This window comes from Lacerta agilis, chromosome 2 (genome assembly GCF_009819535.1).
Source record: "Lacerta agilis isolate rLacAgi1 chromosome 2, rLacAgi1.pri, whole genome shotgun sequence".
Classification (NCBI taxonomy): domain Eukaryota; kingdom Metazoa; phylum Chordata; class Lepidosauria; order Squamata; family Lacertidae; genus Lacerta; species Lacerta agilis.
Genome location: NC_046313.1, coordinates 20,111,910 through 20,239,913, shown reverse-complemented (window position 1 = coordinate 20,239,913; position 128,004 = coordinate 20,111,910). Strand labels below are relative to the sequence as shown.

General features: G+C 42.5%; 3 protein-coding genes and 1 non-coding gene across 5 annotated transcripts; 2 read left to right on the top strand and 2 right to left on the bottom strand.

The window, feature by feature from the left end:
• Window positions 1–3,787: 3,787 nt before the first annotated feature.
• C2H17orf58 (chromosome 2 C17orf58 homolog) lies at window positions 3,788–19,448 on the bottom strand. Its single transcript, XM_033135922.1, is given in 8 exon segments — window positions 3,788–4,044; window positions 4,861–5,052; window positions 6,001–6,081; window positions 8,817–9,425; window positions 16,005–16,178; window positions 16,181–16,229; window positions 17,287–17,292; window positions 19,230–19,448. Coding segments are annotated over 8 exon segments (1,521 nt in total). The 3' UTR covers window positions 3,788–3,853.
• Window positions 19,390–19,462, bottom strand: TRNAR-CCG. The gene has a single exon. It is a non-coding gene; the product is annotated as a tRNA-Arg (tRNA).
• A 2,695-nt stretch (window positions 19,463–22,157) lies between these two features.
• KPNA2 (karyopherin subunit alpha 2) lies at window positions 22,158–35,137 on the top strand. Its single transcript, XM_033138876.1, has 11 exons — window positions 22,158–22,178; window positions 24,275–24,367; window positions 24,457–24,597; window positions 25,362–25,450; window positions 28,525–28,793; window positions 30,244–30,338; window positions 30,435–30,698; window positions 31,352–31,585; window positions 32,860–33,042; window positions 33,911–34,060; window positions 34,825–35,137. Exons 2-11 carry the CDS (start codon window positions 24,305–24,307, stop codon window positions 34,912–34,914), a joined length of 1,578 nt encoding a protein of 525 aa, XP_032994767.1. The 5' UTR covers window positions 22,158–22,178; window positions 24,275–24,304; the 3' UTR covers window positions 34,915–35,137.
• Window positions 35,138–56,130: 20,993 nt separating this feature from the next.
• On the top strand, window positions 56,131–127,061 carry SMURF2 (SMAD specific E3 ubiquitin protein ligase 2). Of its 2 annotated transcripts, XM_033138869.1 has the most exons (19): window positions 56,131–56,460; window positions 88,556–88,594; window positions 89,862–89,970; window positions 97,832–97,965; window positions 98,180–98,245; window positions 101,818–101,902; window positions 103,003–103,086; window positions 104,550–104,752; window positions 106,554–106,638; window positions 108,753–108,911; window positions 112,034–112,241; window positions 113,001–113,104; window positions 117,684–117,798; window positions 118,473–118,651; window positions 119,269–119,406; window positions 119,737–119,857; window positions 121,668–121,869; window positions 122,538–122,613; window positions 123,110–127,061. In XM_033138869.1, the coding sequence occupies exons 1-19, from the start codon at window positions 56,409–56,411 to the stop codon at window positions 123,207–123,209; spliced, it is 2,259 nt and encodes a 752-aa protein (XP_032994760.1). In that variant the 5' UTR covers window positions 56,131–56,408; the 3' UTR covers window positions 123,210–127,061. The 2 variants fall into 2 exon arrangements, with proteins under 2 accessions (XP_032994760.1, XP_032994761.1); XM_033138870.1 differs by lacking the exon at window positions 89,862–89,970 and having other exon boundaries at window positions 56,399–56,460.
• The last annotated feature ends 943 nt before the right edge of the window (window positions 127,062–128,004 follow it).

Below are 128,004 nucleotides of genomic sequence, written 5' to 3'. Positions count from 1 at the left end.
TATTTTACCAATCTCAAAGGTGGACTGCATTCAGACATAACACTAAATCATGTTTTAGAGCTTTGAGAATAAGCCCAGCCTCCTGGGCTAGCACATACCCTTCCACGTGGCCGAGAGCAGAAGTTTGGAAGCTTTTGCCTCTGCTTATAGTTAACTCTGGATCATAGTTAACCGAGGGTCATGATTTAACACAAACTATGGTTAAACAGGCCCACTTCGTAACCTACGGTTTGCAGTTCTTAGTTTTGAAGGTAAGCATAATTAGTGTTAAACCATGGTCCTTGGTTTGGACAACACATGAAGCCTTGGTTAATTTAAAACCTTAGCTGCATGGCAGGAGAGCCCAGGAGGAGGCTAGGCTTGTCCCTTTGGTGCTAAATCACGGTTTAGCATTACATCCAAAGGCAGCCATTGTTCTGTTACATTTAGTGGAGCACTACTTACTTTTGATTTCACATCAACGGCACTTCTAAATTTTATTTTACTTTGAAGTAATTCTCTTAGTAATTCGCATGTAAATCCACAGGAACATTTTCCAGAGTTTTATTAATGACATTTGGTGGGGTTATACTCATAATAAAACTACTGTGTCGTCAACTTTGGATAGTATGCTAGCTCCTTTTCTCAGTGCACAGTCCCCCAGCAGGTAGAAGTGGTTACATCTTGGAAGAACATACTGTGTAAACACACCCCAAGTGAACTAGTTACTGTGGGGACAAGAATCCAGTCTAGATACTGCTGGGAGGAAAAGGTAAGTGTAAGTACAACCAGAGTTGTCTTTTTCACAGAAAGGGAACAAACCTAAGCTGAAATGCAGCCAGTGTTTTCAAGTATTTATCTCATGACAATACGCTAAATGCAAGGAAGAGAAGCAACTACAGTATATTCTGGCGTATAAGACTACTTTTTAATCCAGGAAAATCTTCTCAAAAGTCGAGGGTCGTCTTATACGCCGGTTGGAAAATCTGTGGTCGAGTATATCTCAAACTCTATATTTTAACTGGAAAAGTTGGGGGTCGTCTTATACGCCCAGTCGTCTTATACGCCGGAATATACGGTATATTTCACCATAGTTTTTGATGACATGTACCGTTAGACATATTATTCTGACTACGTAGGAAGGTAACACTGTTAAAAGAGGGATACTACTCTCCAAAGAAATTTACAGGGGCAGATATGGACAGAGATGTCATTCCTTTTTCTGACTCATAACAGGAATTGAGAGGCAGAAGTGAGGGGAGTTTACCTGTTCTTACCACATCATGCAAAACAGCATTTTCAAAACTGCTGGGGGGAAGTATGTTTGGAGTTTTGGGTGCTTTTACAAGTTTACATAGCAGAGTATCGTAAACAAGGAATCTGTTGAGTTGCGTTTCCAAAGAAAATAAACACACAAAAGCCAAACATTTCAGATAAAGCAAGGGGTTGAGTTCACCAGCTATTGATGCATTTTAATGTTATTCTCTTCACCTCCAAGTCTGCTTTCACCAAATTTCAGTATATGTAGCACTAATCCTTATTGGAGTGTTTGAATGTTAGGAAAAGATACACACATCTTAAACATGTTTACTCACAAGTCTCTCCTGGAGGATTTACTAAGATGTTTTAGTGTATAGGATTGTACCAAGTGCTTGCATTACAGGAAATCCCCAGTTCAAATCTCAGCTCGGTGATGGAAGTCATGAGGCTTTAGGAAAGACATCTCTCTCGCACACAAGAATAAAATGCCATGGAAGTAGAACTAAGCTCTGCAAAGCAGCAAGCTCTGCAAAGCAATTAACAGAGTCTCTGAAAATCATTTTTATCATTAGTTTAATACAGGTACATTAATAGCTACCTCATACTGATATAATCAAAATAGGTATTCGTCTTTTCTAGGAAGCAAGTTTTAAAACTATGCTGGTCCTATAACAGCTCATCCTTTCCGCTGGTAATGGAAGAATCTGGCATCGTAGGCATTTAGATTTGAGTTAATTATAGAAAATAGTCTAATGGAATAAATGTAGGGAATAGTTCTATGCAGGCTGCCCCCTGTCCTCCCACTGGTCTGGGCTGCTGCCAGGAAGTCTCCTTTTGACAAAATAAAATGCCTTCATTCAAGATATCTTGGAAAAATTTCAACTCTCGACATCTTGATTGTAAGTGTGCCATTTCCCCACACAATCTGAACCAACTCCTTTCCTTCCATTAATAAAATGCATTAACCTGTTATGAAATCATGACAGATCTAACGAGGAGACATTTCTGAATTGTTTTGCTGGTATAAGGTTGCAGCTCTCCTAGGTAATTCCAGTCAGAGCTTTTTTAAAAAACAAAACAAAACCCTACAATGGCAGAGTGCTTATGAAGCCTTCCATTCCCTTTCCATCTCTCACCAAGCAAAGTTTTTTCTTCTGAAACTTGAGCTGAAGAGCTGCATTTTTTTCCATTGCATACATATGCCCTGTTACTAAATTGGACCATTCTGATAACAATATTGCTTTCTCTTAATAGTAATTACATCTTGGAGACATTGCTGTTGTAGAGGCCTAATTTTCTCCAAACTTTCAGTTATCAACTCAAAATGTTTGAATGCATTGTTGTCTACGTAAAGCAGTTGCCTTTGTGAGATCAGTTGTGAAACTGCCCCAAAAGAAGATAACTCTGCATTTTTGCTTATGATTTATATGTGCCTAATTTCTTTGTACAACTGCCAGAAGAAAAATATCTATTAACAGAAGACGCTTACCTTCTGGCCTGAGAGCTACAACATTCACCCAATGTCCTGCTTAGTTCATGGCTATTAAAGTTGAGGATGAATATGACTGCATAAGCTTTGTGTACTCTCAGGTCAGCAGAAACTCCCACCATAAATTACTTCCGTTAACAAGCACAAAGGAAAGCAAATAATGGCATGGCTTGTGCTAAAACCCCACTCTCCAAAGTACTATAAGTGGGGATGTGGAATTGGGAAAGCCCAATTCCATAAGCAGGTTTACTTGCGGTAGCTAAAATTCTATACGTTGTTTATTTTTAATCACATGCATTTCTGATTGTTCCAAAGAATGTATCCTATTTTAAATGCGAACTCCCCAATATTAATGCCCAAAACTCTCAGTTTCTCATGGAAGCATGCATATTGCTGGCAACTGCGGCCATCATTTGATTTTCCGTTTGAGCTGTTTTTGTAGACTGCTTGCATTTCCTATGCTGTTTATTGCAGAGTTTGGATAATAAATCGTAGTTTTGATGAGGCAAAGTACATAGCAGGCGAGCTAATTGGAATAGTTAGATGCCTAAACTTGATTTAGTTTTAAGAATTGAGAATGAAATTATTCAGGACCACAACCTGGAAGATGCCTGGTAAGAAGCAAGTGTGCCTATATTATCACTTTTCATCATTTTCGCATAAATCTTCAGCTTGGAACTGTTCTTATCATGTTGATTTGCACCTGTAGAAACTTGCCCAGGAGATGAAAATAATCAGTTTTGATGAAATACGTAATGCACTGAAGGACTATGGTTAGAGACAGGTAGAAATAACACTGTGAAAGTACATTATAATCAGGAAAGGGAGTAAGAAACACAAAGCATGCGTTGACCATGAACAGTAGAGAATTCCAGAACCGCAGCTCAAACTTGAAATGCAAACAGGTTTGTTATGGATTTTGTGTTGGTTGGTAGATTACTGAAGCCAATGAAAGCTCATGTCTCAATAACCTGGTTAGTCATTAGGGTGCCACAGCAAAAGAAACAAAAAACCACCTGCCATTTAGGCAGCACCTGGAGCCTTTTTCCAGCAAAGCGGGAAAAGCCGTGGCTTCTTCTAGTAACAGCTGCAAACCTGCTTCAGTCCCAGAGGAGCTGTACATCCTCACCCACATTTGGTGTAAGCTGCCTGTTGAACTTTCTGATGCCGCCTTCTGTTGAACCTTTTCATGTAGCTGTTGCCCCTCCAAAGCAGCCCATCTCCTGGCCTCAGGTGCCCTCTGACATGCTCTTGCAGAACTGCCGGCAGCTGTCTTCTCCTGTGGTAGATCTGACCCATCGTTATGTATCTGCTTCCTGCAAAATAGCAAGCATCATGGGTGCCTTCTGGATGTGCGGCAGCGAACATGGTGCAGGGCACATTTTGAGGTTCTGCATTTTACAGTTAACTTGATTATGCAGCTAATTGATGCCTGAGAGGTTGGCATAGCCAACCAAGTCTTCAGCAGTACTGTATTCCATCTTCCTGTTTAAAACCCGAGCTGAGGGACCCCAGCACTCAGGTTTAACTTGCCAAAATGGCATTAGCTGAGGCCAGGGGACCATAACCGCAAGGGCCATTTGTCGTTCATTACTTAATCCCATATGCAACAAGCTCGGTTTGATTAACTCAAGAAGCTTTGGGGAAATAGAAACCTCACACTTAAAAAAAAAAACCACCACCACCAGCAATTGGTGTAATTAAAATCTAAAATACTGTATACACAACTTGAATGGCTTTTGAATGTTGTGGCGGGAATGTTAAGTAGCTCAGTGCAAGAACATCTGCATTGCATGCAGAAGGTTGCAGGTACCGGTATCTATCTCCAGGTAGGAGAGAAATATATCTGAAACACTGGAGAGTTAGTATAAGGCAGCTTCCTGTCTTTCTGGCAGGGTTTCCCAAACTTGGGTCTCCAGCTGTTTTGGGACTAACTCCCATCATCCCTAGCTAACAGGACCAGTCTGAAAACAGCTGGAGAGCCAAGTTCGGAAAACACTGTTGTAAAAGAACTAGGGAAGTTTCTTTAGCAAAAATTAACACACTGTGTCTGCATTTTATTCTTTTCTCTCTCCTTGCCTGGCGTTGCTAACTTGGGCTGAGTTAGAAGAGAAAAGGCTGTGGTACATTACCAAGTTTAAAGTCCGGACAGGGTTTACTGCAGTTCAAGGTATCCACAACCATCATATGAACTCGTAAGAAGAAGCCATCAGGGGTGAAGTACAGGCGATTTATCTTGTACAGTCCATTGCTGCTCACCAACAGTGTCACCAAACTCGTTCCTTTATGAACCATGATGACATCATGAACAATCCCATTCACCACTTTTTAAAAAAGAGAGGAGCACATAATTGATAGCTAGCCGGTACTAATTTTTCAGTTGTTTGAAGCTGCTTATAACACTCTGTAAACTATTTTTCAATATAAGTTCGCTGCACAGTGCTCACCACAACAACAACAAAGCACAAAAACTAATTAAAATGTCAAAGTTAGAACTAATAAAAATAGTAAAAATTTACAATTTGGTAATTCAACAATTCAACAACTGAATACATTATTCATAGTAAAATATGAGGCCAACCTGGGAAAAAGGTATTTTGAATATGTGGATATTAAAAAATGCAGCCTGATAAATTGAAGTCTCTGCAAACCACAAATACAACAGATTTCTGTCTCAATGTGACCTTCCCACCTGCTGAAGAAATGAAGCCATTTTACAGTACCCACGCTGGATAAAGATCTAAGCAGCACTAACATTGCAAAATGTGGGGTAGCGTAGCCCCTAACAAGCAAAGGATTTTAGGTATGCTAAAAACCAGACCATAATATTTGTGATATTTCCATGCAAAAATGACAAAAAAATAGTTGGGGGGAGGCAATGAGATGGGGGAGGCAAAGAGATGGGGGCATTCCACTGAAACCCAGGTGTCCCCGTGGTGTCTTAGGTGGTCAAAAGTAAAGGCATGTCAACTACTACTGAGTACTCTGAAATGTATTTCCATATGTTTTTATATTTCTACTCTGCCCTTTGGGGGTTGACAATAATGTTATCAATGGCATTGATAAAACTAGAACGTTAACATTCGCTGTGGCCAAGTAAGATGGAGGCTTGTGCTAGCCCTGACTCTGGAAGGAGGGACAACACATCTCCTGGGTGCAAAGAAAACTTTTTTTGGAGTGCTAGAAAACAGTTGCTGAAATTGCCCCAAGCCTCAAGTAAGACTTGTCTGTAACCGAAGTATGACCAATTTAGTTGGAGCTGGGTATCTTACCGAATTCGCTGCTGCAGAACGCCTCCACCTCTTCGCGTTCCCTCCTGCAGTCTGTCAGGCACACCTCTGTATTGTCAGCATCTAGAGCAAGAACAAGAGTCCCATGGATATACGGAAAGTTAACACTGAGCAGCTCTGTAGCAGGAAGGGATGGAAGCCCGTCTTAGCCGAGCGACTAAGCAGTGGAACAGACCAGTATGTTAATGGCTCTAAATATACTCGTTTTCCCAGGATGTTCTAGCAGCCACCAAGCTTCCAGTACCTCCTGTTGTGATATCAGAATGTTGACCTGATGCACTAATTGGATTTTTTCTCTCTCTCAAAAACATATTGGAACAAAAAAAATCTCTCATGTGTGCAGATGCATTCAGAAGACCCAAACGTAACAGATCTCACGCAGCAGAGAAACTTGAGTTCAAAAGTGAACTTTAAAGCAGAGCCTTAGCCAGTGTAGGGTGGGGAGGTTTCTAGCCAGGGTTTCTGCCCAGGTTGTAGCCTGGAGAGGAGCATCATTGAGGCTCCCAGCATGTCTGGTCTTTAGCCGGAGAGCTTGAGCTTTGTCCTTCCCCTTTCCCCATGAAGCCAAAGAAGGCTCGTTTACAGAGAGAGGGAGAGTTGGAGAATCTGGAGAGCCTGCAGTGGCTCTCCCCAGTGAAGCAGAAGATAGGATCCCCTGTGGGTGTGAGTAAGAAATTCTGTAGGGACGGAGGGAGGGGTGGGAAGCTGAAGGAAGAGAATCAGTTGGACTGCATGATCCTTAGGGTCCCTTCCTGCCCTACAATTCTATGATTCTACAATCCCTTCAGAACTTTGAATGTGTTTAAATAGCTACATTTGAGTCATTTTACAGACTATACACGATCTACACATGGAAAATCAAGGGGTATGTGAGCATTTTAAGTGATACTAAGATTTTCAGTTGCTTCTTCAGCTTAAGAAACATATTAAGAAATCACTGCAGTGATTTGTTCAGCTTCAGCTTTTCCAGAGCGGGGGCCGTGGGTATTCAGTGCTCATAATACTCCTATAATACTTTCAAATGCCTAACAGAACACTGTTAAAAGGCTGGAACCAAGCATAGACTTTGTTCCTAAACCTTGAGCCCATATTAATTGCCAAATCCATACATTTAATTTGCATATGAACTAAACAATTGCAGCATGATTCTGGTTGGTTTTCCTCCCCCAATGAGTTTTTTTTTTTTTTTTTTGACTTCTTAATTATCTCTTGAATTTCACATAAACGTAAGTTGTTCCTCCATTCGCACATGAGGGAAGCGATTTCCACCGCCTACAGAACTTTGTGGAACATCTTGCTCCAATCTCAATAGTTGCCCGGTCCCTGGGACCAGATATACAAACAGTGCAGGGGGCTGTGGAGAGTAGAAATGTATTATGTACCATGAGCTCTGTTCCATTAACAGAAAAAAACATCAGGATCCAAGCCAGAGTTCGTTTCTCCTGGTAGTATATGTTTTAGAAAACAAGATGAATTTTCAATTGTCTGTTGCAATAACTGTATTTTATACAAAGCTTGTTGCTTGCCAAGACACCTTTGTCAAGAAGCAAATCCCGTGTCATCATGTATTTAACAACTAGTTGTTTTTTCATTGATTTGCTCCATTGTCAGCCTTGCCAATTTCATTCTTTCTCAGACCTTTCGAAGCCATTAGCTTAGTTGGCTGTGTTCAAGCCTTGCATTGTCTGGCAGAAAGCTAGCGGCAAACAAGCACAGCTGCATATATAGATTCTGTGTTTTGTTTTCCTGATGGTTTACCTGTGCAGTCGTTTAAAGGTAAAAGGTAAAGGACCCCCTGGATGGTTAAGTCCAGTCAAAGGCGACTATGGGGTTGTGGCGCTCATCTCGCTCTTCAGGCCAAGGGAGCAGGTGTTTGTCCAGACAGCTTTCTGGGTCATGTGGCCAGCATGACTAAACCGCTTCTAGCGCAATGGGACACCATGACAGAAACCAGAGTGCACAGAAATCGCCATCTAGTGATGTATATTGCATATTGCACTTAAGGCACACTTAAAACGTTTTATTTGCAGTTGGATAGCTGAATCCTAGACAAATAGACAGCTCCTGCTATGCTCCAAAGGCCTGCAAAAATAAATGGGCTTTAAGCATGGGCTTTTCCCTGGAAAAGACCCTGATGTTGGGAAAGATGGAGGGCACAAGGAGAAGGGGACGACAGAGGATGAGATGGTTGGACAGTGTTCTCGAAGCTACTAACATGAGTTTGGCCAAACTGCGGGAGGCAGTGAAGGATAGGCGTGCCTGGCGTGCTCTGGTCCATGGGGTCACGAAGAGTCGGAAACGACTGAACGACTGAACAACAACAACAACAAGCAGACAAATGCATAAGTATGTGGGGAACAATCGGATCTGTACTGGGTTCACACAGCTATTTTGAAATGAAAAGCAGGAAGCGAGTGGCTTGTATACTTACTACTCTGGCTATTTTAAAGCATTGATTTGATCAGCTTTTACTACAGCATTTACTACTGGGACTGGTGAATGCTACCATGGTACGTATTACTTGCGGTGGGATATATTGTGCGTGGTATTTAAATGCTAGGGAAAACGAAGCCATTATTATCCAATAGAATAAACTGAAAATGAATGAGCTGTTTTAAGTGGGAGGTCCGATTAAGGCTCACGATCTTCTGAGCTTTAAAACCTGATTGTAGTATGCTTATTTGGAAGTAGGCGCCAGTAAAATCAGTGGCACTCCCAAGGTAGTGTGGGAGGGTTTAGGATTGCTGCCTAAAGATGTAAATGGACTTAAGGTGAGCAGCACAGCCCTGCTTCCTTACCGTTCTTTGAGACACTGTCGTGATGTGCCAAGCTTGACGCCTGTCTGTTTGTGAGCCAGGAGGGATCGGTGGCATTTCCGAACGAACGGCTGGGCTTGTCATAGGGATTGATCTTGCCAGGCCGATGGAGGCGATCCAAACTTCCAGAACGTTGCCCGGGGCTTGACCCTACGTTCTTGAAAGGGTGAGCTTCCGCCAGCAATCTACCCTGGCGATGGGAATAGGCAGGGGGCCGGAAGTAGGCAGAGATGCTGTTGGCTGCTTTCAGCTGCAGCCTATCCGTGTGCATTCGGTTTGTTTGACTGAAGTTAATGGTGGGGAGAATGCTCTCCTGGCGGCTCTCGGAAGGGAAGCCCTTGGCATCCTGAATGGGCTCTTTCCTTAAACCTGTGTGGTTCTCTACTGAATATTTGACCTTTTTCTTCTTGTCCCGTGACAGCAGGTGCGTCTGTTCAGCTTTCCCTTTTCCCAGGTCTTCTGGAGGCAGCGTCTGGACCTCGGTGTTGCCGCTTCTTAGTGGAGACTTACTCTGGCTTGGTGTGGAGCCGATGGACCCATACATGTCTTTGCTGAACGGCTGGATGGACTTTCCAGCATATGGCAGGGGACCTGCATTTGAGAGAGGGGGGGGTTAAAATGCAACTCGAGCAGCGATCCAAGTTCCACGAGTGCAGCAATCACTCTTCCCTTCTATGGCAAGACCTTAACGTACTATGGGAGAAGACTGTGTTTATTTAAGTTTCCTTGTGGAAGTCAAAGTTGGTGACTAATGGGATGTTAAGAGGGATTCATGGGTGTTCGTGGGATTACCCTGCTCCTTTGCATTTGCCTTAAAGCATTTTACAGACAGTACGTTTGTACACCACTGAAACGGTCCTGCTACCTCTGAAGGATCTGGTAAACCTCCGTGTATAGGGCGGTATATAAATTCAATTAATAATAATAATAAACGCAAATCTTACTAGCAAATCATAAGCAGACCGGCCACTTCTTAGCCTTCCTCTTCCTCCTCCTCTTTCTCCTTGTGTGGTGTATTCTGGTCAGGGACTTCATTGGAACAACAGGACTGAGTGGTAGCTACTACATCAGATCAACTGTCCTCGAGTCTCAGCAGCCACATTTGATTTTGTGCCAGCTTCTAGTTCCTAAAACACTAACCTATCCATGAATGCCAGCGAAGAAACTCGACGACATTTGTCTATTTTCTACTGCCCTAGATCTTCTCTAACCTGGGGTCTCCAGATCAACAACTCCCATCATCCCCCAGGCAGTAGTACCAATGCTCAAGGGTCCTGGAGTTGGACAACTGGGGGGCACAAGACTGGGGGATCCTGTTTAGAGCCTCCATATAACTTTAAATTGCTACTGTGGTGAAACTGTTAGGCTAGCCGAGCATCTTTCCAGTTCAGGCCTCAGCGCTGCAGAACAATGTATTGCGTTGTGTGCTTTAAAAAAAGAAAACCCAGCTGTGGACAAGCGGAAGCATGGAAACCTAGAATTCTTTTCCCCCCTGTTTTCGTTACAAATTAAAAGCACGATTTATAAACAAACTCCTCTCTAAAAAAAGAATGCTGAATGTCCAGGGAGCATCCGGGGAGCAGGGTTCACATTGCATCCTGGTCCGATTGTTCAAAAGTCCCTGACAAACATGGCTATTTGATTTTCCCATCCACAGGAAGCTCTGTTGACAATGTCGTCTGCTCTGCTTAAGCCCTGTCACCAGCTCTGCATACTGATGAATAATTCTTCTACCTAAGATTTAGATCCCCAAGATGCAAAGGCAGTTGTCTGAGGACCCTAAAAACCGAACTTCAATGTCCCAACTGCCGTTTGTTACAAATTACAATCTGATCCTAACTGTGTTTATTCAGAAGCCCCATTCATTGCTTGGATCAATTTCCGAGAAGGAACGCTTAACAGTTCACCTTCAGGAACTTGGAGTTCTGGGATTCTCAGTCTCCAAAACCAACTTAAGCTTTGAAACTGGTTTCTCCACAGTCAAGTTAACTCTCTGCTTGGACATATTAACAACCTTGAATTCAAATTACTGCATACAAGTAATTTCACTCAACCTTCCCACGTAGATAAGCAACTTTATATATACACACACACACACACACAAAATTATAATAGCAGGCAGCCTATTTCTTAACAGGTGAATAGGAGGTAAGTTTATTAGGGGGGGTTGACCTTTTTACTAAGGGAAGTTAAAAAAAAAACCTATGTTGAGCTCTCAGTTGTATTTTGTTACTGCCACAGGATGGCGATATGAAACGGGCAACTTCCTAGACCTGGTTTCATGCCGGTTCCATGGAGAATGAGCTTTCCCACCCGCACCCCAGCAAGATTGTTTGTGGGTTTGTGTGTGGGTGATTGCATTATTCCAACCCTTCTTTCCCACATTTAGATTGTCAACATGAGTCTGACCAAACTGCGGGAGGCAGTGGAAGACAGGAGTGCCTGGCATGCTCTGGTCCATAGGGTCACGAAGAGTCAGACACGACTAAACAACAACAACATACATATTTTACACATAAGATACTCAAACAAATATTCACAACTCCCACTGTTGATTCTGTCTGCTGATTTAACTCCGGTTCTGAAGTCTCTTGCCAGTTGACATCATCATTGACATGCTCCTTTCCCATGACCACAGCTGGTGAGAGTAAAGATTGTCCCAATACCGCCTGGGAAGGCAGAACATTGCCATGAAGGGAGAGGAAAATCCCTTGCAGGCCAAGTGTTGGCTTTTCCATCTAACCATGCCCACATCTCCCCACCCTGCACTCCTTTGATTAAATAGACCCACCATTTCTGTGTTTTAGTCCATCATATGTGATTCCAAGGGGTAGGTTTTCATGTAATGCATTGTGTTTTTATCAGATGGTGCTTACATTAAAATTTTCCTGCCCGTATATTCTCGGGTGCCCCATTTATCATAGAGGAGCTAAGTGTTCATATGCACAAGGGCCAACTGCATGCCATGCAAAAAGGAAAGTTCAGGGTTGCACAGGACTTGGCTACGCGGCTGCAAAGCACAATATACAAATGTGACACTAGATGGTGATGGTGAGCTATGCAAAATTCAATGTATTTTTCAAAACTTTTTTTTTAAAGCATTTTCATGGCTTAAAAAAATATGTTTAGATTTTACCGGTCTCATCCCAGGGTGTTGTTTGAAGGGGTTCTAGTGAATCATATACCTTGCCTTAGTGCAGATGGGGCCTAGGACTCTTCAGTTTTATCACTAAACAGTTGTGGTTTCTCCCAAAGAATCCTGGGAACTGCAGTTTGTTGTGGGTGCTGAGAATTGCTAGGAGACCCCCGTTCCCCCTCACATAGCTACCATTCTCAGGGTAGTTTAACAATCAATCCCTCTTCCCTGAGAACTATGAGAACGGTAGCTCTGTGAGAACAGGGGCCTCTGAACAACTCTCAGCACTTTTAGCAAACCACCATTGCCAAGATACTTTGGGAGAAGCCATGACTGCTTAAAGGAACATGATACTGCTTTAAAAGTACTGGCAGATGGAGCCTTGGATTCAAATCCCTGCTCAGCTCCAAAGACCACTGGGTGAACTTGGGCTGGTCACTTTCGCTCTCAGCGTAACCTGACCTCACAAGGGTTAGGTTAGGTAAAGGTAAAGGGACCCCTGACCATCAGGTCCAGTCGTGTCCGACTCTGGGGTTACAGCGCTCATCTCGCTCTATAGGCCAAGGGAGCCGGCGTTTGTCTGCAGACAGCTTCCGGGTCATGTGGCCAGCATGACAAAGCCGCTTCTGGCGAACCAGAGCAGCGCACGGAAACGCCGTTTACCTTCCCGTTGGAGCGGTCCCTATTTATCTACTTGCACTTTGACGTGCTTTCGAACTGCTAGGTGGGCAGGAGCTGGGACCGAGCAACGGGAGCTCACCCCGTGGCAGGGATTCGAACCACTGACCTTCTGATCAGCAAGCCCTAGACTCTGTGGTTTAACCCACAGCGCCACCTGGTTATACAACTGCAAATAAAACGTTTTGAGTACATTTGAAGTGCAATATACAATGTGACACTAGATGGCGATGGCGAGCCTTATGAAAAATTCGATGTATCTTTTAAAATGCTTATTTTAAAATAAAAAAGCATTTTCAGAACATTTTTTATATGTGTGTTGTTGTTTCGGGAGGTAGCCAATAATGCATGCTGCTTAGAGGTCCTTTGAGGAAAGGCAGGATAAAAAGGCAAATGTTGATCTTTTTTTTATATTTCCAATTGCAGCTCTTCCCCTCTTGTGCAATGACTGCCTCTGCCTGATCTGCTCTAGCTAATTCTGACCTAGAAGAATGTAAGACAGGCATTCTGCTTTATACTTTTATGGATCCCCAGGATCCTTTTTCACTATCAGAAGGAGCCCTGGATCTATGAGTGCTGCTGTCAGGCTTGGGAATATTTCCTGTTGGAGTCCCCCTCCCCGCACAAAACTGATGAACATAGTGCACGAATGCCCAAAGTGTACGATGTATCGTTGTCCTCATTCTAGAATCACACATATTATTTTATATAAAAGCATTTTTAAACTGTGGAATATTAAAATAGTACGGCTTAGCTATGTATAATAGAAGGAGGAGGAGGAGGAGGAGGGGAGGGAGGGAGGGAGGGAGGGAGGGAGGGAGAGAGAGAGAGAGATCTCTGTGTGTGAATAATTTTAATACATTAATTTTAAATAAAATACACATAGGTGACTTGGAGCACAGCCCTCTGCTTTGCATTGTTTATTCCCTGCACTGCTTACATAGAGTTCAATGAGGCTCACTCCCCAGTAAGAATGCAAGTTTAGCCAAGCACAGGGGAGGCAAAAATTTAACTGGGGTGAAGCCGGTTTCAGATTTGTTTGATTCCTCTCTCACTCGAAACGAAAACCTTAATGGGTTGTTTTTGTCACACTGCTTATTGGTGGAAATGCAGGATGTAGAATCCCAAATGGTGGGAGGCTGGAAAGCTTAGAATTAGATGAACCAGTTTGGGAAAGGGCTTTGCACACAAAAGGGCCTAGGTTTTTAAAAAAACCAAAAACTTGGCATCTCCAGGAAGGCTGGGAATGTCCTTCACCTGAAACGCTGGAATCATAGAGTTGGAAGGGACCCTGATGGTCATCCAGTCTAGCCCCCTTGCAAAGCAGAAATATACAGCTGCCCCATACAGGGATCGAACCTGCAACCTTGGCATCATCAGCACCACGTTCTGTATTATGTTTTTATGTGTGTTAGAAGCTGCCTGGAGCGACTGGGACAACCCAGTCAGATGGGCGGGGTACAAATAATAGTATGATAATGATGATGATTTATTAACCAACTGAGCTATTCAGTCAGTGCAGAGAACACTGGGCTAGATGGACCAGTGGTCTCACTCGGTCAAAGGCTGTGTTGCTAGGGAAGGCGTCAAGCAGCTCCTTTGCAAAAAAAAAATTTCTCTCTCTCTTATCTCTCTCTTCTTTTCCCCCTTTCCTCTCCTATCTCTGGAGGCTTAGGATTCGCTGCCTGAGGAACAAATGGTCATAGTCCCTTGAAAGCTTATCCCGTAGGCCACTGTTGCATTAGAGTTGCCATATGTCTGTTTCCCCACTGAACATGTCCGGGATACCAAGGATGAAATTTACCATTGGGGGGGGTGTTTATTTTAAATTGGCAAATTGTCCGGGTTTCCGCAAACAGAACCAAGAAGTGTGTGTGCCCAAAAAAAGCTCAACAACTCTTTGTGTCTGGATTTCTACTTCTTGAAATACGGCAACCCTACAGTGTTGCCTCACCACCACACCAACTGTCATAATTTAGACGCCATGGAAGGGGCAACTTTTATAGATGTCTCTATGCTGCCAGTCCAGAAAAACACAGATACACACACACACACACACACACACACACACACATATATATATATATATATATACACACACACACACACACACACATATATACAGAATTAACATCCCAATCAGGCCAGAGGCTGGTGCACAGTTTTTCTCCCTCAGGCGCGCACACCCTTGTCCCCACAGGGGACCTTCTCCCTCCTCTCCACACACCAGCACCTCTGGGCACAAAGGTTCCTTCCCAAGGCTCAGGGTGGGTGGGGGGTGAGGGTTGCCACCATAGCTGTCAACTTTTCCCTTTTCTTGCAAGGAATCCTATTTGGAATAAGGGAATTTCCCTTTAAAAAGGGGGAAAGTTGACAGCTATGGTTGCCACACGTCCGGAATCTTCCGGAAGCAGCTGGAATACTGCAGTCGGCAGTAGTGTCTGGGTGGAAATCGGGGGTATGTCCGTGAAAATCTGGACGTACGGCAACCTGTGTTGGCGTTTTTGCTGATTTTCCATGAACATTTCTCAAAAACGTCATTCTCAACAACTCTGGAGAATAATAATAATAATAATAATACAGTAATAATAATAAAGCTCAACAGCTTTGGACAATATTAAGAATAATAAAAGCTCAACAACTTTTGGCCAAAATAATGATAGTAATAATAAAAAAGCTAAACAACTTTGGGCTAATAATAATAACAGCTCAACAACTTTGGCCAATAATAACAACAATAATAATAAAGCTTAACAACCTTGAGCAAATTATTATTATTATTATTAATTGCTCAACAACTTTGAGCAATAATAATAATAATAATAATAATAATAATTTAAATAGTGCAACAACTTTGTGCAATAATAATCAGTCCTTTTTTTCTGAGGGGACGCAGGGGTATGCATACCCCTGAACATTTTGTGAATCTTTCTACTTTTGTCCATTTACTGTATTTATTTTTCCTGATTTGAACTACAAAATGGTGATTTTCTTGAGTCAAAATGAGACTACCCCCCTAAACATTTTTTAAGGGGGAAAAAGCACTGTTGATAATAATAAAGCTCAATAATTTTGGGTAATAATAAGAATAATAAAAGCTCAACAACTTTGGCCAGTAATAATAATAGCTCATCAACTATGGCAAATAATAATAATAATAATAATAATAATAATAATAATAAAGCAGCTCCACAACTTTGCTCAGAAAAGCTCCACGACTGTTCTGTGAGGCGAATTCCCTCCGCGTCTGTGGGAAGGGCTGCAGCTGGTGCAGGCGAAAGTTAGGCAGCAGGAAGGGAAGCGCGTGAGTGCGTGTCTGTCCCCGCGGGGCCTCCTCGGCTGCTGGCAACACCTACCTGCCCCAGAGCTGAAGGGGAAGCCCAACGCGAAGCCCAGGAGCCAAAGACCTGGGGATGTCATTGTGAAGGAAATCTTTTTCCAAACTCCAAGGGAGCCAGAGTGTCTCTCTCTCTCTGTCTCTCTCTCTTTTCCTTTCTCTCCCTCTCTCTCTCTCTTTTGGCCCTTCCCCCGTTCATGCTAATGAGAGGCATCCTTAGGGGAAACAGGGAATCAGTCACTCCCTGGAGCAAGACCCAGCTTTTTTTTATTATTATTATTATTATTATTATTATTATTATTATTATTATTATTATTATCGTTTGTTTTATTTACTTATATTTTATTGAAGCATTTCCATTAAAAGAAATACAGAGAAAAAGAAATAAAAGTAAAGGGGAGGGGGAAAGAACAACAAAGATACATATTCTTTTTTTAAAAAAGTGCAAAAACGCACTATGCAACATTCCCACACGTTATTCTAGAAATTTGTATAGTTTTGTTATCCTAGTGCATTTGTATAAAATCCTTCCAGATATAATCATATTTGTCTAAGTGTGCACCCGGAAGCAGTCTGTTCAGAGGTTGCGAGTGATGCCGAAAGGTCAACCCATTGATTAGCGGGTATTGTATCTTTATTTTTCCAATTACGGTAATCAATATCAGTCTCTTGGCCACCTTTAGGGCACAGTTCCCAGGAGCAGCCTGGCTCTGCCACTCCTGTCAAGGAACATCTTCCTCCGATGGCAGCAAGGGCCTGAAATAATCCAGGGAGGGGTGGACAGGGGAAAAAGAGACTAAAATAATCAAGAAAACTGCCAAAGCGCTAAAAAGGATTAACAGAAGCCAAACTGGAATGAATATTAAAATTAACCATAATAATTAATGATTTGCAGAGAAGAAGGAAGATAATCGGAGCCAGTATTCAAACTCGGAAAGAAAATTGGAAATACGGACAGGGGGTGATTAATGGATGCTGAAGAAATATTGAAAGGAGAGAAGAGATCAAATGTGATTCACTGGGAGAGGAAGAAAAATAAGATAAAGAACCATTACCACTCTGGACTAGAATCACAGGGCGTATACAAAAAAAAAAAGGGGGGGGAACAACTGTATCAGAAAGGGTTATCCCACTTCCTCTGAGACCTATGGGAGATCATTTATGGAGATGAAAGGATTTATTAACAGACCAGTGACAGTTTAACAGCCTGCGAGAGATGAATGGAGCCAGATAAGAGTAGAAACATTACTTTTGGAGGATGGGAAGAATGGCAAGAGAAACATCGGGGCTGTGGGATGTACCTCCAGCTGCCAATAACAGAATAAAGACGAGAGAAAATGGAGATATAAGAGCTATCTTGGCAAATAGAGAGAAAACAAAGGGCAAACTAATTGAACTGAGGTTTAGTCGAAAGGAGGAGGAGAATGAAATAGTGGCACCATGCAGAAAGGAGCAAGGGAACGCCACAGGAACTCTCCCCAAACAGACCAAGTGTGGAGACGTTGCTGAACTACAACTCCCATCATCCCTGGCCATTGACCATGCTTGCTGGTGCTGAGGAGAGTGGTTGTTCAGCACCATCTGGAGAGACAAAGATTTTCCCCCCACCCATAGGAGACAACTCCTAAGGGCCGAGGTACCTTCAGGGCTCCCCAATAAAATCCTCCCCCAAGTCAATAGGCATTGCCATTCAAATGGGGTTTGTGTGTGTGCTGCATCTTGTGACTGATTGTGTCCAGCGTTCCTAAGATAGGCAGAGGACCACTTACTTACTTATGGGGCATGATGAAATTGACTTGAGAAGCATTGGGGTCATGGAAACCTCTGGCCTTTTGTACAGCCAGAATGGAGCCCACAGTACAAAGATAAAGAGTTGTTGCTCCATTTCCTTTTGCCTCTGACCCTACACAACACTGGCCTACGACCCCTGGAAGGACCCCTCCAAGAAAATGCAGTTTTATGATGTTTCCGCTCTCTCTCTCTCTCTCTCTCTATATATAATTGTGTGTGTGTGTGTGTGCGTGTGTGTCTCTGTCTGTGTATACACATATATAGCACAACATGAAATCACTACTGAAGTATACCCACAATTGTGGTAGGTCTGAATGGATTAGACCAGTTCCTTTACAGCAGTGTTTCCCAAATGTGGGTCTCCCGATGTTTATCGACTACAATTCCCATCATCCCTGACCACTGGTCTTGCTAGTTTAGGGATGATGGGAGTTGTAGCCCAAAAACAGCAGGAGACCCAAGTTTGGAAAACACTGGTTTAGGATGATGCCTCCCCAGCTGTCATTGGATGCAGGCTGGTTGTGATGACACAAAAGCACTTGGTAGCTGAGTGGATACAAAGGCAGGCCAAAGAGAAAACCCTTTTCTACTGCCCAGCAGAACACAGCTGGCAACAGCTGTGATACTCAGCAGTGTCTGGTTCCTCCCCCTCCGTTTTTTTTTCCATTTGGAGGTGGTGAACTGGCAAATGGAAGGTGATCATCCAGCAGCAGTATGTGAAGATGTGACAATAAAGCAAGTTTGCTTGCTGGATGGGATGGGATGGCAGCTTGAAGGCTGCTGATATCATAGAATCTTAGAATCTTAAGAGTTGGAAGGGACCCAAGGGTCATCTAGTCCAACCCTCTGCAATACAGGAATCTCAGCTAAAGCATCCATGACAGATGACCATTCAACCTCTGCTTAAAAACCACCGAGAAGGAAGGAGAGTCCGTAATATGATTAGTATTATAGAATGGGACATCCCTATTTTCACCGGAGAAATGTTGGAAGCTATGAGCTTCTAGGGCCTGGGGTCCCTTTGCCCCTCCCTCCATTAAATATTAGAGGGGGCTGGGTCCCCCCCAAAAGTTGATGGACACTGCCATTCAAATAGTGTGCGTGTCAGGTGATCACTTAAGTGGGGCGGGGCTCCCCCCCCAAAAAAAAAACATTTTATTCAAGTTGGCAGCCCTGGTTCTAGGTCTTGCTAAAGGACGCAGCTCTGCATATACATGGTCCCAAGAGAAGTCGGCAAGGTAAATACGCGAGCAGGTTGCGAAGAAAAACAAACACTGGTATTTGCTTGCACAATGGCGTTCTAGATTCATAATGCTGCTGCAGCCTCAAGTCCCACATTCTCCGGGCGCCAGATCGCGTTGTGTTTAGGTAGGATGCGCGCGATCACCACCCGGCCTGATTAGACTTCTCCCTCGTTTTCGTGCAAACGAGAGCTTGCAAGCCCTTGCTGTACGTTCCGCAGCTTCGGCCCACAGACCTCTGCGCCCGCGTCCAGCAGGGAACGGCGCGACTGCTTTGCAAAAGCGTGCAGCAACAGCGGCTCAGAAATCCATTCGCCGAACTGCTTGCAAGCGCTTTGTGAATTTTGAAAGCCTCGCCGCAAAAACGAGGAACGACCCAGATGGGACTCGAACCCACAATCCCCAGCTCCGGAGGCTGATGCCTTATCCATTAGGCCACTGGGTCACCTGGCAAGAACGGCTGAGCGCCGCATTCTAAGGGCCCCGCCCGGGCATCCGTGGCTCCGCCCATTCCGCGTCCATCCTCCCTCTCCTGACTTCGTCTTCCGCCCCTGAGACAATAAGCCACGCCCTCCCTGTGTACTGCTCGCTTCGCGCTTTGCACGGGCTTTAACTACCCCCCCAGCCGCAGGCTTTACTGCGCATGTCAGGCTACGCTAGCTTGGCCGTGGTACGGCGTCGACTCACGTGAGGGACTTGTCAACATGTGGAAGGTCTCCCGCTTGACCCCGCGGTCCCCGGGACTAGATATTTCGGGATGATTTTCACAAGCGACGTGTGTAATCTGGCTTTGCATTATCCAAGTCTGTAGACCTGCAGTCGGTTCGATATACGTCCGGGATTCCCCGGGCATAAAGCTGCCGCAAGGGATATGCGCGCAGGGGATGCTTTGTGTCCGGTGAAATCCGGGTATATGGCAGCTCCTGTTGGCAGAGTAGGTTGTATTTATACCCTGCCTATCTGGCTGAGTTCCCCAGCTACTAGGTGCCTTCCAGCAAAATATAAAAAATAATAAAAATGTCAAACGTTAGAAACTTCCCTGAACAGGGCTGCTGTCATATGCAGTGGTACCTCCGGTTACAAACGCTTCAGGTTACAGACTCCGCTAACACAGAAATAATACCTCGGGTTAAGAACTTTGCTTCAGGATGAGAACAGAAATCAGGCGGTGGCGGCGTGGCAGCAGTGGGAGGCCCCATTAGCTAAAGTGGTCTTCAGGTTAAGAACAGTTTCAGGTTAAGAACGGACCTCCTTGAACGAATTAAGTTCTTAACCTGAGGTACCACTGTGTTTCCTGAAAGATGTGTAATTCTTTATCTCCCTGATGTCTAATGGAAGGGCATTCCACAGTGCGGGTGCCACTGCCAAGAAGGCCCTCTGCATGGTTCCCTGTAACTTTTTGCCAGAATAGCCCAATTTGTTTGCGATTTTGCAAAACAAAACAAAACAAAACAAAAAAACAACCCAAGAACTTTGGCCAAAACTAAAAAAACAAAAACAAAAAAGCAACAGGGATTAAAAAGCTCAACAACTGTCTGGATTTTCACTTCCACTTTCTGGAATATGGCAACCCTGCAACTGTCCGAAAGTTATGACACTTTGGTGAAAGGGGATTGTAAGCTTCCCCTATGAGGAAAGGCTCATGGGATAGTCAGAAGGGGGCAGCTCCCCCCCCCCCCCGTAAATCAAGTTTAGAAAAAAAAAAAAAACTTTCTTTATCCTCAGTGGAGAGATTACACTGCTAAGTGATATGTTTGAATGCTGAATGTGTAAGTGTATATGCCTAGAGCCAATGCATAAAACAAACATTCGTTGTACTGCTGTTTAATGGTTATTGCGTTTATATTTGTTTAAAATGTGTTTATAAATATATATATAAACAATTAACTCAAAGTAGAGATTGTAGAAAGATTTTGACAGATTTTTCTGAACGCTTGTGGTCAAAATAAAGTAATTTAAAACAACTGTTGTGGATACATTTCATTCCGAATCTGCTAGACAGAGGTTGTTGACAGGTGGGTGTCCTGCCCACCCCCAATAACATAAATCCTGTCTACGCCCACGGAAAGGTCACAGCATTTAGGACTTTTTAGTATAGAAAAAAGTAAGCAAGGCGTGATGTAAAATTAGGCGTGCCATGGAGAAAGTGGATCGAGAAACGTTTTCTCTTCCTTCTAACATCCAGTAAAGCTGCATTTTGGAAGATTCGGGTCAAAGGAAAGTGCTTCTTCATGCAGCTAATTTATGTTAAACTTGCTCCCACAAAGCGAAGTGGGGGCCACCAACTTGGATGGCTTTTCAAAGAGGATTAGACAAATAAATGTAGGATAAGACTTTCAATGACTACTAGCCGCAACTGCTATGTCGTACCTCCACATTCAGAGACACTATGCTTCTGCATACCAGTTTCTGGAAATAACAAGCGGACAGAACGCTCCTGCTGCACGTTTTTTTGCAGGCCTTTTACCTGCTTGACCATTTGCGAGACCTGTTGCAGTGTGTGTGTGTGTGTGTGTGTACAGTATGAGTTTTCCTATTTCTCCATTTCAAATCAAAACGTTTTACAAACTTTAAAACATCCGAGGACTTCCCTTCTTCTCCTTCACGGTTCATATGACGCGTCATACTTTCCTGCGTATTTTACTATCACCATTCACATCAACTTTCCAATTTGACATCCATCAAATACTGTCTGCTCGGCTGAATTTATCTTAATGCCTCCAGCCTCCTTCCTTTATTTTTGTCCTCACCAGTTGCCCTGGGAGCGGCTAACGATCCCGCAATCCTGCCTTACGTTCCCCGTCCCAATCCGGCTCGGATTCATTCAAAAAGCACTAAGCAGCCGCGCTGAATGCTGGGGCGTGTAGTCCCGCGAGCCGGTTTTGTTAACAGCTCTCGCGAGGTCTTGGCACCGCGGGGACGTTCCCCCTCCTCCTCCTCCTTTCAGGAGCGAGAGCGAGCGCGAGCTCGTAGCGCGTCCTTATTTTCAAATGGACCAATGAGCATTCCGACTTGACTCGAACGCACCAATGAGAGAGCGAAGGCGCAGGGAAGTTCAAATCGCGCACCGCGGTGGGCGGAGTATTAATAGTAGTGGAGCGAGAGGCCGTGTTGGGTGCTGCTGCTGCTGCGACACGACGAAACCGGTGCTGCCTTTTCTGGTAGGGGATACCCCCCGACGGTGCCCTGGAGGGACCCAAATTGGGGGAAATGCGTACGGGACCGCGCTGGACCCACTTTTTATAGGACAAGAGGGGGCATTTGGGGAAGAGGGAGACGCCTCTGGAAGGTTTCTAGGGGGAGGGGACTGGAGTGGACTCTTTGCTTTTTCTCCTCCCCACCTTCTTTTCCCGCTCACTCGCTTGCTTATCCGAACTGGTTTTTGCCCTTTCCCCTTCCCCTCCTCCTCCCTCCGCGGTCCTTTTTCCTCTTGTGCCGCGTCTCTGGAATCTCGAGGGCGACGTGGCGGGTGGGATGCCTTGTGGGTGGTCCCCCATAAGCCGCTCTGACTCGGCTCAAGAGAAGGTTAGAGACGCTTGGCGAGTGAAAGTGACTCGAGCCAGTGCCGTTTAGGCAGCTGAGTCCGTCCTTTCCTGGTGGGGAAACGGGCGGGATACCTTCTTTCTCTCTCGCGCGCGTATTCGCTTAAAGAGGAGCTGGGGGCAGGAGAGGTTTAAGAAAGGGTGTAAGGAGAAGTGTGATGAGTGTTAGAAACTGAGGTGGGATCTACACACGTCTAAAAATAATAATCTGAAAACGCCCTTTTTAAAGCGCTTTTTAAAAAACGCATTGAATTTTCCATAAGGCTCGCCGTCGCCATCTAGCGTCACGTTGTATGTTGCACTTGAATCACGCTTAAAACGGTTCACTTGCAGCTGCATAGATAAGAAAGCTAGAAGCTAAAGAGCACCTTAAACCGAGGTTATAGGCGGAACAACGTAATGTCTAGGCACACTGTTTAAATAACAAGAATACAAAGCTGAAAATGAATGAACTGCAGCTAAAATATTGTGTTCGTTTTCCATATGGTCTAGTACTTCCCCTGCCCTCCCCCTAATATTCTTAAGAGGGTCTCTCTTCCAATCTTCAGAGAGTAGCTGGAAGTGGGGAGGCAGAAAAAAGGTCCTCCTTTCCTTCCACTCGGCAGTTTTAATCTGAAACCTTAGGTGCAGTACTGCGCCCAAAGCTCAGAAACTCGCTAATGAAATTTCCTGTCGTAAAATGCACCTAAAACAATGGGAGTTTTGAATAGTGTGTGTAAGAAGAGAAGGAGGGGCAAGTAGCACCAGTCGGGACTTTCCTAGTAGTAACAACTAGTAGGATTGCAGCTCAGGGAAATGTGAAAGTGATCCTGAAAGTATGAGGTCCTTGAGGACTTGAGGAAGCTTGGCTTTCAAATCCAGAATTAGAGTGTTAAGGTCCCAACTGTAGCAAAGCTGTCCATTCTATTGTTAAAGCCCCAGGGATAGCTCTTACCTGTCACTTTGTCATTCCTTCCCTTTTCCTCCGAGGAAGGAGAATTTGAAATTGAGTGAGTACCCATTCTTGTTTACTCAGAAGTAAGAACCACTGAGTTTAGTGGAACTTGCTCCCAGTAAATAGTTCCTAAGATAGCAGCCGTAATAACTGACACAGTGTCACAGGAACACCGTAGATTTTGTAGTTATTTCAAATGTTGAGGGTGCCTGAGTGAAAGAGGGGGGAGCAAACTTGTACGGGGGAGTTAACTGAAGCTTTTCTAAACAGAATATACCTTATTCTAGAGCTGTCATATTTTGAAGAGCAAAAAAACGGACACATTTGCTGACTTCTATTTTTAACTATGGATCGCTATGACGGCTCTCATTTTAAATACCCATGAAGAAAGAGGACATGTCTTGGAAAAGGGGGGCATATGGCAACCCAACTTTATTCTCTTTCTGGTGTTAAGTGTTTTGCGGGCTCCCAAGGCTGTAATCTGAAGGACACTGTCTTGGAATTGAGAGCCACTGAGCTCAGTAGGACTTAACTGCTAAGTTACCTAGCTCCTGGTCATACTTGATTTTATCCTCTCTAAGTAGACTAGTCTTATTTGAGTTGGGAGAAGGGTAGTTCACGTTCTTGAACAGGCGGCGATATCTTTAACAACTCCACAGGGTCAGCTTTACAATTTTGAAATAACAGATAAATGACATAAACCATAAACTGCCCTGGGTGCCTTGCCGGAAAGGCAGTATATCAATGCCATAAACAAATAAACTGAAAAATCTCTTTGCAGATTTGAAATCTTGCCTATATCGAGAACGAGATGTCTGCCAATGAGAATGCTGCCCGTCTCAACAGGTTCAAGAATAAGGGAAAGGATTCTAATGTGAGTAAACATGACTGTAGTTATTGTTTTGTTTTGTTTGTGTGCCCAAAAATGCAGTTCAGTTTCTTAAAAGGTTGCGTTTTCACCAGGAAATGAGGAGGCGGCGGGTGGAAGTCAACGTGGAGCTGAGAAAAGCCAAAAAAGACGATCAGATGCTTAAAAGAAGAAATGTTAGCACTTTTCCTGATGATGCCACATCCCCTCTACAGGAGAACAACCGGAACAATCAAGTAGGCAATGAGTCTAGAGGCCCTCTGGCTCCCTTTCTGGCTATACGGGTGTCTTTTTTTTTTTTTTTTTTAAAGAAATAAATCTTAAGAACATATGTAGTACCAGTGGAGACTGCCTGCTAATGGAAGGGAATCCCTCAGCTGATTCTTCACTGCATTGTCCACCTTAAATCGGTTCTAGTGGGTTGGGGAGAATCTCTGGTCCAGATCTAGAAGATATTTGGGTAGTTGCAGGGCGAGTGGGGATTGCTGATTATCTTCCTCCCGCACTAAGCAATTTCATTTCAGCAGCAACCTGCCATTGCTGGATATTACCCATTGGGAGCTTCTTTCTACTGAGTTGACCCATTGGTCCATCTACCTCTGTATGTTCTGAATTGACCAGCAGCAACGCTTCAGATTTTCAGGCAGGATTCTTTCGCTGACTCCAAGGATTAAAACTCTGGACTCTAAATTCCTTTGCTATTTATGCAGCATAGAGAAAATCATTGGTTCTGGTATTTGAATAGCCACACAAGTGGCTGAAATCCTGGGACAAAATTAAATTGAGCATTGCCTATATTGGAAAACCATCTGGAGTGTTGGAAGGAATTCTGGCTCTTTCTTTATTTGTCATGGAAGAATAGGGTCAGAAATCCAGAAGGCATACATAAAACAGCTTTCACATGTAATTTGTATGTTGCCAATGACTTTGCTCTGGGATATTGGTAATTGGCAAAGAGACTTAATGTGTAGGTGTGTATAACTTGAATTTTCTTTTGCAGGCCACTGTCCACTGGTCTGTTGAAGAAATAGTTAAAGGCATCAACAGCAATAATGTGGAATGCCAGCTGCAGGCAACACAGGCTGCCAGGTAAACATACAGAGGCATCCATGTTCCTTGCACCCTGACTATGGCAAGCCAATGACTTGCAATAAGAGCTGTGACATCGATTATAATTTGAGGTTCTAAAACTAATATTTACAGTGAATTGCTGGCATTTTACAGTTCTCAGCACTGAAGAGAGTGGGCAAGCTTTCTCTAACAAGGTTCTTGTCTTACCTAAACATCTTGCCATCTAGCCACCCAGAGTGGCTGGGGAAACCCAACCAGATGGGCATGGTATAAGCAATAAATAAATTATTAAATAAATAATTTTATTATTATTATCTCCTAAACATTAAATAGTTCCAAAGGTGGCTAACAATAAAAGTGATAAAGATAATTTAACTGCTAAAATGTTGTGCAGATCCCCATCTGGGCTGCTTCAGGCAAGCATCGGTCACTGTGATGCCTATTAAGTCTTCTGCAGTCCAGGCTAATACGTTCACATAGCTATGAACCAGGCTGATGGTACAATGTGCAGGGAGGTAGGACCAATTTGGATGGTCTGCCCGCGCCACTTATTGGATCCAAATGGTTTCCAGAGAGTGGTAGGCCAGGGGATGCTTTATCCCATGTTGATGGCCTTTCAGCTGATTCCCTGGTGACCCGTTGAAATATGGAGTTAACCAGGGCTATTGAGTGTGGCTCCGAAGCGCCCTCTCCGATTGCATGGAGCCCGGACAGCCCCATGGTTTTCCCCAGAGCTGAGGGTGATGAAACAATCACTGAGATGGCTAGAGCGCCAGTGGCGGAAAACTCGCTCTGAATTGGAACGGACACGGGTTAGAGCTCAACGTCAAGCCTACCAAGTGGCGACAGCGAAGAAGACTCTAAACCACCTCTATTGCATCTGCAGAAAATAGTAGCAGGAGACTCTTTTAGGTGGTTCACATTTTAACAGAACCATCTTTGCCATCTGGGCCTTGTAAAGATCCAAAGATCTCATGCATCCAAAGATCTCATGCACGCAAGTTTTTTGCAGATAAAGTCACTCAGATTTGGAAGGAGGTAGACACTACCATGGGAGCAGGGCCGGGGCGGGAGAGTGCTGGAGCTCTGACTGGTCGAGCTGCATGGATTCAATTTCAATCCATTACCCCCGAGGATGTGGACAGGCTGCTTGGACGCTTGAAACCAACCACCTGTCTCCTTGATCCTTGCCCATCCCTCTGTGAGGGAGCGTTCCCAGACCCGCTGAAAGAGATGGTCATTAAACCGTTTCTTTAAAAAAAAAATCTTTAGACCTGGCCAATATGGCCAACTATCACCCAGTCAAATCTTCCATTCTTGGGCAAGGTGATTGAGCGGGTGGTTGCTGAACAACTCCAAGCACGCCTGGAGGATGTGGACCATTTGGATCCCTTCAAATCTGGATTCAGGCCTCATCATTGGACTGAAACTGCCTTGGTCACGCTGGTTGATGATCTCCGGCGGGCCAGGGACAAAGGTGAGAGCTGTTTCCTAGTTCTGCTGGATCTCTCAGCGGCTTTTGATACAATTGATCATAACATCCTTCTGGACTGTCTATGGGAGCTGGGGGCACTGTTATACAGTCGTTCCGCTCCTTCCTACTGGGCCATGTCCAGAAAGTGGTTGTGAGGGATGAGTGTTCAGACCCCTGGGCCCCCACTTGTGGGGTGCCTCAGGGTTCCGTCCTCTCCCCCCATGCTTTTTAACATCTACATGAAACCGCTGGGAGAGATCATCAAGAGGTTTGGGCTGTGTGTCCATCAATATGCAGATGATACCCAACTCTACCTCTTTTAAATCAGAACCAGTGAAGGTCCTGTGTGAGTGCCTGGAGGCGGTTGGAGGATGGATGGCGGCTAATGGATTGAGGTTGAATCCTGACAAGACAAAAGTACTGTTTTGGGGGACAGGGGGCGCGCTGGTGTGGAGGACTCCCTGGTCCTGAATGGGGTAACACTGCCCCTGAAGGACCAGGTGCGCAGCCTGGGAGTCATTTTGGACCACAGCTGTCCATGGAGGTGCAGGTTAATTCTGTATCCAGGGCAGCTGTCTACCAGTCTGGTATGCAGACTGAGACCCTACCTGCCCGCAGACTGTCTAGCCAGAGTGGTGCATGCTCTAGTTATCTCCTGCTTGGACTACTGCAATGCGCTCTACATGGGGCAACCTTTGAAGGTGACCTGGAAACCACAACTAATCAAGCATGCAGCAGCTTGGCTGGTGACGGGGCAGCCGCTGAGACCATATAACACCAGTCCTGAAAGACCTACATTGGCTCCCAGTACGTTTCCGAGCACACCTTTAAAGCCCTAAACGACCTTGGCCCAGTATACCTGAATGAGCGTCTCCACCCCTATTTTTCTGCCCAGACACTGAGGTCCAGCGCTGAGGGCCTTCTGGCAGTTCCCTCACTGCGAGAAGCAGAGCTACAGGGAACCAGGCAGAGGGCCTTCTCGGTAGTGGTGCCCACCCTGTGGAACGCCCTCCCATCAGATGTCAAAGAGATAAACAACTATCTGACATTTAGAAAACACCTGAAGGCAGCCCTGTTTAGGGAAGTTTTTTATGTTTGACATTTTAATGTATTTTAATATTTGTTGGAAGCCGCCCAGGGTGGCTGGGGAAACCCAGCTGGATGGGCGGGGTACAAATAATAAATTATTATTATTATTATTATTATTATTATTATTATTATTATTATTATTATTATGAGAGGGTGTCTCCGAAAGCATTAATTGTGAGTCATTGGGAGCTAGGGGATCAGCTCTGGAATTGTGCATTCAGTCACATCGCCTGTTACTGGAAAATGTCAGTTCTCATGTAAGAACCCCCCCCCCAAAAAAAAAACCTGGTGCCAAAACAACCTGCGGATTTTGTAATTGAAGTTGGGGTATTTTAAGCCCATGTGCAGGAGTTAACAGAAAATGGCAAGTTATTTCATGAAACCGCGCTAGCCTAATGACCACCATTTTAGGTGGGGTGCAAGTTGTGCATAGCATGCAACTGGGGCTGACTATCAGCTTATAATGGATTTGAGGACTGTCTGTAAAATGTTAAAGAGCGAAACCAACTTGCTTTCTTCTTCCTCATAGGAAGCTCCTATCCCGAGAAAAGCAGCCTCCTATAGACCAGATAATCAGAGCTGGCTTGATCTCAAAGCTTGTGACCTTCTTGGGAAGAGTCGATTGCAGCCCTATTCAGTTTGAATCTGCTTGGGCCTTGACCAACATTGCCTCTGGCACATCAGAGCAGACTAAAGCTGTCGTAGATGGTGGAGCAATACCTGCCTTTATTTCCTTGCTGGCTTCCCCCCATATGCACATCAGTGAGCAAGCTGTATGGGCTTTAGGAAATATTGCAGGTAGGCCAATACTACTGAGCTATATATGTATATATTCTGTGGGTTACTTTGTCTATGTGTACTTTAAACGTGTATGCAAAATGTGGAAATGGATGATACACTTGAAATCATGCACTTGAAATTGGACGCAACGTCATCAAAGCTAGAAATCAGGTCATTCGTTAGTCGGATCTAGAAATCCCCCACATTGCTTTCTCGGGCATGCACTCTTGGGTTGGAGCAACTGGCTAAAATGTTTCTAAATTTGGATCCTCTGTTTTGTTTTTGTTGGGTTGACTATGGTTAAATGTTTAGTTAGGGTTGGCAGTTATTTTAATTTGGGTATAACTGTAAACTGTTAAATAATTTTACTATTGTTGTTGTTGTTGGTTTCTATTTGTTGCTAGCATAGGATATTTTATTTTTTAACGTTTGATGCTTTGTTGTGTTTTTATATGCAGTGGTACCTTGGTTCTCGAACTTAAATCAATTCCAGGAGTCCGTTCGACTCCCGAAACCGTTCAAAAACCAAGTCACGGCTTCCAATTGGCTGCAGGAGCTTCCTGCACTCAATCTGAAGCCGCATCGGACATTCGGCTTCCAAAAAACATTTGCAAACCAGAACACTTACTTCCGGGTTTGTGGCATTCGGGAGCCGATTTATTCAACAACTAGGCCTTTTGGGAACCAAGGTACTACTGTATATTGTAAGCCACTCAAGAGTGGCTGGGGAAACCCAGCAAGATGGGTGGGATATGAATTTTTAAAAATATTATTATTAGGTGCTCATTTTCCTATGACGTAGCTTTATGGTTGAAGCTGATATTTTGACCATAAAGAAATCCTACTCCAACCGCCTTAACTTTGAGACCTGAAAGCTGTTTAATCAGTAACCAAGGAAACTTTTGCTTAGTTGAATAATTCTGTGAAAATCTCTCAAGAAATCCTGTGTTTATTGACAGGAATTGAGGTATAGTGGGGAAGGATGAGTGTGGAAAGCACTTGAAGGGACAGGTGGAGAAAACATGGTCCTTTCAGTCATCCATGATGCTCCATAAACTCAGGCTATGGTTGTTTAGTACGTCTTTGATCTGGGCACTCTTCAGCATGGGGTGCTTAATGCAGGGATTCTGCAGACTGAATTGCAGCAACCTGAAGATAAACTCTGTGCTGATGTATAGGGTCTTACCCAAGTGTGCCGTTTTTGATGTTGAGAAACTCTTATATGGTGGCATCTGATGACCAACATCTGTTAACTGCCACATGGCTTGGTTGTGAGTGCTGTTGGGGACTCTTCCTGTGCCATTGATTTGACCATCGGAAGCTGGTTTTGGCACAGAGCTGAAACCCCTGTGGGTTTCTTCTGTCAGTGTTTTATTTATAAAGTGCGGACTCAAAAGAAAAAATTCATGGCTGTGTAAAATTTAAATATTGTGGTGGTGTGTATCTTAATCTCGATCTCTACCTTCAGGTGATGGTTCTGCCTACAGAGACCTGGTCATTAAATATGGTGCACTCGAACCGCTTTTGGCTCTGCTTGCTGTTCCCGATCTCTCTTCTATCGCTGTAAGTGTATGAGCATTGCAGTGGCAATTTGGGTGCCAGGCACTTCTGTGTTAAAGCAACAGCAGCGCTAACAATCAACTTCGTGATTGCTTTCAGCTTGGCTTCCTGCGCAACGTAACCTGGACTCTGTCAAACCTCTGCCGTAACAAGAACCCCGCACCGCCCATAGAAGCTATTGAACAGATCCTTCCTACTTTGGTTCGCTTGCTGCACCACCATGACCATGAAGTCTTGGCAGATACGTGCTGGGCTATTTCTTACTTGACTGATGGCTCGAATGACAGGATTGAAGTGGTGGTGAAAACAGGGCTCGTGCCGCAGCTGGTGAAGCTCTTGGGATGTGGAGAAATTCCCATAATGGTAAGCTGGATCCAACAAGAACATATTAATGAAAAAAAAATTTAAAAAAATCCTTCCAGTAGCACCTTAGAGACCAACTAAGTTTGTTCTTGGTTTGAGCTTTTATCAATTTGGGGCCCAGTTCAAAGAGTTCTTGGTCCTCCCTTTGTATGGTGACATTTTCACAGAATGCTGCCTCGAAATGCATCCAAAGAATGAGCCTGATTGGAAGGAGTGCATAAATTTAGCAAGAGCAAGGCACTTTAAAAAAAATTGTGTTGTGTCTCTTAAGGGCTTTGCATGATACTGCATCAGAAATGTATGACTTGTCATTTGTGTTTTAGGCACTGAAATAAAGAGCTGTAATACATAATAATAATAGGACCCTTAATATAATAGCCAAACTAGATCTATGTACTGCACACAGTGTGAAACTCTTTCATAAGATCCATTTAGGTTGCCTCCATCGTGTGTTGATCAGATGCTGGTGCCAATTGGATGTTTGTCATCTGAATGGGTCCCTAGCCAGCTGGAGACTGACCTCTTATCGGTGAACACTAGATTAGGCAGTGTCACCCTTTGATACCTCTCTTTAATAGTATGATATAGCAAGCTTAATATGTGTGGTTTATGAATAAGCTTCTCAAACGGCTTAAAACCTTTTCTTCCCCCAGACGCCTTCATTAAGAGCCATAGGAAACATTGTCACAGGCACTGATGAACAGACGCAGATTGTAATAGATTCAGGAGCACTCGCTGTCTTCCCCAGCCTGCTTACTCACCACAAAAACAACATCCAGAAAGAAGCGGCATGGACCATGTCTAACATCACTGCCGGCCGGCAGGACCAGATCCAGAAAGTTGTGGACCACGGGCTTGTCCAATATCTTGTTGGCATATTGACAAAGGTAAAAAAAGGAACCTAAATCTAATTTCTCTCCCCCCCCCCCATGTGCCATTTCTGCCTCAGACAAACACTTCCTTTTAAAACTTGAGGCTGACAGTGGAAGGTATATATTCTCTGAGTCATCATAGGCTTGCTTAAATTTAACACAAGAGGCGCTGGGACCTTCCAACAGTTTGACTTCACCCCAAAAGGCACACTTTTCCATGGTTGACCATCGGCTGCGGTCAAATGCAACCTCTACTAACTTTAACGTTAAAATAGAAAACTGAATGACTTCCATAAGTTTCTCCCCTATTTTTAAGGACACAAAATCTCCTTAACTTTGGGGGGGGGGGGAAGCTCACAGATCTGAAGCTTTTAAAAATAAGAAACAGTTCCCAGAATTGTCAGAGGTGGTGGCTGAAAATGCAAGCTGGTATGCCATACGACGCTTCGCCATGCCTGTTTGCCATTTGAGGAAGCGAGAAACCAGCAGCTTAAGGGTAGGGTTTGCCAACCTTTTTAAGCCTGTTGGTGCATTTGAAGCATGCGCCAGGAGTGCCACGCCCTCTGCTTATTTCTCTCCCCCACATCACATGCACCCAACCCAGAGACCAATATTTGCCTTTCCAAGCTGTTTGGATCATTTAGATCCCAGAGAATTGGGCTGAGGGTTGGAAAGTGCACGGAGCTTAAAAGAAGTAACAGGAAAGAGCATCACTCTCTCAACTTCTTCCTTTTAGCCCTATGTATTTTTCAAGAAAGAAAAATGATAAGTTCTGCGGGGGCAGGGGCTCTATCTTCATGGGCACAAAGCGAAGATTGCAAGAGTACCATTTTATTCATGGGCACCAGTTTGGTTGACCCCCGGCTTAGGGTAAAACAAAAAAAGGAAGACCCTCTTGGGACACAGTAAAGTATACCAGAAATACCATTGCTTTAATACCGAATTTTTTAAAGAAAACTTTCCTCAAGCGCATTCATTGGCCACACATTCTGTTCAGCTTATAGTAACATTCATGAACTGGAACAAGCCCAAGCAACTCTTCACAACCATCAATGTAGGTTTTTTTAAAAAAATAATAATATATTATTAGGAAGCACTTTGAAGGGCTGAACAGAAGCTGTAACAATTAGCTATAAATGGTTTTGTTGACTTTCGTAAGCACCCCTCCAGATATATTTTTTCTTGAGTTTTTTCAACATGAAGTATCTTGTGACCAAACCTCCCTTTGACTTCTTCCTGACCATCATTGCTAGCTCTGTGTAATGATACTCTTGTGTGCATTAAAACAGGGAGACTTCAAATCTCAAAAAGAAGCGGTGTGGGCTGTGACCAACTTCACAAGTGGTGGAACAATTGGCCAGATCATATACCTTGTTCAGGCTGGTGTGGTGGAACCACTGTTGAACCTGTTGGTGGTTAAGGATAGCAAAACCATCCTAGTGATCCTGGATGCCATTAATAATATATTTGCGGTAAGTTGACCCAGAGAAGCCTCAGTGCCAGTTCCAAATGCTCAGCACTGTTAAAAGTGAAGGAGCATCGTTTAAAGAGGATTGGAAAATGTTTATTTAATATATTGGGGAGGAGGGAATTGTGTACACAGGAAAATGTTGGCAGCATTAAGATAAATTCAACAGTGTAAATAAGTTTTAATGAAAATAATAATGGAATACTGAATGGTTTAGTTTATGTAAAATATGCAGTGATTTATGTTATGCAAAAAGAACCATGGAAAGAGAAGAAGGGAAGTCATTGATATTTTAAGGTTGTTTAAACGAAAATTGTAAATTGTAAAATAAAAGTGGAGGGGGTGTGTGGGTGTGTATGTATGTATATATATATATACACACACACACACACACACAGTGCTTTTTTTCTTTTAAAAATGTTAAGGGATACTCTCATTTTGACACAAGAAAAATCATTTTATAGTTCAAATTGTGAAAGAAAAAATATAGTAAATGGACAAAAATGTTTAGGGGTATGCGTACCCCTGTGTCCCCCCCAGAAAAAAGCACTATGTGTGTGACTGTGAAGGAACATTGGCCAATAGAAGCTGCAGGTCTCAAGTTATTTCACCTGCGTGAAATCTCAATAATTTGCCTACTCAAAGGAACTGCCTCAACAGTATCCTGCAATATTGGGCAATTGCTTCCAACTGTTACAGCATGGAAGCCCATAATGGTTAAAGTTGCACAAGCGCCTCTGCTTATGGGCAAATAGTCATACACAGTATTTTCCATAACTGGCATTACCTGTACTATGAGACTTTGAATCGAGCATGGGGTTTGCAGATGGAGCGATAACGGTGCTACCAAATGTTACGTATTCTTTCGACAGGCAGCTGAGAAGATAGGCGAGACCGAAAAGCTTTGCCTCATGGTTGAAGAGTATGGTGGCTTGGATAAGATTGAAGCTCTGCAGTCCCATGAAAATGAGCAGGTGTACAAGTCTGCGGCAAACCTGATTGAAAAGTATTTCTCGGCAGAGGTGAGCATGCTCTGAGCTGGCTAACTGGCGGTTGCAGAATTGTGAAACAGCGGCAGTTGTGCCATATAAGAGATCCCATCGTACTGACAGGGGTTAAAGCGTGTTCTGATAGCTGTCACTACGCGGGTGGCACTGTGGTCTAAACCATTGAGCCTCTTGGGCTTGCTGATCGGAAGGTCGCCAGTTCGAATCCCCGCGACGGGATGAGCTCCCGTTGCTCTGTCCAGGCTCCTGCCAACCTAGCAGTTTGAAAGCACACCAGTGCAAGTAGATAAATAGGTACCGCTGTGGTGAGAAGGTAAATGGTATTTCTGTATGCTCTGTTTTCCGTCATGATGTTCTATTGTGCCAGAAGTGGTTTAGTCATGCTGGCCACATGACCCGGACAAATGCCAGCTCCCTTGGCCTGAAAAGCAAGATGAGTGCCGCAACCCCATAGTCGCCTTTTACTAGACTTAACCGTCCAGGGGTCCTTTACCTTTTTTAAAAAAACTTTTACTACTGTAGGGGTTTAACTGGTTGTTAAATTGTTGCACTGTAAAGAAAAGGAAAAAAGCTATTGGGTGGCAATGAGGAGGAATGGTTGTGCCAGATTTACAAAGTTGGACTTAAAAAAAAAAAAAGTTTGTATGTGCCAGCTTGTGCTAAATCATATTGAAGCTAATGGACACACTGACCTTGCTCCTAACTGGCTCCAGTCATCTTATTGGTTGCTGTAGCTGCACACCGATTATTATACTTAAAAGTTTCTTCTGCTTCTTTAGGAAGGAGAAGATGAGAGTGTCGTCCCGGAATCCAGCACTGATGCATACAATTTCCAGATTCAGGACACTTCCAATGCGTTCAACTTCTAGCTGTTCTGTGTGACACAGCATCCAACCTCTCTAATCTGTCTTGTCTGTCTCCTTCATCTTGTTTTTACTGCCTTTCTTTTTTTTTCTACGTGAAATGTGAAGTAGCACTTCGTTACAACTGAAATGTACTTGAACAGTTCATGGCAGAGTGTTTATGCTTTGTGAACTGGACAACTGTCTTCCTCTACCTGTTTTTTATGTATAATTGTAAATTCTTTAGTTCTGCATCTTTGTAACCTTCAGCAGCGAAGAATTTGCTGGAATTTAGGCTGCTCCATATGGTATTTGGAAGACTAAAACTAAAAACAGCATGTGGGCTCTGGACTTCCCAATAACCTCCCTAGCCTGCTAAACACACATGCACACAGAGCACAAGGGATGTGGTCATATCCTGGCAACATAGCCATCTCAATGGAGTTTGTGCTTCCTTGGCTTTCAGGGCAAAGCCTTCCAAATACTTTTTAAAGAGTTCTTGTTCAAACTTAATAAACTGGTATCTGCATATAAGCCAAGTTGTTAATCTCTTCTTTGAAGATGCAAAATAGCGCCTGTAGCTGTTGAACTATAAAACACGATGATTAAAATACGCAGTAACAATTCATTTGGGAAAACAAAGCATGCAACAAAAGAGACAATTGGAAAGCATGATGAAAAGGGTTTTTTTAAAAAGTTGATTGAAATGAATAAATGGGTGTGTAAAGAGCTAGGGAGCAATGCGATGGTTGGATTACTCCTCTTCCCACAAGGGGGCAGGCTCTTTAGGAGAAGCAAAGTGATCATTTTTGCTTTTGTCACCATCTGCCTCCAGTACTGAACTTGTTAAAGGAGTTTGATTGCTTGCTGTTCTAGATAACGCACTTAGAATAGCGATAGCTGGTGGAAAAGGATGCTCACCTTTGTCCCTGCATCTCTGCTGGCTGGATCCTACCTGACTAGCTCCACCTATAGTGAGGACTAGACCCCAAAGTCTGTTCCTTGGTAAGAACAGCACCTGGCATTGTTCTGATAATAAATATATATTTAAGTGCACTTAAGGCTACTTGAGCTACAGCTACAGGCAGTGCTAGAAACGGAGATATGAAAGCTCGGAGCTAAATGGCACCTTAAACTGAGGTTATGGGCGCAACAACGTAAGGTCTAGGCACACTTTCATAACAAGAATATAAAGCTGAAAATGAATGAACTGCAGCTATAATATTATGTTCATTTTTCACATGATCTAGTCCTCCCCCTGCCCCACCCTCCTAATATTCTTAAGAGGGTTTCTTCTCCAGTCTTCAGAGAGTAGCTGGAATTGGGGAGGCAGAAAAAGGTCCTCCTTCAGCAGTTTTAATTGGAAATCTTAGGCGCAGTACTGCGTCCAGAGCTCAGAAATTGCTCGCCTTAATGAAATTCACTGTTGCAAAATGTGCCTAGATCAATGGGAGTTTCAAATGCTGGTTACAGGCAAGTAACTTGGGCACCTTGCTTTTTCCCGAAGCTGAAATGGCCATCTGCTGGCTTAGCTGGAGAAAACCCTTTGAATGTGAAATGGGTACTGTCTAATCTTCACAGATCAACATGGATGGAAACTGGGGGAAACACTCTCTCCTGTTGTTCTAGTGGGACTGGCACTGGCTTCTGCTAGCGCAATGACGTAGTTGAAAGGCTGCATTGATTGAAGGAATTTCCTGGGTGGAAATGAGGTTTTGGGGGAATAAACCTGTTGTGCTTGAGTTTTTAATATAATGGCTGTTTATATCCTGTGAGGCTTTGTCCTTTAGTCAACAGTCAACCTCTTGTTAAACCCAACAGAGCTTCAGAGTTTGTGATATAGCCGTGAGCGGTGAGGATCACTTCCTGAGTGTTAACCTGGGTCTATAATTCTTCATTAGGCAATCAAGTTCATTATATTTCTTGACTAGTGCCTGATCTTGACTATTAGTTTTGTCAATCCTGTGTAATCCCCCCCCCCCCCGAAAGATTAGTTGGGTTTCTCTCAACTTACTAAAACTATATAGTCTTGCATTTTTCTTTTTGCAGTGACTTGATGGTAGGGAAGTGTTGCAAAACGCTTGAATCAGGCTTCGAACAGGCATCAGCTGTCCAGGAAATACTCCAAATAGCTGCTTGCCCTAGAGAATAAAAAGCCAGAACGTTGGAATGTATTATTGCTCTCCTTTTTGTTAAAGGGGTGGGGGGGGGTGCAGAGAGAAGAACTCTGAGGCTGCTGTCTCCGAGGCGGACAGCAACCTTGTATGCTCTCCTTTCTAAAGGAAGTTCTCCCTTGCTTTAAGATTGACTTGGCATGTATTTTTTCATGTGAAAAAATGTGAAGAGGCTGATTAATGGCAAGGCTTCACAAAATTATGAGACCTTGAAAAAACATGTTTAGCTCTCACTATCCCATACAACAGCAGTAAGAAAAACAGTATTGGGAAAAGGCCACAATCCTAACCATGCCAAAATGCAAATCTTTTAAGAGGAGTTATGCTCCTTTCTTCTGGGTTCTTCACCTCCTGACAAGTGTGGGGTGGGGAGACTGTTGCAACAGAGAATAGAAACCAGCCTTGCTTTCGCCGGATTTCTGCCTCTGCTCATTTATCTCTGACCGGTAATGAACTTGGGGAGTTGGGCCATCATTCTAGGCACACAGACACCCCTATTTTCTAGTCGCAACACCCAATGCATTTGAAGCAATTGTGTGGACTTCAAATCGGTTGAATTCGTTTTTAAGAAGACCCACCCCCTCGCAGATGACTTCCAGGTTGCCAGAAGTGGTATCTTTCGACCAGCAAATGCCAGGGTGAAATCCAAAACCTTTAAAAATGGTATGTGAGTGCTTTAAATATATGCTGTGGCAACATATGACCCGAGCAGAATAGGGTACATCTGTCTGCATCTCAAGCGGGGGGATAAACAATTGTGAAAAGGATGGAAAGCACTTAGGAATACAGAGAACAAGAAACAATATTTCTACTCAGTGGCGTTGCTAGCCTCTGCGCTGCTGGGGGCGGCGGCAGCGCAGAGGAACCCCCCTGGGGGAGGGGCACGACGCGTGCGTCGTGACGTCATCATGACGTCACGACGCACGTGGGTGCAGAAAGGGGGAATTTCCCCCTTTCCGAGGCTTTTTTTCGGCGGGGGGGGGGGTCGACTAGCGAGGAGGGCGTGACAAGCGTGACACCCTCCTCGCTAGTCGACCCCCCCCCCCCCCGCCGAAAAAAAAGCGGCGGAAAGGGGAAAAAAGAAGCAGAGCCGGCGCTCTGCATTCAAGCCCCGGCTCTGCTTCCTTTCCCCGCCCCCCCGCGGGTTTTTTCGGCGGGGGGGGTCGACTAGCGAGGAGGGGTGACAAGCGTGATACCCTCCCTCGCTGGTCGACCCCCCCCGCCGAAAAAAAGCAGCGGAAAGCACCCCTTCCAGGTGCTGCTGAGTGAGGGAGGGAGCGGCGGCGCGTGGGCGTGGCAAGAGGGGCCTCCGCTTGTCACCCCCACCCGCCGCTTTTCACCCTGTCACTGGGGGCGTACCGCCCCCACCGCCCTCCCCAGCGACGCCCCTGTTTCTACTACAGTCAAACCTCGGTTTTCGAGCGTCTCAGAAGCCGAACATGGAAAACCCAGAAAATGCATCCATTTTTGAACGCGCCTTGGAGGTAGAACGGCTTCTGAGGCACACTTCTCAATTTTCTCCATCGAACTTGCTGACAGCCCTTTGATCCTCGGTTTTTGAACATTTCGGAAGTTCGAAAACCGCGGTTCCACTGTACAGCAAGCAATTTAGATAAAATGATATTGCAGGCATTGCAGAGGGAGAGATTATGAAAACAGTACTATGTTTTCAAGGAAGTAGAACAGGATCCTGGTATGATATATTTTGCACCTGTGCAGAGGGTCTGGGGGTGTCTGATTTCTGCCCTCCGGACAGCACCATGGAGGACTATGACATTATTTTCACTGTTAATGTGGAGACCATTTCTATACCGTTATTTCTGACTGTAGTACAGAAGAAGGCCATGAGAGGGCAGTACGCCCTGACTTTCAACCCAGCTTTAGTAAGCTTGTATTTTTTCCATCAGTATGCTTTACCCTCTAGATGAGGAATGACCCTGCACCTCCTAAGCAGCTTGCTTGATGCATGTCTATCTTCCCAGGGTTATAGTCAGGTGGTCACTGATGGATTAAACAAGCCCTTGGGTTCCTTCCAATGCACAGGTACCTGCGGGAGAGAAACTGAAAAGGGGGAAATCTGGGCGGCTATGCCGCTTTTACCTGGCCCTTGACCCCGCCCCCGGCCACTGTCCTTTTGTCCCATCCTGGCCGGAGGCAGGCCAAGGGCAGAACTGAGCCGGGGGGGAGGGGAACCCGGCCAGGTGATCCCGCCCGGTGCCGCAAACACCGCCCACCTGGGAAGGGAGGGCGGAAATTGACAGGTTTTATGTGGCAAAGACATTGTGTGGATTTCTTGGTAACCCTCTGGATGCTTCAGTCTATATCTCCATGCTTCACCCCCTTTTTATAGCAAGACACTGCAGACTCAGTATTCAATAGGAGCAAACCAATGTTTAGGAGAGAGTATCATTGAATGAATTAAATGAACCTTTATTCTGCCCTTCCTTCCAAGGAGTTCAGTCACCTCCACCCATTATTTCTTTACAACAACCCAGGAAGGTAGGTGATTCGGCTACAGATAGTGAATAACCGGCCAAAGTTCCACACCGAAAGCTTCATGCCAAAGTGGGGGTTTTGCGTTGTTGTTTTGTAGAACTTCAGCTACAGGAGACAGAGGCACTACAGTGGTACCTTGGTTGTTGAACCTGAACAAATCGGCTCCTGAACGCCGCAAACCCAAAAGTAAGAGTTCTGGTTTGCAAATATTTTTTTCGGAAGCCAAACATCCAACACAGCTTTCTATTGAGTGCAGGAAGCTCCTGCAGCCAATTGGAAGCCTCACCTTGGTTTTCAAATGGTTTGACAACCAAGGTACCACTGTGTTTGGTTGCGGCCGGGGGGGAATCTAGACGCATTGTGAAGAACTGCGCAATGGCTTTCTGGGTCATGGATGTAGGCCCAGGGAGCCTCGAGGAACTGGAAAATAGAAGGTTGAGAAAACTTACTTAGCTTTGCTTCATCCCACTGAAATTCTCCCGTGCAAAAAAAAATCTTTCAATAATCGGTTAAATAAGTACAGCTGGCCCAACGCAAATATGATACGTAAGCGATAAAATGTGCACATCACAGTGGGGGTGGGGGAGAGAATTTCAGCTGATATGGCATCCTGTGCTTAAGTTTGCTTTCCTGATAGCTTGCTTATGCCGCTGCATTGAAATCCTGTGTGTGTGTGTGTGAGTGAGTGAGTGAGAGAGAGAGAGAGAGAGAGAGAGAGAGAGAGATGCCAACATTCCAAGACATTCTGGTACCCGAGGTGGACCCCAAAATTGCACCCCCAGGTAAGAAGGGGTGAGGGAAGAGCTACATCAGGGACAAAGGGGAAAGAAAGATCGACATTGGGATCTGTTGCCTCTGTGGATCCTACGACCCAAGGTGCTCACCTCACCTTGCCTCATGGGTGGGCTGTGGTGTGTGTGTGTGTGTGTTTTGGAAGGTAATCGGTGATCCAGTGTGGTGTACTGGTTAAGAGTGGTAGACTCGTAATCTGGGGTACCGGGTTCGTGTCTCCTCTCCTCCACATGCAGCTGCTGGGTGACCTTGGGCCAGTCACACTTCTTTGAAGTCTCTCAGCCCCACTCACCTCACAGAGTGTTTGTTGTGGGGGAGGAAGGGAAAGGAGAATGTTAGCCGCTTTGAGACTCCTTCGGGTAGTGAAAAGCGGGATATCAAATCCAAACTCTTCTTCTTCTTCTTCTTCCCTTTAAAAAGGCAATGAAAGGAGCCTTCCCTCCTTTTGTTCTCCACTATCACATCCTGTAGGGAATTGATCATTCTGCAATATCAACAACCTCGAGTCCACCCTTCCTCAAGTCGTGCACTAGTTTTGAAACCCACGGGAGTCCAGGTCGGAGGTGCTGGACTTTTAAAATTATTATTATTTCAATAATTTTGCAACCAGTTTAACATTTCAACTGCCACCTTTTTCTGCCATTCCTTAAATTTATTTATTTTTATTTCCTGCATATTCCAAATGAACTTGATCATTTGTTCCATCTACGTTAAATGTATGCTCTTATGAAACTGCAGGTTATTAAAGTAACCCTGCCAAGGTTCTTATCTGTTTACAGTTTGTTTGTCAATCGGAGGCTCTAGACTTGCCAGAAAACCATGAAGAAGAATCACCAAGGTGCTTATCCATCATTCTAGATAATGTCACCTTCACCCACTATTGTGAAGCAGATGTAAAAAGAGCGCTTTTCAGCCGTGGATTAGCTACACAGCTTTGGGCCACAGACAGCCAAAGCAATCGTTCTCTTAGTGCTGTGTGGATTAATCAGAAGCAGTGATTCCCCATTAAATGTCCCCCCTTCCTTCCTTCCTTCTCTCCCCTCCCCATCTTTGAGCAGAAACAATACTCGGATTGAACTTGACATTCTTCCTTTCTGAATAGACTCTCTAGGAATGGGGAAGGGCTTTGAATCACCTCTGCATACCATTTAATTTCCTCTAGTGGCTAGAAAAAGAACATTGTTTCAGCCAATATAACTTACCACAAGGAGAGTATTAGAAAGGGTAACATCCCCCACCCCCGGGTAAAAAATGCAGCATGGCATGGAATAGATTATATGTTTTTTTAACACAGAGACACACAGAGATTTTTAGCTTTACTGCTTTTCTTATTGTTGTTTATCATCACATTTTGTTATGCTTATTTGTTGGTTCTCTCTCTCTCTCTCTCTCTCTCACACACACACACACACAAACACAAACACACCTACACACCTTATTTGTTGGTTCTGACTTGTATTTGTATGTTGTGCGGATTAATTCCCCACCACCACCATTTTTCACTGCCCTGCAACATTTTGGCATTTATTTTTTTTCAAATAGAAACAAATACAGGTGGGTAGCTATGTTGGTCTGCCATAGTCAAAACAAAATAAAAAATTCTTTCCAGTAGCACCTTAGAGACCAACTAAGTTTGTTCTTGGTATGAGCTTTCGTGTGCATGCACACTTCTTCAGATACCAAGTGTACATGCACACGAAAGCTCATACCAAGAACAAACTTAGTTGGCCTCTAAGGTGCTACTGGAAAGAATTTTTTTTTATTTTGTAGAAACAAATAATTACCTTTTTGCACTGTGAACATTGCAGCCAGGCTTTTTTCCAACTGGGGTGGAATTTCGGGCAGGAAAATGTCTTGGGTGTAACATTGTACATAGCTGAAGGTAGATGCTGTCTATTCAAACTGTGCGGCTTTCAGTGGGATGGGTGTTTTAATGGGCATCTTCGTCCAAATTCTGGCACATCTAATCACACGGCTAGACTTGGAGGGGGGATGTTAAAGTATTTCTTCACAACCATCGGGGAGGAAGATAAATTGGTCTTTGGTGGACCTGTAAAAGAGTATTGGGAAATAATCCATAACGAATTTAAAAAATGTTTAAAAGTACTTTTCCATAAAACAAACAATCAAACAAAACAAACAATCCAGAGTCCTTTTCATTTGGGATAATTCAGAGGGCAATTCCCAGGTGTCAAAAATTGTTATTTATGTATGCCACTACTGCAGCCTGTGTTTTGTTATCCCCAAAATGGAAAACGAGCGAGGTCCCAACTAAAGAAGAGAGCCAGTGTGGTGTAGTGGTTAAGAACGGTAGACTCGTAATCTGGTGAACCGGGTTCGCTTCCCCGCTCCTCCACATGCAGCTGCTGGGTGACCTTGGGCTAGTCATACTTCTTCGGAGTCTCTCAGCCCCACTCACCTCACAGAGTGTTTGTTGTGGGGGAGGAAGGGAAAGGAGAATGTTAGCCGCTTTGAGACTCCTTCGGGTAGTGATAAAGCGGGATATCAAATCCAAACTCCTCCTCCTCCTCCTCCTCTTCTTCTTCTTCTTCTTCTTCTTCTTCTTCTTCTTCTTCTTCTTCTTCTTCTTCTTCAGAATGGCAATTTAAGATGACAAATATTTAGAAGAACAAACATTTAGAGAAGATTGGAAAATGTTTATTAAATATATGGGGGGGATTCTGTACACCTGACAACATTGGCAGCATTAAAGTAAATTCAACAGTGTAAATAAGTTTTGGTGGATGTAATAATGGAATACTGAAAGGTTTAGTTTTTGTAAAATATGCAGGGATTTATGATATGCAAAATGAACCATGGAAAGAAAGAGGAGGGAAGTCACTGATGTTTTAAGGATGTTTAAATTAGCATTCTAAATTGTAAAACATAAAATTAATTAAAAATTAGATAGATAGATAGATAGATAGATAGATAGATAGATAGATAGATAGATAGATAGATGACAGAGATAAATTGGTCTTAAAAGCTAAATAATAATAATTCACTGTTATTGTGTTCCAGTAACCAAGTAGGCAGCTTTCACAGCCCACTGTTTTATGTGAAAAGGCTCCCCTGCTATGCAGTTCAGGAGATATTTAACCAGGTCAGTATAGCCTTTTATGCAGTTTCTACCCCAAACTGCATCAATGATCCACCCTGCGGAAATGCCTCCAGGGTGCTTTGCGTCTGGCAGCCTCCTGTCCCATATGGCTGCTTGAAGATATGAATCAATACGGCAGGAATCCAGATGTTTCACTAGACAACATCCTGATGTCGCAATTGGACAGGACTCCGTGTGGCGAAGTTTCTGCATGTGAACAGGTCAGCCTGTGAAAGGTGCTCAGCTGCTTATGCATTCGATCACACAGGAATGATGATGATGATGATGATGATGATGATGATATTTTTTAAAAAGTTGATTTCTTACCGGGCTTTTAGCATAAGGTCTCAGGGTTGGGTTACAACCATGTAAAATGCAATATTTGAACAATGGAAATGTTTAAGCATACAGTTGAGTCTTTGTGATCTAGATCGTTGCAGATTCTTTTACTATGTGGTAGATCAGAACAGACAGTGCTATAGTGCTCGTCTCGCTTTCAGGCCGAGGGAACCAGAGTTTGTCCACAAACAGCTTTCCAGGTCATGTGGCTAGCATGACCACAGTGGTACCTCTAGTTACGAACTTAATTCGTTCCGGAGGTCCATTCTTAACCTGAAACTGTTCTTAACTAGAGGCGTGCTTTCGCTGATGGGGGCCTCTTGCTGCAGCTGCACCTCTGGCACACAATTTCTGTTTTCATCTTGGGGCAAAGTTCTCAACTTCCAGGTTAGCGGAGTTTGTAACCTGAAGTGTTTGTAACTCGAGGTACCACTGTAAACCACTTCTGGTGCAATGGAACACCGTGACAGAATCCAGAGCGCACAGAAATGCCATTTACCTTCCCGCCGCAGCGGTACCTATTTATCTACTTGCACTGGTGTGCTTTGGGACTGCTAGGTTGGCAGGAGCTGGGACCGAGCAACGGGAGCTCACCCCATCATGGGGATTTGAACTGCCGACCTTCTGATCGGCAAGCACAAGAGGCTCAGTGGTTTAGACCACAGCGCTACCCACGTCCTGCTAGATCAAAACAGACAGTGCTATTGAGTTTGGGCTAAAACCTCTCGGAACAGTTCCTGGAAAGGGAAAACATTGTCAAAGGCCACATGTTGAGTCCTTTGGGCATCGCTAGCCCACCAGGATTTCAGGGAGCTAAGCTGAGGCAGGAGAGTGGACTGTGGACAGCCTCAAGCTATAGGGTCCATGGGTCTGACTTAGTATGAAGCACCCTTTATAAATAGTGCTCAAAGTTTGGGAAGGGTGAAAAACAGTTGACCTTCAAACACAACAATCAGTTGGGCTGGCCTCGTTTTGAATTAAGTTAGAAGAGGGGGAAATGCTAGAACTGGTGAGGGTTGGAAGACATTATTACCTTGTGCAAACAGTTCTTCAAGCAAATAAATAATTATGGGACAAAGTTAAGAAAGACCTGAGTGGGACAAGGTATGGGGAATCACCCAGTCCATTCTATACAGCTCAGGGACACTTGCTTCCAATGCCATATTCCTCCCACCCCCACCCCCCCGTACTTTGTCCAGACTAGTTTTCAAATACTTTCGGTCTGGTGTAACCAAGAGCACATGTTGTATTTTAAACAAGCAGACAAGGCTCAATTTTGTCTGCTGCTAGACTGCAGTGCACTCTTACTAGATCAGTGAAACAGAGGGATGGGCACTCAAGTCCCTCGCTGCCATTCGTAGGTACCTTATGTTCCTTTGAGATGGTCCTTACTTTTCTTTAATAAAAAAAAGGAACAAGGAAAAGGATAAACCCGATCGCAGCATTCTTTCCACACATAAAAGCCTCTCTGAAAACTGTAATGGAGTCACAATGGGGCAGTTATCCTGCCTTTTAATTAAAATGTGGATGCAAGGGGGGGGGAGCCTCTCTGAGTGACCAGGGGGAATTTCTGAAAAGCAGCGCTTTGTCTTGGATCTTAGGCAAGTTAATTGAAAAGCTCAACAATTTTCGGGGTGTCCTGGTTTTTACTTTTTGAAAGAGGGCAATCCTACTACCACTAGCCCCAGTCATCAGAGACACTAGGGATTGAACCTGAGAACTTCCGCATGCAAAATGGGGGCTCTACCCCTGAGCTAGTTACCATCGTGGCATTTTTCAGTTGCATTTGCTCAGTATCAAGCAGCAGGGCAAAACGCAGCTTTGGATTTCTCAGCTATTACAAAAGAGGCAACCAAGCCCATTTACGTATATGCTTTCCTTTGCTCTAAATAACCCTGGATAACAGCTGAATAACGATGAACATGTCTACTCAGCATTCCAAAACATCAAATGACTAAGAACTGTTTGCATTATTGTTTCCGAAATAGTTTCCATATTTGGAAAGCTAGCTGACATTTTTAGATGGTAGAGCTAAGGTCAGGGATATGAACAGATAATTCACTTCTGGGGTAAGTTCATAATTCATATGGTATTCATCATCATGATCATGATGTAAAGATACTTCTGATTGGGTTGCAGCAACTGGAAGTGAGAATAACATTCTGACTTCTTGTTGTATTTGACTTTATTGTACCATTACATCACACACACACACACACACATATAATGAATGAGAGATATTAAACAAAGTGAGGGAATAATAAAGTTTTCATAAGCATGCATACATTTTGATTCTTGCAACATCTACACCCATAATTTCAAAACCTCAATATCTATAAAATAATAGTTCAGATGGTGCAATGGTGCAATAAAACACAGACAAATAAAACAGAGACAGGACTATCTTTCCCCCCAGCTTCTCTTCCTGCATCTTTACCAGCAGATGTTCAAGGGTATGAAGTGACATATTAATACACCCCAGAATCTAGGGATCTTCAAGGCCATCAACCTAACTGACCATGGTTTTATGGATCAAGAGTTTCATCCACATTCCCTCAAAGTTTGAAATTGCTAGACAAAACACAACATTGCAATCTGGTATGTGCAAAGGTTTATCTTGCCTCTTCCACCATTCCAAAATAACCGTTTCATTTCGGGAAAAAGTGATGAGTAGGAAAGTCAACTTATGAGTCAACTTCATCCTCAAGATAATTGGACAATTTGCAAAACGCGTCTAGCCACCTGGTGTCCCTGGTCCTATATATTTGGGCAGCTGCAATGATGGCAACTCTAGCAAGTGCTTCTGCAGATACATCATCATTTTGTGTCTGGTAAACAGGGCAGAGGAGACCTGCCAGTAGAAGCCTCATTACCCTTCCGACAGCAGGACTTAGGGCCTTTCCAGACGATGTTCCTCTTGCAAAAGGCATATGTAATTGTTATCGGTCTGCCGGAGGACAACCAGATGATGTTCCTCCCACATAGTGTATCCGTTCCTAGGAAATAATATTTTCCCTGCGGTCAGAATCCAATCCTGAGAGGGAGCTAAGCAACGATGGGCTGCTTGTATAAAGGAAAACTGACACACACACACACACACACACCATTCTAAGCCGCTCCAAACCTTCGAACAGAAGATCGGGTTTTATGTACAGAAAACAAACACTGACATTTAAATATAGGACTCAATGGTTACCGGTACTTTATTTACACAGAATTCACTTCACGAGGTCTCAAAGTAAATGCATTATAAGTTCTAATTTTGGCATGCTATTGCAAGACTGTTTTCCAATTTTTGGACCATTAATCAAAGATGTACTTCCTTTTCCAAAAAATCTGTATCACTGCCTAGCAATATATTTTATCAACATAGTCACGCAGAAAGTTCCATCAGTGCATGTAAGGAACTGAGTATCTGTGCATCATACTCAAATATGCCAAGGATGGACTTGCAGGGTGACTAACTGTTGGAAAATCCTGTTGAATGGCAGCTGCTTTTTCCCCAACCCCCCACCCGTCTTCTCCCTCTGGCCACAGCTGCAGTCATTTCCCTTTGCAGATGCATAATTTTCCCGAGACACATCCTGTCTCACAGGGCATTGGTGTCTGTCTGTGTCTGTTGCTCCAATTTTTTTGTCTCATTCATTCAGCAGCTTGCCAATGCACAAGGTTATCTTCAGATCCTGGTCTTAATTTTACTCACTAGTCTCAGTGACTTTTTACAGAAACACTTTTTTCTGCAACTCAGAAGGTCAAGATTAATCCTTAGGAACCTCTATAAGTGTGTTGGGTCCAGTACGAGCGCATTGACAGCTTCAACTTGTAATGGCACAACTGAGAAATGGGTACCATGACCTTTGAAGTGAATCCTAATAGTATATTTGTGATGAATGCCAGTGGTGTGCGGTCACTGGACTAAGGGGACTAAGTAATAATAATAATAATAATAATAATAATAATAATAATAATAAATTTATACCCCTCCCATCTGGCTGGGTTTCCCCAGCCACTCTGGGCGGCTCCCAACAAAAGATTAAAAATACATTAAAACATCTGTCATTAAAAACTTCCCTAAACAGGGCTGCTTTCAGATGTCTTCTAAAAGTCAGATAGTTATTTCCTTGACATCTGATGGGAGGGCGTTCCACAGGGTGGGCGCCACTACCGAGAAGGCCCTCTGCCTGGTTCCCTGTATCCTCACTTCTCACAGTGAGGGAACCGCCAGAAGGTTCTCAGAGCTGGACCTCAGTGTCCGGGCTGAAGGATGGGGTTGGAGACGCTCCTTCAGGTATACTGGGCCGAGGCCGTTTAGGGCTTTAAAGGTCAGCACCAACACTTTGAACTGTGCTCGGAAATGTACTGGTAGTCCCCTTAATGTTCCCATGGCACCTCCTTCCCAAAGCCCGGAAAGCTTCTGCCCGGCTTAGGGAGGGAGGCGCAAGGCTCACATGTGCGATGTCAGGACGCCACAATGTCACACGCATGACACCAACCCCCCCATGCCCCTCGCACATCCTTTTCCTGCTTCTAAGAACAAATCATAAAACTGTCTCTGAATTTACCGTCATTAAGGAGTCCTGCATTTTCATGGTGCATTTATACTTTGTTCATATGTCCCCTAGCATCATCCGGATCCCCGACAGACCATAGGGATTTCTCCATTTCCCCTTTGTCTACACATTCCCTTCCACTCTGGTGACACACATGCTCAATTACTATCCTTTTGGCGGCTGCAGGATGACTGGAAGGAACACCCTTTTGAGCTTGTCAGTGTTGTGATCATCCAAAAAGCGAGCTGTTGGGTGATGCAAGGCACTCCCTTCCCTCTGGGACTGTGCTCTTTACCTCATCTTGAAAGGATTTTGTTGCTCGGTGATATCAGCCTAGAGTGAAACACAGACCACTTGACAGAATTTAATGTTAATACTTGAACGCTCACATCACAGAACCCACTCCATAAAACACACATAGTGACTCCTATTTTTTTTGTTTTGCCACTTAGCTTTGAACGTTCAAATATGCCTCATACATCTGAGACCCTGCACAATATTAATTTAAGAACAGATGCCTCTGTCAAAGTGTAGATGATAGCTGGGTGGAGCAGCAGGAGGATCATTAGAAGTGAAGACAGAAAACACCCTGAGTTACCGCCGGTCACAGAATTTCCATTGCATTATTTCATGGAGAAGGAAGATGACTGCTTTGTGGATGTGCCAAATGTTTCATTCCATACCCTCCAACATTTATCTGATGGAAATAGGGACGTCCCGTTCCATAATGATAATTTCACTGTTTAAACCCCACACACCTTACTGGGTTGCCCCAGCCACACTGAGCGGCTTCCAACATATATAAAAAACATATTAAGACATTAAACATTAGGCAAACTTCCCTATACAGGATTGCCTTCAGACGGCTCGGGAGTCGGATAACTACATACCCTCCAACATTTCTCCAATGAAAATAGGGGCGTCCTAAGGTAAAGCAGGACAATCCGGGATCAAATCATAAACCGGGATGGCTTCTCTAAATCAGGGATGTCCCTGGAAAATAGGGACATTTGGAAGGTCTGTCATTCCACTAACAAGCTGTGGCATAGAGATTGTAGAACGGGTGGACTGACATCAGAATTGTGTGACGGTATAATCATCGTCATCATCATCATCATCTTTATGTTTACAAAGCAAGAGTCTGTGCTTGGGATTTATCCACAGTCAACTAATCTTTGTGCAGTGATTCTGAGTAATGCTATGTACCCTAGCTGAAGAACTGAAGAATATCCCTGCTGAATTGAACCAAGTAAGGGCCAACTGGTCCCTCAACATGTCGCTCACAGCGGACATCTTGCTGCCCTTGGAAAACCCAGGCCCTAGAATTGTGAAATATCAGAGGGAATGTAGCAGATTGATGCTCCCATCCTATACACTCATAAAATAAAGAGATTTGTTATGGACTACAAGTTAAAGTCTCATAGCTCTTTTCTGCCCATAATAATTTGGATTAGAACGTATTGGTGAAAATATAACAGTCTAAAACGCAACACTTACGGTAAACCGTTATCTCTTAAAATATATAGCAGGAACAGCACAAATACAATAATTAGTATCGTGTATATAGAGGGTGTATATAACACCAGTCCTAAATGATTTTCACTGGCTCCCAGTATGTTTATGAGCACAATTCAAAGTGTTGGTGCTGACTTTTAAAGCCCTAAACGGCCTCGGCCCAGAATACCTGAAGGAGTGTCTCCACCCCCATCGTTCAGCCCGGACACTGAAGTCCAGCTCTGAGGGCCTTCTGGCGTCTCCCTCCCTGCGAGAAGTGAGGATACAGGGAACGAGGCAAGAGGGCCTTCTCGGTAGTGGCACCCACCCTGTGGAACACCCTCCCTTCAGATGTCAAGGAAATACCGGTAAACAACTATCTGACTTTTAGAAGACATCTGAAGGCAGCCCTGTATCGGGACGTTTTTAAGGATTGATGTTTTAGTATGTTCTGATATGTGCTGTGAGCCGCCCAGAGTGGCTGGGTAATAAAATAAATAAGTAAATAAAAAATATTATTATTTCTACAAAGCACTCCCCCTTGCTGCCACCTCAAAATCTGGACTGAGTGGATACAGGTAGCTCAGAGATGCATAGTTACACCTATATTCAAGGTAGACATGGTAGGATTACTGTGCCATTTTCTGCCACCTTTCCACTCAACCCTATTGAGACAATATTAGCATCAATAGCAGATATCAATTGAGGTAAATGGTTTTCAGAATTACCACAGCAGTTGCTGCCTAAATAACGAGGGACAGAAATGTGCTTGCTGCTTTTTAATACTTGACTCACTCTATTTCCTTTGAGCCATTATTTGAAACACTGACTTGAGTCACGTTCTTCTAATCATGCTTAACTGCTGATACATTAAATAGGAACGATTGCTTGTACGCCTGTGACATTCTTAAACCACTTCCAACGGGATTGCTCTAGAAGTAAGTACATTAGCACGGATGATGTAACTATCAGAATATTCAAAAGAGCAGAGGGGCAACTTTGAAGTTAGCCACATGCCATCTCATGTAGGGTGAGTAATAATAATTCCTTCTAGCTAACTAGTTGCCAGGCCCTCTGATCAAGCTGCCCTGTGACATGGGGATGGGTGGATGTTGTTCTTTTGACATTTATCCGCAAGTGTACCTCATGGTTTCATTAAAGGTCAGGATGATGGGAATAGATTTGCTTCTGCCAGACTGCTGTGTACAGTTTATAGGTGTAGATCTTAAGAATGCTAGCAAAGCATTCTTAATAACCCCTATAGAGATTAAGATACCATCCCAAAAATCTTCAACAATTCCCAAAGATCTAAAAGGAATGTGTAGGGGGGGGGGAATCATAGTGGAAAACTATACTTGATGAATCTGGTGTGCAGATAATACGGAAATTATTTACTCTGAAACAATGGTGGATTTTGTTGGGAGTGAGAGGGGGAATATATAGGCCTATGCTACAGGCAGAGTAATCCAAAATGACAATATGAAGATATGTCATAGACAGACCACCACAATTTTTTACAGGTGTATGGAGGGAGAGATTTCACTTTCTTGGGTTCCATGATCACTGCAGATGGTGACAGCAGCCACAAAATTAGAAGACGCCTGCTTTTTGGGAGAAAAGCAATGACAAACCTAGATAGCATCTTAAAAAGCAAAGACATCACCTTGCCGACAAAGGTCCATATAGTTAAAGCTATGGTTTTCCCAGTAGTAATGTACGGAAGTGAGAGCTGGACCATAAAGAAGGCTGATCGCCGAAGAATTGATGCTTTTGAATTATGGTGCTGGAGGAGACTCTTGAGAGTCCCATGGACTGCAAGAAGATCAAACCTATCCATTCTTAAAGAAATCAGCCCTGAGTGCTCACTAGAAGGACAGATCCTGAAGTTGAGGCTCCAGTACTTTGACCACCTCATGAGAAGAGAAGAGTCCCTAGAAAAGAAACCTGATGTTGGAAAAGATGGAGGGCACAAGGAGAAGGGCATGACAGAGGATGAGATGGTTGGACAGTGTTCTCGAAGCTACTAACATGAGTTTGGCCAAACTGCGAGAGGCAGTGAAGGATAGGCGTGCCTGGCGTGCTCTGGTGCATGGGGTCACGAAGAGTCGGACACGACTGAACGACTGAACAACAACAGTGGAGGGAGATCTGCCTAATTCCCATCTCTATAAGACGGGTAGGGCTTACACCACTTCCAAAAGCTACTCAGCTGACATAACTGCAGCACAGGATTGTTTCCTAAATTTATGAGCTAACACCAAGAACGTAACAATTGCTCAGAAATGGGAAGCCATCATTTAATTCTGAAATGTAGCTCTGCAGAGGATGAAACACTAATTGCACCTGAAAGGATTTATTAAAACATAACAATAACAATAATTTTATTATTAGTACCCTGACCATCTGCCTGGGTTTCCCCAGCCATTCTGAGTGGCTGCATGACTTGGAAGACATTAAACTCATCAAAGGAAGCAGAGTAGATGCAGCTAACTGGTCCATCTAGCATAGGACTGTTTATTTCAAAGGCCACAGCTCATTCTTCATTCCCTCCAAACAGGAGGTCAGATTTCTCCTTGAATATACTGAATAGGTTCTGCCTGGCAAAGGAAATGGAGTAATGGGAGGTAGTTAACACTAATCTTTCCCATCTTTCAGCTTCCAAGAGGTGTCAAAAAACATCTCTGCAACTGACTCCTGCTTGACTAGACACAACCACTTGTCAATCAACTCACCTGGGTCAGAAACTATTGATTTAAATGACTGTTTCCAAACAGTCATTTGTCCCTCAAATTCCCCAAATGATCATCTGCTACAGATCAGAAATCTGCAATAGGATCCTCTTCAACTGAAACATTTCCTTCCTTTTTTAAAATACAATTCTGCCTTTACCTTTGTCCTCCTTTCTTTTAATTCAAAATAGACTTCTTAAAATTGGTGTTGGGCTCTTGGGTACATTTCTGCCAGCCTAAAAGGAAATGTTCCCTTCAAGTGCCTGGATCGACTCTGTTCATGCTACAGGTGTGTTAGGTGGGGGTTTGGCTGTGAAAAGCAGGCTACACCAGTCTCTGCAGTCAGGCAAGCTGGATATTCTGTTTTCTCATGTATTTGCCTTGGATCACAGGAAAGCACTCTCTGTTTTACAAGACTGGCCTACCTAAACTGGAAGCTGGGGAAGAAAGGGAGCAAAATCTCTCCCCTCCCCCCTGCCTGCCTTATCAGCTCTGAGATCTAACTAGAGAAGGGTTAAACCTGGTACCAGGGCCAGCCCACCCCAGGGGCAACAGATCTCAATAAGTATTTGATCCCCTATCAGTCAACCAGATGTCAGGCTACCTGGTATCTTCACTGTATGTAACGAGCTGAGATTAGAAGCACCTGCTGTAAGGGAGAGGTCTTACCTGTAATCCCAGCTCATTACAGTACCTGTACAAAAGACACCTGTCGACAGAAGCAATCAATCATCAATCCAGCAGATTCCAAACTAGCCACCATGAACAAGACCAAAGAGCTGTCCAAGGGACAAGATTGTAGACCTGCACAAGGCTGGACTGGGCTACAAGACATGGGGCATGATATAGATTTAAACCTCTGGGAGAAACTTTGGAAGAACGATTTAAAATTTACTGCATGCTACACATTGAATGTGGGTGGCGCTGTGGGTTAAACCACAGAGCCTAGGGCTTGCTGATCAGGTTGGCGGTTCAAATCTCCGTGACGGGGTGAGCTCCTGTTTCTCGGTCCCAGCTCCTGCCCACCTAGCAGTTCGAAAGCACGTAAAAGTGCAACTAGATAAATAGGTACCGCTCCGGCGGGAAGGTAAACGGTGTTTCCGTGCACTGCTCTGGTTCGCCAGACGTGGCTTTGTCATGCTGGCCACATGACCCGGAAGCTCTACGCTGGCCCCCTCGGCCAGTAACACAAGATGAGTGCCGCAACCCGAGTCGGACACGACTGGACCTAATGGTCAGGGGTCCCTTTACCTTACACATTGAAAGAGAATTATATGAAAATGATTCATAGATGGTATTCAACCGCAAGTAGACTGGCTAATCAGAATCAGATTTGTGTTGGAAATGTAAAGAAATGGAGGTTAAAGAATACTGGGAAATTATTTATGATAAGATGAAAAAATGTTTAAAGCTACCTTCCCAAAAAACCCAGAGGCATTTTTGGTAGGAATCGTTCAGACAGAGGTTCCTAGGTGCCAGAAATCCTGCAATCCTGTGGACACCTGACTAGGATCAGGTAAGTGCCATTTGTAAAAAGCGCATCAAAAGCTTTGGAATTCAGGGGAATCTTTATTTGCATCAGCCACTAGCCATAGCAATGAAATAAAATACAATGTACTGAAGACAGAGGTAAAAACTTAACTATACAAAATACATTCTGGAGGTTTACATCAATAATCAAATAATAAATAATAAATAATAAATAAAAACAACAACCCAATTAAATCCCCCCAACACCACATTTTAAAAGGGCATAGTATGTCAATCAAATCAACCAAAGGCCTGGTTAAAAATGAACATTTTTGCCTGGCACCTAAACTTGTATAATGAAGGCACCGTGCGAATTTCCCTGAGGAAAGCATTCCACAGATGGGGAGCCACTGCAGAGAAGGCCCGTTCTTGTGTTGCCACCCTCTAGATCTCTCGAGGAGGCACATGAAGAAGGGCCTCAGAAGATGATCTCAGGGTCCGGGTAGGTTCATATGGAAAGAGGCGGTCCTTGAGGTATTGCGGTCCTTAGCTGTTTAAGGCTTTAGAGGTCAAAACCAGCACTTTGAATTGGGCCTGGAAACTCATTGGTAGCTGATATGCTCAAACTGTCTTGCTCCAGTGAGCAACCTGGCCGCCAAATTCTGCACTAGCTGAAGTTTCCAAATCGCCTTCAGAGGCAGCCCTACATATAACACATTGCAGTAATCTAACCTCAAGGTTAGCAGAGCATAGTATACTAACAGTAGTCAGGCTCTCCCTGTCCAGATAGGGGACATTATCATTGTGTTGCTTGATATCATAGAGGTGATGTCTGATGAACTAATGTGCTTTGCTGAAGCCTGGTGTGAAGAATTTGTGGCAGCGATAAACCAAGAAAGCAAAAGCTTTGGAGCTGTGGTACCTGAAGCAGCTTCTTCTTCTTCTTCCTCCTCCTTTGGTGATTACTTGTAGCCAAGCAAGATTGTTTTCCATGAAAACGGTCTTAACAGTGTGTCCATAAGTGGAGGCCAATTCTGGATGTTCTCCAATTGGAGTGCTTGAAGGCCAGTGTTTCCCAATTGTTGATGTTTATACTACATTTTTAAAGATTTGCCTTGAGAGAGTCTGTTGACCACCAGTATTACGCTTTCCATTTTTAAGTTCAGAATAGAGTAGTTGCTCTAGAAGATGATAATCAGGCATCCGAACAACATGACCAGTCCAACGAAGTTGATGTTGAAGAATTGTTGCTTCGACCCTAGTGATCTTTGCTTCTTCCGGTAACCTGACATTAGTTCACCTGTAACCTGACTTTAGTTCACCTGTCTTCCCAAGTGATACGTAAAATTTCTCGGAGACACCGTTGATGGAATCTTTCAAGGAGTGGTCCAAGCATACAGTAAGCTTGGTAGCACAATAGTTTTGTAAACAAGCATTTTGGTTTTCCTGCAATCTTCCCAGTCCTTAAACACACTGCCCTTCCGTTGAGACAAAATTGCACTCGCTGATGCTGGATTTCGACATTGGCCCTTGTGGAAAGGTAGCTGCCCAGGTTGGAGAAGCATTCAACACTTTCCAACATTACACCACAGTTGAGTTGGGTTTGTGGCGCTGCAGAGGGCTTGCTGCTGCAGCACTTTGGCTTTTTGGGGGATGTCCAGCAGCATATTGCAGCGACAGGCCCAGCTTTTCTAGTAAGCTTCTGCTGCTCTCCAAGTGGAGCGCTGACAGATTGTTTCCCCATTGTGGGTGTTCGTATGACATTTCTAGGGAGAGTCTTTAAGCTTCTTTTGTTGGACCGTCGGCATCGCGGAGCTGGCCGTGCCTGGAGTTCTCGCAAAGCGCGCAGGGGGTCGGGCCCCCATCGATGTTCTTCCGCGCGGCCTCGGGAGGTTCCAGAACGAGGGAGCCTTTCACCGAAGGGCCGCCCGCGACGTCTCGCCGCCGCCGCGAAAGGGGGCCCCTGTAGTTACTGCTGCTCCTCCACGAGGAGGCGAGGCCTGTGAGGAACTGGGCCTGAGGCGGCCAAGTGGGGGGGTGGGGTGGAGGAGAGCGAAGCGGCCGGCCGGCCTTGGCGCGAGCGACTCCGCCGCCCTCCCGCTCCCCCCTCAGGCTTCTCCCCCGTCTGCCGCTTTGTTGTACTCGCCGCCTCAACCTCGGGCGGGAAGGGAAGGGCAAGGCGGCTGCGCCTCCGCCTCCTGACGCTCATGGCGACAGTGGGCACATCCGGGCTTTTCTCCATTCGGCGTCGTGAGGCGCGTCCAGCCCGACTCCATTAGAGGCTCTCTCTCTTTCCCTTTCCCTCCCGCGCCGCCCCGTCCCCGGCGGCAGGGAAGGAGGGTTACCGCCGGACTCTCGGGAGGGATTCCCGGGGGTCATGTCCAACCAAGGGGCGAGGAGGAACGGGCCCGTCAAGCTGCGACTGACAGGTGAGAGGAGCCGTTGCGCGCGGCGGGGCGGGCGGGCGGGCAGGCGGCGCGCACGCTTCGCTCCCGATGCACACGTTACGAGGAGGAGAGCGAGGCCCGAGGGGCCTTGTTTGCCTGGTGGGGTGGGGTGGGGGGGAAGCGGGTCGGCTTTGACAATGGAAGGGCCACCCGAGAAGAAAGAAGCGTTGTGTGGGGGAAAGAAGGGTGTTGCGAGGGGAATATAATTCGGGTCTGTGGAGAAGCCGTTCGGAAGTTGCGGGACGCTGAATAGGGCGGTGGGGGTGGGGAGAGAAAAGGGCCCCAGGTTTGGTGAGGAAAGGAGAGAGAATTTCGCAGTTTATTTTCAAAAATAATAATAAGGGAAACGTGAGGTGTTTGTGTGTGTTTGTGTTTCAACCCACTGGCCGGCAGCCTTGAGGAGCGAGCTGCTTTCCCCCCTACCCTGTGTATGTGAGACTCTCTCGAAAGCTTCCAGGCCTCGGGAGAAAAGTAAGCTCTTCACCCCACGCTCCCACCCCGCGATCTCAGCTATCGTGGGTGGGTGGGTGGTGGGGTGAAGAGTTTGCCGAGGGGTGTGAGCTTCCAGGTGCAACGGTTGCTGCACACACCGCACGGCGGCCTGAAGGGACGCATCCTGCAAAGCTTCGGACTCCTCCGAAAAAGCCTGTCTGAAACTCCAGGGCTCGAGCATCGTGAGAGGTTTTTCTTTCTCTATCTCTCCAGGATCTGGATTGCTCAACCGGTTTGTTAGGATGTGAGGCCGCTTTGGGACGTGGGTTTAAGTGTAAGTTGTGAAGCTGGGGGGAGGGTTAGAGAGAGTTTGATCCTTTTCCTCTGGCAGCTTAAACTTGAATGAGTCTCTGCCGCTTTGCGCCCTTGTTTTCGCCCTGCTGGAAATCCACTTCCGCAAAGGAAGGTTGTGTAAGGTTGTGCCTTGATGAGATGGAGAGGGCAAGAGCACGAACCTTTCGGGTATTTTCTTTCTTTCTAATATATATATATATGTATGTGTTTGGATCTCTAAAGAAGTCTGGAGATGGAAGGAAAGGCTTTTTGGAACAAGATGGTTTGACTGGAATGTGCAATAGCTGTGGTTCTGTTTTGATGCTTATGCTACCATAGCACAGAGCAAAAACTTGGTCTTAAGCTTTGAATATCAATTTTTTTCAAGTTTATTACTGTTACTATTATTAATTTTTACAAAGTAATAAAAAAGTGCCACACCACCCCCAAGACCATCCATTGTAACTATCCAGCTTCCCAAAATTTCAACACCTCTTGCGATGGTTTGACCCCTTTCTGTTTTAACAGTACGAATTCTACGAATACCTTCCATATCTCCTCAAAATAATTTCTCCTCATATTCTCTGTCTTAACCTTAATAGCACATCTTTGAAAATCTTCAGATTCCTTGAGTGGGAAATGTTTTGTGGCAGTTGTCTTTGAGGACTCCTACTTCAGTTTCTATTTCCACCTCACATGTTAGGATTTAGGATTCACATCCATGCTTGTTTGTTAGAGTAAAAAATGACTTTAAAAAAAAAAGATATGTGCTTTTAAGCCAGTCTCTCATCTACTAGATGGGAGTCTTGGGCAAATGATGATTCTTTATACAGCTTTTCAGGTAAACCTCGTGAAATAGCTTACATAAAATATTAAAACAGTAAGCATATATTAAAACTAACAAAACACACACATGTATGCCCTGGATTAATTTTATATGAAAGTTAGATTGCATCTCCCCTCAGGGCAAGATTGTTTTCAGGTAGCACTATGATGGCTGTAAATCATTATTAAAAGCAGGCCTGTCCCCAGCCTGGCAGAGGTTGTTCTTACTAATAGCTTGTATTATCATCAACCATTTTTGAATGGTACCATCTTGCAGTCTCTATAATCTCTTGTGCATTTTACTAAACATATACATTCTTGTTTGTGTGGCTCTAGTTCTAATTCTGCAAGAACATAATTGGAAAATTTCCAAAGTTGATATATGCATATTTATAGGTTCTAAATTGGGGGGGGGGGCGTGACTTGTCGCCCTGCACATGTTGTTGGACTTCCACTCCCATCAACCCCAGCCAGCATAGCCCAATCATCAGGGGTGATGGGAGTTGTAGTCCAGCATCATTTGTTGTTGTTGTTTAGTCATTTGGTCATGTCCGACTCTTCGTGACCCCATGCACCAGAGCACGCCAGGCACTCCTGCCTCCCACTGCCTCCCGCAGTTTGGTCAAACTCATGTTAGTAGCTCCGAGAACACTGTTCAAGCATCTCGTCCTTTGTCGTCTCCTTCTGGATTTACCAAAGACGTGCATTACAATCTTTTTAAACCAACAAGTGGATAGGTAGGCATTACGTCTGTCCCTTCCCCTTGCACATTTTCTAATGCTCTCAGATTTGTAATTTTGGAACGATAGAAGCTTGCCTCAGGGAAAAGATTAATTAGAATTCAAAGTACATCACAATACTTATTAGAAATACTTATTAGAAAAAAGATAGGTAATTGTAAAATTATAGACAGCAGGCAGACATATGACCCTTTAAAATGTTTTTTTGGGTTGTAGTTTTTATTTTGATTATATATTTTGTGGTTTTATATTTTGATTTTGTTCTGTGAACTGCCCTGAGACCTCCAGGTATTGGGCTGTATATAAATTCAATAAATAAATAAATAAAAATAAGTGGACGAAAACACTTTGATACCTTTAAGAGTAAATGTTCTGTATTTTGCTTAACTTTAAATGTGCTTGTCATGCATCACATGCATTCTTTTTTGTAGGGAAGCTTTAAACGCATAAGGAAAAATATTGTTAAGTATTTGAAAGTAAGCAATATTGAACTCAGTGGGACATGTAAGTAAATATGTATAGAAGTGGTTGAAAAACAAGGGAAAAAAGTAGTGGCTGAAAGTGGTTTTCTTAGGGTTTGCTTTAGAATAGCTAAATCTCATGTACTTTGTGGTTTTGATAATCCATTTTGGTATGAAACATACTTCAGGAACTTCTAAATGCTAAAACTATATTGAGCTAAAGTTCTTCCTTGTGTGTGATTAGAAGTAGTTTACTATAAGAATGTTGACATATCTAGTTTCAGTGTTTTTAAATTTTATGAGGCTAGTAGTCTTCTGTTTTGGCTTCAACATTTTCTCTTGTCCCGGTTTAATTCTGTAAGCAATATGTAGTATTTATTTATTTCACATTTATTATCATGGTATTTGATAGTATAGACTGTGAAAACTGGATTGGAAAAACTGGATTCAATTAGCAGTTTTCAAGACGTAAACATTAAAAGTTTTAGATGGAAACATTGTTTTGACTGACTGGATAAATGACAGGATAGTGTTTGATGTGAGGCCAGGAACTGATTTGGAGCTAATGCCCAACTTCTATGTCCATCTTGAGGAGCCAAATAAAATATTTAGCCTAGGCCTGATTTAGAAGAAAAGGTTGATTCTTTTGAGGCTTTAAGAATGTTCTGAGAAATGTTTGGCATACCTTTGCACTAAGTGTTTAACAGTTTATTTAGATCTCTGTTTTATAACCACTGTAGAGACATAACTTTGAATTTTACTGGATGCCCAGCTTATTCATAGTTCTTCTGTATCTTTGTTCACTGTGTGTCTTATTTACTTGTCAAAACATCAGTGTGCAGTCTACAACAAGTTGCCATGTGTTTGGCTACTGACAATCCACTGATAAATGAAAATAACACTATGAATATCATTAGAATGAGAATAGGTTTCTGGTTGTGCACTGTATTTCAAGCAGATCTGAACTTGTACTTTTACTACTGTTGATTTATGGGGATGGGGTCACCATCTGCCTTGTGTAACTGGATGTTGAAAATTGGCTAGCTGTTTGAGAAGGCTATTTTCCTCCCTCCCCCCAAAATTGACTACTGAATTAAGTTGGATCTCCAAAAAACTATGAAAAACTATGTTGTGTATAATGTATTTTAGTTTTAAAACAGAGTTTTCCTTTGCTGCCTATACTGAAACTGCAGCATTCAGAAGTGTTTCATTGCAGATGAAAAGTAAGACTGAATCCTATTTAACTTGGTGGGATTTACTTATGCATAAGATTGTGCTGCATGTATCATGAAAATGCTCTAAATTGACATACCAGTAGTTAAATGTTTGGGATGGTAGTTGTATTGATAAAGTATCAATCTGGATGAAATGTGCTGGTTAGATGTTTTGATGCTTTAGGTTTACACAGGTAACTGTAAATACTACTGATATTTTCCTTTCAATTCCAGTATGAATTCATAGGTCCACAAGGATGCTGACTCCTAACCTTAGTGGTGAAGTACCGGTATTTGTGCTATTTAAATAGATGTGGTGCATCATTAAGGACAACATCAGAACTATTGGATAGCCACTTAGTTACTAGTTAATGAGACTGTGCTGCTGCTGGTGAAGCTTTAGTATAATCATATTAGATTCTTAGTTATCATTTAAAGGCAACTGAAAGGGATTTTTTTCCATTGGGGAAGCAGATGCCATTGAGGAATATATCCTAATAAGGACTATATCACACATACTTCCGTACTTCGCGTGAGAAATCTCGACTTATTCCATCCAGTAACATGTATGGACTATAATGTGAATGCAGACTTGACAGCAATTCCTTTGATTCTGTTGGCTGGGGAAAGAGCAGTTTCAAAAGTAGGACAGTCAGGATTGCTAAAGTGTAGAGTAAAATGTCTTCTCTAAACCTTCTTTTAGCTTCTTCTTCTTTACATTATTTATAAACAACTAGTGTTTCCCCCCTCCTATAACCTTGTCTCTACCATTTGTAATTTCATATCTTCTTTTAAAAAAAACTATAGCATTTCTATTTTCTCCCTCCAGAGACTTAAAAAAACCTTTAAAAATGATTTTCTAATATCAAACATTACATTTCCCCCCCCAAAAATGAAGAAATAGAATAAATATATACCATGAGAACATTTTAACTCCAAAAGGACTGGACCCCCAAATAGGAAAGAACTCACTCCCTCAATCCAGACAGTGTAAGTAAATATTGATGGGAAAATGATGGCACGAATACTAAAATAATAGAAGAAACAATATCATACTTACTTAAAATTATTATGCATTCCATATCCTAACATGAGATGGTAGGTTTTCCTTTTCCAAATGTAATAAAACTATACCAATCTTTAATGCATTTATCTTACTTTGAAGTGTCATGTACTCTGATTTCATGAATTAGTTTTTCCATATATTCTAAATACCAAAGGTAAATAGATAAAGGTAAATAGGTAATAGGTAAATACCATACTTTATGGTGCCACGAGGTTAAAGTAGTTCCCTTTAAATCTTGCCAGTACTTAGTGATTGTTATATGAGCATCCATTTCCAAGAAAAGAGCTGCAAAAGAGGAGGGAAGGGTCAATGAATACTGTGTAAAATTCAATCAGTCTCTTTTTCTGAGCTGTCATTATTACCAGTTTTGGCTTCTTCATATTTGTCATCATATTTATTATGGACTTGTTGCCCAGATTGAAACAAGCTGTGTCTCATGAGCTTTTATCCCTAGGAGGAATATGAAAAGATAAAGCTTCTGATTTTTTATTGTTAACCCAAAGGCCTGAGAAAATCTCAAAACATTCCAGTTCCTTCTTAAAGGGGATGTTGTCAAAGGGTCTGTAACCAATAAGGCCAGGCCATCTGCATACAGATTTAATACGTGGGCTCATCTTGTAATACTATTACTGTATACAAAATAATTTAACAAAATTAGTAAGCTTTATTGTACTTAGAAACATCAAATTCCCAATAGCAATTGAAAGGTACCCTCCTTTTTCCAATTACCGTATATACTTGAGTATAAGCCTAGTTTTTCAGCACACTTTTTGTGCTTTAAAAGCTGCCCTCGGCTTATACTCAAGTCAACCATTCCTTAAGAGGTGTACAAGAACGGTGGTTCTTTACTCTCCCCAGGCAGCTTGTTCCATTCCTGAACTGCTCACATAAATGCAAACTTTACACCCCAGAAGGCAGAAAGCCTATCAGTTAAGGAAGTACTGAAACCCCACAGGTGCTCACTTTCCCTGGCTCCTGCTTAAACAGGACAGGATCCCAGCCTTCTCTGTATAACACAAGGGAACATTGCGCTGTAGGTTAAACCACAGAGCCCTAGGGCTTGCTGGTCAGAAGAATGGCGGTTCGAAACCCTGCAACGGGGTGAGCTCCACAGCAGCAAAGGAGGAAGAGGAAGGAGCAGCCCAGAGAGCTGCTTTGGGCTGCTCGTTCCTCCTCTACCACAGTGGCAAAGATGAACCGGCTTATACTTGAGTCAATAAGCTTTCCCACATTTTTGTAGGGAAATTAGGTGCCTCGGCTTATATTTGGGTCGACTTATACTCGAGTATATACGGTATAACTGATAGATAGTATAATCACCAGGAAATTGTTTCATTTACTGTATGTGACCAAAAAGAATGTGCAAGGGAACTACTGGGAGTTAATAGCCTGTAATGTATTCTATATGATCCACAACTGATTTCCAAAATGCATTTATTTTAGGACCAACCCAATATATATTGAGAGTGGCTAACCTATGGCATTCAAATGTTGTTAGACTACAACTTCCATACACTCCAACCATTTGCCAACTAAATGTTGCTGTTTGTTTTCTATACTTTATATCCCTTTCTTCTGTTAGAACAGGAATGAGGAATCTGTGGCTGTCCAAATGCTGTTGGATTCCATCTGTCCCAGCCATCATGGCCAACAACACCTGGAGGATCATAGCTTAGCCAGCCTTGTAAAATATATTGATGAGATCCGCTCTGTCTGCTTGGCAGTGCCAACAAGTGTCCTTTGTTCCTGGGTATTTTCTACTTGGTTTCAGTGGTGTTAGATACCATCTATAGAAGCTTTTATGGGAACTTTCCTTAAGGTAGGCTTGCCATATTTCAAATAGTGAAAATACACAGAAAAGTTGTTGAGCTTCTTTTGGCAAAGTTGTTGAGCAGTTTTAAAGATATTTTTATGGAAAGTCACCAAAAACGGCACTGCCGATAGGGGTTCCATACACCTGGATTTTCCAAGACATTTTAACAATTTCCGCCTGGACACTACTGATGGCTGCAGAATTCCGGATATGTCCGGGAAATCCCAGACATATGGGAACCCTACTTAAGGTTCATGCTTGAAGCCTAGAGAAGTACTAACCTGTAGATCTCTCTCCAATTTAACTTCATAGGAATTTGAGTGCAGGTGCAACTCAAATAACATTTTATGTAGTTTACAACAAAATTGTCAAACTTTGTTTATGTAGGGGCAGTATTAGCCATGGCTGATATTAATTTAGCCGTATGACTAAGCATAGTTGAGGTTGGCAAGGGAGGGAAGAATTTTTATGTTCAAGGGGAGAGCAGCTAGCTGGTATGATATCAGGGAAGAATAAGGTCAAAGGCAGGAAATGCTTCCTCAGGAACTTTTGTTCCTATACCAGATTCTCAAAATAAAATTCTGAAAATCTTTTATGAGAAGCTTTGAGAATATCTTGGGACTATAAAGTGGGATGCAAGTATCCCAAGTAAATAAATTGGAGTTGCTGGCAGATGGAGCATGCAAGCCCTGATCTCTTAGCTATACTGTATTTAAGAGATGGGGAATTATCATCTGCAGCTGCTCATGTCTCCTTGTCATTGATCTTTTCCTTTTCTTATCATTTGATTATTATTTTTTGTTCACTGCTTAGGCGCTTTCTTGCAATCAAGTGGTATATAAACTTTGTAAAATAAAATAAAATGCTAACCCAGTGTTTGTGTCCCATTTCTGCTCCTTTCTCACTGAACCTGCAACTGAAAAAACCCTTCCTTCCTTTGGAATCTCTGCCACCCTCTCCTTTCTAGATTTTTGTGTGTCATGAATTAAGGATATCTCAGGGTGGATTGGTTTAAACTGGTGATTGAAATCATGATTTAAATTACCCTGGGGAAAAAGAGAGATGCTTAACTCAGCAGTTTAAGTCAACTTTCCGATTTGAAAATCATAAAACAACTGCAACTAAATGGAGCCTTTATATAACTTATTTAAGTTACGCATTTGTGTAACCTAAAACCTTGGTCATGCAGCTCACATGCCTTCTGTATTTATTTACTGTATACAACTCTTCATCAAAAATGATCCCAGGGTGGTTTGCAATAAAAACAACAATAGTGAGACCACTTATTTGTTAAAACAATAGAGTGAGTACTATACTGTAACATTGCGACTTGCTAGTTCCTGGCCACCAGTATAAAACCAATTTATAAATAAATTTATAAATAAAAAACTAGCATACTATGGCTTGTGTTTGTTCATCAAATCAGGATTATAGATCAGGATTCTTGACATTACATCTGAACCAAGCTTAGATTCCTTACATTAAAATGTTATACTTGGATTAAACTGATGCAGGGCATGGTGACCAATCTTATGGTGTGAGTAAGTCCCTAAAGCAGCACTGTGTGTGGTATCTTTCTGCGAACTTGTGGACACAAATTGCAGTGCTGGTTTTGTCCTCTAGTGCCATATATGAGCCCAGTACATCTGAGATTGTTGCCAAAAGTCTTATTACTGAGGGTCTTACTCATATTCCAAGCAAGGAAAACAAAGGCCCATGAGAGGGGTAAGACCTCACTAGCTGTCCTATGCCTGTGAGATTTGCTCATCTTTGCATATGTCTTAGAAATGTTGTATAAATAATAAGAATTTTTTTTAACTGGCTGTTGGTGGCTGAGGTTTTAACATTTGTTATGCACATTCATGTGTTTGTTTTCAGAAATAGGACATGGTAGAAAATATGGCAACTAAAATCTTGCTTCCTACAGCAAAAAAATGTCTGTGTGCGAAACAGTGTAGGAGTATTTCTAAGATGTGAGATGCTTTTAGCAGGTGTTTGCTTTCTGGATATAAGAAGTGGAAGAGTAAAAAAGACTTTGGATGGAAGAACAGGACTGGCTGAAAATATGTGCAATTGTGCCAAGGTGTTGACACAATTTAACTGTATAAGAAACGTGGCAGACTGCCACTGGGAATTACAGCCTTGTGTCAGATGCCCCATATCTCCCATAGTTTCCTTGTGTCCTGACACCATTACATTTGTGTGCTGTCTTGCTCCACAGGAGTGTGGGGAATTCAAAGTGTAATGGTCATCTACAGTTATGCAGTCTTAAATCATTTCTGGAGTTAAAGTGGCATGTGACATTTGTGGGAAAGATAGGGATAAGTAACTCATGAATAAATATTGATAATGAATTAAACCTCTCCTTCTCCCATCCACATTTTCTGTGATTTTAGAATGATTATGAGTTTTGATATTAAGTGTTTTAGCTAAATAGATATGTACCCAGTTGTTCAGAATGGCATACTCTCCTCTCCCCCTTTGTACAATGTGAGTTGAAGTAAACAGTGCTAATGATTGACTAATCTGACCGAACAGATTGAGTATATTTCTTTATTTGCTGTATGCGTATAATATAGAGAGAGCAATAATTTATGGATAACACATAGAGTATGGTTCAGGAATTATCCTTGATTGTGCTAAGTGGGTCCAAAATGCTGGGAAATGTCTCCTGGTTCTTAAGGAGGAAAAAGTAGGTTTCTGAATACACTGCTGATCTCAGCTGACTGCTGTAGTTGCATTCCATTTTGTATAGTTGTTAAAACATCTGTGCTTGTTGTAAAAAGCACAAGTCGCCACAGTGAGTATAGTAAGAAGACTGCCACAGTCGTTCAAACAGAATGAAAATGGTTACTAAACAACTTATACTGTCTATAAAGTAGCAAAAGTGACTTCAGACTTACTTTTGTGTCTGTTAATGTGTGGTAATTACAAAGGTAATACTGTAGTACAGTAGTTTCCTTTGCCTTAGCTCTCTAATTTCCTGTCCGCTACTGTATTATCAGTTGCTATAAGCAGCCACTTCTTTTATTTTGAACAATATCATGTAATACCATATGTATGATTTTCCTCCTGTTTTATTTTTGTCTTGGAATAAAAGCTGGAAGCGCTTTTTATCAGTGCCTAAAGTGCATTTAATCAACTTCTGTTGGTATGACAGCTACAACTCTTCCTGGACTTGGAAAGCTTGGCCACAGTATTTCATGCATTTGATTCTTCAAGACTGGTTCACTGCAGTCTGTAGGACTTCCCTTGTGCTTGATCTGAAAGCTGCTGTTAGGGCAGAATCCTGGAGCACGTTTGCTGACAATAGTGAGATCTTTTTAGAATAGAACATCTGTGCTCAGAGACTTATACTGGTTCCTGATTTGCTACTGGACCAAGTTCAAGGTGTGACTGTTAGTATATAAAACCCTTAACAGCTTGGGACTAGTTTACTTTTGATGTCGCTTTCCCCCATATTTACCCATTTGACTACTTCAATCTGTGGAACTGGCACTGTTAACAAGGTCCCACATAATATTCGTTCCACATGTACAATAAACCAGTGTTTTAGTCTGACAACACCTAGACTTTGGAACTCCCTATCTGTTGACATCAGTTTAGACAAACCTACTCAGGTATGTAGAATGCTAATGTGTATTTTAATCTATTTTTAGTTTGTCACCGATTATAGGAAGGTAAACGGCGTTTCCGTGCGCTGCTCTTGTTCACCAGAAGTGGCTTAGTCATGCTGGCCACATGACCTGGAATCTGTATGCTGCCTCCCTCGGCCAGTAATGTGAGATGAGCGCCGCAACCCCAGAGTTGGACACGACTGGACCTAATGGTCAGGGGTCCCTTTACCTTTTTATAGTTTTTTTTGAATGCTTTAAATAGTTGTTTTTTACTGTTTTTCAAATTATATTTTATTACTTTCTAAAACATATATGAACAGTAAAACACAATGTAGCCTGCAGCATATGAAACATAACTGGATTTCATAAAGTTTACATTAGATTTACAAAAATAGAAGTCCAGATTTGATACAATGTGTCAGTGTCAAAGTCTGTCTGGAGGTGAATGACTGTACTGTATCCTCAAAGTACTTCACTGAATGATCACAGTCATTCTTTGGGGGTACCAGAGGATCATCTGCCATTACTGGCCATTTTGGGATACAATAGGAGGTAAATTGTTTTAGTGCTTAAAATATTTGGGGGCATTGCTGAAATTGTTTCTGTGAATAACCCTAAAAATGTACCATATTTACATGGATCTAATGCACAATCGAATCTAATGCACACCTCAATTTTCAAAACCTTGAAACCAAAAAAGTATTTGCTGGTAAATGCCATCATATCTAACGCGTGCCCTAATTTTTGCGTCGTAGTTTGGCCAAAAGGTGCGCATTACATTCAAGTAAATATGGTAATTTAATATCAAGTGAATCAAGTTATTGGTTGGCTTCCATGGTTTTCTCAGTTGTCTATGTTTCAATTCTTAATAGAAAAATGCCTTTATTATTATTTTTATAGCAAGCTATTTTTTTATTTCCTTCAGTCTTGCATTGCCTTACTTGAAAACACTTTACAGAGTGCCATAAAGAAGGAAAAATTATTTTTCTGCTTTCCAGTAATGTATTAGATTATCTATGTGCAGATAGAAGATACCAACATTCTTTATGGAATAGAAATGTAGTATTGAATACAACCCGTTTTTTCTTTTAAAAGTTTTATCAAATCAGCTGTTTCCTGTGCAAATAGATTTTAAACTTCACAGCTGTTTTGTGTAATAAATATGTTTCTAATGATTTGAATCAAAATGTGTAAGCCTACCACAGTCCTTCACTGTTATGCACATACAATCCTATGGGAAAGGGGTGCACAGTTGTGGTTATTGGTTTTTACTAAGGACATCAGCTACATCACCAAAGGTGTATAATTCTCACACTTAGTTCTCAACATTCTCGATGGGAAGTTCCCCCAGAAATTATTTCAAAGGGAGTTTATGTGAGCATCATTACAGTGAAATTGCATGTCAGTATGTGTATGTAATAAATCTATGTAATTTGTTAAAGTTTTGCTTATATGACAAGAAAAAGGGTAAAAACATTGCCACTTTATATTACCAATAAGAATAATCTATTAATCTTGTCTTAAATGTATACATTAATACAAGAAGCCAATATGTTCAAATAGGTACAGTATCTAAACATGATTTTAAGCCATGTGTTCAAGTGTGGAAAGGGCAGTGAGAGCTTCAGGCCACAGATTAATGGGTGGTGATTTTTAATCCTTTGAGCCTTGCCACAATAAGGATCCACAGGATCCACTTTAGTTGTCCATCTGTTAGTGTCCATGCCATAGGAATATAATTTGAGTGTCAATATCTACCAATATCAAGGACTTCTCCAAAATAAAATTAACATGAACAATATTTTCTGACTTGAAATTGAACGACAGGGTGGAGGACGAGTCCATATTATATGCCTATTTGTGCCCCACACTAAAATTTCTCATAATAACTAGCAATGCTAAATCTGGATATCAATGTGTTAACTCTACATTTCATTTCTAAACTGAATCAGTGATCCATTTTTAACATAATGAATAAACCCACGATGTACCATTACAAACACCAGCCTCTGTGAACCCCAGTGAAGCTTCATACTCCCCTCATCCCTTCTATTACCGGATGGCTACAAATAAGAATAAACCACAATTCAGTTTCATTTTCCATAATTCCTGGGCTGGCTTGTTACACCAGGAATTATGGTGTAAAATATCCTCAAGTTTGTTAAACCAGTTTCAGAAGCATAATTCAAAGTCTGGTTTTTTGCAGTTGAAGTTTGTTTGAGCTCACAGAAGTTTGTGCACAGAACCCTAAACCGTGGTTGATTGCTATATGTGAATGAGGCTAATTAATATTACCAGACAGAGTTAAAGGAGCCTTTTCTATGTAAATGAAGAACCAGCTCGTTCAGTTCTCATCTATGAACATTTACCTTCTACTTATGTATTTTGTTTTCACCTCATAAAAATGTAGTCTTCCCAGTAACTATAAGGTATTGTTTCAACATATCAGTCATGGACATTTCTTTTTTGCTTGCTGCTTTGGATTTGTGGTAGCAGAGTAAAAGAGAAGCACTGGAAAGAAAACAATAGCATTGTTCAGCATACAGATTCCTGTATTCTCATATTTAATCTCTCAAACTGTCATGGGCGCGGTATCATAATATTTAAAAAAATTCCTATGTGTTGCATTCAATGCTTCATGAATATATTTCTGCTTGCACAATAGGACTTCCTTTCTCCCGCAGCCCCCCCTTTCCATAGGGTACCCAACAAGCTTTTTCCACTCATACAGTGGTAGCATTGGATACAAACCAGTTCCTTCATAGGTAGAATGTGCAAAATGAATGCAGTACAGCAAAGAGATGCAAGGTCAGTTGTAAGAATAAAATTATGTAAGTGATACTCAACTTAATTGTAACTTAACTTGGTTTAGTAGTCAGATTTGCACCATCGTTGTGGAAATATATGAAATGGAAAATGTGTTTTACATCAGCACTTTTCTTGAAGATTTGAACCGCCATTATTTAAATTGATCCACTCTGTGTGTGGAGGACTCTGTGGATTGGTGTGGAGATTGTGCAGGTCGAAAAGTGGTTGGAGTCTCTGATAGACCTCAGTCCTCTTCCACAATGAACCCTACCATTTGTACAAGGGACCCTCTGGGTACAACCAAGAGCAATAAGGCTAAATTGTTTCTTATTCTAGATTTAAATATTTTTAGGCAGTTGGGACAAAGGGTGACTTGGAGGCTTTCAGGAAGATGTCTAGACAAGCTTTGCTAATAAAAATGGGCATTTCACTGTAGAACAATACCCCTTTAAAGTTGTCACCTTGAGCCTGATGTGGTGATGCAAAAAATGAATTTTGGTACTGTTGCGGCCTTACATGTTTTCTCCCTCCTAAAGTTGGGCTGAATCCAAATGTTCCCTTTCTACAACAGAGGAAGAAAAGTACTAATCAAAATGCATTGTTACGGCATTTAAGGGTATTCATTATTGGAGATGCAAAAATATAACTTTTCTGTGTTTCCAGCTTTCAAGACTAGCCATTTCATCAGTTATCCTTCTAGTGCACTTGCATGGCATGAATCAAGGTTCACCTTTCCATATGTGTATTTGAGTTTAATCACAGCACTAGCTATCATTGCTTCTAAGTAGCTGGTTTATCCAAGGCCCTTAAGGTACAATGATGGGCCCTCTAAAAGAATCCAGATTGGAGTTAGGTCAGTAACACGGAAACAGGTTTACTTTTGTGAAACAAATGCCAAGGACTTGTAAAACCTAAGTGTTGCTACATGTTGGTTCTCTTTAAAGGATGACTTTGTAGATTTAGCTTAGTTATGTTTAAACAGATGGGCTGCCAAATTCCTTCAGTCTGCACAGAGTGTAATTTTTTAATGCTCTTTCTCCTCTCCTCTCCTACTATCTAAGCTTATGTCCACACACACAAAAATAAAGATGAACTATTCAGCTGACAAGAATAACCCTAAAAAAACCCCGATTTTACACTTTTCTGTATAGCGTCGCCTTCAGAATTAGGGTCTTAAATTAGATAAAAATACAAATATGTTGTTGTAAACATGCCGAGTTCAGATAAGTCAATAAATTATTATTTTTCTGTTGTGGAAAAGCTGTGATTTATTCAAATTTTTCAGACTAAGGAAAACTAGAGTACAATATTTGGAAAATGGCGAACTAGGATTATTCTAAAGTGCTTCTGTCACTTTAGTAGAAAGGGATGATTAATGATGTCTGATAAAACAGCACAAGGTCTGGTCTGTCAATTGGCAGTAGGAGTTTTTACTTAAAACCAGGTATACAGAAGTAGTTAACCTATAAGAAGGATACAGGAAAAGCCTCACAAGTCAGCCATGTAGGCAGAAAGGATGCCAAATGGGAAATGATTCACCGTCTCCGAATGGGATGAGCAATGAGCAGAAACAGTTTAAATTTCAGACTTTGGGCTGGATTCAACTAACTGGTGCTGCTAGCGGAAGTTTGCATAAGGACTTCCGCTATTGCATTGGGGTTTCCCCTGTCTCCTCTCCATGTTGGGCTCCATGTGCACCCCCCAAATTGACTGGGGGAGGGGAGGGGAGATCTATCAGGCAAGTAGAAATGCTTGTACTTACCAAGCATTCGGCTTAGTGCTATGTTGAATTTCTACCTTATAATTTGGCTCATTACTAACCAAATACAGTGGTACCTTCCAGTTGTGGACGGGATCCGTTCTGGAGGTCCAATCGGATCCTGAGGTTTCCGCAACCCGAGGACCGCTTCTGCGCATGCGTGTGTGGTGAAACCCAGTAAAATACTCCCGGATTTGCTGCATGTGCACCCCAGAGTTTACGTAACCAGAGAGTTACGTAAACGGAGGTACGACTGTATATGATCATGCCTGTATCCACCTTACCCTATGTCTCAGTGTGCTCTGTGCTTCAAAATTCTTAATGAAACATGGATGAAAGGCTAGTGTAGTAGCAGCAAGGAAATCAGTTTAGTTTGTGTGAGGTATATATTTTTTACATTCAGCAGATGCTTGTGGCTTTTGTAAATTATGTATGTGGTGAAAACCACACAATATAACGTGCCAGCTATTCAGATGACAGTCAGACTCTCAGATTAATTGTTTCAGAATGTGGAATCTTCCTGAGTTTCAGTCATGTATGTGCATGCAACACATGCATAGACAAGTGCACAAACCTTTAAGAGTGTGTGCATCTCACTCTTGCACATATTTACTTTAAAAGAAGTTCCACTTGTGAAGAAAGACCCTGATCTGCCCCACCATTTCTCTAAGGCAGCTTGTCGCATATCTCCTGCTACCTTCTTCAAATACATGTTGGGGAAAGAGGGGGAGAATTAAGCTTCATTTCACCCCCCCACCCCACTTGGAACCCCTTTTGCAATCTCTGCACCTTCCTCTTCATTTCAGTAGTTTCCTTCATCTTCTAATTCCCCGAAGGATCCTGGGCCGCCATTCTAGACTCACTTAACCCAAGAGCCTTAATCCCATTGAACTCAGTGGACAGTTACCGGTAAGTCATTTTGGACTCTTGCCCTTGTGAGGGTCTTACAGAGGAGGCAGACCCTGGACTTTCCACTTGCTTCAATAGGTGGATGACTGCTGAGAGGCCCTCCTACTTATTCTGCTGGGGGGAAGACACTTGGATTTCTGCCCCACCCTGAGAATATTACTGTCAGTGGAATTATGGAATTGTATAGCAGGAAGCGTCCTCTAGGATCCCAACCCCCTGCAATGCAAGAATCTCAACACATAGTCCCTCATCCTATTTGAAACCATACCTGACACTGCTTAGCTTTGCAAATGTGCTAGCAGTTTTGTTGCTGCAGGAGGTAAGTATATCTAACAGGATTGCAGAATGAGGGAGAGCCCGCCTCCTTACTTTAGTTGCAATTTTAGGAAGAAGAAAAAAGCAAGGGAATAAGAGAGTAAAAACAAAACGCCCCTGCCCTACAGTCTTGGACTCTTGGTAATATATTTAGAAGAATAATTCTTCACTTTTTTCTTGATGGAGGCGATGATAGCCACATCAAGCTACCCATTGCAAATTTTGCTATAACAGAGGTGTCTGATGTGGGGAAAGAAATAATATCTTTTCCCTTCCCTTCCTTTTATGGTGAGAGAGGGAGAGTTGTCAAGTTGCCCCCCTCCCCCAAACAAATGACAACAAAATATACAATACAGATGAATGTGCTTCACCTGCAATTTGCTTTCTTGCATATCCAGACATTGTTGGATACGGAAAAGATGATTTAATCAATGAACAAATTTAGCACACATGTGCTAAATACACAGAATTAAATGCTGCAGCTATGATCACCAAAATAAATTGCCTTCAGCACCACATTGGCTTGTATAAGGAAGTCAATACTGATGAGCAGATTGTTAACTGGACAGCTTTAGATTTGCTTCGGTGGATGTACAAGTGGAAGCTGCAAGAGAATTTGACTAACTTTGTTAGACATTTCATTACTCACCTTTTGTGAGTAAACTAGAGCAACTATATTGTAGTGAGTAGGGTAGAATTAGTCCGGTTTTGGAGCCACAGTGCTCTGGGTTTTTTTTGTATTCTGTTTTGACCTTTTGCCTGATTTTGGTCTACCTTTTATTGTTAATAACATTTCCTAATTTGACCACTGAAGGTTGCGTGATTTCCAAGTTCAGGGTTTTAGAATCCCCATGAACCTAGATGCTTGGAATTCATGCTACTGAAAGTTTAAGATTGGAGTTGTGAGATGAGCATGCTCTTCTGAGATCTGCAAGACACTCAGGGAGTGGGGGCTGCTCTTCAAAATATGGCAACCCTAGACAGTAAGGGCAAGAATAATGGTAGCGGAGTATAAAATTCAATGCAACAGTTGTGGTAGTAGAAACTTCCTGTTGCACAACAAGCATCAGGGCCGCACAGCAGTCTGTTGCACAGCCATCCATGAGAAGTAGGTTGACTTCCTGTGCTTTCTTTTTTGGAAGTACTAAGGGCACTATATTGAATTCCTCCCCCTCTGCGCAATGGGACTTACTCACAGGAAGGTGTGCTTAGTATTATAGCATTAAATCTTAAGGATTTATTCTAGGAGATGCCATGTTCAGATAACTGATGGGCAAATCAGGTGTTTGGCGGGGGTAGCATGTCTTTTGCTGCTGCTGTGCCCAGCAGTCCAGCTGACTGCAGCCAGGCAGGTGGAGATGCTAGGTGTCAAGTGTGGTGATGGACATCTCCATCCAGTTACAAGAGGCAGGTTACCATTTGCAAAATGCGACTGGCGACTGGCTAATTTTGAACGCTGATCTTACCAGGAAATTGCTCTTCACAATGTCGGAATCAGGCCTTTAGTTGTTGTGGCAAACACCCTTCAGAATTTTAAGTTGAGGTATTTCCCAGTCTGCATATGCATATTGATTATAGTTTGCTACCTTGGGCTTGTTGGGAGGAAGAGTGGGATACAAATTTAATAAGTAAATAGGTTAGCGTTTTGATTTGCTGCTGGTCATGGCACAAGGAAAAGAACACTCACTCATACTCAGGAAGTTCAATTATAGAATCATAGACTTGTAGAGTTCTTTCTAAGTGTCTGGTTATGTAGTTACAAATCCATATGGCAGGTTGATTTTTGTGGGGGGGCATCTACAGTTATGTTGAACACAGAAAATATCAGAGACTTGTTATAAACACATTCAGTGAGGAAAAGGACAACATCCTTAGCTAATCTTAGACCTCTCCCATTATTAGAAAGAATCTCACATCTACATACATCAGGGTGTTTAGATGATGTGCATTTATCATGTTGCTTTAGTTGCTATATTCCTATAACTTAAACGTTCTGTCAAAAGGTTTTCTCCAGTAATGTATAGTAAAGCAAAATGTATAATGTACTCTGAGGTTCTTTGCTTCAGCAAGAGGCAAATAAATAAGTGGGAAGGCACAATAATGTCTTACAGTGTCTTTGCTTCACTTCCAGAAGAGAGAAAGGAGGAGAAAATAGGGGTCTGCTGCTTTCAATAGCAGTCATGTGGCTTCCACATTCTTTTTTCCTCCCTTGGAGTAGTTACTAAGATCACAAACAAGAAAATGGAACACTGAAGGTAGTGGATTTTTGTCTTTTGTGGAATTGAAGGAGGAAGAGGAAGGGAATCTGCAAAATTATTAACTTCGTTTTTTCTTAAAGAAAAGAGAACCTTGATCTTGGCAGGGAAATGGGAGGAAACTTTCCTGTTCTTGAAGAGTTTATCTGTAAATGTAAATATACACTGGTTAATATTTAAGCCATTTACCTTTTCACACAAGCTCTGTGAATCCATGCTATGTATTGCAAAGAGAGCATAGTTTCTAGAACTACTGCAGGTAGTGTCTTAAGCTTCTGTACCACTATTATAAATATTTCAGTAAAATGTCATTAGCTGCAGCCAGTAACAACTAGATTGCTAGGATTTCTTGTCTTTCTATTCAGGATCCAGCATAACCCGTCCAAATCTTATTGTCAAAAAGCTGTCTTTTTAAACTGTATAATAGGGTGTGCTTAAAAAAATGGTGTAATCTCTCTCCTGGTTTTAAAATGTAGCCCATGAGCAAGTCTTAGAGTGACTTTCAATGTTAGTCGTCATTGGAGTAGACCCACTAAGTAACAAGTCCATAGATTTCAATAGGGCAATTTTGAGTATGACTTAGTTGGATATTACCCTAAGAGTTGAGGGTATCTCTTGGGTCATATAAAATATGAATAGTATTTGAATTTTTGAAAGTCACTTCCACGCTAATCCTGGGAGGTAGCAATGTAATATTATAAATAAGTTTTGAGAAACAAAAATGCAAAACAGTACAATTCAGTCCTGATTTCTGAGGGAGATGCAAAAAGATAAAATTCCTAAAACTCTTCTGTGATTGGGTCATCCCAATACGAGGCAGCACTGAAATTCGTTCTTAAAAGAATACAGTGGACCCTCCGGATACAAACTTAATTCATTCTGGGGGTCCGTCTGCACCTGAAAAGTCAGTATCCAGAGGCGCCGCTTCTGCGCACACATGCGACATGATAGAGCATTTCTGCGCGTGCACACGGTGCGAAGCCCGGAAGTATACACTTCCAGGTTTGCAACCCGAAGTTTACATATCCGGAGGGATACATAAGTAGAGGTATGACTGTATAACGGATTACAGATTTATTTATTTCTACATTTAGCTGTCTCCCCATGAGATTTCCATTAAGGGAACAGAATGTTGTCTGTTTCATACACTTTCCCTTACCATTATCCCGAAGATGCAGTCTTTTAGATCTTAAAACATCCTTTGAATGGCTACAAGCAACCTCATTTTTCAGTGTAATATTAGAACCACTGTATTATATTCAGAATTTAAGGAATAGCACTGATAGGTATGGGTGCCCACTTCTGTAAAGGATGGTAAATACCAGCTGCGATGCCCTATTGTCCAGAAGGTGTAAAATTGCTCTCAACTTAATTTTGAAAGTTAATTTGTTTAAGTATCCTGCCTTGTTACCATAATGCCCCAAGTGCCCTATAAATAATAGTTCAATCAATACTTTAAATTTCAAAAATGTTAAAACAGCTTTTAAAAACTTACAAAGCATAGTGTAGCAAAAAAAGTAAAAAAAGTAAAAAAATGAGTTCAGTCAACTACTCCAAAACACTTGGGTAAACGGCATTTCTGTGCACTCTGGCTTCCGTCACAGTGTTCCGTTGTGCCAGAAGCGGTTTAGTCATGCTGGCCAAATGACCCAGAAAGCTGTCTGTGGACAAACGCCAGCTCCCTCAGCCTGAAAGTGAGATGAGCGCCGCAACCCCATAGTCGTCTTTGACTGGACTTAACCGTCCAGGGGTCCTTTACCTTTACCTAGTTAGCTAGTTGTCTAGTTTCCTTTAAGAAACTGAAAGGCTGAGACTATTTAAATAGAGAATTAAAGTTTACCAATGGAGATTGAGTATAATCTACACAAATGGTAAGCAATTTCGTTTGCTTAGGCAATCAGAGTTCAGTGTTCATTCTGAAAGATGCATTTTGTTGCCTTAGCTTATAGCTGTGATGGTGGTTTTAGTAAGTGTCTTCTGATTAAATAAAATAAACACAATCCAATTTAAACAGTGTGTGTAAGGTTAAACGGGAGCTAGCAAGAGCAACACAACTCATCCCTTGTTCAAACACATGAGTAGTTTGACAGATACTATGTATCTCATATTGCAATTATCCAAGAACCTAGAAGTAGCAATTAGTAATTAGTAATTTCTAGACCAGGGGTCCTCAAACTTTTTGAACAGGGGGCCAGTTCACTGTCCCTCAAACACTGTTGGGGGCCGGACTATAGTTTGAAAAAAAAATATGAATGAATCTCACCTGCTTTTGAAGGTTTATGGCCTTCCCCATTCCCCAGCTTTATGGCAAAAATGCAGGAAGGCTTTGCTATAGCTGGCTAGACGCATGTCCCATCTTTAGCTGGCACTGAATCTTCGAGATGCCTGTCTCTCCCTGGAGCCTTCCTGCAGAGGAGGAAGTCCCCCCCCCAGGTTGTTCTGCCTTGGAGGTGGCCTCCCCCAACCCCTCCCTCTGAGCACATGCCTGCCTTTTCTATCCTGCCCCCCTCCTTTGTACCGGGACCCGTAGAGGGTTGAGGCCAAAGATAGCAAGAGGTCTCTTGGCAGTGCCCTGGAGAAGCACTCTCCCTTGCAGGCAGGCTACCAGCCAGGCCCCCCAGCTGGGGCAGAAAAAACCTGGGACTCTCCTGGCCTGCAGTCTTTTGGGGGTGGGAGGTGGGGGTCCTCCTCCTCTTCCTCCTGCTGCTGCTGCTGCTGCTGCTGTTGCACTGGAGCACTTAGTCCTCCTGATTGCTGCTGCAGCAGCCAATAGACAGCTGCCCTTTTCGCAGCAAGCGGGAGCATGATTGGTGACTGGTGGCGATGATCGGGCAGCTGATAGGTGGTTTCTGCGACGTGAGCGGTTGTGTGCTGCGTTCTGGTGGGTGAGCGATTTTCGGCACCCCCCCCCCCCAAACAATCAAGTGGCCAATGCAGAAAATCGCTCACCCTGCTGGAACGAAGCCCAAGCCCGAGATTGTAAGTGACGATTGGCCATTGATTGTTTGGGGGGGGGGGTGCTGGAAATCGCTTATCTGCCTGAACGCAGCACACAACCACTGGCAGTGGGCGCGAGGAGGAGGAGTAGAAGTCCAAGAGTGACCCTACCAGGCGGCGCCCTATTGGTTGGCACCAAAGCCCATCAGACGCGTTGCGGTGCTCGGATTGGCTCTTTCCATGTTAGACAGCGGCAGGTTCTGCAATGGCCAGACGGGCTGGGTTCAGGACCCTGGAGGGTTGGATCTGGCCTGCGGACCGTAGTTTGAGGACCCCTGTTGTAGACCTCTGATATTGCTCATGCAGTGCCTGCTCACGTTGCTTGATAGGCAAATATTGAGAGAGATTGCTTTGATATACTGGGATTTTGAATCTTTAAGCAGACATGATGCATTCATATATACTAAACAGCAACAAGCAGTGGAATTTTCCTCTGTTTGTTGAATATGCATCCTAGATTTTTTAAATGCTAAATAGTGGTTGACCTTACCTGGGATGTTGCTTGTGCCTTTCCCCATGCCAGTCAAAAGTGCCAGCAAATTGTGCACAGGGGGAGTGAACTCTGGAGTGCAAAACCAACAACAATGGCATCAAATACCTGTGAAATCCTGTTCATATGAGGTACTCTTTGGTTTCAGGGTTTAAACACTTTACAGAGTTGCCATTAGTGGGGAAGCAGGCATCCGAAAGAACTTTTTGAAACAGAGACTTTATTTCTCAAGTTTTTATAGAAGGTGCTTTCAAGTTTAATTTCCAATGTACTTTTTGACAACTGTATTAAATTAGCAAGCAGAACTAGTGCAAAAATGACATGAATTCATCATTGATCGAGTTGAAGAAATATGAATGTATTATGTCTCTGGGAATTCAGTGTGCATGTTTTCTTTTTTCATTTAATTTTGGCTTAGAAAGTAGAAAATGGGAGGAGGAGTAGAAAAGGAAGCCTTTTGTTTACTTCAAAACAATACTGTGAAGTAGACATGATGTTTAAAACAGGAGTCTAAACATGGCAAATGTAGGCAGACTGTGTCCACAAGTTACTCAGGAATCCTAAGTGCAGATTGCTGGAGTCTGATATTTCTTAAGGAAATTCAGATTTGCTTTTAAGAGGAAATTTACCCCAGAGTTTTATCACTGAATTAGAAGATTGGCATTGTTCATATGCATCTATAAAAATACTGAAATTTAACTGAAATTTGCTTGAAATCTCTTCTGTCTTCCTCCACTTTTTGGTGTCCTGTGCAAAGTTTAAAATATTTACCAGTAATCTTTTTTTAAAATTTACAAGCTTAATAATATACTTAAAAAACACTTCATTATCAAGTGGTCACTGTTAAACTTTGCAGTACCTTAGTAATATCATTTGATTTAGGTGCTGGAATGCTATAATGTTCAGAAAACAATTCTGATTTATTTAGGCCTGGATTTTTAAAAAAAGTTACAATATGCTCTTGTAGTTAGGTAGCTCTGTGTGTTAAACTGCAAGTCACATTTTTATTTCGTATGCACACTTGTGTAGGAACTTTATCACTTTATTGTCCGAGGGAGCCGGCGTACCGCTTCCAGGTCATGTGGCCAGCATGACTAAGCCACTTCTGGCGAACCAGAACAGCGCACGAAAACGCCATTTACCTTCCCGCCGGAGCGGAACCTATTTTTCTACTTGCACTTTGACGTGCTTTTGAACTGCTAGGTTGGCAGGAGCAGGGACTGAGCAATGGGATTCGAACTGCCGACCTTCTGATCGGCAAACCCTAGGCTCTGTGGTTTAACCCACAGCGCCACCCACGTCCCTAATATGCTTTGTAGTTCCACATTAAATTAGCTCTTTTAGAGATGAGATGACTAGGCTGTATTGCAGGAGGAAAGATCTTGTACTGTACTCAGGACCAGTTAAATACCCATTGGCAATCCAAGGAGATTGAGATATGCATGAAAGTGTATCTTTTGACTTGGTTTTCGAAAGAACTACACTATACCACACAAGCTGTTTTTCCAACTCCCCTGACTTTGAACAGTGGTTTGCCTTGTGGCATGTAATGCCTTGGTGCTTGGGAAACAAGAGTTTCACTGATAGTGGATTTGCTGTATTTGTGTTTCTGTATCATGAGTTAGAAGATAAGTTAGAGGATGTTTACTCTGACACATTAGGAGGTATTTTCAAAATTATACTTCCTACATTTTTAGGACTATCCCGTATTTAAATTAGAGCAATCATAGGAGGAATATTATAAACTGGCAAAAATCAATCTGATACAAAAAAGTCCCTAAGTATTAGAAAAGTGATCTGTATCTAGTAAACTTAATAGGGCTTTTTTACCTGTCCCTTCTGGAAGCAGCTCCAGCACCCATGGAAAAGGTGCTCCTGGGGGTCTAGACACCCTCTAGAGCAGTGGTGGCGAACCTATGGCATGCATGCCAGAGGGAGCACTCAGAGCCCTCTCTGTGGGCACGCATGCCGTCACCCCAGCACAGAACCTTCAGAAGGCGAGGGCAGCACATTGAGTCCTCAGCTCAACTTGTGTCCGAGTAGAAGCGCCTCAGGTGGGGCGTCAGGGGTGGGTGGGTGCAAAATAGAGCCACAACCTCCAGGGTGCATGTTTTCCCTTGGGGAGCCTCCGCTGTGGTTGGGGAGGGCGCAGCGCTATGCACGTGCTCAGAAGAGCGCTGCCAGGAGTTCCGAGCAGCCGTCTTCCTCCTGCTGCTGCTGCGAGGTTGAGGCTTTACACCAGGGGTCAGCAAACTTTTTCAGCAGGGAGCCGGTCCACTGTCCCTCAGACCTTGTGGGGGGCCAGAATATTTTTTTTTGGGGGGGGAAACGAATTCCTATTGCCCACAAATAACCCAGAGATGCATTTTAAATAAAAGCACACATTCTACTCATGTAAAAACACCAGGCAGGCCCCACAAATAACCCAGATATGCATTTTAAATAAATGGGCACATTCTACTCATGTAAAAACATGCTGATTCCTGGCCCGTCCACAGGCCGGATTTAGAAGGCAACTGGGCCGAATCCAGCCCCGGGGCCTTAGTTTGCCTACCCATACTTTACACACCCTCCAGCCGGGGCCAGTGGGAGTGGAGGCTTTGCATGCAGGGATGTCTTAGCCATTGAGGCTACTCGCGCAAGGCGCCACAGCCTGAGGAGGGCGCCTGCGCCCTCCAGCCCCGCTGGCAGCACTGCTCTTGCCCACCTCTTCTCGGGCTGTGGATGCGGGGAGGCCGTCGGCAAGCCTCCTGCCGGCGCTGCAGCCAGGGCTTCCTGGACGGCAGTGCCACACTGCCGCTTCAGCCGAGCAGGCGGAGGTGGAGGTGGAGGTGGAGCACAGCTGGCAGCTTCCCCACCTGCCCCTCTGTGCCCTCCGGCTTCCCATTGTGCCTGGCCCTGCCTGGCGGGGCGCCGGATTTACTTAAGATGGCCCTCTTTGCACACCCCAGCTGAGCTGCCCGATCCCACTCCTACTTGTGTGCAAGCAGGAGCAGGGTGGGGATCTCTCAGCTGGGAAGTACTAAGACTCCACTTCTGAGAGATCCCCACCCTGCTCCCGCTTGCTTGTAAGTAGGAGCGGGATCAGGCAGCTCAGCTAGGGAGCACGAAGCATCCACTTCTGAGAGCTCCCCACCTCCACACCTGCTTGCACGCAAGTAGGAGCAGGAGCGGGCAGCTCAGCTGAGGAGTGCCTGACTGCTTTCAGGTGATGTAGGGGCTCTCAGATGCAGCTTCCAGGCTGCCTCCACCTTCCCCAACCTCAGCAACTATTCAGCCTGGCTGCCTTCACGGGGTCGCAGGGGATCTGATGCGGAGGTGGGGGCTCATTTAAACTTCTCTCTTGAGGGAAGTGCAGCCACGAACCCCTCAATGGAAAGTGTGACGGAGCCTGCACCTCCCCAGCTGAGCAGCCCCAATCCAGCTCCTGTTCCCGTGCAAGCAGCAACGCTGCCTAGCAGAGCAGACCGATCCCACTCCTACTTGCCTGCAAGCAGGAGCAGGCCGGGGGGGGGGGCAGTGACATCCCTTGCTTGCTTGCTTGCCACCCCAGCCCAACCTTCACTTACTCAGCACTGGGGCCTCTGGAGCTGGAGGGGGGGGGTTTGCTGTTGTGGCTGCGGCAGCAGAGGGACCCAGTGCTGGAGGGCGGCAGGTGCCTGCTCACTTGTTACCCTGCCCTCCTTCCCTTACTCTGAAAATGGAAGTTATACTCAGAACAGAGCACGTTCCGCTTCCATAAAAAGTTGGAATACGGGAACACTCATTTCTGGGTTTGAAGTGTTTGGGTTCCAAATAGTTTGAGAACTAATCTGTTCGAAAACTGAGGTATCACTGTATTGCTCCACTCTCTCCATATGGATGCGCCAACCTCCCCTTCTAAACTAAAACCTTAGTACAGTGGAACCTCTACTTAAGGACGTAATAAGTTCCAGAGGTCTGTCTGTAAGTCGATCCGGGTCGCTGTAGAAGCGCTGTTGTGGACAGGCGCATTTGGCGGCAGCTCGCTTCTGTGCATGTGCAGACGGCAGCAGCCGCTTCTACGCATGCGCAAACGGCAGAAGCCTCTTCTGCACGTGTGCGAATCACAGCAAACCCAGTACTTCCGGGTTTGCTGCGGTCGCAACTTGGATCAGGCCCAAGTAGAGGCGGTCATAAGTAGAGGTTCTACTGTATTCAGGTTACCGTAAATTGCTGTGTTGGCACTTTGCAATAAATAAGTGTGTTTTGGATTGCAGTTTGGGCACTCAGTCTCTAAAAGGTTTGCCATCACTGCTCTAGAGACTCTGTGATGTTACATAGTGGATGTAGCAGGAAAGGAGACTTGGTATAAAGTGGAGAACCCTCCCTTGAGTTGTCATTTCATTGGATTCAAGCCATTATGTGAAGGGTGGGGAGCTGTTGCAGTTGGTAGACGGAACATTTCTCAACAAATTTAATTCACTTTTGCCACATGTTTTCTAGAAAGGAGAATATTAATGGCTAAAGTTTTATTGTCAAGTGTTTCCAGCTAGCTACAATTCCCTTTAGAAAGCTTGGTTCATATCATCTCTGGAATTGTGATGTGCTCTGGAAGGCAAATCACAGAAAAATGTAAGTGGCTGGGTAGCTTGCCAGCAGTTCAGCAAAAACATAGGAATTTGGTTAGAAGTACTGAAAAAAAAACCTAGGGTATTCTCTATGCTCTCTTCTGAAGTTTTTCTTCTTCTAAGAAACCTCTTCTATAAAGCCTGGTAAAATGTCACAAACGTTTAAACATGTATTATCAACGTGTTTAAATTGCCAGTGTTGCTCTTAGGTTTCAGAAGCATATTTTTAAATAGAGAGTTTCCTATTTTTTTCTCTTTTCTCTCCAGCGCACCCCCACCCCCTGCCCAAGTAGCTTCATTCCAATCAGCAGTGTAATTGGAATGCAACCACAGTCTGGAGGAGGAAAGGAAATTTTTGGCAAGAGGCAGCAGAGCAGTTGGGAGATTTATTCAGATTAAAGCATAGTCTATTCATTATCAGTGCAGCACACATTAGCAGCAGTGTAGCATTGTGTTTCTACAGCTGGGACCTATTTTTAATTATTATATTCCTTGCATAATGCATGCAAAACAGCTGGGAACCAATCAGCAAAAGCCATGGTAATGACTTTCAGTGAAAGATTATTGTGGATAGCCTAGGGATTTCCCACCCACCCCTCTCAAGCTTGTGGTGTAGAACTTACCCTTTTTTGTCTTGTCCTCTTTCTTACCAATTTTAAAATGCATCCTTTGAGAAGCAAGAATAATGTTGTATTATTGAATCTTTTGTTTTATTTTGGTGGAGCTAATGATTGACTTCACAAAGTTTCGGTTGTTTTACTGCAGTGATGACATCAGAAAACCAGAGGATTAGAAATTTATCTTTGGACCAAGTTATTTTTTTCTGCTGTAATGTTGCTGTTTGCCAGCATGAAATTTGTTACTTTCGGACATTAGTAATAACAAAAATGTAACAGCTCATAGATCAGCCTTATGTTTCAACAGTGGATAAGACTTAATGACTGTCTTTGATTTTTTTTTTAAATGATGTAAAATTATAAAAATGAGACTATAAACTTTTGTTCTTCGATGTTAATTGATGTTAAGCATGTTAATTGTATGGAGTGTTGACACTAAAGACATTTTAATTTAAAGTCTTCTAAGTTATTTATATGGGCCTTTAAAAATTCCAAGTTCTCAGTTGCCCAGGTTTCTAAAACCATGATGCTGGTGCCTGCATATGTAAACATGTTCTCAGTTTGTTCCTAGAAATTGGGTATATTTCTCCAGACATATTATTGATTTCATTTCATGTTTTTTTTAATGCAGTGTTTTAGCATGGAAACTTTAGTAAGCGCTGCATAAGAAAATCTACAAGAAAAAGTATAATTTTAATAATGTTAGTTGCATTCCATTTTTAATGAAAAGAAGCTGTCACTCAAACTATCCCCAGAAAAGTGCTTTTCATTCAATTAAATGTTCACCAAAATATTTTTGCTTGGATTATTTCTGCTTCTGTAGACTTTTAATTTTGAAAAATATTCAATGTCAAGTAAGCTGTTTGCCTGAGGCAAGTTGCAGTTACCCTGGATGAAAAACAGTAAACTCATGTAGGCCAGTGTTTTTCAACCTTTTTTGGGCAAAGGCACACTTGTTTCATGAAAAAAATCACGAGGCACACCACCATTAGAAAATGTTAAAAAAAATTAACTCTGTGCCTATATTGACTATATATAAAGTAATTCTCTTGAATTTTTCAATTTTTCCCACGGCACACCAGGCAACATCTCGCGGCACACTAGTGTGCCGCGGAACAGAGGTTGAAAAACACTGATGTAGGCAGTCATCATCTGAGCTTGGCCTTGAGGCTTAACTGTGTGTTTGTTTTTAACTTTGAACAAACCACACCTGTAAGCTGTGGGTTTTTTATTTTTTGTTTATAAACTCTTGTTAAATTTAACTGTGTTGTAGTGTTAGGGGTCAGTATGGTCCTCGTATTGTTCTAAGGGGGAAAGCATCGCTTGGAAAGCAGATGAGTGCATGCATTTGCTTGTGGCATGTGGATTGGGCAAGTATAGGAAGGAGGGTGACTGTCTCCTGAATGATTATTTGCAAGGATTGAATTAAATATTAGAGTGTAGGGTAGACTCTACAGTGTAGCTGACAAATTCCAAATTCTCTGTGCATAAGAATGGGAACGCAACTATTTAAACCCAGATACATGGGTTTCTTAAAATTGCAACCCTTCCCCCCTTTCCCTTCTTTAATGGCATTGTAGCTTTTCAGGAATACTTTCTGCCTTCAGCAATATACCGGTAATATTTGTTCAGATTGATTGTTCAGCCTGTTGTTTATAGTCAGTAAGAACGGCAGTTTTAAAAATGGTTCCACCTCTATTGACTTTTTTGTCTCTACTACCTGCCCCCTGATTTTGTGGTGTTTTGCAAGAAAGAAACATGCAAAACTACACCTACAACAAATATTGCATAGAGAGAGCTTCTGTGCCCCTGCCCCCAATAAACTAAAGCTTTACTTGATTATAGTAAAATGGCTCACTTACTCATTTTTTGTTCTGGTGCCCTTCTACAACTGGGAACAAAAGATAAAAGTAATGTTGGTTTCTGGCAATTAATAGTGAGTTCTCTTGCTTCCTCCAGTATCTCAAAAGGCACCTACATTAATTTTTTTTGGAATATACAGTTCATATGTTTGACAGCTCTAGTGTTTATGAATTTCCTTTTGGAAAGTTTGATTGTAGGATTCCTGGTTTGGAGGCAAGGAAAGACAATGGCACTAATTTTTTAAAGGCAAATGATTTTTTAAAAAAATTCTAAGGACCTTAAAAATATTGGGTACCTCCCCATTAATCTGGAGACACTGTAAATTGCCATAGCTGGAGACAGAATGTTGGGTAATGTGGACATGTGTTCTTTAAAAGTCATGTTGGGTGGAGTTTTGGTTTAGTCCTTGAGCATGAACCAGAAACAGAACGCCATATTTAGGATGCCAAAGGAATTTTCCTTGGGTCAAATTAAGGATAATGTGATTGCCTTCAGTTTGTAGTGTATGCCCTTGTTTGATTATGTCATCTGCAGTTCTGCTGGTATCTTTCTGTGGAACATCTACTCTCCTTGTGACATAAGGTTAGGATTGTATAGAGGTGGCTTGCAGTAGAGGTTTAGACTTGATGACCTTGTACTCCTTACATGTTGTCACTTTATAATATGAACCAATCTCCAAAGAAAGTTCTATTAAAATATAGGGATTGGATTCAGAGACTCCCTGGGTGGAGTTCCGCTCACAGGATGTTCTTGTTCATGCCTGTATCACCCCCTGTGCCCTATAATGCAATGTGGTTCTGAAAAAGTAAAGTGTCGATGGTTGCCAAATGTTGTTAACCTGTGCTATGTCTTTGGCTTTTCCTGAGAGGCCCAGGTAATGAAAACCACATGTTTCTTCCCTCCCCACACCCCAGCTATGAACAAAATGTGTGAAATTGCAATGTATACTTGTCAGGATTGTAGTAAATGTTTGGAATTAATATGCATATTTGGAATTAATAAGCAATATCTGTTCAGACTAGCAAGAATGACAATATTTATTTGAGTATGGGCGAGATGCTCTAAAAATACCATTCCCTCCTCTAAATGACTAGGAGAGGCTCCTAACACTACCAGATAATTTCTCTTCACTGTAAGATGCAAATGAAATTTTTGTTCATTGTCTACAACTCAAGGTGTATAACATTTTGTGTGTGTGTGTTCAGATCGCTATGTTCCATCCACACAGTTGGTGGGACATAGCCCATTGGACAGTGTTGTTCTCTCCCCTTTCTTAACTCTTCATTGTTAATACACAACCCTCTCTCAACACTTTGAAGTGGGTGCTTGTTACCACCATTTTAGCATTTTGGGTGTATGTTTGTTTGTTTTTACGAGTTTCAAATTGGTGCACATGCATTGTTCTTAATTTTGTGGGTGTATTCCACTACAGTGCAATTGCACAGCTCTGAGAATTGGATGTTTTTACAAACCGTTTGTGGCAGAGGGCAAGAGGATTACAGTCTTACTTTCCAATAAACATTATTGCATTCAGGCTTCAGGTCCTGAGTTTTTCTAGTAAGTTTCACCACCCAACTAGGAAACTTGCCCACTTGTTTTTTGTAGTCAGTTTCACAACACCATTGGTTAATATTGTTATTCCACTCTTACTATAATCTAAAAAAGAAAGGACAGGGAAGCAAGCAGTGCTGTGTGAGTTGAGGACATCTCATACCAAGAGAAGAAGCAATCAATTAAACTTTTTGAGAGCTGAAATCCATAAGCAAAACATTGCAAAGGAGCCAGAAAGCAAAGCTCTTTAGGGAAACGAAATGGTTCTACAACTGGTTGATGGCAAGAAACCTGATGGCAAGAAACCTGATGGCAATAAATTAAGGAAGGGCCTCTCCAACATCCAATTTCCCCAGGGAGCACTTCTCTCACCTTACCTCAGTTGTACATTTTTCTGTTTGCACCTGGAGAGAGATTGCTATGTTGCTCTTTCCCTCCATAATGGATTTTTCTGTGGTAAGAAAAAAGATGCAGCAGTGGGAAAATACAAGTTTTGTACAAATGGATCATAATAACTTGCTCCCCTTGGTGTAATTAAAAGAAACAAACCATAGCAATTGGACAATAAGCATATTGTCTGGAAGAATTCTATGAAAACAATGACTGCAACCGTAACTGAGGTCGAAGCCCTGGTCATTTTAATGGAATGATGCAAGTGTGTGGAGAAATGGGGCATGTGTTTGAGGAAGAATAAGAAAGAAGACAAAAAATACAGTTCTGATGTGCTCTGTGTTTTTATTCTCAAATGAAAATTGGAGATTTTAATTAGATTTTTTAAAAAAACACAGTTTGTTTAAATCAGGAGTTTCAGAACTTGCCCAGCCTCTGCAGGCCATATTTACATGTGGGTGGGACCAACCACCTGTCAATCACCTGGCATCATAGGATACCAGGGGATTCACAGTTCAGTCTGGAAGCAGGCAGAGGCTTATCTCCAATCTTAGCACTTTAGTTCCACAATTTGGATTAACACCAGGTGTTTTCAGACTGTTACTGTCTGCTCTTTATTATTTAAGATTGCACTTAAAAATCTGAGAAGATCTGATAAAACGTCTGATAAAATCTTATGAACATTTCTAATAAATCATATACAAATGTGGGCCTGGTTTGCATGTCACATTAAACCATAGGGTTTTTTATTTTAAAAAACCTATGGTTTAATGTGAATGTTCAGAAATGAACCACAAGCCTAGGTTTGGATGTCCCAACAAGCCAGACTTTGGCTTCTTTTTGGTGGCCTGGCAGTGGTAGGAACAGGGAAGCGGTAGAGTGAGAACTCTTTTGCATTCACATTTAAGTCATAGTTTATAAATGTGGTTTAACGTGATGTTTAGCAATACATGTGATTGTGTTGCTGCTCTTTTGTAAATGCTTTGTAGATAAATTCAAACGTATTTCATAATGTGTTTTGTTTTTCTTACAGTTCTGTGTGCAAAAAACTTGGTGAAAAAAGATTTTTTCCGTAAGTAAATGTTTATGTATTTGTATCTGAATTCTGTTACACAAGGTTTGAATGTCTCTTTGCCTTGGCTACCATGTGGTAATCAGTCAGCTAAATCAGAGAGCACTAATGTGGTTTTAAATGAATTGCCACAATTTTTGTGGGAATCTAAAGTTCAAGGCAATGATCCAAAGGGCTATGCATGTTTATTGCACACACAATGCACAGAGTTGTTGTTGTTGGGTTTTTTTTGGTAGTATTGCCTTTTTAGAAACTGTTACCACAAAACACGAAAATAACTCAGAAAGAAGGGTGGAAATTGTTATGAGAGAAGCTAAACAGGGCAGCAGACTAGTGTGAAAAATGTTTTCATTCAGGCTTCCCTTTAATAAATTTGGTGTGAGATCATGTGAAAAGCCTTGGTTTTAGCTGTAGTCTCTTGTGTACTATGTAATATTTATAAATTTGTAAATTGTTATATACATTACTTAATCTGTGGTCACATAATCAGGTGTATTGATTTTGGAACTATTGAAAGAGTCTTCCCCTTCTTTGAAGTATTTGATTAGTGAGAACATTTGTAAAGAACTACTTTTCTTCTAGTATTTGGGATCATAGCCTACTGTGTCTTGAGGCACCTATGCCACGAGTCTAAGCAAGCAAACTCTGAATGGCATGTGGGTTGTAATGAATAAGTAAATAGAAAGGCAGGCTATGAACCGCCTTATGGGTTTTATTGTAGAAAAAGCACCAGATAGTCTCTCTTTTTCCTTTTTTTTAATGTTACATTTGGCAACAATGCTGAAAGGTTTGATGCCTTCAAGCCGAGAGATGACTGAGTACAGAAACAAGTTGAAAGGCCTCTGAGTTTCTTAAAATTCCTAGGATAACATAAGAATACTAGTACAGTGGTACCTCAGGTTACATATGCTTCAGGTTACGTGCGCTTCAGGTTACCTACTCCACTAACCCAGAAATAATGCTTCAGGTTAAGAACTTTGCTTCAGGATAAGAACAGAAATCGTGCTCTGGCGGCACAGCAGCAGCGGGAGGTCCCATTAGCTAAAGTGGTGCTTCAGGTTAAGAACAGTTTCAGGTTAAGAATGGACCTCCGGAACGAATTAAGTACATAACCAGAGGCACCACTGTACTGTTTAGTGAAAAAGAGATAACTTGGAAGAATCAAAATATGTTATAAAAAGCCAATATTTGGCAGTCATTCATGATTAAGATGACCTAATTTAATTATACTCCCACCCTATTATGTATTTTTCCTCCCTTCTGACAGGGCTTCCTGATCCATTTGCTAAAGTGGTGGTTGACGGATCTGGCCAGTGCCATTCTACAGATACTGTGAAGAATACCCTTGATCCAAAGTGGAATCAGCATTATGACTTGTAGGTGTTGATAGGAGTGATCACAATATAGCTAGAATTCGAGCTGGACATTGATTGATAGAATAGAAATGTATAGCATTAGGTAACCCCTGATAATTTCTCTGAGAGTTGGTAAATGTTTATTAGCTTTTAAAAGTACAGTAACTAGCTAGTTCTTTTGTGGTGCTTTTCATCTGTAGCTATCAAAGTGCTTAATGGACACGGTGAGTATCTTTATTCTTCTGACAATTGATGAACACAGGCATGGGATGAATATCTGTGCTACCATACATACACATGAACGTGCACACACCTCTTTCTGGTCTCTCAGTTTATTTGTGCAGTATGTTACTGGCATAAAATTAGTTACGCTTTTATTGTAACATTTTCTTTCATACATACGTAAAATATTCTGCATCTACTTGCATTATAGCCCAAGAAGACTCAAGAGCATAGAAACACAGGATTGTAGAGTTGGAAGGGACCACGAAGGACCCAACCCCCTACAATGCAGGAATCTTTTTGCCCAGTGTGGGGCTCGAACCCACAAACTTGAGATTAAGAGTCTCGTGCTTTACCAACTGAGCTGAACAGAAGGAAAATTGTTGAGGGAAATGCTAGACTGTATTGTGCACCACACAGGGGAATGCGAGGTCCAGGAGCAGTGAACAGGCTTAGGCCAGTAGTGAGTTAAACATGGCCACAAGATTATCAGTTACAACATATTAGAACTTTGCATGCATAGGGCAAAACTCCTCCTGTTGGACAGCCTACCCGCTGGCAGATGTTTCTCCCACAGCCTGTCTGCAGGGGAAAGAGCCTCTGGGCACATAGAGTCTTGACTCACTGCAATGCAGGCTGCTCCGGTTGGCCCCATCCACAACATGGGTGTGTGGCAGCCAGCCTCAGCCCTCTGAGTGAAGCTGTTGGCACCTGCAGCTTGGTCCAAATCTATATCCCAGAAGTGGACTGTAAGGGAAAAAGTATTTGATCCCCTGCTATATTTGCCCGTTTGCCCCCTGACAAAGAAATGGCCAGTCCATAAATTTAATGGTAGGTTTATTGTAGCTGTGAGAGACAGAATAACAACAGGAAATAGCCCAGAAACCCAGAAGACAAAAGTCAGAGATTGATGTGCATTATAATGAGTGAAATAAGTATTTGATCCCCTATCAACTAGCCAGATGTCAGGCTACCTGGTATCTTCACTGTATGTAACGAGCTGAGATTAGAAGCACCTGCTGTAAGGGAGAGGTCTTACCTGTAATCCCAGCTCATTACAGTACCTGTACAAATGACACCTGTCAACAGAAGCAATCAATCCAGCAGATTCCAAAGTAGCCACCATAACCAAGTCCAAAGAGCTGTCCAAGGGTGTCAGGGACAAGATTGTAGACCTGCACAAGGCTGGACTGGGCTGCAAGACTATTGCCAAGCAGCTTGGTGAGAAGGTGACAACAGTTGGTGCAATAATTCACAAATGGAAGAAACACAAAATAACTGTCAACCTCCCTCGGTCTGGGGCTCCATGCAAGATCTCATCTTGTGGAGTTGCAATGATCATGAGAACGGTGATGAAGCAGCCCAGAACTACACGGGGGGAACTTGTCAATGATCTCAGGGCAGCTGGGACCATAGTCACCATGAAAACAGTTGGTAACACACTGCGCCATGAAGTACTGAGATCTTGCAGAGCCCGCAAGGTCCCCTTGCTCAAGACAGCACATGTACAGGCCCATCTGCAGTTTGCCAATGCACATCTGAATGACCCAGAGGAGAACTGGGTGAAAGTGTTGTGGTCAGATGAGACCAAAACCGAGCTCTTTGGCATCCACTCAACTCACCGTGTTTGGAGGAGGAGGAATGCTGCCTACGACCCCAAGAACACCATCCCCACTGTCAAACATGGAGGGGGACATATTATGCTTTGGGGGTGTTTTTCTGCTAATGGGCAGGTCACCTTCACTGCATCGAAGGGATGATGGATGGGACCATGTATCGTCAAATCTTGGGTGAGCACCTCCTTCCCTTAGTCAGGCCATTGAAAATGGGTTGAGGATGGGTATTCCAGCATGACAATGACCCAAAACACATGGCCAAGGCAACAAAGGTCCCCTGCTAAATTTGCCCGTTTGCCCCTTGACAAAGAAATGGCCAGTCCATAATTTTAATGGTGCTCAAGAATTTTAATGTGCTCAAGAAGAAGCACATTAAGGTCCTGGAGTGGACTAGCCAGTCTCCAGACCTTAATCCCATCGAAAATCTGTGGAGGGAGCTGAAGGTTCAAGTAGCTACACATCAGCCTCTAAATCTTACTGACTTGGAGAGGATCTGCAAAGAGGAGTGGGACAAAATACCTCCTGAGATGTGTGCAAACCTGGTGGCCACCTACAAGAAATGTCTGACCTCTGTAACGTCCAACAAGGGTTTTGCCACCAAGTACTAAGTCATCTTTTACAAAGGGATCAAATACTTATTTCACTCATTATAATGCACATCAATCTCTTGACATTTGTCTTCTGGGTTTCTGGGGGTTTTCGTGTTGTTATTCTGTCTCTCACAGCTACAATAAACCTACCATTAAAATTATGGACTGCAGTGGCGGAGTAAGGCTCCGCGGTACCCGGGGCGGCAAAGGAAACGCCCCGGGGGCGGGGCGTCGTGACATCACATTGTGACGTCATGACGCTCCGCCCCCAGGGCGTTTCCGGGGGTGCCGGCGCCGCTTCTGCAGCCCTCTTTTAAGCCGAAGAGCTCGCTTTTAAGCTCTCCGGCTCAAAAGGAGGCTGTGGAAGCGGCGATCCGATGACAGAGTGCGCCTGCGCGCGCAGGCGCACTCCGTCGTCGGGCCGTGCGCTGCCGCTCCCAGGGTGACGGAGGGAGCGGCAGCGCGTGGGAATGGTGGGAGGGGCTGCCTCCTGCCACCCCCCACGTGCCGCCGTTCGCTCCGTTGCCCCAGGAGCAGCAGCACCGCACACACCGTGCGCTGCTGCTCCCGGGGGGGACGGAGCCAGCGGCAGCGCGTGGGGCTGACAAGCGCCGGCCCCTCCTGCCACTCCCCACGCTGCCGGTCACCCCGGGAGCAGCAGCGCTGCACGGACGGGGTGCTCCCTCGGCCGTGCGCTGTTGCTCCTGGGGTGACGGAGGGAGCGGCAGCGCTTGGGAATGGCGGGAGGGGCTGCCGCTTGTCACCCCCATGCGCCGCCGCTCGCTCCGGTCGCCCCAGGAGCAACAGCGCACGGCCGAGGGAGCACCCCATCCGTGCAGCGCTGCTGCTCCCGGGGTGACCGGCGTTGCCTGGGGAGTGGCGGGAGGGGCGCCGCTTGTCGCCCCCACCCGCCGCTTGTCGCCCCCACCCGCCGCTTGTGGCCCCTGTCGCCCGGGGGCGTACCGCCCCCAGCGCCCCCCCCTAGCGACGCCCCTGATGGACTGGTCATTTCTTTGTCAGAGAGCAAATGGGCAAATTTAGCAGGGGATCAAATACTTTCCCCCCTCGCTGTAAGTCTCTCTACAATCTGCTCCTCAGGCCTCCCACCAGACAGCTAGCCAAAGCCTCTGATTAGCCCTAACTGGGGTCAGGGGTCTGTTTGATTGTCCCCTTATCTGCCTTGGTAGCTGAGTCTGTAGAGCATAATACTCTTAATCTTAGGGTCATGATTTCAAGCCCTATGTTGGGCAAAAGATTCCTGCATTGCAGGGTGTTGGACGAGATGACCCCTTTGTTCCCTTCAAACTCTACATTTCTATAATTCTATGATTCTCTATTTTATCTGCAGACAGCATAAATGAGGCTAGCTGTGGCAATGGCGTTGTCCAGGAAGTTTTGCTGTTTATACTTAAATAGTTGCAGCAGAGGGGCAAATGTTGCAGTTCTGTGTTAGCCTGGGTTTGTGATTCCCTAGAGTCACGAGGCTTTAGTACAATGTGACCCAACATTTCATACCAAGTGGGGCACAAGAGTACCTTGACACTGAAAATACGGGCCGCACACTGCCTTGTCATCCAGTGGGAGGCGGTGAAGTCAAAATTTGACACACCCACCCACCCCTCTTGCTGCCTTCCCAAAGTGGGCTGAGCAATGCACCGGGCATTTGGAAGGAGGCCCGAGGGCTTGGGCGGGGCGTGACAGATGTTACTGAGGGCTGCATATTGGACCACTCTGGTTTAGTAAGTGCTTGGGTCCCCAGCTCAAATGAATTCAGCAGTCTGGGTCATGACAAAAGTCCTGGGAGTAAGTCCAGTTGGATCTAATGGGCTTACTTCTGAGCAACCATGCATAGGACTTTGCTGATGATCTTTGGTTTTAAGTAACCTTACAGTAATTAAGGGTGTTGATGGAGAAAGGATGCAAAAAACACACACAAACCCCCCATGTCATTTAAACGTATTTATTTCAACATAACCTGATGAACTTCAGCTGTTTCAGACTACAACTCCCATCAGCTGTGTGCCGGATAGAGTTGATGGGAGTTGTAGTATAAAAATCAAATCAAATCTGGTGGACAGCAGGTTGCAGAAGGCTCACGTAACTCTTGCAAGTTCCCAACTCTTTGTGGAGAACATATATTCAGTATTTCTTTTCATTCACAGAAGACTAAAAAAATAACATAGTACAGATAATATGTAGTTTTCTGCCAAACATTGGCAATTAATCCAGAAGTCGAAACAAAATAAAAAAATTCAATCCAGTAGCACCTTAGAGACCAACTAAGTTTGTTATTGTTATGAGCTTTCGTGTGTATGCACACTTCTTCAGATACCATGCACACGAAAGCTCATACCAATAACAAACTTAGTTGGTCTCTAAGGTGCTACTGGAAGGGATTTTTTTATTTTGTTTTGACTATGGCAGACCAACACGGCTACTTACCTGTAACTAATCCAGAAGTCTGTGATTATCTGCTGTACTATCCATTTCATACGGTAGATTCTGAAAGTATAATAATGTTTACCCTAACAACACACTGTTGCATGGGAATGCTGTTCTCTGACTTATGACACATTCATTGTTATAGGAAATAACTTGCTTGGCAGTCAGTGAACATTTCCCCCCTTATGAATACTGAAACTATGGCTCAGTACACAGTTAAACCACATAGCTTCCCACAAAGAATCGTGGGAACTGCAGTTTGCCCCCAGAGTTATAATTCACAGCACCCTCAACAAACTACAGTTCCCAGGATTCTTTAGGGAAAGTACAGTGGTACCTCGGGTTGCAGACATGATCCATTCCGGGGTGCCTTTTGCACCCTGAAAAGTCCGCATCCCGAGCGGCAATATCATGCATGCGCAAAAGCGCGATATTGCGCTTCTGCGCAGAATGCTTCGCACGGCAAAACCCGGAAGTGTTTGCTGCGTTTGTAACCCGCGCCGTTCGCAACCTGCAGCGAACGCAACACGAGGTACGACTGTAATGTGCTTTAAATGTGTGGTGTGTACACAGCCAAAGTGTGAAATGGATTTGTTGTGATGTAAAACAATGTTTAAATTGTGTTGCATGTACTTGGAATTCTATAAACTCTTTAAAATTATATTTTGGCATTACAAGAGGCATGCAATTAATGTAATATCTAACTAAGATTTTGATGAGAAGGAACTGAAATAAAAAGATGATAGAATTAGTTCAGACTAGTTAGTGGAAAAATCTAGGACCTCTTCCAGAATTAGGTCCTCTTTTATGTCATCAACTTGAATGTCAACAAAATGTTGCCCATTTTTGTTAAGCACTCCTCTAATGCAATCTTATTTCCCATTTTTACTGTATGTTTTACAGCTTTTCCAGTGCGTAAAGAATGGCATGTCTCTGTAGAATTTAAAAAAAAAAACCCAAGCATGACATTGGTTAGAGCAATTTGATGTTGTAAATGGAGACGTCAAGGCAATAAAAAGCTTTTGTCAGAGAGGATTAAAAATCAGTTTCTGTTGGTTTCTTGCTTGCTACTGTAGATAGAAATATTGTCTCTATCCTGACAAGCAAAGTGGGCTTTTCCAACACAGATTTTTCATACTTAGTGGCTGCCTACATTTGGTTTCCACCTCCCAAACAGAGTTCTGTCACAGATTTTTAGTTGGGTGTAGAACATAGTTGGTTAACTAGTTTGTTGAAAATTGGATCCAGTGAAACAAATATATTGATTTATTGTCTAGATTTGACACTAGCATTCATAACTTTGTCTTTGCTCACACACATGCTTCCATTATCCGAATTTATGCCAAATATTAGAAGATCGAGGAGTGATGTGCAGCATTAGATGGATAAATAATGATAGAGTCAAATGAATGATGAGTCTTAGCTGCTATTTGATACAATTTCTGGTTTTTCATTTTTTTGTCGTTTAGTTTCAGTTTGATTCAAAATAAAAGTAAAGTAATGTTCTTCCAATCTACCGGTAGTGAAACTTACTATACTTTTATCAGCCTTCAAGTGCACAGTAGACTAGACGAAGAACTTTTTTTTCCAAAAAGCTCAACGCAATCATAAAGGAAATGTTTTCCTTCCTCTGGAAAAACATTATTTACTTGGCAAGACGACTTTGCATTGATTCCTATGCTAAACACAGGGACTGTGTGTCCTTTCGCAATTCCTCAGTTTCTTTGAACCAGCTAGATGCAATAGGCATAGCAGCCTCTATCCTGAACAAACAAGACTTGCGCAGAACATTGTAATAGCTGAAAATGTAAATATATTTATAAAGTTATGTATTAAATACATTTACCATATCCCTTCATGTTATGAATTTTTTTAAAGAGCACTGGAAAAGGCTTTACAGTGAGCACAGTTTTTATTTAGTACCCTGTAACGTTATGGTTTTAAAGCAGGCGGACAAAATATGAAACAAGATCAGCTTCAATTTTCCTATTGCTTATCTGGCACTCTTGACTTCTGAATAGAATTATATTGGAATAGTCATGGTGAATGAAATCAAAATATAACCTGTCAGAAAACTACATTAATCTCTGTTTATGTGGCTGACAACATATAATTTATTGTCTCACTCTTTGGGGAGGAATGGTGGGATATAAATTAAATAACTAAATAAAATTAAATAACTAAATAATACAAAGCTGTGCATTGCTTTTAATCTAAATATAACTAGAGTTCAATTTCACCCCCTGCTCAGTAGCACTGTTCCCTCCTGTGATTGTTTGCTGTGTTGTTTTTTTATGCAAACTGCCAACAGAAATCTTTGACTTTTTTTGCATGTAGGCCTTCAGATACTGTGGAGCAGGGTGGGGGCAGCAGTGGGGTGGGAGGAAGTGTTCCCCAAACTTGAAAAAAAAAATTACCCTTGTAAGTCTTGGAAGGTACAACAGGGTTTTGGTCTGCCAGTCCTGACAGCTTCATTTATGGTTAGATAACTAAAGATATATTACAGCTCTGCGGGTGGGGGAAGTAGATAATTTAAATGGGTGAATGTAGGAGGATATGCTTTTAGTAAGTGGAATACTTGGATGTTTGTACTAACAGGGAATGTGTAATGGAAGAAGACTGCTAAACATCTCTCAGGGAGAACCATAATTCTTAAATTTTATATCCCCCCCAGGATTAAACACCCAATGATATACCAGCCATTTGCACTTAGACATACTGTCATTGTCTAGCCAAAGGACGACCGTGTTTGATTTACGCAAGACATTTTGAAAAGCTCTTTTGAAATTCCTTCGTGTAAAATCTGTTTTACAAATAAATTACTTGGGGAGCTTTTGCCAATCTGTAGCATGCAGTTCCTGTGAATCTGACCTCTTCTGCCAGGGGAAACCATGTTTACACTTCTTAGCTGCAAAAACACACTGAAGTAAAAAAAAAATAAAGTGTATTCCATAGACTATCCAAAGAGTGCAGTTAACAATTTGTGTTGCTCCAATTCTTGTCCTTTTTCAGATACATTGGGAAGTCAGATTCGATAACGATCAGTGTATGGAACCACAAGAAAATTCATAAAAAACAGGGAGCTGGTTTTCTGGGCTGCGTAAGACTTCTTTCCAATGCCATAAACCGCCTTAAAGACACTGGTTGTGAGTAGACCCTGCTTTGGAATGAGCTTTTTAGAATTTAGAATTTATTATTATATAGAAGCAATCTTTTATGAAAACAAGCATGCTTTCCCCTCACTTAATAAAGTACAGACATGTTTAGGCAAAGAACAATGCATGAAACTTTATAGTATATGCAGGTATTAAGTGATTGTCATACATAGTAAGCTGTGCTGTTTGTTTTGTTTTTCCATAGATCAGAGGTTGGATCTGTGCAAACTTGGGCCAAATGACAATGATACCGTTAGGGGACAGATTGTAGGTAAGTGCAGATTTGATTTTGCTAATCTGAATATGTGGTTTTAACATGTAGTTAAAATATCAAAGATTTTAGCATCTGAATTTGAAAAAGTGTGCATGCAGAGGCCAGTTCCCCCTATTACTGACACGTGTTTGAGCTCCTGTGTGGAGAGCCTGCAATCTGAGAGGGGGGTTTGATGAATCCCTACTCAGTTTTGGCAGAAAATCCCCCTTACATTGTGTGACGCAGCTGCCATAGCTACGAAACATGGGCAAAAGTTCGGCAAGGCTCTCATGGTAAAGACTTGGCTGTAGTTATGATTTTATGATTTATTGCATTTATATCCTATCTTTTCCCCTTCAATTAATTCCACAACAAGGAATTAGGCTGAGTGGCAGTGACTGAACAGAGGTCACTCCTTGAGCTTCATGGCCAAGTGGGGAATTTGAACCCTGGGCTCCTAGGACCTAGTCCAACGCACTGACCACTATGCCACACTGTGTCTTACTAGTTTGTTCCTGCCTCTTTTCCTCCTCCTGCATATGGGACATGTGAGGCAGGGCAGCCTTTTGGAGAGCTGTACAGTACAAAGGTTTATAGTGTCCAGAAGAGGGTCCTGGAAAAAACATTGGAACATGCTGGGAATCACAAGTGGGTAGAATGCTGTTGGACTCCGGTGTGCTTTTGGGCTTCTCGTGGGCATCTAATTGGCCCCTGTGAAAAGAGGATGCTGGACTAGATGGGCCATGGATTTGATCAGGCCGGCTCTAATTATGTTCTTAGAAATGGAACATACTAAATCAGGTTGTATCCAGTATTCACAGAAGATTCTTTGACGGAGTGAAGTATTCCATGAACAAATGCAGAAGTGCGGTATTTCTTCATTTTCTCCTGCAACCCCCTGTTTACTTCCCAAACTATTCTCAAGGGTTATCCATGTCTCTGTAGCAGATTGTGGGGGGCGGGGCGGGGGGAGCGCAGAAGGAAACAGGAATAATAGCCTCTCCCTGTTCTATTCATGAAAATGTCTGCTGGTTTAAATTACCTTCAGTGAATGGAAAGATGGCATCATCTTCCTTGCATTTATGTTTGTGAACACTATTTTGATTTTCTCCACTCCATTGCGAGCCTTCCCTAACATGTTATTATTACTACTATTATTTGATTGGGAAAATGTCTCGCACCCATAGATTTTGCATTGATGATGTATCAGGTAGGGATTAAGGTTCTTTTCGGAGATTTAAAGTTCAACCAACTTTGAATGCTTTTGAAGCTTCATTAATTTTCAGTGGGAGAGAGATAAGCAGAGTACTATTTCTCCATTGAAATCAGTAGGCCTTAACATTGCTTAACTTGAGAGCTGGATCAAATCCATTATATTTCAGCCCTTGAAAACCTGTCTGAGTGTTTTGTTTGAATAGGAACAGACAAAAGTTAACGTTTGCAAATGTTGCTCTGGTGCTTTCAAGTTATGGTGCCCTGAAAGAGGAAGCTATTTGACAACATCATTGTGAGAAATCACACATTATATATTGCAGAGTATGTTTTTAAGACCATTACTGCATCTATGATAAAAAAGAACAACAGTAGATTTTACCGAAGGGTCCTTGAATGGAATGAGACTTCATAGGAGGAGACTTCATAGGAGGAGACTTCACAAAATGGAGCCTTTGGATCCAACCCAGTATATCTTACAGTTTGATTTAATTTTAAAAGCTCACTAACTTAAGTGGTTGAGGTGACATGATTTGACTCCATGCAACAAAGCAAAGCACTAGATTATGTTAATTGATGTCTCGGTTATTTAACATTTGCATACTCAGGTCTCCCTGGGGAATGTTGACTCCAGCAAGTGGATCTGCAGGGTTTTTGTTTGCGAATGGTGCCTCCCATTCAGAAAATTGGCAGGTCTTTTGGTTGCAAGGGGGCCTAGCTTCTCTTATTATCTTTTGCTGGATAGGTGCTCATTTTGGTCTAGACACAAGCATTCACTTCCAATCTAAACAGGATTAGGAAAAGCACATTAATCTTAATGCCACAGAAACCACAAATAATGTCATGTGTTCAGTTTCATTCTTGACTAACCTGTTTATAAAAGAAACCTAGCTACTTAGGCTTTCACAGGCAGCCTTTATTTTACTGAAAAATCTTCAGGCATAAGAAGTACTACCAAATGGACAAAGCTTGCCATTTTTTTTAAAGGGATGTTTGTATGTATTTTTTCTGGAACTGTGAGCTGCCTATTTGGACTCTTCTTACTTCTACAGTGTTCCCTGTCCAGTACTTCTTATAGGCGTGTATATATTTAATTTCTAAAAGTAATACACTGCTTTGTTTCCACAATGCTGATCAAGAATCTAAATACGGTTCCATCTTGTAAAATACAAGTGCCAGTCCATATTAAAGGGCAAAGTAATTCTAAATTCAGTGAGAATTCCATATTTTAAGGATTATTGAAGCCATGTTTATTATTGGTTTTGTGGTCTTTACAGAAACATATTCTTCTCCCTATAGGGTTCTTGTCAGTGGAGGGTAGACCCCAAATATTATGGAGTGATGAGTTGGTTGAGATCCTACTACTTTTTTAAGTGCAAGCCAACCAGCCAAACCTCTCTGGCCAGTTTGGTGTAGTGGTTAAGAGCGGCAGACTCGTAATCTGGGGAACCGGGTTCGTGTCTGCAATCCTCCACATGCAGCTGCTGGGTGACCTTGGGCTAGTCACACTTCTTTGAAGTCTCTCAGCCCCACTCACCTCACAGAGTGTTTGTTGTGGGGGAGGAAGGGAAAGGAGAATGTTAGCCGCTTTGAGACTCCTTCGGGTAGTGAAAAGCGGGATATCAAATCCAAACTCTTCTTCTTCTTCTTCTTCTTCTTCTTCTTCTTCTTCTCTGTGGAGGGAATTCCACAAACAGGGCACTGCCACTGAAGGCTTTTTCTCTGGTTGCCACCCACCTTCCCATAGATGGCAGAGGTACCCCCAGATATGACTTCAGCATATGGGAATATTAGTAGGTGTTCCTCATGTACCTGGATCCTAAGCTTTAAAGTCCAGTACTCTGAACTGCATTTGGAAACAGTCCAGAAGCCAAGTGAATTTATTTCAATACTATTGACTAATCATGGTCAACAGTCGCAGCTGTTGCAGTCTACTGAGGCAGCCTCATGCACAACCACACCTAGATGTCACCAAGTGAAGCTGCAGCTGGTGTACTAGCCTCAGTGGATGAAATGCACTCTTACCAAAGAGGATACCTGGATCCTGGGTTCATGTATTATGGGAACCCAAGGTTATTGCAGCTTTTTTGTCCCACTTGTTCAAAGACAGCAGCAAAGTTGGAATGATTAAGTTGTGTGCTCCAGTATGCTGCTTATTCCCAATAAACCAGAATAAACTATCAATCCTGCCTCAGTGTGACATTTGAATGGGGACAGTCTCATCATGTCTCTGTTGAAATGGTGTGTAAAAATTAATCAACTGAAAAGAAGGCTTTTAAGACTGTATCAACAAGTTGTGTAATTTCTTTCCAATTCAATCGTGATTTGAATTGTATTGTCGCATCTCTGATTTTGGCATTTTTTTGTTTGTTTACTAGTAAGTCTTCAATCCAGAGACCGGATAGGTACTGGAGGGCAAGTTGTGGACTGCAGTAGACTGTTTGACAATGATCTACCTGATGGGTAAGGTAACACTTTTTACATTTCATAAATGCCGTTTACATTTTTGTCTGATATTTGCAGTAATGAAAAATGGAGGGAAGAATACTAGTGTGTTCTAAAAAATTATTTACATGTAGACTTATTTCGGAGTTAGAGATGCCGATCGGCAATTTAACTTCATGAAAATACTGGACTACAAACTCCCATTATCCCTGAACATTTGCCGTGTCTGATGAGAGTTGAAATTCAAAACATCTGGACAGCATTGGTTGGAGAAGGCTACTTCACTGATAGAAGTAACTCTGTGTGTGTGTGTGTGTGTGTGTGTGTGTGTGTGTTGAATCCTGATAAAAGTGAAACTAAATCCTGATAAGATAAACACAGTGATTCCTCACATCCAGTAACTTGTATGTTTGCTTACCCTCAACACTGCTCTCCCTGAAAGAGCAGGTATGTGATTTGGGGGTGCTGCTAGATTTATCACTGTCAGTTGATGGGTGAATGACTTTGATGGCGAGGAGTGCCTATTACTAACTATGGTTGCTTTGCCAACCGCCGGCTTTCTGGATAGAGTCAGTTCAGCAACTATGATACATGCACTGCTAACCTCATGATCTTCTAGGTGGCATTGTAAAGCCCCAAACAACGTGGGTCAAGGTTAGCTAAAGTACTGTCCTTCTCTATACAGTCCTCTATCCAGTCAGATATATGGAGGAGGCCTTTCTGATGGCACATTCTGCAATATGCAGAATGCCACCTACTGGCAACAGAAAACAGGGCCTTATCCATGGTGGCTCCTACCCTTAGGAATGTCCTCTCCTGTGATTTGGGAGGTACCAGTAGTTGGGCACTTCTGAAGTTTACTAAAGAGTAATTTGGTTCCCTTGATTAGTAGCCCTGATGCTACTGCCCTATATTATGGCTTGTCTCTGTAACATTAACATTATTATTTTTAACTGTATATTTCTTTTTATCTTTGTAAAAATATGTTTAAATAAAAATGAGTAATATAAAAATAGTGTGGATACATAATGTTCATGTTATGGTGTCTGTTGGCTCAAAACTTATTTAAAACAAACTTCTTCTAAATATGGTGATTTTCTTTCAATGTATAATTCTAGTTGGGAGGAAAGGAGGACGGCCTCTGGAAGAATTCAGTATTTAAATCATATTACACGAACAACACAGTGGGAGCGACCAACACGGTAAGAATTATTAGAGAACACTGTGCAGTAAATTTTTCAGTAACTCAAGCTGAGCACTTGGGCTTCTTGTGGATTTAATTTCATTCCTTGAAATCGCTGCTAGTTACTACCTCAGTTCCACATGTCCCGAATAGAGGTTCCTCCCGAATATTGCTCCCATAATGTAAATCCTTCCTATAAGGGACTTGTGATGCATTACTAGAGTTTATAAATGGGACACAGGTGGCACTGTGGTTGGCAGTTCGAATCTCTTGCTACTGGATGAGCTCTCTCCCAGCTTCTGCTAAACTAACAGTTTGAAAGCAAGTAGTGCAAGTAGATAAATAGATAATGCTGTGGTGGGGAAGTAAACAGCGTTTCCGTGTGTTCTGGTGTCCGTCACGGTGCTCCATTGCTCCAGTAGCAGCTTAGTCATGCTGGCCACATAACCCGGAAAGTGTCTGCGGACAAATGCCGGCTCCCTCGGCCTGAAAAGTGAGATGAGCACCACACCCCATACTCGCCTTTGACTGGACTTAACCCTACAGGGGTTCTTTACCTACCTGTTCTTGACTAGAGTTTATATTGCAAGGCCATTCCCACAAGCCCCTCACCCCTGCCCCACAGATAGGGTTCTAGCCCACTGGCCCCCAAAGGTTCCCTGCCCCTGGCAGATGAAAACTGTAAAATAAGAAGGCAATGTTGGCATTACTGTTTTGTAGATAATTGACACTTGGTTATGAGCCAGGTTAGTATAGTTTTCCTTGTGGAAAGTAATTTAGTAACATGGGAGAAGGGAATTGGGAATCGGGACTAGTCCATATTTGAGTTGTTGCCATCGGGCCATTATTTCATTCAGTGAGGATTGGTCTGTACATTAGCTGTCACACATCAGTTTTCTGTTGGCTCCTTACTTGGTTTTAAGTATTACTTAAATTGTAATACTTAATTTAAGTATTACACAATTGTAAGATTGTGCATCTGTTGAATATATTGTCAGGCCCTTTATCGCTGCACACTCTCCCACTTGCTCCATTTGTTATAGGATACAAGCAGGGCATATGTTTCTCTGCAAAGCAGCTCTGGGCATCTTGTGGCCACAAGCGGTACTTGATTTTTATTGCCATGCTTCTGAATAGCATTGGAATCCAAACTTGTGTGTTGCCTCAGCATGTGTATTATATCAGTGATGCATAACTTTTTAATTGAAGCTACCCACAGTTTAGGAGTCACCAGTGCGATGACCGCAGGCATACGTGTACTCACAGAGGACTTTGCTCAGAATTCCCTGCCCTTGCTGATGAAATGAGTCTTGAAGGAAGGGTGATTCTATAGCCAGAGAGTACGGTTGTGGGTGTGTGGTTGCCTATAACAATTTCTCCTGTTTGCAAATTGCCCCATGCATCCAAAAAGGTTGGGAATCTATGGTTTAGAGACAGTTCTCTAAAACAGAGAGGTCTCAAAAACATTATTACTGTTAATAGGCCAGCATCGGAATATTCAAGTCCAGGTCGACCACTGAGCTGCTTTGTGGATGAGAATACACCGCTTACGGGAATAAATGGCGCAACGTGTGGACAGGCATCAGATCCCAGGCTAGCAGAGAGAAGAGTGAGGTCTCAGAGGCACAGGAATTACATGAGCAGGACCCATCTACATACGCCTCCAGATTTACCGGAAGGATATGGTACGCATTTCTAAAACTGCGTAATTATCTGTCTGTCTGTTTTTCAAAGGCTATGTACTTCAAAGGACTATTATTCTGAAGATCTAATGAGAGAGATTTCCCCCTTCACACTTTCATGATACTGGTCCCAGTCCAGCTCTGGTGGTTTAATTACTGTATGGATGTAGTATAGTGCTGGAGCTTTGCTGTGTGTGAGAAAAATCCTGTTAATATTCCTATTCTGATCATTGTTTCTTTTCCTTGAACCATGGAGTGGTGAAATTCACTAGTCCAGATCTCAGGCTTCTAATTTAATCAGTTTTACTGCAAGGCGAGAGAAGAACAGAAAACTTTTTGACCGGAACAGGTGATATTACACACACACACACACAGAGAGAGAGAGAGAGAGAGAGAGAGAGAGAGAGAGAGCGTATCACATTTTGTGTATGTTTCTTTCTCAAAGGCTTAAAGATGTTATTTTTAAAAAAATGAAACAACGAATTTATGTTTATTGTCCAGAAAAGCACACTCCTGTTATATCTCGTGCCAAGATTTTATCATGTGTTGTAAGTAAATGCTTTCCAGTGTACATGTGTAGGAAAATCTGTGGTATAATTGAAATGCATTCCCAAATTAAGCATGTCTGAGGGACTGGTAATAAAGATTAAAATATTTTATCTGAATTCAGCTTCTGGTAGTTTTGCTCACAGAGCACAAAACATTCTGATCCTCTATCATTAAACCAGTTTAGGTAAAAGTAAAGTTTAGGGATGCAGGCGGTCAGGCGGTGCTGTGGTCTAAAGCACTGAGCCTCTTGGGCTTGCCAATCGGAAGGTTGGTGGTTCGAATCCCTGCGACTGCGTGAGCTCCCATTGCTCTGTCTCAGCTCCTGCCAACCTAGCAGTTCAAAAGCATACCAGTGCAAGTAGATAAATAGGTACCGCTGCAGCGGGAAGGTAAACGGCATTTCTGTGCGCTCTGGCACAGTGTCCTGTTGCGCCAGAAGCGGTTTAGTCATACTGGCCACATGACCTGAAAAACTGTCTATGGAGAAACGCTTGCTCCCTCAGCCTGAAAGGAGCCGTACCCCATAATCGTCTTTGACTGGACATAACCATCCAGGTGTCCTTTACCTTTACCTTTTTACACCAGAGTGTAACTCCATATGTGTTAAAAATTCTCGGGAAAAATTAACTCGTGCATTATTATACTCCCAAAGAAATTCTTCAGAATTTTCAGTTCATAAAATATTTCAAAATCCTTTGAGATCCACATTAAAATCACAGTTCACTTCTGTTGCTCTGGCTCTTACTTCAGTGTTTCCACGTAATCTTCCTTTCTGTGTATATGTGTGTCTCCTGCCCTATGATCTAATCATAAGGCAAATACATGAAAACTTAACCTCTAAAGTGAGAGTTTCAACCCCACCCCAAGCTGCTCCAGAGGATTAGGGGGAACCCCAGAATAGATGAGGGGTACAGGGGAAAGAGGGGGAAGTGTCCTGCTGAGCTGGCAGAAACTCTTTTGCTAAGGAGACAATTTTGTTGGATCCAACCCAGAATACAATAGCCAACTGGGAAAATAGCTTGTTTAAAAATTCAGCAACCTCTACTCTTGCTTGGCTCTGGTTGTTAAAGCTAGACTAAGCACGAAAGTCTTTTTAACGGTTCTTCTCAAAGACATTCAGGTTTTGACAAATCTCGAGAGGAAGGGAATTTATGTGGTTATTTCAAGTCTGTGTACTTGTTATCCTTTTGCATGGGATTTTCATTAGTAAATGAAGCAATCTTTTGTTTCCACATTGGCACGTCTGAATGAACAGAGCAAAGGACAACTCAGCAAGGGCAGGTGTATTTCCTACATACTCAGACTGGTGTAAGCACATGGCATGATCCACGCGTACCGAGGTAAGTGGATAATCTGTCCTTTGATGCTGTAAGATAAATAAAGTTTACAAATCAAATCAGTAATATTTAACAACATATACATTGGCTATAATAGCCAGTTGGTAGGAGGTATATTATCTGTGAACCTGTGCAAGCCCAGATTTTGGAAGTGGTATCAGAAAATTCAGACTCCCAAGAAGCTCTGATAAAATTTAAAGCAAGAGAAAGTTTACAGCCCCAGACTCTGAACCAATGTAGTGTTTGCAGTGCCTAGTGAATTCACAGAGATCTGAGAGGGACGGAGTAAGACTTTTTGCTGATTGGATTTTAGTGCGTTCCATCCTTTCCCTTTCTGTGTCAAGTGAGAAGTTTAAAACAGACCTGCATGGAACTTTTGCATACTTTTATCTACTTGCCTCAGAATTATAGGGGAGGTTTTTTTGGCACAGAATATTCAAATATTGTTTAACGGTACGCACAGCGCTGGCTGATCACTGAAATGTTGATTATGCATTTTTTTCTTTTAATATTAATTGACACAGGCATAAAATAATTTTGGTAAATCAGCTGCTGCGTACATATTTAGAGCTAACTTGTTCCTTGCAGAGCTAGCATGGTATAGTGATCCGAGTGTTTGACTTGGACTGATGAGATCCAAGTTCAAATCCCCACTCGACCATGAATTGCACTAAGAGACCTTGGGCCAATCCCTGTCTCTCATCCTATCCTTCTTTACAGGCTGGTAGTGAGGGCAAAGTTTTGGGGGAGAGCCATGTAGGCTACCTTGTGCTCCTCGGAAAGAAGATGGGATATGAATGATATAAACATTGCTACAGGTTAGGATGTTTAATCTCTCTAGTAGATTGGGAGGTCCTGTGCAGTGAAAGCTGTATTATACAGAGATTTAGTGATGCAATGCCTGAAATCACTAGCCCAAGATCCCCCTGCCTGATTTGAGGTGATTTCTTCCCCTTCCACAGCAGCTCTGTTCAGACTCCCTACTCCCCAGGAGATCATTTTGAGGGGTGGACAGGAGGGGGAAAAGAGAGAGAGAAGACTCAGCTACAGGGCTGTCTTAAGCATATCCGGCGGCGGGGGGGGGGGAGGAATTCCCAGAGTTTTTTTAGGGAGGACGGCGGGGCTGGAGGAGGTGGGCAACGGCTGGAGGGCGGCTCCTCCAGCGGGGAAGAGGCGGAGGCTGGACACGGCACCTCCTGGCTCAGCTGGCTGCTTCGTGCCGCGGTGGCCATGGCAAACGGAGGCTCCGGGCGCGGTGCTGCTTCGGCGCGGCATGGCGGAGGCGGGCGAGGGCAGTGAGCTGAGCCTCCGCCTCTTCCCTGACGCCCTCTGGAACTTGGCACCCCGTGCCACTAGCCTCTATGGGTAAGATGCCCCTGCTCAGCTACTACACAGCTGCAAATAAAATGTTTTAAGTGTGTTTTAAGTGTAACATGCAATGTGACACTAGATGGCGATGGTAAGCCTTGTGGAAAATTCAGTGTATTTTTTAAAACGCTTTTTGTTTAAAAAAACGTTTTTATATGTTTGTAGGTTCCACCTGACTGTGTGACTGACTTCTAGTCATGCATTCACTGGACACAACGCTTCTGGGATTATGAATTTTTACGACATCTAGTGGCTAGTTTTCTTAGTTGGCAAAAATTGTCTATGGCACACATGCATAAACCTTCATGGAAAACACCGGTATTGACAAATGTGTCTGTCCGCCTTCCACTGTTTCTAAAAAAAAAACAAAAAACTATTCCGATGTCCTTTAAAAACTGGCATTAAGAACATGCAGCTCCTGTAGGAAAAAGGATTTTTTGTTTTAAGTCAGTATGCCATTAATTACTGATGTACTTATTTTATTTTTAAAGCAAAAGACATAGGTTGCGTGATAACAGTTTTTCCAAGACCAGTGTAGTGGGATGTTTTTCTGAGAGTATGTTTTTCTTTTCCTTTGGTGGGCTTGCTCCTTGAGAGTAGACATTCCAGCTGTATAGATCAAGTTTCTGAAACAATGCATACTCTCAGGCTTCATGGAATTGTAATGTTACATTTACACTGGTTTGGCTCAGAGGCCAAATGCTGAGGTTTTTTTTCTCTCTCTCTCATTTTTATGTTTGTTTTTGCAGGGATCTTAGCAACATCAATTGTGAAGAGCTTGGTCCTTTGCCTCCTGGATGGGAGATCCGGAATACAGCAACAGGCAGAGTTTATTTTGTTGACCATAACAACAGAACAACGCAATTCACAGATCCACGGCTATCGGCTAACTTGCACCTGGTTCTAAAGTGAGTTCATGATGTCACCAACACATGCAGATTAATGTTTTGGAGTATGAAAGTGGTTCTCTGGGAAAGTGCAATAGGTTGTTTCTGCCACCTTGGGTTATATAACTCCTTTGTGTTGACTTAAGATCTCTTGAGACTTTGTAGTCCTGGGGAGAAGCAATCTGAAATATATATTATTGAGGGAATATGTGGAAGAATAATTATACCACAAGGTATTACAGAAGCTTAGTGATTTGCATTGTCTGCCTTTAATATTTTAAACCAATACAAAATAAGGGCTTAGAAATCATTCTTGGTAGACAAGATTTTTTGGTTTCACTTTGAAAGAACTGATTCAGTTGCCCTGGAGGAAGAGTTTTAATCTGAAATGCATAGGGCAATAAAATGGCCTTGTCGTCACCCCCTGAGATCTTCTTTCCATTCACTTCTGCATTTAGTGCCTTCCTTGCTTTACTCTGTTAGCCATGTTTCCAAAAGCAGAAGAGACTATATAAATCAAAATTGCCATTGTCTAGACAGAACGATCCGTTTGTTCAGACACTCCTGGAATTTTATTTCATTGTTCTTCGCTTTAACACCTTTTAAATGCTATTTAGGAAACACCTGCATAGCATTAAGTAAATACTCCACAAAAGCTGGGTGGCTAGAATGTGACTGGGCATAAGAATTCGCAGAGCTAGACTAGTGATGAGACTGGAACCACTTTTTTATAGGAAGGGAGGCTGTGGAAGGTAAAAAAAAAGAAAGAAGTTAAATTGCCTTCAGTATATCTGAGAACGCTTAGTGTACCTTATGTGCAAATATGCACATAGTTTTGTAAGCTACTTCTTACAGAATCAAATCTGTTTGGAAATTTGGGGGGGGGGGATTTTACCCAGACTCATTAAAATTAATGACAACAACTAATTTAGGCCCATTGATTTTAATGGGTCTACTCTGAGTAAACAGTTAATTAAAATCTCAGGGCTGTGGTCATCTCTTGCCTAGAATGTCGAGCAAATTCAAATATAATGTGTGATATTTGAGGAGTCTGTAGTTACCTACTGAAGAAGAATGTAATTTTCAAAAAATCATATTACTATTCTAAGATAAACAATTGCATTTGTTGTTGTTTTTAATTTTTAGTTTCCTAGCAGTAACCAATTTACATCTACAAAATAGTGATCCATATAGATTTCCAAGATAGCTGTTGTCTTTCAGTAGGATAAACCTCAAGCTGTAAAATCACAGATCTTTTTTGCACTTCTCAGCCTATTGCTACAACGCTTGTTTTTTCGTTCATACATCTGTCTTTCATTATGAAAGGATTTCAGAAATCTAACCAATAGTCCAGTAGTGTCACCAGCAAAGTCCTCAGTCTGATAAATTTTCTCCAGTGTGTGTTACTGTCTGCTACAGTAAGGCAAGATATGTGAAAATGATTTCTCCCTTCTTTTCACTAAAGAGGAGATAATTTTTGTGGTTTCGATATATCCAAAGCTTTAGATTAGTAAAAACAAAAAACAAATTTATCTGTCTCAGTGAAATTATACATGGCTTCAGTTGCCTGTCCAACCTCAAATTTAGGGAACTCTAAATTTAAGAATTGTTGAGTGGAAGAACAGAAACTTCAGAGCTCAGTGTAAAAAAAAAAAAGCCAAATTTTAAATTATTCAGCATAAAGTGGACCAGGTGGAAATAATTTGTTGCTGACATACTGAGTGCTTTCAGGGTCTGCTGTCCAGGCAGACGGATGGATAACTGAGCAAAAGGCATGACTCGTTATCATGGCAAGTATAAGTAAATCCCACTGTACCCCAACCCAAGGGCATAGCTGGAAACAGATCTTCATGGTGGATGTGGACCAATTAGCCAAGCCCCAAGAACCAACATTGCCTTACCAGTTGCAGTTTATTTTGGAGCAGTACAAATCACAGTCACAATCCCTGGTTAATGTTAAGTGAGGAGTTGTGGTTCACTTCCCACACTCGCACTAGGACAGAGTGAAGCAGGAATAACCTGGGCATTCCCTGTAAACGGTTAACTATGATTCACCGTGACATGCAAATGAAGCTCTTGTTAAGTGCTATGCAGATCTCAGGTGGCACTAAGGGTTGCTGGGGAAAAGGAACACACAGTGGTCCTGTCCCGCCCCGCCCCCCAAAAAAGATTTTGTTGCGCTAATATGGCTTTTTGAACTTTTCTTAAGAACTTAATTCATTCTGGAGGTCTGTTCTTAACCTGAGGTACCACTTTAGCTAATGGGGCCTCGCACTGCCGCCACACGATTACTGCTCTCATCCTGAAGCAAAGTTCTTAACCCGAGCTACTATTTCTAGGTTAGCAGAGTCTGCAACCTGAAGCATCTGTAACCCGAGGTACCACTGTACAGTGATACCCCGGGTTACGTAAGTGGTACGTAACGCGGGCATGCGTATCACAAACGCACAAAAAAAAAAAATCCTGGAAGAAGTGTGATTTGAGCACTTCTGTGCATGTGCGAAGTGAGCAGAACACTTCTGTGCATCTGGGGGTCATGCACGCTCCGGAAACACTTCCGGGTTGCGGGCGTTCGCAACTCGAACGTCCGCAACACGGGTGGTACGTAACACAGGGTTCCACTGTAGTCATTTATTTGTGTCTGTTGAGTGCATATCAATCTGTTTCCCTTTTCACCTTACCAATCTGCCAGTCCGAACTAGCCCAGGTACAAGGGAACCATCTTTGTCTAGTGTTCTGTACAAGCATTTTTGTAAGTGAATTCTTCTTTAAAATGTAAGGTGGTATCAAATTTAAATTGGCTGTGCTTTGACTTAACCCTGAGTGTTCACATGAATGTCGATAAAACATGCAAAACAAATATGAAAGAGCTTTTGAGCAGCGGCTTGTCAATATGGTGCTGCAATCTGCTTAACAGAAATGTTCAAAACCCCTCAAAGCTGGTTGAAAATGATCAGGACAGGCAGATGGATATGTTCTTAGTCTCCTTTAGGGAACATTAGTGGAAAAGCAGGACACTCACATAGAAACCATTGTTATACTTGCCTCAAAATGTTGGTTGAAAGGCATATTAATTTGTTGTGAAGGGGGGGGGAAATAATGGGAAGTCTTGAATTACTGACAGCAGCTGCAATTCTTTTCAGTCGTCAGAACCAACTTAAGGATCAACAGCAGCAGCAGCAGCAGGTAGTATCACTTTGCCAGCTTCCAGATGAGGCCGAGTGCCTAACTGTGCCAAGGTATAAGCGGGACCTTGTGCAGAAACTCAAGATTCTGAGACAGGAGTTATCCCAGCAGCAGCCCCAAGCTGGACACTGCCGCATAGAAGTCTCCAGGGAAGAAATTTTTGAGGTAACTTTCAGTAGAGTTATCTTAGGTGTTAAATAATGCAGGGGAACATCCTGCCGCCGGGATGGTTCTTGCTTTTTTTGGCAATGTAAATGGACAAAGATTATGTATGTGGAAACGTCTGAACTACAGCACATTTTTTGAGATTTCATGGTGAGCATGTGATAAAGTGAGGAGGCTGAATCTTATTCTTTGTGTATATCTGACATGTATCGCCAGGCATCATTTCACTGAATCCAAGGCTGCAGTCCTATACATGCTTTCTTGGAAACACAATCTATAATTTAAAGCAAGCGCCTGAATTTTATGGGCTGTGCAAACTTGAGAGGGTTTCAGTGCACTGATGTATGAACTGCCCCCTTTTCTTGTGGCTGTAAGGAATAAACGTCTAGCCATGTTGGGCCAGGATGGCTTCCTGTGGCTTCATTCAGCAGGAATTGTGAAAACCATCTCACCGTAATTGTATTATGCCAAACTACTTTTCACGTGCGGAGAAGTACACCCTGAATAATCTCAAAACATTAGCAATTTATGTAAGCTGCGCAAGAAAATGGACAAGATACCCCTGCAGGTTAAAAGGCATTTTTTTAAGTGCATGTAGCAGTGACAAAAGATCCTCACATGTCTGCTTATATATTATGATGCCACCTGCTGTAAGTTTTGGATACTCTGATTTTTTCTTTCTTTAGGATCATGAGCAGAGGAACACCAGAGTAAGGACTATGATAATATTGATAAATGTATTATCTGGTGTAATTCCAGGAGTCTTACAGACAAGTCATGAAGATGAGGCCCAAAGACCTGTGGAAGAGATTAATGATAAAATTTCGTGGGGAAGAAGGCCTTGACTATGGAGGAGTTGCCAGGTAAATAATAATGTGCTACCTAAAATGCCTTAGGTCTGTCTCCTAAACCAGGATCAATCAGCATCCAGAGTTGCTGTTGAAATAAATTCTGATTCTTGGAGATTGATATGAAGGCACTGACAACAGCAGAGCTCAGCAGTAGCCTGTATTCAAAGCCCATCCCTTATTTTGATTGTCATCTTATACTGAATAAATGCATTAGTATGTATTTACTCTTAGAAAATAAGCCACAATTTTTCTTACTCTCAGAAGAACCTCTCTATTGTCAGAAATAATTTATGGTCCTACTGACCTTGAGACATCAAGGAGTCTTGTATACTCAAGGCATGTTATCTGCCAACACTCAACATACTACAAATGGTAAAATATGATTAATAATGGGGAAATCAATTGTTGTATTTAAGGGTTTAACAGATTAGGTTAGAGCTTTGTCAACTCTGATGAGCATATTAGTTTCAAGGTATGAGACTGGATAAAACTGTTTTGTGAATGGTGGTCTTCCACTCCCAGAATGGAATCTTGGCTCCAATATGTTGTGATTTTTTCCCATCTAGTTAGTACAGATTAGGGAACAGAAGGTTTTCAGTTTTTTAGTTTTTTTAAAAAGGTTTGCGATGTTAAGAATTGCATTCTGTGTTAATAATTTCTTGCAAGAAGGAAGGTTCGTGTAGGCTTCAAACAAACAAGGAAATGGGAATGACCTTTCCCTGCTTGTTGCATACCATGAGATCTTTTCTGCTGTGTATTTCAGGACTAAATATTAAGTTGCCGCAATTCCAAATAACAGAATAGGGCTGGGGAGTGCAACACTACTTTTTCAGAATCAGCAGTGCAAGTAGGCTCTGACCTCTGATTGTGAAACAATACTTTGTGAAGTGTTTTTAGTGTGCTGTGGCTTTTCTGTTCACAAAGGGGACTGTGCGAAAGAGCATAAGCTACAGCCTGGAACATGAGAGGGAAGGGAAGCAAATCAGCCAAGCACCAAACCCTCCTTTTTCTTCACCACTGCCACCAAGTGGATGTCTTTAGTAGGAGGGAACTATTTCTACAGTTTGAATAGTTATCCATAAGATCAAACATATGCATCCTGCTATACCTCTTCTATAATGTTTCCCTAACCAAGCCAATACTCATCAATTTGCATCCCTTACTTGAGCTGCTGCATCCCTTTGTAGTTCTCCATGCAGTATCCAACTGTGCTGTTTTAACATTTTTCAGGGTTTCAGCCCCTTTCTCACTTGCAGCTTCTCAACTCCCGCTCTTGAAGTTTCCGACTCCGCAACCTTTTGACCAACGAGGCTGTTTTCTAACTTGACTTACGCACAATATTTTCACTTCTCCACCAAATGTGTTAGTGAATCGGGAGGAGAGGAGTGTTTCAGTTGTGTTTCTATTCCTCCTTAATTGTCAGGATAAAACTTTGACACTTCTGTGCAGATGTGAGCAAGATACCCCTTGGTACTTTTAACTCGCCTTGAACTTTTGATTCCCATATGCACAAAACCCTTTAAAGTCAAAAGTAGCCATTTTGCAGTCCAACCATTTTCCAACCAGAAGCCCACCTCAAAATGACATAAAATTCTATTCCTTCACAGACTATTCCTTTTCAGTGCCCACAAAGCCCCCTTCAGCCAAGCCCTTCCCTTATCTGCCCCACACCTGATGTCCGTTTTAGGGCAGGTGGGAATGGTTTGCCCAAAACTGCCTCACAGCATGTAGGGTAACAGGGATGAAGGTTGGCAGCCAGTCCCAGAAGCGTTCAATAAATTAATTTCAGATTTCAGGTGCATTTCTTACCACATTGTTTGAACAGAATTCTTTTTCTTACATCCATATATGTTAAGACTGCCACTCAGGGGAGCTTTTAATGTTCAGTATCTGCCCTCAACTTCGCTGCTCAGAGGTCCCCAGCAGATGATTTTATTGGGTTTCTTGTAACATCACCAGTGGGCCTTTTCTCTCTCTCCTTCCCCTAACTCCACTGGCAGACCACACAATATGAGCCTCCCTGTCCTTAAATTCCAAAGTACCTGCATTTACCTCCAGCTTTCATTGTGGACCCCTAATAGTTGAACAAATGCATGTAGTTTAGTTACTTATTATTTCCAAAGACCAGAAGCAGAGGAGTGTTCTCTCGGGTGATCTGAGGAGTCTGCCATCAATTCCATTTGGCATAAGCTGGCCTGTTGGCAATGAGCTTTAGTGACCCATGCCAGGAAAGTAAATCTCAGAAGCACTGTGAAATTCTATGATTTTTTTTTTTTTTTTTTTTTTTTTTTTTTTGCTGTTAGCTAAACCAATATTTACCAACTGGAGCAAATTTATTTAGCACTTTAAATTTTAAGCTTTTAAAGTAATAGTTCTTCAGGTAATGGGTACCGTCTTAATATATCTGTTCAGTACAGTACATTAAACTGCATTCAGTGTGACTATCACAATCTGAAGAAGGTATCTGAAGAAGGGTGCATGCACACGAAAGCTTATACCCAGAACAAAATTAGTTGGTCTCTAAAGTGCTACTGGACAATTTATTTTATGTTTTTATTTATCACAATCAGAGTTCTATTCACATTATGCTGAAACAGTAGGTCTGTATTCAGTTAATTTAAAGCCTTCCAAAAGAACTGTGAATTAGAATGTCAATTAAGCTCTTAAGTTTCACATTTTACAGTATATAGATACTCCAGCATTGTTTATGATTGGAACAATGATCTTAAAAACTTTCTTTACACATTTTTTGTTCTTTTTCATTCTTGTACATTTACAAATCTGGGTGTTTTGTTAATAAATGAAAGACAACAATGGCTCCCTTTATCAAAAAAAAAGAAAAAAAAGATTGTCTTTCCCCCTATGCTTGAATCACGTCATAACCTTCAAGTGTCCCGATTCCCCTGGCACATTCCTGGAATTTTAGAAGCCACCCTGGCTTCTGATTTGATCCTGGGATATCCCATTTCCCCCCTCCAGCACCGCCACGGAGCTCAGAGAGGAGGATGAACTGGCCCTTGCACTTGCAGTGGTCCTGCAAGGGTATCTTATAGTAGGAAGCAAGCTAAGGTGTGGTATGGCACACCCGGACCTCTTCTCGCTGCCTTCTCAGGCCCCGGCCCTGCTGGAGTGGATGTGCGCAACCCTCTTGTTGCCCCTCTTCTGCCACCACTGTCATGGTGGCCTGAGGCGCGGCTCAGGCAGAGGAAGCGAGCAGAGAGGTAAGGGAGCAAGCAATTGCCAGGTAGTGGCTGTGGCAGGGGAGGCGGCCAGCTGACTCGTGCAGCGACATGGCACACAAAGGGATGTGCCTTTTGACACTGTGTTCCAGCTTGCATGGGAACGCAGCACCAAAAGACGTGCATCCCAATTTTCATCTTAGAAATATTGGAGGGTTGGTCCCCCATACGTCTGGACATTACTGGGATTTCAAAGGTAGAATTGATGCCCCGGGGGCGGGGGGCGGATTCCCGAAATGTGTCGCTTTGCCCTGGATCTTAGGTAAGTCAATTGAAAAATTGTGGGTATCTTGGCGTTTTTTCCTTTAAAAAATAGAAGCTCAACAACTTTCGGGGTGTCCTGTTTTTACTTTTTGAAATATGGCAATCCTAATACCACTGGAATGCACAGATAGGCAGTAGCTCTCCAGGGTTTTGGACCAGGGCTCTCCAGTTATCAGAGACACTAGGGATTGAACTAGAGAATTTTGCATGCGAAACGGGGGCTCAAGTTACCATCATGGCAAACTTTGGGGTTTGTCTTAAAAAGTTACACAGCTTTGGGGTTTCCTTTAAAAAAAGCAAGCTCAACAATTTTGGGGGTGTCCTGGTTTTTACTTTTTGAAATATGGCAACCCTATTGGAGGGTAAGTCACATTCTGTGTAAGTTTTTCTTTGTCACTGCTTTCTTCCCTGTGTGCTTCCTTGTTTTACATCTTTTTATTCTGCTGAATATATGTGCAAGGTATGGAAATAGTTCCTTCCTTTCTTTTTGCCCTCTCAAATCCCACTCCAAATTCAAGCCCATCTTCAACATCCTGTTAATAAAAGGCACACAACTAATTAGTAATATCCCTCATGTTACGGACGCTTCAGGTTATGTGTTTTCAGGTAACACAGGAAACCTGGAAGTACTGGAATGGGTTACTTCCTGGTTTCGCAGCTCACGCATGCGCAGAAGCGCTACATCACGCTTCATGCATGCGCAAAAGCACCAAATCGCGCCTGCGCAGATGTGGCGCTTCAGGATGCGAACGATGTGGGTGGCGGACATGCCTCCGTCATGGATTACGTCCGCAACCTGAGGTTCCACTGTACTGTACATAGCTAGTGCAGTTATATAGCACACAGCTTTTGACATATGCAACAGTGTGAGATGACTAAAGAGATTGGACAGGTCAGCTAGATGCATAGTTGAGAGAAATTGAAACAATAAATTCTGAAAATGTGCTTATGACACAGTTGTGAATAAATGCTGCTCCCATTACCACATTCTGTTGTCATTGATTAAGAAATTATTTATCGCTGAAGACCTGTGTTTTTCTGCATCAGTTTAACAATGTATGACCCTTAAAGTGTTTTATTTTCTTCAGGGAATGGCTCTATTTGCTCTCCCATGAAATGCTGAATCCGTATTATGGCCTCTTCCAGTATTCGCGTGATGACATCTATACACTACAGATAAACCCAGATTCTGCTGTTAACCCGGTATGGAAATGTACCCCATGTTTGTGGCCAGCAGTTCCTTTCTAATAATTTTGTTGTGCTAGCGTTATGCAAATCTGAATTACTTTAGTGATGTTCAACTTCTTTTTTAGAACAGATAGAAACTGCTTTGGGAGTTCCCTTTTAGTTTTTGCTTTGAAGTGTAGGGTATAATCATGAAAATTAATGAATGCTGCAGGTTTGTTAAACCTTAGACAAGAAATAAAGGTGTTAAGTTGTAGGAAGACACTTTGAGGTTAAATATAAGAGTAAGTGTTCTAATCCTAAGAATAGCTGTTGAGAGGAAGTGTTTTCAAGTGAAAGTGGAAGTTTATACAACACTAGGGGCTGCACCCTTCACCCTTGCTCACAATCTAGCATTGTGATGCAGCACAACAAATCCTGCAATAGGGGATGTACACAGTCTCTCTCTCTCTCATATATATGTGTGTGTGTGTGTGTGTGTGTGTGTGTATGTATAGTCTTGATAGAAGTGAAGCAGGCACCTTAACATATTTTAAGCTTTTTTTAAAAAAAATCGGACTCTTCATTGTAACTTTTAAGTAAATCTTATTGCATACTAAAGAAAAGCTTCTTGTTGAAAAATCTGAATGCTTTATCAGTTTTGGAATCAAGCCAAGAACCCCAGCATGAATACATTTTTCTTTCAATTCTAGGAACACTTATCCTACTTCCATTTTGTTGGACGGATCATGGGGATGGCTGTGTTTCACGGACATTATATTGATGGGGGCTTCACATTGCCTTTTTACAAGCAGTTGCTAGGAAAGCCAATTACGTTGGATGACATGGAATTGGTTGACCCAGATCTTCACAACAGCTTAGTATGGATACTGTATGTACTGATCTCTTTGAAATGATGCTTATTATTTAGAATGGTTGTATTCTGTTTTAATTCATTTGTTACAAATGGACAGGCTATGAATATAATTTTTGCTAAAAAAAACAAACAAACCTATAGGTGAGCCATAGGAACTTCAGTCTTCTAATCCAAATCATTATTAGAAAGACTGGGACAGATGTAACATGACACATTTGGTAGCCCATTTGAGGAAGCCTGCCAGCTTTAGGCAATCTGAGCCATGATGGGGTGACTTGAGGGGTGTGTGTGTATTTTGCATAGGACTGGCTAGGGAACCACAATATAAGCTACAATTGGCCATGGTCTTCTATAGAATGTTCTTCTTATTCATGTGCTGACACATAGGGTCTGTCCTCCCTTGTTACTTCTGAGCATCCCACAAGCTTTGTAATCAGAGGGGATTTTTATCATGGGATAAAAAATTTTGGGGGTACTTTCATATTAAAGAATACATCACACAAGCATTCATAGTGCCAGTATTCTATAAACAAATTATTTTTTGTTATGCTTTTAATGGCAGGCTATAGGATGCACGGTTAGGTATGCCTGAGACGTTTAGAATTCATATAATTTTGCTTTCTCTACTTCAGTGAGAACGATACTACCGGAGTCTTGGACCATACATTTTGTGTGGAACATAATGCGTACGGTGAAATTATACAACATGAACTGAAACCTAATGGCAAAAGCATTCCTGTCACAGAGGAGAGTAAAAAGGAATACGTCAGGTATCAAAAACTATAGTCTTAAAAAAACCCCAAAAGGTTTATTTTACAGTGCTCTGTGCAGAGGGTAATAATGATATGCTTAAATTTGCCATGTTAATGGCTGCTTAACTTTGGCCCTACAGATGTTGCTGAACTATTCTCCAACTACGCTGGCTGGGGTTGATGGGAGTTTTATTTCAACTATCCCAACAACATTTGCACAGCCTCTAGCTTGTCTATGTAGATGCTTGGTTGAATAGTTTGTAGTAATGTTTGCAGCTTGGGATCAAACACCTAAGTTGTTAAGTGGGAAGACACTCCTTTGCAAATAGGACTTGTAATTTATTGCAGGCTTTATGTAAACTGGCGATTTTTACGAGGGATTGAAGCTCAGTTTCTGGCTCTGCAGAAGGGATTTAATGAAGTAATCCCACAACATCTGCTGAAGACATTTGATGAGAAGGAGCTAGAGGTCAGTACATTAATGATATGCTAGGTCATCGAGCGTAACAAGAAAAAAAGCATTCTTCTTAAATTTTGAAGTATGCAAAGTTGATCCCCAATGCTTCTAGGGATGGAGGATTTGCAGTAATTTTAAGAGTACTAGCCATGGTTAACATACCAAATCACCAAAGGATTGGGATTCCTTATTTCTTTACGTTTTGTAGATGGGCTTCTTAGTAATACTCTTGTCTTGCTAGATAATTACTTTAAAATGCTATTTTTGATAGAATCCATCACATACTGTGGAGGGCTATTTTTATTACCCTTAGCATTATTTTGAGTGTTTTACAATTCCTTTAAGAAACAGATTCTTAATATTGTATCAAAAGCGCTGGATGATGAAAGTTGAAATAGTAAAAATTGGTAGTTCTTAATGGTTGGGCAGGAAAATACCTAAAATGTGCGGTGTGAGTCAAAGGATATCTTGGAAACTAAAATGTGTCTCTGTAGGAAAGTATTTTCTGGTAACCATAGATAAACATATTCTATTTCCTGTAGAGAACATATTGGGGAGGGTGTCTGAACCACCCTACTATTAGTCCCATTTGCTGAAGATAGCACAGAACATGCAAGACAGCCAGGGGAACTCTTTCATTGCCCTCTTCTTCGGTGATCACTCGTAGCCGAGTAAGATTGTCTTCCATGAACACGGTCTTAACATTGAGTCTGTAAGTGACTGTGGAGGCCAATTCTGGATCCACATGTCCTTCCACAGTGGGGCCATAGGTTTCCAGGCAGAAATTGATCACGGTGAGGATTTGCCAAGCATGCCTTCCTCTTAGCTCATTCCTTTTGTCCTGAGTTTGAGCATCTTCAAAAGTCCATGACACCTTTGGTAAAGGCTGTTCTCCAGTTGGAGCGCTCGCAGACCAGTGTTTCCCAGTTGTCAGTGTTTATACTACATTTTTTATAGATTTGTCTTGAGAGAGTCTTTAAACCTCTTTTGTTGACCACCAGCATTACACTTTCCATTTTTAAGTTCGGAATAGAGTAGTTGCTTTGGACAGGAGAGAGGCACAAACCCACACCTCTCATTTTTACTGTTCTGTGCATGTGTGCTAGCCAAGCAGGGCATGTGAGAGAGGCAAACACACATGAGACTTTTATACGCTTTCCTCCTGGTTGGGGCAGGAGGGGAATTCATGGTGCATGGGAGATGGGGTGATAATGGCACATGGAGACACTCATTTCCCCTGTACAAAACCCATGAAGACCTTATTCTTGGCTAGGCTGTCTTTCTCCCTCGGCTGCCATTGCTCCCAACCACTCATCTCGACCCTTTTAAATGTTGCACACTATAATACCCCCTCCCACCCTCTTTCCGGGAAGGGATGATGGAGATGCGTGGCTGTAGGGTTAGAAAGTTGTAGGGGAATAGAATGTGTGGGAGAAGGAGAAATCAGCCCAAGAAACCTGCATATAAGCCAAAAGGGCCTGGATAGCGAGGGCTTGCTGTGGATCAGGATCTGTTCGCCGCTCACCTTCGGTGAAATCTGTTCCTTATTTCTATAATGCACAGATAAAGCTGACTATATTGTTTGCCTATTCCATTTAGAAAACTTGGGTTATGTACTTTGAAAGCTTAAACTGACGTGTCATTTCCTACTGGCCAACATTTCTTATAACAAAAGTGTTTTTAAAAAAGAAAAGAAAAAGGAAAATAGCTGTAATTTTGTTATTTAGAGGGATAACTTTCTATTTGTAGCAGATTTGTGGGGGTGGGGTGCGTTGACTGCATGCAGTCCTCCACTGACTGATATTTGTACCGTTATGAACAGCTCATCATTTGTGGCCTTGGGAAGATAGATGTTAATGACTGGAAGGCCAACACCAGGTTAAAACACTGCACGCCAGACAGCAACATTGTGAAGTGGTTTTGGAAGGCCGTGGAGCTCTTTGATGAAGAGAGGAGAGCCCGATTACTACAGTTTGTGACTGGGTCATCCAGAGTGCCTCTGCAGGGTTTCAAAGCATTACAAGGTTAAAAACAAAACAAAACACAAAAGCAAATTTCTTCTGAATCACTGTCCAGAGTCCCATTCCTTTTTTTCAATTACCGCTTTTTCAATCTTGTAACATCTGTGGTATATTCAGAATACATTGTGAAATGCATAGCTATGACTTTCCGTCAAAAGTCTTAAATCTGTAGGCTTGTGTGTGTTTTTGTCTGGTATGCTCGATGCACTGGTTTTCCAAATGCATCTACTAGTCCAACTACTACAGCATTTTATCATAAATATATTGATAACTGTTCTTCCTGGCTCAGTGTGATTTTCTGGCCATTACAAGACTTGGCAGCGCATGATGCTCAATTCAGAAGGCCTCTTAAGGTAGCTTACCTTACAGCTCTTGCGACATGGTAAGGGGCAGTCAAAAGCCCTTTGCATGTCTGTGTATCAGAGCCATCGTTTTCACTTACTGAAAGGAATGGAAGGTGGGGGGTATATCGGATATGGTTTCTAGACTTTTCTAATACGTTCTAGAAAGTCGTAAATCAGCACGTATCAAATGGAGATGTACAGTCACACTCCATGGATGCTGCTTTGTCTGTCACCTTCCAATACTTGCTTCTGTGCCCAGTCTTTTACATGTTTTGGTTGTGCTCCAAAATACTGGACGGTGATGCCCAATTTCTGATCCATTTGCAGGTGCTGCTGGTCCAAGGCTATTCACAATTCATCAGATTGATGCTAGCACAAATAACCTGCCAAAAGCTCACACATGGTAAGCTTTATAGATGCATTACTATGCTCATTCTTTTCTACATGGAGAATATTGAATTTGCAACTAATTAGAGAAGAGATTCATTAATAATCCAGCTTCAGAAATAGGTTATTATGAATAATCTACCTGCATATAATTAGCATATCATCAAAACCATTAGAAGAAAGAAATAAGCATTTGTGATTTTTCTTTCTGCATGTCGTAGCCTAGTCATCAGTAGATTCTCCGCGATACATTTTTGTGGGAAACTTTTCCCCCAGCACTGTCTTTATCCTTTCATTACTTACAACACCATGTGCATTTTTATTTCTTTGTCAAACTGGATCAACATGGGCCTAGTTCTATTGAGAAGACAGTGTTAGCGGTGGGGGAGGTAACTGTGTTCTTTTAACTGTAGCAGCCTGCCTGAAGTATATACTTATTGCTGCCATTCAGGATACATTTGGTGTGTACATATTATTGAAAGCCTATTAAAGCTTTTGTTCTCTCCATGCAGCTTCAATCGAATAGACATTCCTCCTTATGAAAGCTATGAGAAGCTCTATGAAAAGCTGCTAACCGCCATTGAAGAAACATGTGGGTTTGCTGTGGAATGAACATTTGCAGACTTACCTGGGACTGTATTTATACTCTGTCAAGCAGAAAATCCTCTCCTCAGCCATGACACAGTTAAATGCTTGAAATATAGGAAACCCCCCCCCCTTTTTCTACTTTAGGACAATATGAGGGAAAGGACAATTTTTGGAGTTCTTCATTCAAGAAAATGTCCTGTGGCTCCTGCCGAGGAATCATTCAGCTGCTATTAAAAACAAGTATCTTGAATATACAGAATGCTGACTTTTCCTTCCTTTCAACAGCAGTATTCTTCTCTCAAAAAGACGACTACTATTTTTGTAAAAGGTGATCTGATCTATTTGCTTACCTGATTTCTATTCTCACAGGTCCAAGATATAGCTGTCGGTACAAGTCACGTTCCAGCCTACTTAAGTAAACATGTGATACTGAACAGCATCTATACCTGCTATTTTTTTAAATAAAATATTTTGATTATTCTAATTTTTTCATATAATTGGCTAAGCAAATCATAACCCTTTTAAATTAAGGCCACTTAACGTACAAACTGTTTTCTTATAGTGAATGATTTAATTCTCTGTTATGAGTTAAACTTCAATGTTACTTGTGTAAGGATTTTTATATTTCTCAAGCATGAATTACAGGTTTTGACTCCTGTTTTTCTCTTGTCCAGTTTCTTTAGCAGAATCCTAGTCGGAGTTAACTTGCACTGTATTTGGTACAGTACTTTGTGGTAAATGTGGAAACCCCCCCTTTTTAAAGCATCTAGCATTTTTTTAAATGAGCATTTTTGTAAAAAGTCAATACTTGAGTTTGTTTTTTAATTTGCTTTCCATTTTAAATGGAACTTGCTGCATTTTGTAAACTCCTAAATGTATGTTGATGATATCAACAGCCTTTCAGCCAGGTCGTCAGTTCATTTTTCAAAACTCTCTGTGGATGTCATACCAACCAAAGTTTTTCTGTTCAGATACAGTGAATCTGCATTGTATATTAGTTGTTGCAAAACAATATTATCAGGTTAAAACGTCTTTATTTTAAATGGCTTGTGACATATGGGTTTGTGCTAGCTACAACTAAGGGAAAAAATAGTGATGCAATGGACTTAAAAGCAGAGCTTCTGTGAATTTTCTATCTGAAATGCAAATAAGGTGTGATGTGCTCCAATAAATAGCTGACTGGAGCACCCCAGAAATCATCCTTGCATTGAGGGTAAATATATGCAAAATAGTTAAAATAAAGGGGGCAGGTTTAGATGAAATATATTGCACTGTTAATCGGCAGTCATGCGAGGAATTATATATCACTAACTAAAGTGGTTGAGCTTGTAACATGGGGATAGCTCATAAGTACACTTCTCTTTGCAATAGTGTGTTCAGTTGCTGTGAAAAGTGCAGCCTCTCTTGTCGAAATCATTGCTGGCTGTTTCTGGTATGCTGGCAAACACCAATATTTCTTCATAGTTTTATGTACCCTACTGTGTGGAGAGGAAAGCGGAACTTGCATGTGCGAACTAGCTCTCGCTGAACAACATTGAGAACGTCTAGCGAACTTTCAGCACAGTCGTTCGGTTGCTCATCTTCTAGTGCAAAAGCAAGGAATGACAAACACAGCAAGGCATATGGTAGTAATTAATCACAAGTAACCATCTAAAACCACCCACTTTTTCTGTGTGAATGATCAATCAAGAGTGGCAAGTATATGGAGGCAACAGATTGAAAACTATTAGCGCAGCCCTGCTTGTCTTGAAGGTTTCGTTGGAGATGGCCTTTTTCCTTGTCTAAAATTGGGATAAGAGAAAGCAAGTCAAAGGACATTCACTAGATGTAGATGTGTGTAGCCTGTTCTGACTTGAATCCGGCAAGTTGTACGTTAACAATCAGTCTTATAGGCTCAAGATGTAGAATTGGGAGAGGCAAGGATGAACAATCATTTCCATTTGTCGCATTGGTTCTGAAACAGCCTCGCTCCTATGTCGTATTGAATTATGAAGCAATTACACAAATTAGCCATAGTAAAAATAAATTAAAAATGGTGACAGATGGGTCTGTTTATGGTTAGATTGTCCAGCATTTGGAATAGCTAGATCTGACTTCGTCTTCCTTTGTTCATGGACTGCAGCAGAACTGTAGGTCTACATTGATAGCTCTGAGTAGACTTAAGGTGGATTTTGGAATGCAAGCCTAAGCCCCAGTTAGGGGATCTGTTCTGGTTCTGGTTCTAGGCTGGCAGATGTGATCCTTTCTATTGGAGCAGATCCATCTACTTCCACTGTTCTTTCAGGTTTCAGGAATAGCATTGCATTGATTTCTCTCTATTGTTGTCTTAAATTAAAAGCTGGTACAGTACTGGTTTCCATATCCACAGCCGTGCGCGGCTACTGTTCTGCTTATCTTTCAGGAGTTGTCATTCTGCCTGTGCACAGGTTGATGTAGGGCTTCTTGTTAACCATGTTTTGTACCAGGCCTTACTTGCTGCTTGTCAGCTGTGTACTTCCTTCTCTGAAAAATTATCACTTGATTCAAGATGATAGCCTCACCCTTACCTCATAGGAAGATGCCTCTTGTTCTGCATCAGATTGTGCTGAATGTTGTGGCCTCAACTGATGACCTTTGCTCATCTTACAATATCTTGTATTATTTAATTAGGAGATGTAGCCTAATAACCACAGAATGATTAACGAGAGCCTGTGACAGACCACATTGACAGGTCTCTGCGAAGGAGTTTGCGTTACAGGGTTTTGATAAGGCAGACTCGAGTCGAGTCTAAGATCAAAACTTGAGAGCAATTTCATTGTTGTCCTGCTTTAAACACATTGTGTCCAGAGATTCTTCCGTCATTACAGGGCTAACTTTGCAAAATCTGATTCTCACTAATAGGCAAAACAAAAACATTTCTGCATATTGCTTTGACTGCTACGCTGAGCAGTCTGATGCAAATTGAATATCGGGTCTCCTGAGTGCCTTCTTATCTGCATATCCATTAAAATGCTTTAAATCACACAACCTGTCAGAAGCTTCTCTAGACCCATTGAGTGTAGTCCCACGGCCATGCCACTTTTCCCGTCGACAAGTGCTAAACCCAATATTATGTTAAGACCTTTGGATTCTCAACCCAGATTTAAATGTGAATATTTATTTCCAGCTTGTCCCTCTTCCTGCACGGTTTTTTCATCCATCCTAAATTTGCATTAAGTGGTTAAGAGAGATGCTTTAAATGGTTAAGAGAGATGTCACCTCACATTTCCATGCTTCCTTTTCAGAAATGAATGTTTTTAAATATAGTGACTATTTTGTAGGATTCAGATATACAGTACTCATTTGTGTTTCAGATTTAATTTTTAGATGTAAAGTTTTGTAATGGTGCTTTGTACAGTATGTATTCTATTTTTTTGCACATAGGTTCAGTTTCCCTAAACCGATTATATTTTTACCAAAATGTTGTGTTGTACTAGAGTCCAGAGCACACAGGATGCCCCCCCAACACTACATCTGTTAAACCTCTGGTGCATTAAAACTGGCTGCATTAATGGAAGTAAAAGTGTTGCTTCTATATCATACATCAAAATGTAGCATGACCCCGTTGCTTCAGACTTTAAACCGCACCATATAGTTAACAGGTGCAGTTTGTACTTAACACAATCTCTTTATTAGATTTCTGACTCTGCCAAATTCTAAGAGCTTTGTCTATAGCTAAAACTAGTCTATATTTGGTATGATTTTTCCTTCTTCCACAGACTGACAGGTGGGTTTTTATTAGTTGCATTTCTATTGTATTTATTGCAGAGTGTTTTTAGCATTGATATACATTGTATTTTCACCAAGCTGTTACATGAGCTTTAACAATACATCTGTATAAAATGTTTTTTTGTTTTTGTTTTTTTAAAAAAGTATGTACTCATGCAGAAGTTGAGCAATAAAATTGTATGCTGTTTGCACTGTCACAGCATCAATGGTTTTAAAAAAACTGGGTTTTTTTGCGTTTACTTCATTTTTAAGTAAAAGCAACACTGGCAATCATGTAATTTAGTTTGTGTGTTTTTAAAGAGGATACATGCAGAGGCTCCCTGGATATGCTTAACAGCAGCTTTATGTGGAGGAAAAATAATCGCTTGCAGCAGCTGTAACCACTGTATTACATGAAGAAAAAAAATGAAATTTTTGAAGGTCAGTTCATTGATGTTCCTTTAATATACGAACGTAAGAAGAACCTGCTGGATCCAGCCAATGGCCAATCTAACCCAGCATCCTGTTCCCACAGTGGCCAAGCAGGTACCTATGGGGAAAGCAGGATATTCACACTTGTGGTTCCAGACAACTAGTATTCAGAAGGACACTGCCACCAACAGTGGGGGTAGAACACAGCCATTGTGCTTGGTAGCCTGGTCCTCCATGAATTTGCCTAACCCTTCTTTGACGTTAGTGGACATCACTGCTTCTTGTGAGAGTGAATACTTTAATTCTAAGTATGTGCTGCATGAAGTTCTTTTGTTTTGTTGGATTGCTGTATTTCAAAAAGTAAAAACCACCATTTATTTTTTTTGTTTACTTGCCAAAGATCCAGGACAAACTGCCACCTTCCAGAAATCCCCCCTGGACACCACTTCTGCCTTTGAGCTCCCGGTAATGTTCAGGGAAATTCAGGCATATGGCAGCCCTATTTTTTGCTTTCTTTCTCTGCCCCAACATTCAGCTTCCTTAGATATCCCAGAGTTCTAGCGTTAAGAGGGAGAGAGAAAAGCTTGTCTGTACTTTCCTCATGCCATGCATAATTTTATATACCCCTATCATATCTCCTCTTTCTCTCTCAAGTCCAAAA

Excerpts from the sequence above, each read along its gene's own strand:
- SMURF2 (XM_033138869.1), top strand. The coding sequence starts at position 56,409 with ATGTCCAACCAAGGGGCGAGGAGGAACGGGCCCGTCAAGCTGCGACTG. Across the intron at positions 117,799-118,472 it reads CAGATTCTGCTGTTAACCCG|GAACACTTATCCTACTTCCA; the intron begins GTATGGAAATGT and ends TTTCAATTCTAG. Across the intron at positions 119,407-119,736 it reads AGTAAAAAGGAATACGTCAG|GCTTTATGTAAACTGGCGAT; the intron begins GTATCAAAAACT and ends AATTTATTGCAG.
- KPNA2 (XM_033138876.1), top strand. The coding sequence starts at position 24,305 with ATGTCTGCCAATGAGAATGCTGCCCGTCTCAACAGGTTCAAGAATAAG. Across the intron at positions 31,586-32,859 it reads TTGTTGGCATATTGACAAAG|GGAGACTTCAAATCTCAAAA; the intron begins GTAAAAAAAGGA and ends GCATTAAAACAG. Across the intron at positions 34,061-34,824 it reads AAAAGTATTTCTCGGCAGAG|GAAGGAGAAGATGAGAGTGT; the intron begins GTGAGCATGCTC and ends CTGCTTCTTTAG.